The sequence below is a fragment of the Prionailurus bengalensis genome, chromosome X (genome assembly GCF_016509475.1).
Source record: "Prionailurus bengalensis isolate Pbe53 chromosome X, Fcat_Pben_1.1_paternal_pri, whole genome shotgun sequence".
NCBI lineage: Eukaryota > Metazoa > Chordata > Mammalia > Carnivora > Felidae > Prionailurus > Prionailurus bengalensis.
The window spans coordinates 90,367,986-90,512,164 of NC_057361.1; the positions used below are offsets into that span (position 1 = coordinate 90,367,986).

Genomic DNA, 144,179 nt, shown 5'->3' on the forward strand with positions numbered 1-144,179 from the left:
GGCGCTCCTCTAGTACTTTCTTCTTAAATGAACAGGCAAGAATTGTCAAACCTTTAAAGAACAGAGAAAAAATCAAGCATCAAGCAGGAAAAAGCAAGTAGTTGTAAACTGGCTCTGCAGAATACAGAAAGCTTAAAAACTTAAAAAAAAAAAAACCCTACCACTCACTAACAGAAAGCTTCAAAAAAGGAACGTATAAAAAACAAACAAAAAACTCCAGCTCTTAGAAATTAACATGCTATTTTTTATTCCCTTCCTCTATGTTCATCTGTTTTGTTTCTTAAATTCCATATATGAGTGAGATCATATATTTGTCTTTCTCTGACTGACTTATTTCACTTAGCATAATACACTCTAGTTCCATCCATGTTGTTGCAAACAGCAAGATTTCATTCTTTTTTTCCACTGAGTAGGATAAAAAATGACAGGGAGGCAAACCAAAAGAGACTCTTTCTAAAAAAATGTTTTGATGTTTCTTTATTTTTGAAGAAGAGAGAGATAGCACAAGTGGTGAAGGTGCAGAGAGAGAGGGAGACACAGAATCTGAAGCAGGCTCCCGGCTCTGGGCTGTCAGCACAGGGCCTGACACGGGGCTCAAACTCACAGTCTGTGAGATCATGACCTGAGTGAAGTCAGATGCCCAACCAACTGAGCCACAAGAGACCCTTATATACAGAGAACAAACTGAGGGATGCTGGAGGGGAGGTGTGTGGGGAGATGGGCTAAATGGGTGATGGGCATTTAAGGAGGGCACTTGTGATGAACACTGGGTGTTGTATGTAAATGATGAATCACTAAATTCGACTCTTGAAACTGTTACTACACTATATGTTAACTAACTTGGATTTAAATAAAATAAAAAAAAACTAAAACCAAAACCAAAAGAATATCCATTTACTGATAGTGAACTGTGTTTATCATTAAATATGTCTTTGTTTGAAAAAAAAAAAGAAATCATAAACACAATAGCAGAAATAAAAAAAAAATCAGGAGTTTGAAAGAGCCAGGAGAAGAAATCTCCCAGACAGAATTTTTTAAAAGATGAAAAATAGGAACACAAAGAATATTAAAGGATCAGCCCAAGTGATTCACCATTTGAACAACAGACGTGAGAGAGAGAACAATGAAAATGGAAAGAAAGAAGTCAATGAAATAACTCGGGAAAATTTCCCAGAACAGATGTACATGAGTTTCTGGGTTGAAATGGCCCTAGCACAATGGATGAAAACATACAGCAAAGCTCAGTCATGAGATTACAGAGAACATGGAGATTTTATGAGCTTCTGGGGGGAAAAAAATCAAGTTCTAGGGAAGGGGTGGGAGAAATCAGAATGCCCTTGAACTGCCACAGTAATATTGGAAGCTTAATGTCAGTGGAATAATGTTTTCAACAGGGAGGGGACATGTTCTATCTAGAATTCTACACCCAAGCAAATGATCAATTGAAGGTCTCAAATGTACCTCCCATATATCCCTTCTCAGTAAGCTACTGTGGGATGTGTTCCATCAAAAAGAGGAAATAATCCAAAGAAAAAGACATGGGATACAGGAAACAGGAGGTGCAACCTGTGATTAAAGGTGATGGGAACTCTCAGGATGATAGTGAAGTTAGATTCTAAGTTAATGGAGGGATAGTCTTAAGGTAAAGAAAGGTGAACGATCTAGCTTGAAATTGGTCAGAAGGTTCTAGGAGATACTTCTTCCAGGGATGAAGAATTGTTCGAATTCTTATTATCTGCAAACATTGAAAGGAGATATATGGACACTTGGTGGAGAGACTGGGGTTAAATCCTTAGAAAACCAAGCAAACGCATGAGAGACTTCTTATGAGCACTATGGGGTTCAAAGTGCAGGAAAGGAGAATTCATCATAGCTCTCCTCCACACGTTTCAGCCTTGACTAGCATAGTTATTCTAACTGAAACTTACTGATTTGATTACACTTCTATACTGACAGGATGGGAAGTGTGCCCCTGTATCGCGAGAGGTCAATGGATAAGGACAAAGCAGAGAGGTAGCAACACACTCACGTTATTTAGTTACAAGTCAGTAAATACCAAAACAATCCACTAAGAGTCAAAAGTGGATGGGCCGCCTGGTGCCTCGGTTGATTGAGCTTCCGACTCTTGATTTCGGCTCAGGTCATAATTCCAGAGTCGTGGGATCAAGTCCCAAGTTGGGCTCCATGCTGAGTGTGAAGTCTGCTTAAGATTCTGTCTCCCTCCCTCCCTCTTTCCCTAAAATGACATCATTTTTTAAAAAGTGGTTGCCTCTGAGGTAGAGGAAGCAGGAGGAATGAGGGCAGGGGATGGCTTTCTTTCACAAACTTGGTAGGGTAGTGAGCTTTAAACCTATGCTTTCCAAAAGTGGCTTGCAAATTCCCTAGAGGTGTGCTAACAGGAGAATGAAATTAGAGATTCAGTTCCTCAGTCACACTAACCCCTGTCAAATGCTCAGCAGCCACACGTGGCTAGTGGCTACTCTAAGGGATAGGAGAGATCCAGGACATTGCCAACTTCACAGAAAGTGCTGTTGGACCGCAGTATTTTACAGGGTTGTGAAATCAATAGGGGGGATCACAACCAGAATTTAAATAAATGAAATAGAATAGAAAGTTGGTGAGCAAGTCATTAATACTGTTTTTTCACCTAAACAAACAGTTTCACAGAATATCGCTTTACGTACATGTCAGTGGGTGTGCACAGCTTTGTGAATCACGGTAAAAAAAAAAGTTTGAAAACCCTTCTTTAAATTATGTGTACAGAATGCGGATTTTTTTTTTTTTAAACAAGAGAGTGGCAGACTCCTTGTACCTAGCAGAATCCTCACTTCTTGTGATGGCATCATCCACAGCCTCATTTCCTTGAAGGAAACTTTGGGACCTAGGGCATCATTAAAAAAAAAAAAAAAAAACAAAAACCGGGGCATCTGGGTGGCTCAGCCGGTCAAGCATCTGACTCTTGATTTCAGCTGGTCATGATCCCAGGGTCGTGGGATCAAGCCCTGTGTCCGGCTCCATGCTGAGCAGGAAGGCTGCTTCAGGTCCTTTCTCTCTCTCTTTCTCTCTCCCCTTCTACCCCTCCCTATGCTCACACTAAAATAAAATAAAAAAACAAAGGGTATCTTTTTTGAAGTTTGGCCTTTGTATTTATTTTTTTAATATAGAAAGAAGAAAGTAAGGCTAAGAGGGTATTTTGGGATTTGCCCATAGTTACAAAACCAGTGATAGAATGAGCCAGGTCTCCCTCACCTCTATATCCAGAACTCTCCACAGTCTTCAGGGACTGGCGATCCTTTTGGGCCGGAGTATGTTGATATGTTAAATAACCTGACTGACAAAGATTGGCTATAATGATGATGATGATGATGATGATGATGATAGCTAACAAAAGCTTACTATGTTTCAAACATTTTACCTGGACTAACACGTTTTAACCCTCACAACCCCCCTGTGAGGTAGATCCTATTATCAACCAACCCCATTTGTTCAGATGGAAGAATGCAGGGGACGGGTGTAGATTAACCTGCTCACAGTCACCCAGCTAGTGACCAGACTGAGGCAGCCTGGTTCCAGGGCGCTAACACTATATGACAGACACCCTCATAGAGGTGCCTGGTTGGTTCAGTCCATGGAGTATGTGGCTCTTGACCTCGGGGTTGTGAGTTCGAGCCCCCATTGGGTGTGGAGATTACTTAAAAATAAAATCTTGTGGTGCCTGGGTAGTTCAGTCAGTTAAGCGTCTGACTCTTGATTATGGCTCAAATCATGATCTTAGGGTTGTGAGATCGAGCCCCGTGTCGGGCTCTGTGTTGACAGTGGAGCCTGGTTGGGATTCTCTCTCTCCCTTTCTCTCTGCCCTTCCCATTGCTCACGCTTGTGCTCTCTAAATAAACATTTAAAAAATAATAGTAATGACATACACCCTCATATAACTCAGATAAACTGACTTCCTAAATTTTAAGTAGCCTAAAGATAACAGTTATCATTTATTAGCACCTACTAAGAATCCACACTGACAGGACTGTGTTTTGTTCCACAATTAGCAGTGTTACAAAGGAGGTCTACTCTATGAACTGTATCAATGTAACAGCTTTGGGTTCCAGCCGTCCAAACTAATGGATGGGATTTACACAGGCCAGGTTAGCTGCTTAATGCAATTCCATAAACCTACATTTGAGTAATTTTTATTTTTTTTAATGTTTATTTGTGTGTGAGAGAGAGAGACAGGGCGTGAGCGGGGTAGGGGCAGAGAGAGAGGGAGACACAGAATCCAAAGCAGGCTCCAGGCTCTGAGCTGGCAGCACAGGGCCGGATGAGGGGCTCGAACCCACGAACCGCAAGATCATGACCTGAGCTGAAGTCAGTTGCTCAACGGACTGAGCCATCCAGGCGCTCCTACATTTGAGTACTTCTTAAATATGCGTTTAAAAGTCTGGCTAACAGGGGTGCCTGCCTGGCTCAGTTAGAGGTGCCTGTGACTCTTGATCTTGGGGTTGTGAGTTTGAGCCCCATGTTGGGTGTAGAGATTACATAAATAAATAAATAAATAAATAAATAAATAAATAAACAAACAAACAAACTTTAAAGAAGAAAGGAAGGAAGAATGGGAGGAAGGGAGGGGGAAGCAAGAGAGAGAAGGGAGGGGAGGGAAGGAGGGAGGAAGGAAGGAAGAAAGTCTGGCTAATATTCTGGATTTTTATCTGCAGATTTTTATCTTGGCACTTCATTAGGCACAAACTGGCTTGATATGGATGGTTTTATTTCTTAAGATTCGAGTGCAAACTTAAAAACAAGAACAAAGCAAGTTTTTCATTAGGAATAAACACAAAAATCAAAGTAACAATCCTGCGATCGTGCATTTTTAACAGAAAGTACAAAATATGAATACATTATCATTTGTAACTACATTTGAAAATTAAAATATTTCTCTCCAAGTTCCAAATACCACACAATCATTAACCTGTCTTCTTCTTGTCACCTCAGAGACATTTGTCATGTGCTATCAGGAAAACATAGGCAAGGATTATTATGAATCAGTCTTTATGCCCCAAAGAAACATTATTCTCCTTAACTTCTGACTCTTTGAATCATTCACCTGTATCTAGGTTTTGAAAAGCCATACAATTATATCCTTCCACTCTAGGAAGAAAAACAAGAAGCAATACAAGTATCAAGGAGGCAAGATATTTTCATGTAATTAAAGCAAAAGTCACAAGTGTTCGATTTAGAAATATACAGAACTGTAGTAAAATCTTTAAGTACAACTTCATTTGATGGCTGACATGTCAGAATAACAGTGAACAATTTAAATAGGTATAAAAATGTAGGATTAAAATCTTTAGCCTAAAATACTCGAAAAGTCACTATGAACATGGAAAGACCGGTTTACATAAACATGTATATATATATATATATATATTTTTGGGGGGGGGGATGAAAAATCAGGGGGTAGTGGCATCTCCCTGGTCCCTTAACAATATTTGGATTTTCCCAAAGAATTAGCAGCACCCAACTTGAAGTGTTAATTCCATGTTTCTAAAGGACCTATACAACAGATTAGTTGGCAGTGTTCTAGCTTTCTGGAGATGAGAATGGGTCGGGGTGAAGACACTGGGGTATGCATGCATTCACATATTTAAAATCACCATTCCAAATGGGGGGGGGGTGGAATTCACATATTGAATAAAAGATCTAAGGAAATCATCCTTAAAGGATCAGTGGGCCAGAACAGCAGAAGCTGACCAGTAGTCTACTTGATGATGATGGTTATTCACTCTTCAAAGGCAAGTCGGGAAGAATGACAATACTCACATACACATAACTTCAGAGAGTGCTTGCCTTGAATTTGACATTGCAGAACACTGAACAGAAATCTCAACAAAAGCCTTCATTCTTGCTTATAACAACACCAGACTATTTTTTCCTTTTCACCACCATATACAGAACATTTAAATATTTTCATTATAAATATCTTAGAGCAAAAAGAATGTATTTTGTTGCAGTGGTGGCCCATGTCTGTACAAAGCAATGTCAGCAACATATATGTGTGTGTATGTATATATATATATATATATATATATATATATATATATATATAATGATTAAGAAAAAAGTGCAAAGAATAACAGTATTAAGGAGTTTTGCTTTTTACAGTAACTATGGTTCAAGTGTGAAAATCTGTCAGATGTAGAATCCCAGATCTTAATGAAAGATTCAAAAAGAAGCCCGCATTGCCAAGTTACTGCACAAGTTATCAGTCCCTTATTGAGTATCTTCCCTTTTCCCTGATCTAGCATTTCCAGTTTCTCAACTCTTCCCACAAACAGGAAAATAGGGGTAACAGTGTATCCTTCCCTTTAACTTCCCCAAACTCCTCCGAGCAAATCATTCAGAGATTCAAACAAAATACTGGGGAGGTCATTCATCATCACCCGCTTTGCTCAAATTAAAGCTAAATGAATCAAATCAGCAACAGCAAGCAGACCTTAAATTACAAGGCTAACTAAAATGAGTACACTTTCAAATCAATCCCTGTTATCAAAGATAAATCCAGAACTGAAATCCTTTCCCAGGTGGTAATTCTAATGGATTTCATCACCTTTTTGAACACAGAAAATAAAAATACTTCCTGTTAAAATGTGATTTCACTTTTTACCATTTTACCCATGGTCTCAGTCCTTTCTTTTGAACAAACCTAGAAAGACAGCTCTCGACATTCTTCAAAATGTACTTTACTCTTAAGTCGTTCCAATAATTACAGTTACTGATTTCAGACCTCTGAGTTTCCAAAAAAAGAAAAAAAAACAATTTCCCTTTAAATATATCACTAAGTAATTTTTGGTGCATTTAACGTTGTTGTATTCAGACTTCAGGCACTGTAATTATTCACAACATTACAATGATTCTGTGTCTAACCTACGCCAACAATTATGAATCCTAAAATGGTTTCCAAGGTACTGTTTGATTCTGTAGATTATGATTGAATTTTGCCTTCAAGATAAATTGTTGGAAGAGAATTTTAAAGCCCTGCAACACTTCTGCTTTGAAGTAGTGTTAGTACATATTTCTTTTGTCATACTTAATATTTAAGCTTCTTCTGAACTAGGAAGACAGTAGACATTGGAAGATGCAAATTACCTCAAACTACATTCTACACCAACTCCAGTTTATTTTGTTCAACATTCAATATTTTCCTTTAAGAGAGCAAGCAGATGGTAGGCTAATTTTTAAAAACAGAATTTTTGCTCTAAAATTAATGACACAGCTAACGGGAAACAACTTTTCAATTTCAGCTTCATGAGAACTAGGCAAAAACTAAGTAGACTCCATGACTATTTTAATCACTTTGGGTTTCTTTCTTTTTTTCTTTTCTTTTTTTTTTTTTACCATGTCTTTAGAATGATACGCCCCTTACATTCTAACAGACAGCTCAATAAGGCTTAAAACTCTAGAACTGAAAAACCACCAGACAACCTCCTGCACACCTGTAAATGACAGAGCAGCATTTTATTTGCCCCCATACATTCGCTCAATGTCTTTGAGGTAATGGTTCTTCAGTTCCTTTCTCTTCAGTTTGAAAGCATCAGTGACCAAACCAGTTTCAGGGGTCCATGGCTCTGGACTCAAGCGGACCTTGATAGGAATTTCAAATCGTTCCAGATTCACTGAAATGAGAAAGGTAGGGGGGAAGGTGGGAGAGAGGGAAAGAAAGGGGAGATGGGAGGGAATAGTTAATTAATGATTCCGGTGCCTTCCAATTTCATCGTAGAGTTCTCAAACTATACCTGAATTGTTTCAGTTGAATACAGTTTTAGCCTACAGAGATTTTATTCTACCATATTCCTACCATATGTAGGAAAAGCCTTCAGAGTTTTCCTATTCATTGTTTCTTCTGCCTGCCATGGTCTTCCCTTTTGGTAGCTGCCTGGCTCATTTCCTTACTTCATCCATGTGTCTACTCAAATGCTACTCCTCGGGAAGGCTTCCCTGACCCTTCAGAACAGATGTCCCCGTATCCTCTTTGTCCATCCCTTGGCACGAGATTTTGTTCAAAATACTTATCGCCACCCCACACATCATGTATATTTGTCTCACCTGCTGGAACATAAGCTCCATGAAAGCAGAGTTTTTGTTTCGTTCACTGCCATCCACGGGGCCACATTAAGAGCCCTCAGGAAATACATACGTATGTACTTATTCATTCTGCAGGGACCTAAACCGCTAGCCAGCCGTTCTTCTTGAGCTTTACTATGCATTCAAATTAGAATCAAAAGGGGGATTGTGAATTTCACACTTAAATGGTCTCAAGAATTGAGGTGGCACATACTGCACCTGAGTTAAACAACTCAGCACATGTTGAGATGTCAGAGCACAGAAGAAAATAAGGACACAGAATCAATCAATAGAGCACTCGGTAATTTTAAATTCAATTACACTCCATCAAGTTATTATTAGTACAAGCTCATTCCTAAAATCCTGAAGGCCCATTAACAGCAATGTTAATCTACAGATGAGCTTTATTTTTTTATTTAGAGAGACAGAACACGTGTAGGAGGTGCAGAGAGAGGGAGAGACAGAATCCCAAGCAGGGTCGTTGTTAACAGCGAGGGAGCTCCCAGATGAGGTTTATTTTATATGCAATTATTTAAAACAGCAATTTTGGGGCACCTGGGTGGCTTAACTGGTTAGGCCTCCAACTCCTGGCTTGGGCTCAGGTCATGATCTAAGGGTTTTGAGACTGAGCCCCGTCAGGCTCCATGCTGGGTGTGGAGCCTGCTTAAGATTCTCTCTCTCCCCCTCTCTCTGCCCCTCTACCCCTTGCTCATGCTCTCTCTCAAAAAAAAAAAATTAAAACAGCAATTCTGAAGGAGCACACATCTGCATGTTTAAAAACTACTGCTAAACAGCCTAGGTGACTTTAGAAACAACTTGGTTTCAGTGACAAGCACAAAAAGAAATCAAACTCAGGGATGTTTTTGACCTACTACCAGTCCTGAGTTTTTCAAAAGCTGGATTAAATTACTGAATTTCTCATTAAAATCAGAGAAAAATATAAACTGGAGTGTGGAAAAATAATCTTTCCCATTACACAGAACCAAATCCTTAAAAGTAATACCTGAACAGGAACATGAAACTTGCCCAAATTAACCAGGTCTGCTCTGTTGATACATTACAGCTCAGATATGGGGGAGGTGCCAGAAATAAGCCCATCTGTTCCCAAGGTCACATCTGGATGTTAAGGATACAGTTACATCCTCAGCTATAGATTTGGCTCCCAAACCTTTTATTTCATAATACAGTAAAACCTTGGTTTGCAAGCATAATTTGTTCCGGAAACATGTTTGTAATCCAAAGCACTTGTATATCAAAGCAAACTTCAAGATCCATTGGCCCAGTTGTGATCATGTGACGTTCAGCATCACGGACTATTTGCATTGCAAGACATCACTTGTTTATCAGGTTAAAACTTATTGGAAATGTTTGCTCATCTTGTGGAATGGTCACAGAACAAATTACTGGCAATCCAAAGTTTTACTGTACTTCCCTTATTTACATAAGTCCTATTCCGGAAACACTGATAAAATCAGGACAAGGTAGGCATATTGTTTCAGTTGCACACAAGCAAATTTAGGTATATTTATAAAAGTGACTCTATTTAATCTTCATGAACTAAATTCCTGTTCAAAGGGGGAAAAGGCTACATTCTGGGAAATGTACATTTTGGGAAATTTCATTTTGGGAACTCCTAAATATTATCTAGTAACACAAGCTTCAGAGAACAATGGGTAATACCCCAGTTTCTTATAAACAGGATACACTGCCAACAAGTGAGAAAGAGCAGGGGGAAGAAAAAACAAACAGGATTTTTACACGTGGCATTTTATATGAATTACCTGCAACATTATGAAATACAGCCTGCAGGTGGCAGCAAATATTGTTGCGTTTTTTGTTTGTTTCCCTAGCCATTGGTAGTTGTCAAATCACTACAAAACTTTTCAGTTTGTATTCTTATGATAGGTAACCTGAAAGCAAGCCCCACTGGGGTTAATGAGGTTGAAACTAACAATTAATTTAAAGCTTGTTCTTCAGAGACGTGTTTCTCCCTAATCAGCTATGGTTTCTTGCCAGACCCCACTAGCAAACCTGCTAGATGTCTCTGCAGAGGCATAAACTGAAGGTCATGGATATGGCTCCAGCCTGTGAACAAGCATTCCTTCCCCGAGATAATGAGCTTGACACCGATCCAGTTTATACTGACTCACAGAGCATGCACCTAGCCCCTCACCTTGTCCTAAGAGGACCTCCTAAAGGCTGGGGCCAAATTTTGTCTCCTTCTAATGGTAAGTCTGCACCGCAAAGTGAACATGGGATGTATGTTACTTATATGTGCAAGCTCCATCTTTCTTCATTCAGTTAAAAGTTTCCCAGCCCTTTTCATCAAGGTGCGTGTAATCCCAACCCGTATGATTATTTTTTAATAATTTTGTTTGAGAGAGCGAGTGAGCACAAATGGGGGAGCGGCAGAGAGGGAGACACAGAATCTGAAGCAGGCTCCATGCTCTGAGCTGTCAGCACAGAGCCCGACATGAGGACTGAACTCGTGAACTGTGATATTATGACCTGGGCTGAAGCTGGACGCTCACCTGAGCCACCCAAGGTGCCCCCCAACCTCTATGATTATTAATAAAGAAAAGAAAAGAAGAGAAAAGAAAAGAAAAGAAAAGAGAAAAGAAAAGAAAAAACCTTGTCCTGTCCCCCTTCAGGAAGGCAGATTTGAGGCTTGCCCTTCTGTCTCTTTGTTTGGCTGCCTCTTAAACCCTTTCCTTGCTGCACAATGTCTCAGTGATTGGCTCTGCTGAATGTCAGGCACGTGAACTCAAGTTTGGTTACAAATGTGGTGAGCCAGCCAGGAGCTCATTGCACATGGTTTGTCGGCTCCCAGCCGGGAACAGGAGTCTGATGATGAGTCCAAGCAGCTGCCTAGCCTCCTTGTCGCAGGGACAGTTCCTGGGGCCCCAGCTGGACTGGGCACTGGACCTTTGCTGCTTAACTTTTGCAGCAATAGTTTTGGGGTTTGGTTTGGACAGACCTCTCTTGATGAGTACTTCACGTGGGATGGCACGTGAGCTTATTTCTTCCTCCTGTTCAGTTGCCTTCAAATAGGGGGTTTTGGTTTGGCTCTCTTAGCTTGAGTAGGAAGCCATGTGGTTGAGTCAGTAAACCTCTGACTTTTAAGAAGAACTAGCAAGTAGGAAGCTGTTTCGTTCAGTTGGCGAAGTCCCGACTTTTGATGAGGAACCAACACTCTTCTGGGCTTTATTTATTGTGTTTCTTGCTGCAGTGTTTGGTATCTTTCAATCAAATGGGCCACATGCTAGTTGGAAAATTGGAAATGCCTATTCAATTCCCAAATGCAACCCTATGAGCTGTATTTCCCCAAACTTGACAATGTTTCATTATGAACCCATGAAAAGGGGGAAAAAATGGAGGCACGTGGGTGGTTCAGTCGGTTGAGCATCCAACTTCGGCTCAGGTCATAATCTCACAGTTCCTGAGTTGGGAGCCCGGTGTTGGGCTCTGTGCTAACAGCTCAGAGCCTGAAGCCTGCTTCAGACTGTGTCTCTTGCTCTGTCTTGGCCTCTCCTCTGCTGGCGTGCTCTCTCTCAAAGATAAATAAACATTTTTTTTAATTAAAAAAATGATCTTCTTTTTGCAACATGCAACACTGCTTGGCCACAATGTTCATTAGACTCTGGAGAAAAATAATGAACTAACAGACCCAGAAATTATAATGTTATCTTGCAATTAGCTTTGTTCTTTAAAAGGGAAGAAATGGGATGAAATACCCTATGTTCAGTTTTTTAGGATGCTGTATTAGAATAAGCCCATGCAGAAGAAATGTAATATTTTATTTCAACACACAAAGACAGACTTGGAAATTGGGCTTTTAATGTCCTCTCCACAAATATTAGTAAAACAAAGGCTGTAAGACTTTGTTTGTATCTTGTGTATTTGTAGGTGTGTCCATAGATGTTGTAAATATATATTCTCTACCTCTGGGTGGTACTGTTAAGATTAATTTATAAAAGAGCTCTATTTAGTTGGTTTATAGGCAAGAGCTTGTTAAGAATTGGGCATTCTTGGGGCTCCTGGGTGGCTCAGTCGGTTGAGCTTCCGACCTTGGCTCAGGTCATGATCTCACAGTCCATAGGTTGGAGCCCCATGACAGGCTCTGTGCTGACAGCTCAGCCTGGAACCTGGAGCCTGCTTTGGATTCTGTGTCTCCTCTCTCTCTGCACCTCCCCCACTCACACTCTCTCTCAAAAAATAATTGTTAAATTTTTTTTTTTTAAAAGAACTGGGCAGGGGCACCTGGGTGGCACAGTCGGTTAAGCGTCCGACTTCAGCCAGGTCACGATCTCGCGGTCTGTGAGTTCAAGCCCCGCGTCGGGCTCTGGGCTGATGGCTCAGAGCCTGGAGCCTGTTTCTGATTCTGTGTATCCCTCTCTCTCTGCCCCTCCCCCGTTCATGCTCTGTCTCTCTCTGTCCCAAAAATAAATAAACGTTGAAAAAAAAATTAAAAAAAAAAAAAAGAACTGGGCATTCTTAAAACTCAGAAAGATAGAAACCAACCCAAATGGTTTTCAAGTTCACATGATCTGCAAAAACAGTCAGTATTAAAGCTAACTTAAGGTTGTTTGTTTAATTAAAATGGACATGTCTTTCAAGTTGCCAGCATTAGATGTAAAACTTTTATTCTGCCTGCATTTACTTAAGTCAAATAAGTTGATAGGATCTGTTACAATTTTTTTAAAATATGCCTTGGGAGAATGACTGTGATATCTTATAAAGTTTTTATGGGTGATCAAAATATAATTGTTGAGAGCAAGTAAATTAAGATAAAAAGGTTTCTAGGTAAACTTTTAAATAGCTTCCAAAATCTTTGGTAACCTGAAACCTTAAAGTTAAATTCATTAAATATCCAGATCATTTCCAAATAAGAGAAAATAATAAAACATTCCTTACCGACCATAGGTTTATGCACTTTTGGTTTCTTTATTACAGAGAATCTAAAGATCAAGTGGGGTCTCGGGGCACCTGCGGGGCTCAGTTGGTTAAGCATCTGACTCTTGACTTCAGCTCAGGTCATGATCTCATAGTTTGTGAGACTGAGCCCCGCATCAGGCTCTGCGTTGACTGTGCAGAGCCTGCTTGGGATTCTCTCTCTCTCTCTCTCTCTCTCTCTCTGCCCCTCCCCCAGTCATATGTGCTCTCTCTCTCTCAAAAATAAATAAACTTAAAATAAAATAAGACAAAACTAACAAGATAAATTGGGGTCTCTTAGTAAACATGTTTTGTGCTTTATTAAGAGATTATACTATGAAAAGTCACAGGTTTCTAAAAATTATTAAATAAACTCATAAATGTGCCGAGCTAAAAAATTCTGGTGTAAGAGTCAGTTCACAATTGGTTACTATTAGTTTTCACTAGAAATTGAAGTTTATAATAGTTAATAATTCTAATAAATGTAATTAAGACTACTGGAAAAGGGGAACAAGTCTGTATGCAAAGAAAATGGTGTACAAAAGTGTTGAATCACTGTATCGTACCCCTGAAACTAATATTAACAGTGTATGTTTACTATACTGGGATTAAAATAAAAGTAAAAGAATAAAAATAAACCAAAAAAAAAAAAAAACAAAGGAAATGGGATATGTAATTTTGGTTAAAAAAAAAAGGTATGAATAACGTGAATACATTTTTGTTGAGGGAAAAGGATTTTGTCCTAAAATAATGAGACTAGTTATTTAAGAAAAAACTGAGGAAAAAAATCTTTTTCTTTTTTTTTTTTTTTTTTAAGAGAGAGGGGGTTGTGGACAGAGAGAGAAAGAGAATCTCAAGCAGGCTCCATACTCAGCATGGAGCCTGATGCAGGGCTTGATCCCACGACCCTGGGACCCTGACCTGAGCTGAAATCAAAGGTTGGATGCTCATTGAGTGTTGTATGTAAGCCAATTTGACAATAAATTATATTAAAAAAAAGAGTGGGACACTCAACGGACTGAGCCACCTAGGCGCCCTGGAAAAAATCTTAATGTAAAAAAAAAATTATGGAGGGTTTACAAAGGGAAATTTTTGAAACAGAATTTTATGTGTGGTCAGGACTAAACTTGTAATAAATGAGTTTTAATATTAATAGTACACTAGTATAAGACTGGAATTTGTTTTTTCTCTGTGTTAAGATAACAAAGTTTTCTTAGATTGTTGGTATGCTCTTGATAGAAAATTACAAACAAAGGTTTTCTTCATCTGCCTGGGAAAACAATTTCTATGTTTTGTCTTTATCAGGCCATCGAAAATACTTAAGAAAGCTGAATCTTCTCCATATTGAAAAAGCTAAGTTTTGCTAATGCCTATGCAACCTTCTGTGTTTACCTTTAAAATCTCGTATTGTCATCTTGGTTAAACAGATAATTATTAAGTTTTGTAACGATCTGTAATCGTATTTTGGTATGTATTTTAAAACGTTCTGATATTTTTGACAAACTTCTCCAAATTCAAAATGAAATCTTTTCAACCAATTAGGCTTATTTATTTGGTTTGTCAAATTACACAAGAAGCATTGCCAAATAAGTGCTGATAAACTTTCTTTTTAAAAAAAATTTTTTTAACATTTATTTATTTTTGAGAGAGAGAGAGAGAGAGAGAGAGAGAGAGAGAGAGAGAGAGAGAGAGAGAATGAACAGGGGAGGGTCAGAGAAAGAGGGAGACACAGAATCTGAAACAGGCTCCAGGCTCTGAGCTGTCAGCACAGAGCCCGACGTGGGGCTCGAACCCACAGACCGCGGGATCATGACCTGAGCCGAAGTCGGATGCTTAACCGACTGAGCCACCCAGGTACCCCAGTGCTGATAAACTTTCTTAGGCTATACCGTGTAGATAAATGTTATGACTGTTCCAGAAATTACATAAAATTCCTAAGGTCTTGATATGTCCTGGTATAATGTCATCACTTGTAATTCTGATTACTGAAATGTTATGTGTTACAGAAGTAACCAAATTTGCCTGTCAATTGCATTATAATAAACTCGTATCAGATTTTTAACCATGGCCAATTTTTACGTCTTTTATCATTTACAGACAGTTATACTTTTGCTCAGATGCTTTTACAAAAGCATCCTGCAAATGTGTTTCATCATGAGAGAGATTCATAAAAAAGACTTTCAACAATTACAGGTTTCTGATAACCTTAAGATCATAAAACTAACACTGGTTAAGAATCCAGAAAAACTGGATTCAAACAGAACAAAAACAACATGGGCCTGAAAGAACTGACAAAGAGGATTATATTTTTTATGACTCTTGTTTGAAACATACTGGCTCTCTAATGTTGGCTCTTCCAAATTAAAAAAAAAAAAGCTTTTTTTTTTCTCTTAAGCTAACTGGTCTATAGCAATTTGATGAATTATACCTTTGTAAGCATAATCGAAACATTTATCTTTTCCTCCCCACTTGGTCCCCCCAAAATTCAAAACTCCCAGTGATTATTCTTATTTTCATGGCAGTTACAATTGTTTGCTGAAGTTCAATAAGAATCTGTTCTCCTTGTAATAAGACACTACTGGAAACACTGGTTATATTACCAAGGCTTTGACTGGAAAGTCATATTTGAGGGCAACATGCACGGACCCGAACAGGACCAGACAGCTTAAAGAACTAAGGTTCAGGGGCACCTGAGTGGCTCAGTCAGTTAAGCATCTGACTTCAGCTCAGGTCATGATCTCCTGGTTTGTGAGTTCAAGCCCCACGTTGGGCTCTGTGGTGACAGCTCAGAGCCTGGAGCCTCTTTCCAATTTGGTGTCTCCCTTTCTCTCTGCCCCTCCTGCACTTACTTTCTCTCTCTTTCTCTTTCTTTCTCAAAAATAAATAAACATAAAAAATAAAACAATTAAAGAGCTAAGGTTTAATTTATGGATCCAATAGCACCCCTGGGAAATATCACCCTGATACCTTGCTCACAGAGTTCCCTGCAGCCATTCCAGGTGAGTAAAGAAGTCACTTCCTGGCAGGTGCAGGAACCTCAGGATATCTTGGTGGGGCCAGGGGGAAACCTCAAGAAGGGAGGAATTCACCCAAATCTATAGGTGTTGCAGGCAAGTCTGAGGGCAATTATTTGGCTTGGCTTCTTAGCTTCAAGAGGCTCTTCAAAGTTCAACTCTGGGGCACCTAGGTGGCCCAGTCAGTTGAGCATCCCTTGATTTCAGCTCAGATCATGACCTTGATCGTGGGATCAAGCCCCTCATTGGGATCCTCGCTGAACCTGCTTGGGATTCCTTTTCTCTCTCCTTCTGCCCCTCCCCCACTTGAATGTGGGTACATGTGCTCTCTCTCTAAAATAAAAATAAAATTAACAGTTCAATTTGAAACTTCCTTATGAAAAGTTCCAGCAAAACAGATTCAAAAAGAACATATATGGCCAATCACTATTCTTGCTGCACTTATGTAAATAATTAGGCCAAGTTAAAACTGGATTTATTTTACAAATAAATTTGTCTAAATGTGGCAGATCTTTGATGGAAATGAGGGTGATTTAGACAGAAAAATTATGTTTCAGTAATACAGCTTTGTGGATGTTACATGCTAGTTCTACTTACCTGTTTTTTTGAGTGTTTGTTGTTTCCCCATAAAACTGGGCTGGATAGTCAATTCTTCTGGTTTCCTCGGATATCTAGCCATGACTGTTCAAACTAAGGTTTCCAATTTTCTCCCACTCCCTTGACTTGAAATCATTTAAAACTAAAACTGGGGGCACCTGGGTGACTCAGTGGAGCATCCAACTCTTGATTTCTGCTCAGGTCATGATCCCAGGGTCGTGGGATTGAGCCCTGTGTCAGGCTCTGCACAGAGCATGGAGTGTGCTTGAGGTTCTCTTTCTCTCTCTCTCTCTCTCTCTCTCTCTCTCTCTCTCTCTCTGCCCCTCGCCCAAGTTTTCGCTCTCTCGCTCTCTCTCTCTTAAAAAAAAAAAAAACCAAATAACTAAAACTGCCCTTTTCCTCAAGCGCTCTGAACTGAAGCTAGACTGCCCAAAGTAAACTTCAGAGAAATTGCCACAATAGCTCATGTTTGGAAAGTCTTCTTGCCTATTGCTGTATCAAGGCCACCCAAAAAGGTCGCCAAAGACATCTGAACTACAAACCAGGAAAATCTGTCAGACTGCCACTGCCTGCCCTCACTCCATCTAAAGATGCTTCAAGCCTGGGGATGCCTGGGTGGCTCAGTTGTTAAGCATCCAACTCTTGATTTTTGCTCAGGCCATGATCTCACGTTTCATGAGTTCGAACCCTACATAGGGCCCTGTGGTGACAGCGTGGAGCCTCCTTGGGATTCTCTTTCCCTCTCCCTCTCCCTCTCTCTATCTTTCTGCTCCTCACCACCACCACCCACATACACACACTCTCTCTCTCGAAATAAATAAAAACTTAAAAAAAATGATGCTTCAAGACTGACATCTAGAAACCTTCTCATTGGCAGCACTGGGTTTGTAATTTGCTACAACCACCAACAAGGGGTTTTCTTTTGTTTCCATAGAAATTCCACTTAAAATTAATTACTTGCTTGCTTGCACAATATAGCCCTAAGTTTGAGATCCTGCTGGCATGACTGCCTCCTGAAATGGGACAAGTGTTCTAACTGAGCTGACCTTTTCTCAAGAAAGACTGGTTCATGCGATATGGAGCAAACTTCTTACCTAAGGTCCAGAACAAAACAGTTGAACCCCGGCTACTAGTGAACCATGTTGATCTGTGTGATGTTTTTCTAAGAAAAATCTTGGTCAAAGAGGGTATCTTCCCATTACTTCTAAGCAGCCCTGGGTTAGCCATGCCTTGGCAGTTGGAAAATAAGAGAAATCTACTTATTTAAAAATTAGGTTTCGCTTTCTCTATTCGCAATCTCAATGAAACCAGTTATTGTACCAACCCTCTTAAACCTTTTTATCAAACAAAAAGGGAATGAACACCAGATGGGAGTTACCTGCCTGGTTACCAAGAGGACAGATTTTGACATCTGTCTGGGAAAACATTTTTACCCTGGAGGGGAATCAGAGCTCATGATCAAGAATCTTTTCTATCACCTTAGGCATGCTCACCAACAAAACTGCTGTTGTTGTTGTTGTTGCCCAACAAAAAAGAAAATAAACGTGTTAGCCAAGGTAGTGTTTGATAAGCACGCTGCTTTGGACTATGCTTGCAAAACAGGGTAGGATATGTGCCAGTGCTAACACAACTTGCAGTGTTTATATAATGCTTCAGATTAAGAACAAACTCATTCAGATAAAAGCAGAGAGTAAGCCACTTGGCTACAGTACATTTCCCCAGAGGGGTCTAGAGAAATTGATTTGGTTAGTGGACTCTTTTCCCAGATTTCTCAAAGGATTAGGTCAGTGTCACAGGGAATACTACGATTTGGGTTATCTATACTTTACATTAATTAGATAATGTAATAATCAAATATGCTTTCCAATGTTGTTTCAAAACAATCAAAAAAGGAACTGATATTTTGGTCATGCCAAATGTACATGTTAAGTCAAGTACCAGGGAATATTTCCAAAGGGGTACAAAGTTGCTTCATTCCTCAAATCCAGAAGCTGTGCCCTTTTGCTGCAGGAAGCAGCCAGAGTGGCCACTGTCCCAACTCCTTCAAGACACAAGAGAAAGCGAAACCATGCCCATAAGGTTAATGAGGTTGAAACTAAAAGGAAATTTGAAGCTTGTTTTTCAGAGATGTGTTTCTCCCTAATCAGCTATGGTTTCTTTCCAGACCCCACTAGCAAACCCGCTAGATGTCTCTGCAGAGGCATAAGCTGAAGGTCACAGATATGGCTCCAGCCTGTGAACAAGCATTCCTTCCCCAAGATAATGAGCTCGACACCCAATCCAGTTTATACTGGCTCACAGAACATGCACCTAGCCCCTCACCTTGTCTTAAGAGGACCTCCCGAAGACAGGGGCCAAATTTTGTCTTTTAATGGTAAGTCTATACCCCAAAGTGAACATGGGATGTATATTACATGTATGTTTGCCAAATGTGCAAGCTCCATCTTTCCTCCTTAAAAGTCATAAGTTTCCCCACCCTTTTGATCAACATGTATGTATTCCCTGGCACTATGATAATTTAAACAAAAACGAAAGCAGCAACAACAACAACAACAACAACAACAACAAAACAACAACCACCAAAAAACCTTGTCCTGTCCCCCTTCAGGAAGGTGGATTTGAGGCTTGCCCTTCTGTCTCCCATTTTGGCTGCCTCTTGAACAAACCCTTTCCTTGCTGCATACTCGATGTCTCAGTGATTGGTTTGGCTGCGTGACAAGGCACACAAACTTGGGTTTGGTTGCAGACCTCACACTTCTATTTAAAACATGAAGAGGCCTGCTATAAAAGTTGTGTGCTTTCAGGAAGTTTTAGCTGAACACAGTCAAGACTATTTTATACTTTTTTGCCTTAAGTCTCTGAAATTATAACTGGAAGCAAAAGGTTGGCAAGATAAATATTTCGTGGCACAGAAAAACTAGGACTTATACATTTAAGCTCATGATTACTGTATATTTTCCAAATCACTGATTGTTCAATTTCATGCCTCAATCTAGGAAAGTTATGGGGGTCCTGCAGATCCTAGAACCTTATTCCATTTGTCACCTGATTGTGATCCAGGTTGACTTTCCCCATTATTGCTTTTACACAGTGAAATACACAATGACAAATTATTCAAGTCGCATTTTACCCATTAGTACATTCAGCGGGTGACTAAGAATAACAGCCTATTTGCTGAAATACTTTTTGAAATACTACATGAAAAAAAATTCTGGTAGCCTGGTGATAACAACATAAAAAGTGTGATATGTCAATAATACTATAACTGACAAAGCCATCTTTGAGAAAAAAAAAACAAAACATTAAGCCCCTGTCTTTATGGTCATAAAGCAACTTACCTTTCAATCTGATTATGTTAACTGGCATCTGTTATGTAAAACTGTATAGTGTCCACAGTTAACTACAAGCATGTTCTTCTTGGGGAAAAATAGTTTTTCAACTTCCACCCAGTAGCTACTATTACAAACCATATTTTTAAGCCAAAATGGAACCTAAGTAGTTAATTAAAAAAAATAAATTATATGTAGCCTAGTTAGGGAAATAGGAGTGCTTGTGTACCTCTGATAAAGGTATAAACTAGTCTACAGTTTTTCTGGGAGAAGAGGGAGTTATGTGACAATGGAGAGGAAAAAGCCTTTTAAAAATAGACATTTTCTTTGACTCTGAAATTCCATTTCTAGGGATTCATAGTAAAAAAATAATTAAAAAAATAATTTGAGTATGTAAGATATGTGTTATATTTGTTTACAGTGCAGGACAGAGGAACTCACTTAAAAAGTCCAACAAAGACTTAAGTGGATACCCTGATACTGGAATACTATTTAGCTGTTAAAAATGAAATGCAATTCTGTATCTACTGACTTAGAAACAGGTCAATGATGCTGATGGGTTGGGTATGTTTACCAGAATGTAAGGTCACCACCCAAAATAACTACTATAATCACGTGATTTTTACTTCCTCTTTTATAATTTTCTGTACTGTCCAGCATTTTACAATGAATATACATAACCTAATCAGAAAATGATATTTTCACTTTTTAGGAGGGGAAGCAATAAGGTTAAAAACTGGGTTAATTTAAAAAAAAAGAAAATTTATTGGGGCACCTGGGTGGCTCGGTCAGTTAAGCATCTGACTCTTGGTTTCAGCTCAGGTTATGATCTCACGGTTCGTGAGTTTGAGCCCCGCTTTGGGTGACCTCGAACCCTGCTTCGGGTGAGTCCCAATTCTCTCTCTCTCTCTCTCTGCCCCTTGCTCACTTGGGTCCTCTCTCTCTCTCTCTCTCAAAAAAAATTAGGTTAACAGCCTCCAACTAAGCATGAGGAGTTCACAGTTTCTCTACATTCCCCTTGGAAAATCATGTAAACAGTTTAAAATAATTTTTAAAGTGAAAAAGTTATTAACCACAAGGAAACACCTGAAAGGAGAGAAAGAGGACACTGGATGAGAGTTCAACAAAATTTTGGAAGACTTAAAGCAAGCAAACTAGCAGTAACTGACGGGGAGCCGAGAGAACTAAAAGCTAATGGCCAACAGAGGACACTGACGAGAGGCAAATGGACCCCCTGAGCCCATGCCTCTGAAGACAGAGATGAGGGATACGCTGAAGAAAGAGGGTTGGCCCTCAGCTTGCACAGAGGACAGTTCTTCTCCCTGATCCTGCTCTTCCCCAGCTGGGCTGGAGACAGGTTTTCTTTTCGGAAAAGCGAACGAGAGAAACTCTGGACTCCAGGACACTAGGTACAACAGAAGGAGGGAGTAAAGCTGAGATGAAAAGGATGCTGTGGGGGTAAGAACCACCCACCCTTCCCCCAGCCCCATTCCAATTTCCTCTTTTTGGCTACCAGAATAGGCAGTGAGGCTAATATCCTCCAGGCAAGGGACTGAAGAAGTCTGCTTTGTAGAAATGGAATGACTCAAGACACCAACATCTGAATAGCCTGTTGGTAAAGCCCAGTGAGCTTTCCAAACAGTATTTTAGTGCCTCGTTCTCAAATATGAATGGACAGACAAGGATCTGCAGATATAGGAGAGGCTGTGACCAAAACAAGCAGGAATTGGAACTTGGAGGAGATAGGCAATAACAGGAGAAGAATCCTTCATAAAAGGAGTCCCTTGAACATCCTCGAAGGAATAAGAGACAAACACACTGACTGCATTCATGAAAGAGCAACAGGGTGCTACGAAAAGAACATGGAGGAAATGGGAACGAGCTCTTGAACATTAAAATTCTGATACTGGAAATGGAAACTCCAATAGCTAGAAGAAGTGATAAAGTAGAGAGGCTCTGGGGGCGCCTGGGTGGCTCAGTCATTTAAGCATCTGACTTCAGCTCAGTACAACAGAAGGAGGGAGTAAAGCCGAGTAAAGGAGGGAATAAAATTCATGGTTCGTGAGTTCAAGCCCCACATCAGGCTCTGTGCTGACAATTCAGAGCCTGGAGCCGGCTTTAGATTCTGTGTCTCCCTCTCTCTCTGCCCCTCCCCTACTTATACTCTGGCTCTCAAAAATAAACAAACATTAAAAATGTTTTTTTAAAAAAGTAGAGGGACTACGCCAGAATGTAAAACAAAAAGGATGAGATGGAAAACAAAAGATAATAAAACCAGAGGAAGAAAGCAGGTGGTCCAACAGTCACAGAAACGTAGTCCCAGATAAAGACACAAAGAATCTGGATGGGGAAAAACTATAAAAATAAGAAGGAGCAAACAGACAAAAAAGATAAATGGGTATTTCCCAGAACTGAAGGGCAGAGATCTCTAGATTAAAGGGGCCCACACCAAGTTAGCATCCACAACAATAAATGGTAAGAGATCCACACCAGGGCACCTCATCATGAACTATCAGAACAAAGATGGACCATTCTGAGCACAGGCTGGGTGACCAGTCAGCACGGATGGTTGTAACATGCGATAAGGAACTAGATAGGTTATTCTACTCTACGACATTTAAGGATCTTTCCAACATACAAATACATTTATATATGTTTCTATATATTTATTATAGTATAATACATAATGTATATATAATGTATGTGTATATATAATTTTTTTTCAAGAGGCAGGTTTTTAAAGCCCTGTTTTTAATCATTAAAACAAAGAAATAGACGTCTCAAGAAGACTAATGCACAAGACATCATTAAATGACATCCAGGGACTTCAACAGACAAGTGATTTCTTACTTACTGGCATTGGCAGCTTCTCTAATTTCTTTCAGTATTTCAGCTTCCATGGCAGGGTTATTGCAGATATCGACCCAAGTTCCTTCCACTCCTTTCTGTTGTGCCAAAAGTGTCAACCTTTTCTGATTAGGAACCACAAAACTAATCACATACGACTGATCACTAAAAAATTAGAAAATAACACAAAATAGAAATTAAAACATTGAGAAAAATTGTAAGTTATTGAATGGAACAGTATACATAATTCCAAATACATATTTCTCTTATGTGTTACAGCTTCATTAAGAAGTAATAAAACCCATAGTCCTGGCATAAAGACAGACATTTACCCAATGGAACAGAACAGAGAGCCCAGGAATAAATCCTTGCATATATGTTAAATGATCTTCAAGAAGGGTGCCATCACCACTCAGTGGGGAAATGACAGTCTCTTCAACAAACGATGTTGAGAGAATTGGATATCTATATGCAAAGGAATAAAGTTGGGCCCTTAGCCCATACCACACACGAAAATAAACTCAAAATGGATCAAGGACCTAAACACATAAGAGCTAAAATTATAAAACATCTAGAAGAAAGCACAGGGAAGAAGATTCATAACACTGGATTTGACAATGCTTTTTTAGATATGACACCAAATGCATAGGCAAAAAAAATTGATAAATGGGACTACAACAAAAATTTAAAATTTCTATGTTACCAAAGGACACAGTCAACAGTGTGAAAAGTCAATTTATGGAATTGGAGAAGATACTGGTGAGTCATATATCTGAGAAGAGGTTAATATCTAGAATATAGAAAGAACTCCTATAACTCAATAACAACAACAAACCCCCCAAAATAACCCAATTAAAAAGTGGGCAAAGACTTGAAACTATAAAACTCCTAAAGGAACACACAGGGGGTAAGCTCCCTTGACATCAGTCTCAACAATGTGTATTGTTGGTTTTGACACCAAAAACAAAGGCAACAAAAGCAAACATGAACAAGCGGGACTATATCAAACTAAAAAGCTCTGCACAGCAAAGGAAACCATCAACAAAATGAAAAGGCAACCTACATAATGGGAGAAAATATTTGAAAACATATATCTGATAAAGGGTTAATATCCAAAATATGTGAAGAAGTCCTACAACTCACGAGCAAAAAAAAAAAAATCAAAAAATGGTCAGAGAAACCAAATAGACATTTTTCCAAAGACATAAAAATGGCCAACAGGCATACAAAAAGACACTCAACATCACTCATCATCAGGGAAATAAACGCAAATCAAAACCACAATGAGTTATCACCTCACAACCGTGAGGTTGGCTATCATCAAAAAGACAAGAGATGACAGGTGTCGGTGAAGATGTGGAGAATAGGGACCCCGTGTGCACTGCTGGTGGGAAGGTAAATTGGTGCAGCCACTGTGGAAAACAGTATGGACATTCCTCAGAAAATTAAAAATAGAATTACTATATGATCCAGCAATCTAATTGCCTGGACAAAGAAATAAAAATCCAAAGGAAATGAAAACAAGATATTGAAGAGAGATGTGCATTCCCATGTTCACTGCAGCATTAGTCACAATAGGCAAGGTATGGAAACAACCTGTGCTCATCAGATGTGGGATATATATACGAGGAAATATCATTCAGTCATGGGAAAGAAGAAACTTCTGCCATTTGTGACGACATGGATGAACTCAGAGGGCATTATACTAAGCGAGATAAACCAGAAAGAGAAAGACGAATACTGCATGGTATCACTTATATGTGGAATCTTAAAAACAGGAAAAGAAGTCAAACTCCTGAAAACCAAGTAGAAAAGTGGTTTCCAGGGGTTAGGGGAAAGAGGGACAGGTTGATAAAAGGGTACGAACTCTCAGCTATAAGGTAAACAGGGCCTGAGGATCTAACGTAAAAACATGGTGACTACAGTGGAGAACACTGTATTGTATAACTGAAAGTGAGAGAAAAAATGTTTAATGAGCAAAGGACTTGACATTTCTCCAGAGGTGACATACAAATAAATGGCCATCAAGCGTATGAAAAGATGCTCCATGTCACTAATCAATAGCAGGGAGAGATCCCCTCGCACCTGTTATGATGACTGTCAAAAAACTAGAAACAAGTGTTGGTGAGGAGGCGGGGAAATCAGAACACTTGTGCATTGCTGGTGAGAAGGTAAAGATGGTGCTGCTGCTCTGGAAGACAGTACGGCGGGACCTCAAAACATAAAAATAGAGCTACCCCATGATCCAGCGATCCCACATCTGGGTAGATACCCAAAAGAATGGGAAGTAGGATCTTGAAGAGATATTTGTGCACCATGTTCATAGCAATATTATTCACAATAGTCAAGGGGTGGAAGCAACTGAAGTTGTCCATCAGTGGATGAATGGATACACAAAATATGGTCTATCTGCATAATGGAACATTATTCAGCCTTAAAAAGGAAGGAGATTCTGACACATGCTACAATATACAACCCTGAGGACATTATGCTAAGTGAAATAAGCCAGTCACAAAAAGACAAATACTGTACAATTCTATTTATATGAGGTATCCAGAGTAGTCAAATTCACAGAAACAGAAAGGAGAATGGTGGGGAGCCAGGGACCACAGCCAGGAAAAATGGGGAGTTGTTTAATGGACAGAGAGTTTCAGTTCTGCAAGATAGAAAGCTCTAGAGATTGGCTGCACAACAATGTGAATATACTTAACACTAGTCACCTATACACTTAGAAATGGTTAAGATGATAACCATTATATTTTGTGTTTTTTACAGTTACGTTTCTTAAAGGGTGTAATAAAGCCCATAAAAATAAACCATATTAACGTATAAAGAAAAGGATCTAACCTCTTAGGTTTTTGATTTAGAAAACTTTGACTAGGGGTGTTAACTTCTTAGGAAATTTACTTATGCTATGTCTCAGCTGTTAAGGATGTTGAATGAAGTAAGTGCTGTGGCATAGCTAAGTACTTAGCAAGACACAGAAGGTGTCCAATAATTAGTTAAAACGTCTCAATCATCTCAAACGATCTTCAAGCTGTTGAACTTTCAGAAATGCGTAACATTCCCCATTGCTGATGAAAATTTGATGTTTCCCTTATGATTATACGTAATCACAATTTTTTTTACCAATCATCCTTTTTCTGGAAGTATAGGAGACACAAATGCAGCCTTTAAAATTACCTTTTGGCAAAAGCACAGATGTTGTCTATTAGTGGACAGTTCTTCAATGCAGCTTCAACTTTCCCAAGGGATACATATTCTCCTGCTTGTAACTTCACCAGATCTTTCTTCCGATCTAGAAGTCATGAAGAACGAATGGTAAGTTATCCGGTCCATTTTATTAAGATCTGCACAATTCTGATTTTCCCTCAATCTCATTGCCTTAATCTTTATTTACACAGATACTTCTTCTAAAATTCTGTTATAGAATAATGCTTGTTCATGCACATCCATTACAAGGAAAACACCTAGCTGAAGAAGTACTAGCTACAATGCTCAGTATTTTATTATAATCTTAAATACTATGATAAAGTTAATGGAAGGGACAGGGTCTTACAGCATTAGATTTGAATGACAGCTCTGCCCATTACAAGCTACATGATCCTGGGCAGGTCAATTGACCCCACCAACCCTCAATTTTATCAGAGATACTGACACCTACCTCATATAAGCATATAGGACAATGTCTGGCATACAGAACATGTTTAATAAATGTTAATTCCCCATTTTCCTTATTTGACATTACCTTATTAAAATGACAGTGCTCTAAGAAAGAATGTGCTGGCACAGGATGGCACAGCTTGAATAATCATCAGTGGCCTTACAACTCCATATGAATTCTGACTTGCCTACCCATAGCCTGGGAACCCACTCTACATGCTGACAGAAACCCACCTTTGATTCCAGTGCAATTAAGGATCAAGAAAAAAAAAAAGTAGAGGGGATTGGTTCTAGATTAAATCATGTTTACCAGGGATTTCCCCAGTAGATCAAACTTCAGGATGAAGAACCAATTTTCCCAAGAAATCTTTAACTACATTCAGGTCAGGTACAGGTCCAGAGAGATTTAAATGGACCGCTAGAGATATGACTGAGGAAATTTTATGGCTTAAAAAGGACCTGAATGGGACTCTACAGAGTGGTCCTTCCCAGCTGGCTAGTCAAATTTTTATTTTAGCTTTTGCCTGATTAAAGGGAATAACAGAAGGGCTATTTTGGAGCTAAAAGTCTATTTCACTAGGCTTAGTGAGGGCAGTGCCAAACCAACTGACATTCTCAAGAATAGATCACTGTTGAGGATTTATGATTTTCTAAGGTTCCAGGATAGCTGGAGCCATATGTATAGATAGCCACTAGGGAAAATAATGTGTCCACACTGCCTCTTGGATAGGAAGGAAAATGGTGAGAATATACTGACCTATAATCTGTAAACATCCATCAGGGTGAAATTCTCCAATATCTCCAGTGCAAAACCACCTTTGGCCATTTTCATCCACAGAGTAATCCTCTGCTGTTTTCTCTTCATTTTTAAAATACCCCATGGAGATATTCTGTCCACCAATTACAATTTCCCCTCTGGGGTTTGGCTTGTCATGAATTGTGTAGCCGCCTGGAAGCCATTAAATTAGTTATTGTTCTAAAACAAAATGTACTTGCATTCATTCTTAACACTCCTGTGTTAATATTTTTCTGCAGATCAAATTTTGTCACTCCTTGGGAGAACATTAGTTTCCATGTATTCACATTGACCTGAGGATAATGGGTAACTGTAATTTGGGGGGTACTGAGGAAGGCGCAATGATAATAACCAACCACCACCCATCCCAAACCTTCCCAATGACAAAATTTCACACTTAGAACGCCACTGAAGCTTGGGGTTCATAGAGCTTTGTTAAGAAAAAATTACCCCCAAGAAGGGTAACGATTGAAGCTGTTTTAAGTAAATTAGTAATATGCTGGTATCAATGCATTTCAGATTTTTTTCTAAGGAGGTTTTAATACAGGGGCGCCTGGGTGGCTCAGTTGGTTAAGCATCTGATTTTGGCTTAGGTCATGATCTCACAGTTTGTGAGTTTGAGCCCTGCATTGGGATCTCTGCTGTCAGCACTGAATCCGTTTTGGATCCCGTCTCCCTCTCTGCCCTTCCCTCTCTTGTGTTCTCTTTCTCTGAAAAATAAAAAAAAATAATAAAACATTAAGGAGGTTTTAATACAAGAGAGCAGGTAGGGAGTGTCTACCAAAGGCAACACCATGAAGTGAGAGGGAAAGAGAAGCTATGGGAAACAGGCAGGAAACTATATTTTCTTAACTTTGGCCTATGGCCAGTCACGACTTTAGACTTTTTAAAAAATTTTTTAATTTATTTTTGAGTGAGAGACCGAGCATGAGCAGGGGAGGGGCACAGAGAGAGGGAGTCACAGAATCTGAAGCAGGCCCCAGGCTCCAAGCTGTCAGCAGAGAGCCCAGTGCAGGGCTTGAACCCACGAACTGCAAGATCATGACCTGAGCCAAAGTCAGATGCTTAACTGACTGAGCTACCCAGGCACCCCACCCAGTCACAACTTTAAAACACTGAAATGACTGACAAGAGCTCTAAAATATTTTACCACTACTCATTACCTATTTATTATTGAATAAAGCTTAATTTAAGGGAAAAATACAAAAATCTGAATTCATAAACTGAGATGTTGATTAGGTTTTATGTTTAATTTTGTAATGTTTATTTATTTTTGAGAGAGAGTGCTAGAGGAGGAGAGGCAGAGAGAGAGGGAGACACAGAATCTGAAGCAGGCTCCAGGCTCTGAGCTGTCAGCACAGCACCCAACGCAGGGCTCGAACTCACGAACTGCAAGATCATGACCTGAGCAGAAGTCGGACGCTTAACTGGCTGAGCCACCCAGGCGCCCCTAGGTTTTAAGTTTTACAAAGATTCAAGCAGAGTCCTTTCAGCTGTTAGCTGCTCTTAAAAATTTTAAACTATTCAATATTTAAATATGAAATCCATTGCATATAAAATATTAAGATCATTCCTATTATATAAAACAAAGTTTCCCTCATGGCAAGGAAAACTCCAGAGACATATGCAAAAATGGCCCCACTCCCCAAAACTGATGGATGCTGAAGTACAATAACAGAAACTCAGAAAATAAAAATTAGGGGCAAAATTTGCCTTACCAAGTTGTACGATATACCTGCTTTCTCTAATTTCACTGCCTAATAAATAACCCATATAATGAAACAGTTGTGCTGCTGAAGCTCAACACACCCAGACACATATTGTCTATGATGTCTTCAGATTTTCATCCTAAAATCGGAACAGCATTGCCATGGGAGACAGAAGGAGGACTTAGTCCCAGGATGTAAAGATCTTGGGAATGCAACTAGATTTTAAATGTGGTTTTTAAAAAGAAGTAGTTGTAGGGCACCTGGGTGGCTAGTCAGTTAAGTGTCTGACTTCAGCTCAGGTTATGATCTCATAGTTTGTGGGTTCTAGCCCCACATCAGGCTGTCTGCTCTCAGCACAGAGCTCACTTTGGATCCTGTCCCCCACTCTCTGCCTCTCCCACGCTCACATTCTCTCTCTCTCTCAAAAGTAAAATAAACATTTAAAAATAAAATAAAATAAAGGGGCGCCCGGGTAGCTCAGTCGGTTAAGCGTCCGACTTCGGCTCAGGTCATGATCTCACGGTCCATGAGTTTGAGCCCCGCGTCAGGCTCTGTGCTGACCGCTCAGAGCCTGGAGCCTGTTTCAGATTCTGTGTCTCCCTCTCTCTTTGCCCCTCCCCTGTTCATGCTCTGTCTCTCTCTGTCTCAAAAATAAATAAATGTTAAAAAAAAATTAAAAAAAAAGAAAAATAAAATAAAATAAAATAAAATAAAATAAAAAGAAATAGTCATTTTCTCTTTGAGCACTGACAATAATGCACATAGGCAGAAAGTCATAGGAGGAGAAACACTTAGGAACTCCAAGTTTATGTCAGATACAGCCGATTCATGGTCTTGGGTTTGAACAACCTAAGAGAATTGTCCTAGAAGGTAACTAACTGGTCCTTTAAATTTTCAGCCTATGGCTCCATTCAACAATGAATATTCCCTTTTAAGATCTTAAGTTTTTAAAAAAAATTTTTTTTAAGTTTATTTATTTATTTTGAGAGACAGAGAGAGAAAGAGCACAAGTGGGGGAGGGGCAGAGACAGAGGGAGAGAGAATTCCAAGCAGGCTCCACACTGTCAGCACAGAGCCCCACGTGGGGCTCAAACTCGTGAACCGTGAGATCATGACCTGACCTGAGATCAAGAGTTGGACACTTAACCAACTGAGCCACCCAGGCACCCCTAAATTCTTAAGCTTTTTAATTACTTTTCCTTTATCTGACAAGGCCAGGCTGTTCATTATTTTGCAGTTAATGCAACACATTTAGTAGTTTTCAGTTTTACCAGGAAGACTGGTTTACTTCTGCCTCCAGCTGCTTTATAGAAAGGATTATCACCAATGTCTATAAAGTGCAGCCCTCCCTTTACAATTAAATATAAAGATAAAATCATACAAATGGCCTGAGAACTGAGTCTCATCTGTGAAAATGTTTGCGGGGGTCAAGAGCTAAGAGGTTGGAGCATGCATGTGTCATCAGTCAGTCCCTCAATCCCCTAAAAATCTGGGGTTTCATTTCCTGGCCCAAATGTCCTCACTAGCAAAGTCAAGCTTCCAAAGATCGGATATACATCCTTCTCCAGACCTAGGGAATGCCCCACTAAGAATGTTCTTCCTCTTTACCATCAAGTATTCTCAAGTTCAGAATCATCATGCCTAAATTCCAGAGGTTTTTCTTTTCCTCTTGGGACCCTCTTTACTGAGGAAAAGAAAGCACCGGGAACCAGCAACAGCAAAGAGTCCCTTGCTATCACAGACGACCTAACACTTTAAAGACTGGGTGTCTTGGGGCTCATGGTGGTTTTCAGCGTATCTAGAACCAGTAGAGCTGGTCATAAAACTCTTACCTTCCTGCCAGTCTTTTAGCTTAATTTCACAGCAAATAAGAGGGGCTCCAACTCTGCCCGTAGTATAGTCTGTAACTAGGAGGAAAATGCAACAAATATATTAGCATACCACATTTCAGACTTGTGCCCATGGGAGACCAGGGATACTGGAGTTAGAACCAGAGTCTCACAGATGATAAAAGAGAGACCACTGTGAGTGCAGCGCAACGTGTGACCATGCTTCAGTATTTCAACTCTATTTCAACAGTGCAATCAGTACCAATGTTGTTACATCACTTTCGCTTCTCACGGGCTCTATTTCAGATAATAAGTACAAAAATCTCTGTGAAAGGAGGAGAGCTGCCCCTACCATTATCTACCTAGGATTCCAGGAGGACAGATTTGGATTGGAATTCCTTTTCTGCCACTCACTGATTGACTGTGTAACTTGGACAAATTACTTAACCCCACTGGGCCTCCATCTCCCCATCTATTAAAGGGGGAGAGTAAGAAAACCTACTTCTTATAGAGATATGCTGTAGGGATTCAATGAGATGATGCGTGGATGGTGCTTAACACTTCTTGGCACAAACTCAGTTTTCAATAAATGTTAACTGCTATTACCAAACAGGATGATGACGATATTCTCCTTTTGTAATTTGTAAGTACTGCTATCAATAATCAAGTATTTATAGATACCCTATAATGTACCTAGCATTATATTAAACACTGAAAGGAGGAAACACGTAAAAGATAAGGAGACTATGCCCTCAATGAGCTTACAAACAAACTACCTGGGACAAAATGCGCATGAAGCAACTCAGAGCACATTTAAATACTCAATTTCATGGTACTGGAAGTGCACACAACGGTACCTCAGGGACTTGAAAGATCAATGTGAAATGAAATCACTGGCAAAGACTTAATTGAAGAGTTGGGCATTAAAAGGTGGCTGTGTCCAGTTAGCAAAAAGGGCATTCCAAGACAAGGGAACAGAAAATACAGAGAGGTGAGAGCATGAATGCCCGTAAGAGAAAGAGAGGAGAGCAGAGCCAGGGTGTGTGTGTGTGTGTGTGTGTGTGTGTGTGTGTGTGTAAAATAATGGAAAATAATGATGGATGGGGACAACGGCAACAGATTAAAGATGTCTGGAAGCTAGGTCCACCAGGGCTGAAGCAGTGTTTGAGGTGGAGATGCCCAACAGAAATATACAGGATCAATCACAAGTGATACAATAGAGGCAGGAATGGCCGCTAAAAGGCTGTTACCTCAGAGGAGTGTGAGGCAATAAGAGGCCAGGTACGAAAGGTGGCATGCAGGGGAGGGAGCAGTCCAATGAACAAATGGGAAGATCCAATTGAAGTTAAAGTTTTAAAAAATAAACAATTAGAAGACTTCAAAGCTAATGCTGTGAATGGTTTTAAGGATGGTAATACCACAGTCACCAACCATCTGCCAGGTGGACAGAGGTCTGGGATGATGGCGTTGATTTTGGGCACATGAATATAAAGTGAAAGTGGGATGATCCAAAAAGTATTACCTACCCCAGTGTTTCCCAACCCAAGATGATTTCACCCCTCAGGGGGTATTTGGTAATGTTTTGATTTATGTTCCATTGCCACAGCTGGGAGGAGTGAGTTACTCCTGATACCTACCTGGCTGATAAACATCCTATAATGCACAAGAGAGCCCCACCAATAAAGAATTATCTGGTTTGAAATTTCCATAGTGCCAAAGTTGACACGGCTATCGGGTTTTGAAAAGAACAGAAAACAAACAAGAAGTCAGGGCAGGAATATACATTCAAGAGGGAGCATAAAAATGATACTTTTTTCCAAGAGTGCAGTTCTCCGAGGAAACAAGCATTTAGACAGAAGAGACTAAAGGACCAGGGTGACAGAATTTTGAGGACTGACAAGATGGCATAAATACAGACAAGGCTTAAACATAAAGGGCACACGTGATAGTTCAACTGGAAGTTTCTAGAACTAAACCTGTTCAGGATTACACTGAATCTGTTATTACTTAAGGGGTATAAACATTAGTGACAACAAACAGAATTATTTGCCATGTTACCAGTACTTACCTTCAGTAACTGTGCCGGCACCACATGATTCTGTCAGTCCGTAACCCTGACCCACAGGGCAGCAGAAGCAGACATTCATGAATCGGTGTGTCTGAGGAGACAGCGGGGCTCCACCAGACAGCATCATGCGGACATTCCCTCCCAGCAAAGCCTTCACCTTTTTAAACAGTAACCTTGAGAAAAGCACAAGGGGCAATAATTTGAATACATGCATACATTATGCTTGGTCACATCCTAATGTATAAGCTCTGGGAACTATTTCTTGACTTTGGTTGGACACCTACATTTCAGAACCATGGTGGTAATTAATGAGAGGTTCACAAAGCAACGATTAATAACACCTTGAAAAAAAAATGCCAGAAAATGACAGATGGTAGCTATACTTGTGGCGAGCACAGTATAATGTACAGAGTGGTCAGACCACTATGTTGTCCACCTGAAACTAAGGGAACACTGTACATCAGCTATACTTCCATTTTTAAAATTCCAGAAAGACTCTTAAAAATTAAAAAAAAAAAGAGGCAGTGTTGGGAAACTGCTCTCACATACAGCAAATGAAAGAAAATGATGATGTCAAAGGAAACAAAAATTACAATTGTCTTTAGAACATTTAGTTATTGACCTTATCTCCCTTTTAATGAAAAATGTTTCCCTATCTCCACCCTCCAGCATAACATTTAAAATAGCTGTTATGCTCAGGGTGCCTGGATGGCTCGGTTGGTTGAGTGTCCAAGTTCTGCTCAGGTCATGATCTCATGGTTTGTGGGTTCGAGCCCCGCATTGGGCTCTGTGCTGACAGCTCGGAGCTTAGAGCCTGCTTTGGATTCTGTGTCTCTCTCGCTCTCTGACCCTCCCCCACTCGTGCTATGTCTCTCTCTCTCTCTCTCAAAAATAAAATAAACATTTAAAAAAATTAAAAATAAGGGGCACCTGGGTGGCTCAGTCAGTTAAGTGTCGGACTCTCAATTTTGGCTCAGGTCATGATCTTACAGTGTGTGTGGGTTCAAGCCTCTCACTGGGCTGTGTGCTGAGAGCTCAGAGCCTGAAGCCTGCTGCGGATCCTGTCTCCCTCTCTATGCCCCTCCCCTGCTCTCTCTCTTTCTCTCTCTCTCTCTCAAAAACAAACACTAACCAAAATAGCTGTTATGTTCATATATTTATTACACTGTTTTATGAATACAATAAATCAGAAACCTTCCTGCAGATTAAAATCTTGAGTATCACCTTTTGTCAGAACTGACCCTTTGTAAACTCACACATTTTGATTCCAAAGTCTAATCTAGTTTTTCTTCATAAGACCAAATTCTGCAATAAAGTCTTAAACATTTACTCAATTATTAAAATCTGTTCAACTGCCAAGATCAGAGCTCAGAGTCCTCTGTCTATGTTTGCTATGGAAGCAATGAGGGTTAGAAGTGAATAAAAGGGAAATGCAACCTTATGATGATGGTGGTGATGCCCAAAGTAAATTAGCTTGCCATTTACTTCTTCATCTTCCAGATGTAAACACACGATATCTCCAGGCTCACACTACAGAGTCTATGAAATGTACTTACATATTGCAAAGTGGTGCATCATATCCCTTTTTGATCTGTTCCAACTTGTAATCATACCCTATCTTGAACAGTGTTTTCTGAATATAATTCATCTCTTGGACTTTGCTCATAACATTCTTATAAATTCTGTCCATGATTTCCTAAAAGGCAAGCAAAATATTCAACAATCTGAAAAGAATTACACCAACACGGAGATGGTCTTTAGTTGAAGATACCTTGTTTCTGACCTCTTAGGTCAAAGTTTTTAGTATAATGGATATATTTACTTTATTATATAATTAATTTCACTGACTTTACTTGTTCACGATTTCAAAAAGACTAGGGACACGTATAGGGATTTTCTGGTTCTATACACTAAGTTTATCTAAAAATTTTAAAAAATGTCTACTAGAGTGTAAATAATTCATTCACCTCCCACATAAGTATCATTTTTAATTCTTTTTTTCAAATATATTCACTTATTTTCCAATAGCACCAAAAAACACCCAACTATGTTGAATCTAATTCTGATGTTTTTCTCACTACTACCTTGTGACTCTTATAGCATGGCAGAGAGATTTACAGAGTTTCTTAAGAGTTGTCTTACAGAATTTTCTAGAGTTCCTTAAAATTCTTATGTCCCTGTAATTTAGGCATTTCTACTCCCTTTCAGTAGAAGCTAAGATTACAAAAACGAACAGGATTCTTGCTCATGGCTCCTTGGAAAATTCAAGGAGGACTAGGTTCGAGATACAGTGACTCCCAAGGTAATACACAAAACAACAACAAAGAACCCCGAAACAAACCAGCAAAAAAGCCCAGACTATCACTAAATGATGTTTTCTTGAAACGAGTAAGCACAAATTAATAAGAATTATTGCATAAAGCACATCTATTTATAAACACCTAATTTTAAATAGTTAAAGTGGCAATTAGTGGAAATTCAGTTGTGCTACCATGAATAGTTTTATGAATGGCTCTTTCGATATCATAACAGAGCCATTCACAAATAAGGACAGCAAAAACATCTCTTGCCTTATGCTATGGGAAAGTAGTCAGAAAGAAAAAGACAAATACTATATGGTCTCACTTCTATGTGGACTCTAAACCGGCCAACCTCAGCAACCGAGAGTAGACTGGTGGCTGCCAGAAGCTAGCGGGTGGGGCAAATAGGGAGATGTTGGTCCAAGGATACAAACTTACAGGCAGAAGATGAGCAAGTCCTGGGGATGTAATGTACAGCACAGCACAGGGAGTAGAGTTAACAAGACTGTATTATATACTCGAAAGTTGCTAAAAGAGTAGATCTTAAATGTTCTCATCATATACATACACATGGTAACTTTGTGAGACGATGGGTGCGTTAACATTATTATAGTAATCTTTTCACAATACATACATATGTCAAATCACTGTACACTGTATACCTTAATTGACACGATGGTATGTGTCAATTATATCCCAATAAAGCTCATGGGGGTGGAGGGAGGCTGCAACAGCATTCAAGGATGGCACAATGTTGTCCTGTCCATTTCCACAGATGGAATCATTGTGTTAACTGACATATTTGTCTAGATCTGTGATTGAGAAATTCCAAAAGTTCCCTACAGGACTTTAATATCCTGTAACTATCCCACTTAAGAAAGTGAATAGGATGTCAGGTGGAGGAAAAAAGCCTACAGGAGTGAGACAGATGTGACAGAACTACCTCCACTGCTCTTTCCAGTAGATAAGAGTCATGGGCACTGGAAGGCCTCTATGAGTAAGGAACACAAATGATAGTTGTAACAAATTGGCAGGATTTATTATTAGCACAATAAGTCACCCTTCACTTCAACCTAATGTTACATGATGTTCAACTGAGTCAGTGCTTACAAGAAGCAGTGATGTATTCTAAATTCTCAGCCTGTGAATACGTGACTGTACAATACTAAATGGATCTTTCATTCTGATCCAGGAAAGAAACAAACTCAGATAATAGAATCTATCGATTTTCAGTAAAAAAGATTTTTTTAAGGCCTATTTATACAGGAGGGGGAGGAGTTAAGGGAACCAACAAAGTTCAGTGAAACACCCATGGACCAGCAACATGAGAGTCTGTTTACTATCCTCAGGCCTAAAGAACCAAGAGGAGAGATGTATTATTGGAACCCGGTGAAGACTATAGCCACGGGCAAGACCTGGTTACAGCCAATGGGAAAGAGATTGTTCCATGGACGCTTGACAACTGCCCCAAATCGCAGCCCAACAGGGAAGGAGCAAAGGCAGTAAATATGCAGAACCCCTCCTCTCTCCCTGCCCTGTGATCTCTCCTGAGTGCCAGTAATTGGCTGAACCCAACAAAAGACAAGCAAGCCCTGGTGATTCATCCACAGAAGTTAGCCTTCCAAGGCACAAAGTAAAGAAGAATGGACCATGGGCAATTAGAAGATACACAGCATATCCACAAACTCCTGCTTATCCTTCAGGCCTAAATTCAGACATTGCTTCCTACAGTCCTTGGTCTTTTTCCTTCCCTATGTTCTCTGATAGGGTTTACTAGGGACTCCTGTACTTTGAGTAATAAACCCAAAATATTTCCCAAAACACCAAACACAATCACAATCCTAAACAGACAGGCATAGTAGTTAAGAAAAGTCTGGTATCAGACTGGTAGAGTTCGGGCTCTGTGACTTCGGGAAAACTTTTTTTTTTTTTTCTTTATAAAACCAGAAAAATAGGATCCACCTAGGAGAGTCTTAGGGAGGATTAAGTGAGATAATCCATCTAAAGCCCTTAGGGACAGGTCCTGAAAACAGCAAGTACTGTAGTACCTATCATTAGCATCACTTTATTATGTTTTAATCAGAAGCTTCTTTCAGTTTCCAAACTTGCCGAATTCTTCAGCACCTCTAAATAAAAAGGCAAAGGCTACTCTGCCCTCTTTTAATTCTTTTGTTATTTAATAATTTTGTAATAAGAAGCTTAAAAAACAAAGTGGCTGAACACTTCATTATCTCGTCTCCAATTTTCCATGTACAAAAATAATTCTGAGAGAGATACTGGGATGAGACTTAAAATCTGATCACAATACAAGCAGTCACGGTATACAGTCCCGCTGGAGTTTCCAAGCCTAAAAGTGCTAGAACATATCTGATTATGCACATTTGAAACACTGTGTGAAATGTTTATCATTACAAGGCCAAAAACGCTGTAACATCTTATTTTGATGAAAGGCAGTATTTCACATAAGGATTTTAAACGTCTGGACCTAAGCTTTTTTCTTTGGAAAATCTCTCAAGTGCCAGTTTTCCTAGTCACGATTAGGGTCAGGAGGCTTGGATTTGAGACTCAGTTCCATAACTTTGGATATGCTGCTTCAGTTCTCTGGGATGACCTACGCTTCCTCATTTGTTTGAAATTTGTGATTAGGGGCGCCTACATGGCTCAGTCAGTTAAGCATCCAACTTAGGCCCAGATCATGATCTCGCAGTCCAAGAGTTCAAGCCCTGCATCAGGGTCCACGCTGTCAGTGTGGAGCCTGCTTGTGATTCTCTCTCCCCCCTCTGCCCTTCCTCCGCTCATGTGCGCATCGCGTGTGCACACTCTGTCTGTCTCAAAATAAACTTTTAAAAAGTCCAAAATAAAAATAAAATACAATTTGTGATTAAACAAAAATGAGATCTAGAATATCTTCTACCCTTGAAATATTATGGCCACTTCTCACGCTAGGTAATCTGAACTAGGTCATGTTCATCACTAATTTTCCAGGATCAGCAACACTAACAGGCATACATGTCAGAAGTTTGCCAATGCTGATCTCAGATTTAAATGAACACACTTGCCACGATCTCAATTGAGTGAAGTTGTTTAAAACTGTATGCAAAACCCTGAGAGCATCACCTTTTAAAAAGTCCAAGTGCAAGCAATAAAGGACATTTATATTCTGTACTCACCGGAACGGCCGCCATGAGTGTCGGCTTCAGCACAGTACAGTCTCCTTTGCTTCCCTTTTTAATTTTGCTGGACTACATGAAAGAAAAAGCAAATAGGATCAGGAGAGCCAGCCTCAGCAAAAAAGTGTGATAATTCAAGTACTGACAGTGACAGAAATTTACACAATGGAATCTGATCTTCTATGGCCCCGTTGAGTTATTGGTTACAACTCTCATAACTTGCAAACGTCTAAAGTGGAAGTGGCTTTGGTGCTTTAGCCTGGAGATGATTTCTTCTAGTACATTTCGGCTTTCCTTAGAGGAGAAGCTCTGACTCATAATAAAGGAGAGTGGGATATTTGGGTAAAGTGCGCATTCTTGTCTCTCACGTATCAAGCACAGCACAGATCATCCATTAAAAAAAGAGAGAGAATAGAAAACCTCAGCTAAGGTACAGTGAACACTAAAAGAAAATGGAAAATATTTTAACTTTCTTTGATTAGCCAAATGGCAAAGCCACCTCTTGAAGTCACTGCCGTTGATGAACATGATGGAAAAACACTAATTTGGTAACATTGTGGTTGACAGAATACTGAAGACCCTGCCAGTGACCATGTGGGGATATGCACATATATATCTAAGTATGTATATATTTCTCCTTTCTTTTGTTTTCTTTCATTGCTTACACACATAAATACTATTTGGGATTTCAAATATCAGAGCAACAGGTAGAAAAACTGATAAAGCAGCCCACTGAAAAAGGGAGATGAAAGGAAGAACCAGCTATAATGCAGTTCATTAGTCTGTAAGTTTAGATGTATGATGTGTCTATTAGTCACGCTGACACAGGCGGGAAGTAAACCAGCTCTTAAGGGACAGTGTGATATGCCAGGACCACCAGCTTCGTCATAGAGAACTTTCTGCCAATAGAACCAAATTGCTTTTATCCTGCTTTTCTTTAAGATGGATAAAGGAAATAAAATAACTGCTTGTTGTTTCATGTATGTGCGAGTGTGTGCACATTTGCAAGTGGAAACTGACGCCCGCACGTGCATATGACACATGGGAGGGCAGCTCTGTAGAGAGAAAGATGGGTTCTCATGTCCTGCAAGTCCAAGCTGCCCTCCATGTAGTGCTGACCAGCTGTCGCTTTAAAGAGCTGTTCCAGGGTAGCACTAGCCACAAGGAGCCCTTCTTCACTTTCTTTATGACTCTATGTAATGGTATCAGTTCTCTTCTTATGATCGCAATAATCTCAGGACAGCATCACGCTTATCTGTTGGCTTCAAATGTGGCACCTCTAATGTCCCACCTGTTTCTGATTTCCTATCTGAGGGAGATTCCTGGGTTTTTGATTCCTAGAAATATTGAGACTTTTTATTAGGAAGTTCGTGAAAAAGATAGGTGGGGCATTCACTCCAACTGCCCCCCCCCTTCCCTACACTGAGGCTATTATTTCCAGAAAGGCAGTGAAAGCTAGAGTTGCTAGTCCCTCACTTCTGAACTTCCCTAAGGTGGGGGGGGGATCAAACTCAAAGTTTACTGAAAGGTGTTTCACATTTTGAAACATTTCTAAATACAAGAAAAGCCCACTACAGTGCATCAAAAACATAATCGTTGTGGATTTTTTTTTCTTTTAACATTACAGAGTTTTCTAAAAATTTTTTTTTACAGTTCAAGCCCCAGTCTTATTCATAGATCAATTTTAACTTGACTACATCAAGTCTCGTTTATTACTTTACTTGATCACTTCTTTTCTCCATTACTGTTCTAGCAGATTTTAAATGTGAACTTTCAGCTGAGTAGTTCATACGGCAGCTCTCCATCTTACAAAGAGGTTGTGTTCCCTAAAGTACCAAGTAGGTAGTTGTCTAGAACACAGAACATTTTTCTTATGATAAAGCCGCTTCAAGAGGTGGTTGGATTATCCTGGGAAGTTGCAGGGAGGTGGTCATCATTCAGAAAGGACACAAGGACATTATGGAGTTCCAGGAATGTTCTTTTTTATCTTGATCTAGATATGGATGATTACAGGGGTCTATGTGTGTACATTAAATGCAATCAAGCAGTGTACTTAAGATTCATGTCCTTTAAGTTATACATCCAAAAACAATTTTTTTTTAAAAAGATGGCTGGAATCTCAAATCCGAAGACATCCATTTAACTTTTCTGCCTTAATATCACACAACCTACCTAACCTCTCCCTAAAACCAAGTCATTCCTATCTATACTCAGAAACTCTTTTTTGCCTCAACCTCTGGTTGACATTTTTCTATAGCAACAGGTCCAAAGAAGAAATTAAACAACTGTGGACAGTAGGTATTAGCTGTGTAATTTCAAATGCAGGTAAAATACGTGAGTTAGCTCTAGACATTGTTGGGCTTCCTACTGTGAACAAAGGAGAAGGGAGAACCCAGTTGGACTCCAGGCGCAAAGCTGAGGGCTGCCTTTGGATACGCAATAGAACTTTCCATGATGATGGAAAGGTCTGGTACCTGTGCTGTCCAAAGTGGTACCCACTAGTGACACTTAGCTGCTGAGAACTTGAAATGTGGCTGGAGGGGAGGGGGACAAAACATAAGAGACTCTTAAATACAGAGAACAAACTGAGGGTTGCTGGAGGGGTTGTGGGTGGGGAGATGGGCTAAATGGGTAAGGGACATTAAGGACGATACTCATTGGGATGAGCCTTGGTTGTTATACATAGGGGATGAATCACTGGAATCTACTCCTGAAATCATTATTGCACTATATGCTAACTAACTTGGATGTAAATTTAAAAATTTAAAAAAAAATTAGAAAACAAAAAGAAATGTGGCTGGAGCAACTGAGAAATGAGATTTTTCTTATATCATTGGAATTATCTCTACTTCAGCGTGCTGTTGTGGACAGCACAGTGTTAGAGAAAACTGAGAGCAAAACTGGGCCACGATCCTACCACCACATCTCCTCCCAGAAAACCTATCCCTGTTTATGGGTAATGTATCCAAAAGACTCGGTGCATTTATCTTCTCTACCCAAGCTATCCAGAGTCAAAATCTCATAAAACAAAATGAAAGTAACTGTAAGCTTCAAAATCATGTAAGAAGATGTAGATGAAGCAACACTAACAAATCCATAACTCTTTTTTACAGCTACATATTTGCCCACAGGGGCTATTTTTGAAGTCGAGGAGAAAGTGCCAGTGAACTGAAGTGTCTCACATTCGCAGTAATACGTTCTCAGCCAAACAGCGCAACTTAATAGGATGGCGCGGAAAGAGCAAAAGGCTTGTCACCTGGTCAGAGAGTGTAAGTGGAGAAGAATAGCCAATCCTACAGCCGTAGGTAAAGCAGGATATCTCTGCTGTCAGTTCTAGCACATGAGCCAAAGGCAAGTAGCCAATGTAAGTGTCCTTTGGTCTAAAATGAAATAAGAGAAACATGTCAGCCGTCAGGAATAAGGCATGGTTAAGTAGAAACATCAATAGCCTTCTCGTTTCTACACAGATGGAGTTTAGACGATGTCAAACAGGAGCTCTCATCGCAAAGAAGAACATGGAATGAGTCTCTCTTACCCCAGCCCAGGAATCCTCTCACACTGGCCTGTCATCCCAGCTATCAAATTGCTATGGTGCATCATCACTCCCTTGGGCCGGCCGGTAGAACCACTGGTATACATGACAATAGCCATGTCCGAAGGAGTTGGTCTGTTCGGAGGAACGCTCGCTAAAAGAATGAAAAAACACTGCGTTTTCTTCAGTTTAGAAGTTCAATTGCTTACACAAAGATTAAGAGTTTTTAGGTATTTTTTGCATAATGATGAACCATGTAAAACAAATGCTCTCTACTGACAACCGACACAAAAAAAATGGTGATTGAATTTCTGGTTACCTGCAGTGAGAGTCTTGAACGCCACTGTGGCCCTTTTTCTGGGTGTTGAGCCCAATCCCGGTCTACCCCTGCCTGGCCGAGGTGCTGCATACACAGCAGTGCTGTGGAAAGCTAGCCAGGACTTTGGAGAATCAGGGAGATAGACTATCGTGTGCAAGCCCTTCAGGCCTCAGTTTGCTCACCTTTAAAATGAGATGGCTGGGCCTGATTATGGTTCTCAACCACTGGGGGGCATGAGAATTACCTGCAGAACTTAAACAAAATACAGTCTCTGTCTCTGGCCCCCACCTCTGAGCATTCCGGGTCTGGGATGGATCAAAGGCTCCACAGGTGACACTCATACACACCCCTGATTGAAAGCCACTGGACTTGGTATTTTTCTCACTTTTTATAAAAATAATTTCATTTAATAATAACTGAACCATGGACACTGAATTAGATAACCATTATACATTTAACAGATTATTTTAAGATTACGTTCCAAGCAGCACATATAATCCAAAGAACACCAAACCAAAATGATATTTTCTACTGTTTTTAGTGTTGCTTCTTGAAATCTGTATAGGAAATCAGTTTTTCAAAGTACTGAAAGTGTGCCTAGATAAAAATAACACCAAGAGGTCCTTTCTCTCTTCTCTCTCTCTGTGACTCACTCGCTCACTCACTCCTGTAGTTACAACCCATGTTATGTGTCTGGCTTCGGGACTCTTTTGGGTCTTCCAGATTTAGTGCTTATTGCCCTATCTGGATTGGACCATACTTTGATTCTGTCTAATCAAAATGAGACAGGAATTTTATGATACTGAGAGAGACTGTGTGGAGAGGTTTATAAACACTTCATTCCCTATCAATGGTAATATCTAAATAGTATCTAAATTTCACTCCTCCTAGCCCTCTGTCTGAACTTAGGAATATTATTGTTGTTGTTATCGTAATTTATTGTATTTTCGAAAGAGAGAGAGTGTGTTTGCATGAGTTGGGGTGAGGGGAAGAGGGAGAGAGAGAGAACCTTAAGCAGGCTCCATGCTCAGCATGGAGCCTGACACAGGTTTCGATCCCACGACCATGGGATCATGACCTGAGCCAAAATCAAGAGTCGATGTTCAAGTGACTGAGCCACCCAGGTGTCCCTGAAGGTACAAATGTTGCATCATCTTAAAGGTCCTGAGCTCCAGTGCTATCTTTGCTTTTCCTGAATGACTGGGGGAGGAAAATAGAGAGGTCTTCCTAACAGATTATATTCAGCCATCTTGAGCAGGGGTCGGCAGACTCCTTTTCAGAAAGGACCAGACGGTATTTTAGGCTCTGAGGGCCATACAGCCTCTGCCAAAGGTACCCAGCCATAGACACTTGTTAAATAGTTGTCATGGTATTCTAGTCCAACTTTATTTACAGAAACAGACAGCAGGCTGTAATTTGCCAACCAATGCACTAGAGTCGTGTTTCTCAAACTATGTGTTGTGAGGACCTTTTCCCCTCTAATGATTTATGGATGGATGCTTTTGTAAAATACAATAAAAAGGGATTATTGGAAAAATGAAATGAACATAACACACAAACTTAAAATTTTTGCATTAGGGGTGCCTAGGGGGCTCAGTCCGTTGAGTGTCTGACTCTTTATTTCAGCTCAGGTCATGATCTAGCGTTTCGTTGAGTTCAAGGCCCACGTCGGGCTCTGCGCTGAGGGTGGAGCCTACTTGGATTCTCGCTCTCTCCCATCCTCTCTGCCCCTGACCCACATGCACACACTCTCTCTCACACACAAAGTAAATAAACATTCAATCATATATGGTCTTGATAAAAATTTTAAAACTTTTTTTTTTAAATCCAAGAAGTGTACAGTTTCCACTTGCATTACTTCCTTTCCTGACCTACTGACAACAAACCTTAAACAGATGAATAAATTTGTTTTACCGGCTTTACTTACCGTTTTCTGGCTTGGATCCCAACTCTTCTACTGATTGCATGCTGTGAATCTCAAATCCTTCAGGGTATTCTGCTTTATTGATAGTCTTATTGTCCACATAAATTATATGTTTGACACAGCTGATATCTAACAGTGCAGTCTGTTGAACAGAAACAAGATCCAGCTATTAAATACGGGCCCACGGTAAACTCAGTTATTGGACATTTTCATGACCTGTCAGATAACACCATATTAATTAAGAGAAATGTTTTTATTTACCTTAAGTTTACTTTCCAGAAGTTCAACGCTAGTGATCAGGTAGGTGGCCTCGGATTCATTTAAGCCATGAACTACAGCTTCTTTGCCAAGCGTGGCATATAAAGTCACAACTACATAATAAAAAAAAATACAAATGTGAACTAATTAAACAGTTAGGAGCTACATTATTTAAGTCAGCCTTTTGTGATAGGAACATTCATGGATGCACACGTCTTATAATGTAATTTCATTTCACAGTCTCTGCCAATATCTTTCAACACTGCCTCAAACTTCGAGGTAGCCCCAACTTTTCCTTATAAATTCACAGGATTCTAACATCCTAAACCTGAAGAAACCCAGAAATACTGGAAGTGCCACAACTGTTCAAAAATTAGGCAATCGTGATTCTCGAGGTGAGTAAGTTTCTGGCTGAACTGCTAATTCCGGTCAGAGCTAGCCTACCTAGGACTACCCTGTGACATGCAGGTTCACTGGCCATGGCACCAAACAGTGGGTAAGTCCTTGAGAATCTTCAGACTGAGGATCTCAAGTCTGAATCATGTTCTCACTCCTCCTAGGGAGTTTTTTAAGTGAGCCCAACGTCCACGCTGATTAGTGACCTCTAAGCCTTAACTGGGTGGCCAAGGAGATCTAGTCTTTAGGAGCTACCAGAGAAAGGAAACATGGACTGAAACCAGGACCAGTTAGTATCAAAGGACATCTGCTAAACCTAGATCGGATTGGAAATTCAGCTCTAGGCTCGTAACCAAAACAGCAACGTGGGTAAGAAGAGCCACTTTTCACAAGGTATTATTTATTGAAGTTGGGTGATGGGTACATAGGGGATCATTTCATATTCATTTTTGTTTGCCTGAAATTCAAACTCCTGATTCCTACACTACACCTGTAGTGTTCTACCTCATTCAGTAAATAACTTAGTGCCTAGCACACGACAGGCACTATTCTGGACTTAGAATTTTTTTAAACCATTTCATGCACCATTGCAAAAACAAATGTTTGTGAAGCAGGAAGACACCCAACTTTACTTTCTGGCCAACATATCTAATGTGCTCATTTCACACGTAAAACAGAATGAGTCAAATGAGATGCCCTGGACATGAAGCAACAAATTAGAATTATCCTAAGCAATGGTATTTTTGTTTTTAATCATTATTTTGTGTGTCACTTCCTAAAAAACACCCCCAGGTCCCAAATATTTCAGGTACAATTCACTTCCAGTTGAAAAGCAAAATCCTAAATTCTATCCATTCAGCTGCCAACTAATTCCCACGCTAGCTCTTAGAAATTAATAGGCATTATCAGATATCTTTTAACTACATTACGTACTGCTTTATGGATACAGTGGATGCAGAAAAATTGCTAAAGAACACCTACCTTGAAAACAATAAGGTTGCAGGACAATTTCACATGTTACTAAAACCCTTTCTGTCCCCCTTCAAAAACACAAGGCACTTACGAGGGAAGTTGTACTTAAAGCAGGTCTGTGCCGCAATCATCCATTCGGCCCTGGTCTCACAGAAAATGGCAATAGTGTTCTTTGGTTTTAGTCCCAATGCAGTGAGTCCACTACCAAAATTATTCACTCTGCGGTTCACTTCGAGATAGCTCATCCACTTATAAGTCCCAAGAATTAACTGTTAAGGAGAGACATTCTCTGAATATTAGTACATTCAAGCAAGCAATTAAAATACCATTCAAAGTATAGCGCTCTAAAATTGCCTTTAAGTGAATATACAGAAGCCATGAGCACCTTCTGAGAATTTGTTATGCAGCATATTTAAATGGAATGGCAGCATATTTAACATGCATTTGATTTATGATAAAGTAAAAACATACCTTCCCCTTAAAACAAATTAAAAAGCACAGAAATGCTATACCTTCTTAAAAACCTTTCCATTTGGCTGCATTTCATTTTCTTCACTTAGGATCTCTCTGGTCCCAAGGCTGTCCTTCTTCCCAAACTTGGACACAGCATGATCAAATAACTTATCCAGAGTGTCTGCTCCAGGGATGTCTATGACAGCTAGCGAGTCGAAGTGCGTGACAGAGCGATATGGACTTCCAGGTGTGTCTGAAGTGGGCTTAGCTTTTATTCTCTTTGCCATAGCGTTTTTCTTCTTCGCATTGGTAAGAAAATACCATGGAATAAATATAAGGGCACTGTATATTGTTATTAACAAGTGGACAGGCAGCAAAATAATGGTGAGCACGTTTAGCCTAAGTTTCATAGTGGCAAGCTTCTACAATGGTGTTTATTTCTTGTTATTCTTTGGCTGCAGAAAGCCTTATTTTGCTGAAGAAGGCAATAATGGAAGCAGCAGTAAGAGGAGTATAGCCAAGGCAGTTCAATTTTAATGATACAGATAAAAGTTAGTAATCTTTGGAAGCCGACAATAAAGTACACCTGTAGGTGAAGACAATGAACCAGGCAGAGAGCAGGAAAAAAAAAAAACAAAAACAAAACAAAAGAGTATTAACAAGTTGATAGCAACATTGATTTAAATACTCAGGTCTTCAGTAGTTTATATAATTGATTTGATACAGCAAGTTGAAATAACTGGTCTGAAAGACTGGCATTTTCCATTTTAATCATTATTACCATAAACTTCTCAATTTATTTATTTTTTTGGTTTTTAGGTATATATTTTTTTAATTTTTTTTTTCAACGTTTATTTATTTTTTGGGGGACAGAGAGAGACAGAGCATGAACGGGGGAGGGGCAGAGAGAGAGGGAGACACAGAATCGGAAGCAGACTCCAGGCTCCGAGCCATCAGCCCAGAGCCTGACCCCGCGGGGCTCGAACTCACGGACCGCGAGATCGTGACCTGGCTGAAGTCAGACGCTTAACCGACTGCGCCACCCAGGCGCCCCTTTTAGGTATATTCTGCCCATCACTCTGCAAGTCACTTGAGTGACACTACTTTAATGCGTACATGAATGCACGGATGTGATATTTCAGCTTGGCTAAACTTCGGGAATGCCAATGATGAGGTTTCTCTTAAGTATGCCCATGTGAACCAGGTAGTTTTAAACAGGAATGGGTTTTGTAGCCCAAAGGGGAGAAATCCACCAGTTTAAGGCTTACTTCTCAATGCTCAACCCAGAGATACTATTCTGAGTTCCTCATCAAGGTAAATTTCTGCGGTAATGCTATGCATTATCTCCAGTCCCCCAAAGTGGAACAATACAATCATATAATCATTTCCTAAGTGTCCATTTTGTGCTCAAAATTGCACCCATGGCCTTGGAGGAGGAGGAGTCAGAAAGAGGTCCGAAGTAGTGTAAGTCCCGGCCTTCGCTCATTACCAATTACCACTAATGAGGCCATCTGCACACAAGACAGAGCCAGTGTTTTTCAAACGTTTTGGAGGGAGAGGGGTGGCGAAACAAACCACTCCTTTGAATAAAAACTCCTGCCAACGTCCCACACATGCAAGCAAAGTGGAACTGCTCTGGCTGAACCCAGGGGTGAAGTGTGCCGAGTCCCACCCCGGACTTCCTGGAAGCGTGCTCCCAAAGTGCCCACCGAAGCATTTCCAGTGAAAAGCCTGCTGGAAACACCTAAGTGCTGTGGCATGCGGTACAAACAATGTGACAGACATCGTGAGGAAGTGCAAAACGGCCAGCAGTAACTAAGGGGAGCTCTGTGAAGAGTAGACTTTTAAAGTGGACCTGATGTTGGGGATCTGGAAAATTAAGGAGAAAGAATGGAGAGCATTCCGGGCAGGGAAACCACATGGCAAGATGCAGAGGTAGGAGTGAAAGAGCTTTGGGAGAGTGGGAGTGCCCATAAGGACACTAGACTGACTGGGGCATAGAGCGAGTACATGTTGGCTAAATAGGCTATGGGTAGTGCAGGATCTGACAAATCAGACCAAGTAATTTTGATCTGATTGAATCAGACAGAAAACTGGGGGCCTCTGCAGGTCAGAAACAGAGTGCCAATTGGAAAGGAATGGCAGAACCGGCCTCAGGGATGATTATAACTCACAGGGAGCTTGCCTTCAGCTGAGAAAGCTATTTTGGTGAGTGGAAGAGTATTTCAGCGATAAAAATTAAAATAATAGTTCGCTTTGGGACACCTGGGTGGCTCAGTCGGTTAAGCATCTGGCTTTGGCTCAGGTCACGTTCTCACAGCTTGTGGGTTTGAGCCCGTGTCGGGCTCTGTGCTGATAGCTCAGAGCCTGGAGCCTGATTCGGATTCTGTGTCTACGTCTCTCTCTGCCCCTCCCTCGCTCATGCTCTTTCTATCTCTGTCAAAAATAAATAAACATTAAAAAAGTTTTAAGTAATAGTTCACTTTGAGGAGACAAATTGAATGAAGCCCATCCTTCTGCAACTCTGGTGGAAACTATTGCACCCACGACAGTGTTTGTTTTAACACCAATTACCATGAAGTGGTTACCTAAATCCTGCCTCCACTTTGGTTCATGCCCTGCAACCTAGTGGGGCAAGATGAGCAAGAAACTACAGGAACAAAGACCTGGGTTTCAGTCTCTATCTCTGTCACTAAGTGGCTGTGGAAGCTTGAGCCAAACAAGCTATCTGAGCTTAAAATCAAACTAGATCGGTAGCCCTTAACTTCTTAGAGGTGATGGACCCTTTTGAGAATCCAACTGCGACCTATAAACCCAAGATATGCAAAAGGGTCTATGTGATTTTAGGGGGTTTGTGAGTTCCCTAAAATCCATCCATAAACCCCAAAGGGTGACACCAACTCTGAACTAAGAACTGCTGGCTTATATGATTTCCTGGGGTCCTTCCGACTTTAAATTTTGGGATTTACCCTACCTAGAAATTGCTGCCTTGGTCTGACAAGTCGGGTCATTCATCTCTTCAAAACTAGGTATGTCAAGTGTCCATCATGGTGTCTGGTCCTCAATATGCAAGATCCCCTCTAACAATCCTCCATCATTCATTTCACAATGACTCAAATCCACAATAATCTTTCCTTTTTCTAACTTCCTACATCACTTGAAATGTCTCCCACTCATTTCAATCCTTGATTATAGTACGGATATTCTAAACATCTAAGCCCCTAAGTCCACAGCAAGGACCAGTAGTTCTCAACCTGATCAAACCTAACACCTTTTTCTTAGAACAAATATTCTGTAATACTCTCTTATCAATCTTGAAAGGTAGTCATATATGATAACCCACTTACATACATAATTTTAAAAAATAATTCCTTACTGGTAATAGAAAGGAGTACCAAAAGGAAATTAATTTAAGACACAACAATACTTACTTCGATACATAAATTGTCAGAGACAGTACCAGAAGTCCCCCCAAAAAAGTCTCTGAATTGATATTATGCCCTAATGAGTACCACCTGACCTTCAATTGAGACATTGTCAGACTTGGGGCTGAAGATATATGGACAGCTTTTGAAGGGTTTATAATCTAATTGTATTAGTTGCATTATACATTTTTATTAATCTTTTACACATATTTGCCTTAAGGCTCAGAAGTAGGGCAATGTCTTTTGCTTAATCCTCGTAATACAGAGACACATTGGTGTAAACACACACACACAACACAACACATACACAGCAGACAAGCCTCAAAGAACATTCAGGTGAGGAGAGCTCTGAGACATCAGTTAGTTCAGGTGTTTTCAAATTCTTTCTGGTGGTGATGAGGGGGGCCTGGGTCATCCACTGGAATAAAATCTTATATGAACATGAAAATACAAAGGTAGATAGATAGATAGATAGATAGATAGATAGATAGATAGATAGATAGATAGATAGATGATAGATAGATAGATAGATAGATAGATAGATAGATAGATAGATAGATAGATAAAAGGAAAACGCAGAGCTGCTTTGGGAGGGGAGGACTGACAGCCCCTGACAGGACTCCTTGGAACCCCCGGTTCAGCTGAATGTTTGAACCACTGGCGTTTTCAGTGAATGAGTGACAGCTGAGGCCCGTCCCCCGGTCAGTTGCTCATTCAAGCCAGCCTCTGCCCAGCGTCGCCTGTCATCTGAAAATCTTTCCTTGCCAAAGGTTTTCCAGGGTTACATTCAGGTCTATTGATAAATTGATTTCAAGAAAAGAAGAAAACACCTACTCTGTGTAAGTTTTGAGCCCTTAGTACAAAGATGAGTAAAGCACACATACCTCATTTACATGCATTACATATGTGTTCATATGTATGGTAGGGGGCAGGGAGATCAGTTCACAAATACATAGAAAATGTAGAATGTAATATATCCCATAAGAGGGGTTCCTGGCTGGCTCAGTTGGAAGAGCATACAACTCTTGGTCTTGGGGTCATGAATTCAAGCCCTACGTTGGGTGTAGAGATTACTAAAAAAAAACAAATACTAATAAACTTTTTAAAATGTGTGTGTGTGTGTGTGTGTGTGTACATACACCTCCAGTAAGAACAAAAGGCTAAACATATTCAAGGGGGGGAACTGCATCAGTTTTGGGGGAAAAAGAGATGAAGGAGGAAGTAGAACCAGCTGGAAAGATTTCACAAAAACCATAGTAGTTGAGATAGGTAGGTTTTCAAAAGGAAAAGAAAAAGAGTGGAGAATGAGGACAGTCCTATCAGAGAGAACAAATGGATGAGCAAATGGATGGAAGCAGAACAGCGCAGGAGGGAGGTAAGAACGGGCCAGTAGGGTAGCAGGTGCCTGATGCTCTCCATGTAAGATCCTGCTCCACTTTGGGGATCTAAGTCAATGAGAAAACTGCATTTTTTCAGAGCCAACTTCACTAGCATGTAGCTCTACTGTAAGAGTCACATGTGTATGATGATTTAGCAACTCAAGATTCACCCCCTGGCTATCGCATTACGGGGATATGCCCTCTGCAGAAGAGAAAGGCTGAGTTCCTGGGTGGTAAATGGGTTAAACCGAGGTGGGAGATCTGGGTCTGACCTCGTATGTGCTATGAAGTGTGACTCTGAACAGGTAATATGAACTCTCACAAGCTCTGCATCTCTGTCTCAGCTCATGTATAAAACAGGAATACTGCTTGTGCTATTTGGTGGCATTGTTGGAAGAATCCTTCCTCATGGCCAGCTTACATTCCATGGGCAATAATAATCAGTCTCTGGAATACCCTCTCAAGTTTCTGGCCCCTCTTCCATTTTGTTGTACTTCTTCAGCTAAACTACACCCGGGCTGAATCCAATCCTCCACTGAAGTGTGCACCTGCACCCATGCAGCTGAATTTGGCTAGAAAAAAAACAGACGTGCTGAGCGTCCCCCCTTCACCCCTATTTGAGAAGGACCTGGTGGTGCTGCTCCACTGACTCTTCCCTCACCCACCCCGTTAATTTTCCCTGCTTGACTGAATCGTTCCCATAAGCATCGTAACAGGCTATTACCTCTGTCACTTTAAAAACCATTCCCTCTGGGGCGCCTGGGTGGCGCAGTCGGTTAAGCGTCCGATTTCAGCCAGGTCACGATCTCCCGGTCCGGGAGTTCGAGCCCCGTGTCAGGCTCTGGGCTGATGGCTCAGAGCCTGGAGCCTGTTTCCGATTCTGTGTCTCCCTCTCTCTCTGCCCCTCCCCCGTTCATGCTCTGTCTCTCTCTGTCCCAAAAATAAATAAACGTTGAAAAAAAAAAAAAACAAAAAACATTCCCTCTCTCGGAAGCTCTTCTCTGGCCCCAGCCCCCTTTCTTCTCTTCGGGACTCCTTGAGAGTTGCCTACACTCTTCATCTCCCAGTCCTTTCCCCCTATTTCCTCCGGAACCTACTACTCAGGCTTTTACACACTACCACTCCACAAAAGTGCTCTGATTGAGGGCCCCAATGACTTCCATGCCATCACATCCCAAGGTCAGTTAAGGCTCCCACTTCTCCCTTGATTCATCAGCAGACTTTGACACAGCTGCCCCCTCTGTTCCTCACTGAAACAACTTCACTTGGCTTCCAGGAGACCACAGTTCTTCCAGTTTTCTCCTGACTTCTCTCGCTGTTCCTTCTCAGTCTTCTTTGCTGCTTCTTCCTCATCTCCCTGACCTCTAAATGCAACAGTCCTCAGTCCCTGCCCCTCCTCTTGTCTTTCTCTCCACCCATGCCATGGGGATCCCATTTAGTCCCATAGCTTCAGATAGCATATATATACAGTGATGACTTCCAATTTTTTTTTTAATTTTTTTTTCAACGTGTATTTATTTTTGGGACAGAGAGAGACAGAGCATGAACGGGGGAGGGGCAGAGAGAGAGGGAGACACAGAATCGGAAACAGGCTCCAGGCTCTGAGCCATCAGCCCAGAGCCTGATGCGGGGCTCGAACTCCCGGACCGGGAGATCGTGACCTGGCTGAAGTCGGACGCTTAACCGACTGCGCCACCCAGGCACCCCGATGACTTCCAATTTTTTCCCCTAGCCTGGAGGTCTTCCTTAAACACCATATTTGTCAATCCAACTTCTTCCTCAACAGATCCCTATCAGTTAAATACCTCAGACTTAATATGGTCCAAGTGGAGCTGCTGATCATCTGGCCTCACACCTGCTCCGCCCAGTCTTGCCCATCTCTGTAATTCCAGTCACTCTGACCAAAAAAAAAAAAACCCTTAGAGATTCACTTCCACTCTTCTTTCTCACACATTCCACACCGATCAGCAGCAAATCCTACCAGCTCTGACAAGACACATACCCAGTTGAACTGCTTCCCACCACTTCCACTGCTACTGTACTGGTTTCAGCCACTATCATCGCACCTGAATAAATGCATTTGCCCATCTGATCTCCCTGCCTCCACTTTTATAACACATTCTAAACTCAGCAGCCAGAGTGCTCTGCTGCAAATGTAAGGTTGATTATGTCATTGCTCTGCTCAAAACCTTTCAAAGGATCCCCATAGGACCCCCTCAGTCCTCACTCTACCCAATGAGACTATGTGATCTTTCCTCTATCTCTGAAATTTCTGACTTCCTCTCCTACGCTTTCCCCTGGCTCATTCTGTTATAGTTCTACCTGTTACTTGCTGTTTCTGAAACACATCAGGCATGACCCTGCTTCAGGGCCTTTGTACACACTATTCTCTCTGCCTGGAATGTTCTTCCAAGATACCTGCATAGCTTATTCTCTCATCACCTTTTTGTCTTTACTGAGATACCACCTTCTCCAGCCATCCGAAAATTGCACCCCAACAACCTGCAGTCCCTTTCTCACTCTGTTCTTCTCCTTAGTACTTATCACCAATATGACATATGCTTTCTTCTTCATATTTATTATTGACATCCCCATTAGAACATAAGCTCCATGAGACAGGGTTTACAGTTTGCTGCTGAACCCACAGTGATTACTGTGGTCTTTCCAAGCATTAGCAGTTCAATAAATTCGTTGACTGAAAATAAGAATATACATGGAACTACTCTAAAATAATAAAGTAAAAATGTATGCAAGGACCACAGCCTGAAGACAACCAACCTTAGTCATCTTTAAAAAAGAAAATCACTCTCTATGTCAAGAATAAATAAAACATTTAAAAAAAGAAGAAAAAGAAAATCAGGGGGGTGCCTGGATAGCTCAGATAATTAAGCTTCCAACTTCGTCTCAGGTCATGATCTCACAGTTTGTTGAGTCAAGCCCTGCATCAGGCTCTGTGCTGACACTTGGTAGCCTGGAGCCTGCTTCAGATTCTGTGTCTCCCTCTCTCTCTGCCCCTTCCCCCCTCACATTCTCTCTCTCTCTCTCTCTCTCTCTCTCTCTCTCTCTCTCTCTCTCATAAACATTTAAAAAAATTTTAAATCACTTGTCCATGCCAACATTCTATGAGAGGGTATCCTGTTAAAATCTGTGCTAATTATAATAAATTTGAACATGTTCTTAGTCACTTAATAGAAAATATGGGGACGCTTGGGTGGCTCAGTTAAGCATCCAACTCTTTATTTCAGCTCAGGTCATGATCTGACTGTCATGAAATCAAGCCCTGCATCAGGCTCCATGCTAGGTGTTGAGCCTACTTAAGATTCTCTCTCCCTCTCAAAAAAAAAAAAAGTGTAAATCTGCCTGTTGCACAGAAGTGAAAGATTACTGTTACAAAAGCCTGAAGTCTTGGGGCAGCTGGGTGGCTCAGTCAGGTAAGACTCTAGATTTTGGCTCAGATCATGATCTCACAGTTCTTGTGTTCGAGCTAGGCATGGGGCTCCACGCTGGCAGTGTGGAGCCTGCTTGGGATATTCTCTCTCTGTCTCTCTCTCTCTCTCTCTCTCTCTCTCAGCCCCTCCCCAGCTCACTCACTCTAAGGAAATAAACTTAAAAAAAAATAAAGAAAAGCATGAAGGCTACACAATTGGTACTATGTGCTTTTTCACCAATGCCTTTCACAAAGGTATGCTGTGCTTACATGTATGAAGAGTGATACTGCTGCCCTACCAGAGGACATGAACTCTCAGCTGTGCTTCCTTGAAATCAAGTAATTCACTTCTATGGCAACCAGGAAAGGGAAGGCCATCCTTTTCAGTCACAAAATAATTCACTGTCCCTGCTGATGTTTACCGTTCCACATGGAAATCAGATTAATAACTACATACTGAGCATTTACTATGGGCTAGGCACCACGCTTGATCCTTTAGATGCATTATCTCATTTAATCCTTCAGGAAACCCCTTTGAGGTAGCCCCCTCATTTTACTGATGAGGCAACTGTCTCAGAGAGATAATATGCCCAAGGTGACACAGCAAAGCAGGGATTTTGACCCAGGTCTAATAGATTTTAAAGTCTATGCTTTCAGCTATACTGTCTGTGACCCTGATCATACTGGTATAATCCAAATAGGTGAGAGTGACAAACCTTGTGTATGAAGAAATCCTGGCAGCAATTTTGAGCACTGATCTGTCCTAAATCCTAAGGCATTTTTATGGGTGGGGAAAAAAAAGCCCTTTAGGCATCTAGTAAGTCCTAGAAGTCTTAGTGGAAAATCAGATAAAATTTTCTTTTACTTTTTGTCCTGAGGTCAAGTTTAATGTTAAGTATTTCATTCCAGTTACTTCAAACGCTCTCAGATAGTTAGGTTAAAACACAAAAGCATTAGTGATACATTTAAGCTTTAGCATATGCAAAGTAAACACATACTACATATTGATTAAAATCTGAATTTAAAAGAAGAAATCATCTCCCCCAGAAGCATGTGACACAACATCAATTTAAGAATGAAAGAGAAAAACTCATAAACTGAAGTCGATTAATGCCAAGACATTTTTTTTTCAGAAGTTTGAGAAAATGGAGTAAACCAAGCAAGGACCCATGCATTTGCCAACCTGAAATACGCAATAAGGACAAATTAACTTCACCTGTCCTTGCACAGGACTTTATCAAAATGTAAAAGGCATCAATTTGAAAACCAACAATGAACTGTGTGAGTGCTACTTGAAGAAATCACATTTTCAAGTCACATGTTATTTAAGGATAATTTAAATACCAAATAAAGAAACAAGTTGCCTTCTGAAAAGGAGTAGCCATATGCACTAAACATTAAATCAGGAAACAATTATAAAATTTCAAAGAGATTAAACAGATAAAGCGTACCTGTGGCTCTTTAAAAGATCATATTTCTACACAGATGTTGCATCACCAAGACTTTTGTAAAGGGGTGGAGTGCTTTTTTTAAAATCCTAGTTTCTTTCACACATTCTTTAAAAAGTTCCAAACGATATTAACATACAGGAGAAAGCTCAAATACAATGTTAAAAGAATAGCTGCATTTGGTTAATGAAATCAAACTTTACAGGAGCTATATTACAATAGAATTCACTTAATATTTTAATAGTGAAACTTTAAAAATATTACTGTTTTAAGAAAATAAAAGGCATTAAAAGAGTAGCTAGTAGGATCTTTTGCTGTTAGTCTGCAAGACTGAATCATCTTGTGAAAGATATATTCATCAGCCCCTTGTAAGTCTCACCTGATTCAAATTGACAGACCAATCTAATCAATATGGCATAATCTGTACAATCAAGCTTTAAATCCGATACATAGCAATTAGAAGAATACATTTGAAAACTGAAAAAGCAAAACAGAAACAAAGACCTAGGGTGAACATATACATGCCCTATCCCAACTCACTGCACCTGTGCCTAGCAAGCTATTTTTTTTTTTTTTTTTTTTTGATCAGCAGCGTCTCACAACTATGACTGATCTTTGGGTGCGTCTCTAACAAGATTAACCAAGCCTGTCTACTTCATCACCTGGAGAGTTATTAACTCCTGAAGTCGCCATCCTGCCAGTCTCTTCCCAGCTTTTCCCAGCAAAGAAAGCACCTCAGCTGCCATGTTGAAGATGCTCTTTCACACTGCAGCAAAAGTTCCCTCCCATAATGCCTTAAAAACATCCCCAGCATGCATCAGATTATGTTTTTTCTAGGTCATAGGATCTTGTAATTGGGATCCTATCTATATGTGTTGAAATAAGGTGATCTAATGTGTTGAAATGAGGAGATCTGGGAGCCAATGTTGCTGCCTACACATTTCACATACATTGTGTAATTATATATCTATTCCCCATTTTAAATGATCATCACACACTTGATTTTTAAATATTATGAAGCTTTCAAAAGTCAGGAGTTGGTTGTATGGATTTTACCCAAAGCTTGCATTTAAGGAATTGTGAGGATAAACCATGTTAGTAATGGCCACATACTGACGAAGCATGATGTTACCATCCAACTTTATCAGACACCTGGAAAAGGGAAGAAAAACTAAGTTCCGAGAGGTACATGTTTGGAGAAACATAAAAAAGGGTTCAGTGCCATAAAGGGTGAGTAGATAGCACAGTGCCCATTTCAATGTTCTGCAGCTACTGCTGAAAATTAACTGCTACAGATCCCTGTAAACAAAACCTTGCTGCTGAATTAGGGGGCGCATCGCACCGTGGCGTAGCCTTTAATTTTGTCTGTAAAGTCTTCTATTGCCTAGGTAATTTTTCTCCAAAGGAACACAGTTATGGTTTTAACAGATGCTAATAAAAATAATTGGGTTACAGAACTTCACTTTAAATTAGGGGAGCCTGGGTGGCTCAGTCGGTTGAGCATCCAACTGCAGCTCAGGTCATGATCTCACAGTTCATGAGTTTGAGCCCCACATTGGACTCTGTGCTGACAGCTCAGAGCCTGGAGCCTGCTTCGGATTCTGTGTCTCCCTCTCTCTGCTTCTCTCTCTCTCTCAAAAATAAATAAACATTAAAAAAATTTTAAAAATCAAATTAACTTAGTTATAATAAATGTATTTTGTCCAAGTGAAAGTTACACAGACTGTATCTCCTGTCATGTTACCTACTTGTCAACAATAAAGTAATACAAACCACAAGTATAGATTACAAAAAAAAATCTGTGACCAGCAGTAATACTCCCATAGTAATAACTTTGTGTAGCAGGGAGAATTTTGCAACTATACCTTTTTTGCCACATGACTTACCCTCCACATTTGCTAGAGGAGCCAGTCTAACAGGTTAGTTCTTTGTTAATGTAGTTACCCAGTACTTTATACTGTTAAAAATTATGCAACAATGTAATCTTTATTTCTTACAAAATGGCCAAATAAGTCACTAAAATTCAACCCCATGGCCACCATGTGAAACTGGATGACCCTGTTTTGTTTTTTTTAAAGCTCACTCTGCTCTTCAGTATTAAATACATCTTTATAAGTGAGACTAATAAAAGAACTCAAAGACTGATCAATCTGTTGAAGACTGAAATCCTGTAACCATTCAGTCAACTCTCAAATATTAGCACTGGTAAAGAGAAGGGCACAGATATTCCAAAGACAGATCATTCAAAATGTATATTATGGGGGGTGGGGTGCCTCACATTTTAGAAATTAAAAAAAATTATTAACTAAAGCATGTATTTATGAAGCTAAATACAAGAAGCCATGGAAAAGTACTCATAGAGTCAATGTCTCCATACTAGGGATGAGGAATACTTTCCATTCTGCTCTCTTCACGTTCATTTGTTTACCTGGCCCATGCATGTTTCACTAAGGTGAGGGAGGGAGGGAAATGGAATTCGGTATTTCTGTTTTGAAGTGTATTTTGGGATAAGCAAGGCCAAGCTCCAACTGAAGAGGAGTCTCTAAAGTGTCAAAGACACTCCCAAGAACCCGTACACACTCCTGAACACAATTGGCCTTATGTTTCTGCTAATGCTTTTTGGCAACTCCCACTCTTTGCCTTGGTAGTTTTTTCTCTTACCTATCTAGATGGGCTGTAGGCCGATTGCTATAAATGTTTATCTATGTTTGCAGTGTGTGTGTGTGTGTGTGTGTGTGTGAGAGAGAGAGAGAGAGAGAGAGAGAGGGAGAGAGAGAGAGAGAGAGAGAGAGAGAGAGAGAAGTAGGGAGGGAGAGAGAAAGGAAACAAACTCTCTGTGGATAAATAAACTATACAAGTCTGAATACTACTGCCCTCACAATGGAATCACAGTCTATTTCCCAAAGGAAACACTAACCTCACTGGTATCTTACTTCTTTGATCAATCCCGGCATAGTGTGCTAAGTAGCTGAATTCAGAGACAGTGAATTCAGGTCTGCTTATGAAAATTTCTGGCCGCTTAAGGTTTTTCTAATGCAAACTAATAATCGGTGGACTTTAGCACTGAGCTGTACCAGAACATCAAGTCTTGAATTTCTTTACACTTGCAATTCAAAAATAGTGATTAGCACATGAAAACTACCAGTTCGTCTGTTTCAAGTTTATAACCTATTATAATTAAAGCGATTCGTAGAAAGACCAGAAATACAAGAGAGGCAGCATCGTATACAGGGTTTTGGTCCTGGTTCAGCAGCTTGCTGAACTGTAAGACCTGGAACAAATTAAATAACTTCTTGTCTGTTTCCTCATCTGTAAAATGAGAAAGCTGGGTTCTTATTTTAAGATATCACAGACCAGTAAGTTTTTGAAACAAAAAAAGGATGGTGAGAGAAATAACACAGCTGCCTTTTTTTTTTTTTTTTGGCCAGGTATGGACATTTAAAAAAACAAAACAAAACAAAACAAAACCCTACCATTTGCTATCACCATCATTTCATAGAAGATAGAATGTATTTAATCCCCCAAATTAGATGGACAGATCTTATAATAACAAGTAATCGTGTAAATGGGAAGAGTTTAGCTTTAAGAAACAAATGGCCCATTGTCCTTACTCTCCTCACTTCACCGTGGACCAATAAAAACTCTTCACTGACCAGCATTTGTCTGAAAATCAATGTTTGGGAAATACTAGACTAGATAATTTTCAACGTCCAAGACTCAAACACTGTGATTCTAATTTAAGTGCTCTGTTGTATTTCTTTGATTCCATGCTATGGTCTAGAGTAGACGCTTCAGCGAAGGAAGGACTAATACTTACAACTCTGAAAATCAGGAATATATTTAAGTCAGTTTTGAGAAACAGTAACTGGAATAAGGTTTAATTTATTAGGGAGGATATATGCTACTACAGATCTATCTTCATCAGTAATAATGAACCTCATTACAGATGAGGAAATTGATGCAAAGGGAAGCAAGATACCTTGTCAAAGACACTCAACAGCCTGTAAGCCTCAAGAGTCAGAACTGGAACTCCAATCTGTGAGTCCATGTTTTGGTATCACTCAAGGAAAAAGATTTTACTTAGATTTCAATTATCACCTCCCCTTTTATAAATGAGTGATGATGGTCTAAATTTTACAAGGTGTACAGGGTGAAAAGTTTTCCCACTTTACTTTTCCAAATCCTGCCTTTTTAAGACAAACATTGGCAGGGTTTTTCCACTACAAAATGAGTCAAGACACCTGTTAGTATGGTTAAAACTTAATTTTCTCCAAAAGCTGATAAAATTACAAAGTTAGAATTTTTTTTTTTATTTTTTTTTTCAACGTTTATTTATTTTTGGGACAGAGAGAGACAGAGCATGAACGGGGGAGGGGCAGAGAGAGAGGGAGACACAGAATCGGAAACAGGCTCCAGGCTCTGAGCCATCAGCCCAGAGCCTGACGCGGGGCTCGAACTCCCGGACCGCGAGATCGTGACCTGGCTGAAGTCGGGCGCTTAACCGACTGCGCCACCCAGGCGCCCCATAAAGTTAGAATTTTTAAAGAACAAATACTTACAGATTTCCTTTTTCTCTCAAGAAGAACACGTCTATCTTCTTTGATTTCAATCTGCAATAAAAGACAACGCTTATGGCTACAATGACATGAGAAAAGAACTCCTTTAAAAAAAAACAAAACTCAAGTGCTGTTTTGCATTACCTGTGCACCTTAGCTCATGATGAGCCAGGTATCAAAGGAAAACCAAGAAATGACTAGAGATGATCTGGCTAGAAGTAATGCTATTAGAATCTCAGAAAAGTAATTGAGCCTGATTAAGAAACCGTAGTCAAAACTCTGTGGGGAAAAAATGGCAAGATTAAAAAATGAGTGGAGGGGGTATCTGGGTGGCTCACTCAGTGAAGCATCCAGCTCTTGATTTCAGATCAGATCATGATCTCGTGGTTCATGAGTTTGAGTCTGGGTGTCGAGCTCTGTGCTGACAGTGTGGAGCCTGCTTGGAATTCTCTCCCTCCCTCTCTCTCTCTCTCTCTCTGCCCCTCTCCCACTCTCTCTCTCTCTCTCTCACACACACATACACACACTCTCTCTCTCTCTTTCTCCTCTCTCAAAATAAATTTTAAAAACTTTACAAAAATGGGCAGAGGAACTGAATAGACATTTTTCCGAAGACATACACATGGCCAACAAGCACATGAAAAGGTGCTCAACATCATTCATCATCAGGGAAATGCAAATCAAAACCACAAAGAGCTATCACATCACACCTGTCAGAATGGCTATCATCAAAAAGACAAGAGATAACAAGCGTTAGATGTGGAGACAAGAGGATGTGGAGAAAAGGGAAGCTTTGTGCACTGTTAGTGGGAATGTAAATTTGCACAGCCACTATGGAAAACAGTATGGATGTTGCATAAAAAGTTAAAAACACAACTATCCTATGATTCAGCAGTCCCACTTCTGGGTATATGTCCCAAGGAAATGAAAACAGGATAGCAAAAAGATATCTGCACTCCCATGTTTACCGCAGCATTATTCACAATGGCCGAGATATGGAAATAACCCAGGTGTCCGGCCAGTGGATGAATGGATAAAGATGTGGTGTGTGCATACATACAATGGAATATATTCAGCCATGATAAAGAAGGAAAGCCTGCCATTTGCAATGACCTGGATGGACCTTGAGGACATTATGCTTAGTGAGATAAGCCAGGCAGAGAAAGACACATGTTGCATGATGTCACTCATATGTGGAATCTAAAAATTCCACGCCTAGGAACAGCATATAATGGTGGTTATCAGGAGTTGGTAGGGGGGTAGGGGAGACTGGCGAGGTGTTGTTAAAGGGTAAAAATTTGCAAACAGAAAATGAGTAAGTTCTGGAGATCTAATACACAACATAGTGATCATAGCCAACAAGACTGTGTCATACACTTCCAAACTTCAAAGAAACTAGATCTTAAATGTTCTCACCACCAAAAAGAAATGATAATTATGTGATGCAATAGAGGTGTCAGCTATAACTACAGTGGTAATCATAACAATATATAAATGTATCAAATCAACACGTACGCCCCGCACAATGTTATATGTCAATTGTATCTCAATAAAAAATTTTAAAGTAAAATAAAAAGAAAATGGCAAGAAGCAGGATTCATGCTCTTAACAGTTTTATTTGTACTTCTTATTCCCCCCCATCTCCCAAACAGGACAGGAGCCAAGTTCAGAGACAGAGACAAAGTGTGACCACAGAAAACTAGTCAATCTACCTAGATATCCCCACCCCCAAGTGCCTGCAGGCACCTAGCGATTTCCCCATAAAAACCCACAATGAATAATTTCCTTTAAACAGCAAAAGGTTCTTTCCAAATTAAAATACAGCCCTGGTCTAGGTAAAACCTACAGATATTTTCATCTTTCCTCAGTGAATATACAGATCAGTTTCATGATGTTCTTTCTTCAAGATGGATATGCCATGAAGATTTAAGGTCAGTTTGCAGCTGAAGATTAACATATTTTGTACAACACAGGAGACAATGACTTACCATCTGAATACTCAGAATGGTAAAATAAGGTCCTTCAGTAATTTGACATTGCTTACTTATTGCACATTTCAACACTACTGGGGTATCCTAGGCACGATTATAATTTTGAAGAAGAAATGAGCTCTTATTTCCATGCAGTAGTACTTAAGCAGGACTTACTTAAGCAGGACTAAGAGAAGAACCCTTCAAAAAAATTTTGGCGGGGGGACCTGGCTGGCTCAGTCAGTTAAGCATCTAACTTCAGCTCAGATCATGTTGTTGTGGTTCATGGGTTCAAGCTGTGCTGACAAGTCAGAGCCTGGAGCCTGCTTCAGATTCTGGGTTTGCCTCTCTCTCTGCCCCTCCCCCACTCATGCTCTGACTCTTCCTGTCTCTCACAAAATGAATAAACATTAAAAAAATTTTTTTTAAATCTAGATGCCCCAATGGAAGTCACAAACACCCTTGGGCCTAATCACCACACTAACAAGCTGGTATTAACTCAGTTCACTTTCTCCTTTGCTACCATCAGAGAACAATGAAGGGAAGGATGATATATATATACCAGGACCTATCAGTAACAGAGCATGCCTTTTGTTTGATAGAACTACTTTTCCAATGCAAGTGAATATCCACAATCTACTTTTGGGGAGAGGGTGCTGGGGACAGTGTTCAGTACATGTGTGAACACAGATGGTTAAGACTACTTACAAACAGAAGGCATGCTACTTAACATTTTCTTATTTTTCTCCCACAGGGCTAACGTTTGATATCAACACAAGTAAAGTAAATCTCCGCATATACATATTAAAGTCCAAAAAGCTCAGAAAGAGAATTATGGGGAGGGAAAACTTCCTATTTCTATATACAAATGGAGAGATTTCCCCCACAGATTAATTCAGGTAACTGATAAATGACAAAGACTAACCTTGCATAAAATCACTGAAAGACCTATGGGTGGCAGGGGGAGATACATTTCCAGTCTCATAGCCCTCCATCAATCGGGCAAGACAAAGCAACTCTAAGAGGTTCTTGAATATAAAAGATAGACTTTACTGCCTATAACTTTAATGGACATTTCTTTCATCACACAAAAAAAGCAACAGCTGCCCAGCAGATAAAAGGGAACTAAATCACATTTCCTAACATAGCCTAATTTTTTCTGTACAACAGAAAACCTGACCCTGAACTTAACCTCTCTCCTAGCCTCCCCCCTACAAAAATAGCATCCCATTATTAAAATAAATTGAAGAGATAATTTCATATAAAAGGACTAAGCAGATTGTCACCATGCAGGCTCTATTTACAAAGGACTCTGACTAGGAATGATCTAGCAGAAATTAGAATGCAAAGTTTGAACATACTTTTCAGTTCACATGTACACTCAAGTTTTTGTAACACAAGGAAGTTGGAAATCCTTCACAAGGCAAACTTTTAACAGAATACAGCATATAATATAGTTTATTTCCACTTAATGATCACCTGGTGAATGGAAAAAGAGAGAATACAGCTTCTAGAGTTTATCATCTTTCAATTAGGCAATGAGGCAGCCCTGAGAAAACCTTACTCACCGAATACCATGCAGCAAAACTGTGTCCATGCGGCTAATAGGACAGTGATTAAGGAAAAAGCAATACAAATACAAGGCAGTGTTGTTCAACTTCAGACAACCCTCATCTTTTGAGACAGGCTTAAAAATAAACCATTAATGTGTTTAGTTTTTGCCCTCTTGCAAATAAGTTAGTCTGTTAGCCAGCATTTTGAGAACATTCTTCTAGAAGTAAAGTCAATACTGAACTTGTGATAACATCTGCTGTAAATGTTTAAACCATAAGGAATCTTCCTCCTATAATTGATATCTCAAGGACCCATCTTAGTAAGTTTAAAAGAGAATGTTTCAGAAAACAGTGGAAAATATTAACAAAGTTCTGAGCACTTGGTGTTCAAATCTAAAAGTAAATTCTGGTGAGTCCCTTATAAAACAATGTTCTAAGCAATGGTCTTGCTTCAGATAAATACATGTAAGCCACATATTAACAAGTGCTAGTGAATGAAAACTGCCATAGTAGAATACAGTTCAAAGGTTAGAAATGTTGAAATCAAGAAACAACACAGATACAAAACAGTACATATAACTCCATTATATACACATATTTGAGTGGGTAGATATTCATAGAAAAATTAGTAAGATATGTACCAAATATTAATGCTAGCTAGCTATTGCTGTGTGGTGGGATTACAGGTGAGTTCTATGTTTTAATATTTTCATATATATTCTTTGTGCTGATTTAATAGCTTCCAAAATTCCCATAAATGTTGTTTATTTCAAAAATGATTTCTAAAGAGTCATAAAGGAAAAAGAAAATGATATTTTTTTAAACGTTTATTTATTTTTGAGACAGAGAGAGACAGAGCATGAACGGGGGAGGGTCAGAGAGAGAGGCAGACACAGAATCTGAAACAGGCTCCAGGCTCTGAGCTGTCAGCACAGAGTCCGACGCGGGGCTCGAACTCACGGACCTCGAGATTATGACCTGAGCCGAAGTCGGACGCCCAACCGACTGAGCCACCCAGGCGCCCCGAAAATGACATTTAAAACAGGCCTACATGACTGTCATAAGTCAATCAAACTACTAGAGAGCACTGCTCAAAATCTAAGCTACAGTACAATCTTTTCTTTTCCCTTTAAGAATATATTTGAGTATGAGTGGTCCAAGAATCTAAAATGTTTCATAGGATCATAGGTCACTTGATTCACAAACAACTAAAACGTATTAAACAAATGTTATAACCTAAATAAAACGACCCAAAATTTATCATGTAATAGTGTAAAGAGTATGGAGATAATTCCAGACTGTCACATGGAAAAGTTATGTAACCTAAAACAAAATGTGTTTTAAAAATATTCATGATATCTCAATAAAGAGGTTTAAAAAACCTCAAACATTACAAAATATAAAATACAAAGTGAAAGCATATTTTTTATTCAATCTTGTAGAAGTAAGAGCTTTTAATAGTATGGTGGGTACCCTTGGAGACATTTTTGTAAGCATATTCTAATACACTCACACATGCACAGCTTTTCAGCAAAAACTGAATCATACTATCTATACAGTGTGCAACTTTGTGAGTTCGAGCCCCACATCTGGCTCTGTGCTGACAGCACAGAGCCTCCTTGGGATTTTCTCTCTCTCCCTCTCTCTCTGCCCCTCCTCTGCTCTCTTACCCTATCTCTCTCAAAATAAATAAACTTTTTAAAAAAAGATGGAGACATACCAAAGGAACACAGGGGCCAACCCAAAAGAGCTCCCAATGGTCAAATCTGGGACAATTTGAACAAATAATGATAGTGTTAGCCTAAATCCCAAAGAATAAAATAAATATCCATGAGGGCATACTAATAAAAATAAATGATTGAATAAATAAGTACACAAGGGAGAAGGAACAAATATTCCTTATACAAAAATTCTAATTAACAAATGTGGAAGAAATAAAGGAAATAGAAAACCTGGTGAGTGAAAGTTTTAAAGTTAAAACTGGTCTCAAAGTATTATCCCCAAATATGTATTAATACAATATAATAAATTTGAAGCATTTATAACATTTATTAACTACAAAGAGAAAAACTATAACTTTACTGTAGAGAAACAAAATTGACATCACCTTAACTAGGTGATCAAGGTTACCATCACTGATAATAGGGCACATCGACATCACATACCCCTGACAGGACGCACTTAGAAGGAGACAACATTGCTTCTGTGGTATTCTTGCCCAAATTACATCATCTCAATCTAACCAAGAAAAAAAATTAGGTAAACCCAAATTAGGGACATTTTACAAAGTAACCAGTATTCCTCAAAGCTGTCAAGGTTGTAAAAGACAAAGACTGAGGAACTGTCATGGATTGGAACAAACTAAGGAGAGCTAGAGTCTTATGCTAAATGAAATAAGTCAGAGAATGACAAATACCATGTGATTTCACTCATATGTGGAACTTAACAAACAAGCAAAGAGGAAAAAATGAGAGAGAGAGAGAGAGAGAGAGAGAGAGAGAGAGAGAGAGGAACCAAGAAACAGATTCTTAGCTATAGAGAACCATCTGATGGTTACCAGAGGGGAGGTGGGTGGGGGGCTGAGTAAAATAGACAATGGGGATTGAGGTGGGCACTTGTGATGAGCACAGGGTGATGAATAGAAGTGTTAAATTACTATATTATATATATGAAACTAATATAACACTGTAATCCTACTGGAATTGAAATTAAAAACTTAAAGTTAAAAAAAAATGGAAGAGACTAAAGAGATACGGCAACTATATGAGAACCTAGATTGGATCCAGGAACAGAAAAAAGATGTTACCGGAAACACCGATGAAATTTAAACAAAGTCTGTAGTTTAGTTAATAGTATTATACCAATATTAATTTCTTAGTTTTAATTAATTACATAAAATGTTACCACTAGGGGGAGCTAGGTGAAGGATCCACGGAAATGATGTACTAGGTTTTGCAACTCTTTTGTAAAAGTTTAAAATTTATTCCCCTCAAAAAATTTTAATGCTCTATAAAATAGAATACATCATTTCACATTCCCACCAGGAATCTGTTAATATGCCCATTTCTCCACATCCCCTCTAACACTGCATTGAATTCTGTTCAACAGGCACCAAAAACACTTTTTTGATATTTTTCAATGGATGTATTAAATTATTTACAGTAGTCACTATATCTGAATTTCTTATATGAATGAATATGAATCAAATCCTTTGTCCATTTTTTCCACTTGATTATTCATTTTTTCTTAGTGATTCATAAGAAACCTTCATATATTAAGGAAATAAAGCCTTTGTCTGCAGTATTCTTCCCAATATAGTTTTTCTGTTGTTTTGGGTGCTTAGGGCCAAATATTGGTTCTCAAGTTTTAATAACACATATTGGTAGTCTCATTTGTGGCTTCTGGGTTGTTTTTCCACTTCAAGATTATAAAAATTATTTCCTCATAGTTCCTAAAAGTGTGATTGCCAAGTCAAAGGCAGATTGAGGGGGTAGGAAGGGTGGGAAAGGAAACTATTAATATATAATAAAAAATTATTTTCCAGAAAGGCTGTACCTATTTATATTTCCATCAGCAGCATTAAATATTTTACTATGAAATAATTTTTAATAGGAAAAATATCTGCCTTACTATTCCACCCAAAAGAAACCATTTATCACCTTGAAAAAATATATATCATATTCATATTCTCTGGAATTCTCCTGTGTCATAGACTTCATTCATGTCCTTCTTTATACCCAGAATTCTGCTCAAAAGCCACCTTTTCTGGGATATCTTCACTGATACCTTGAGCTAACATTTCTTGCCTTCTTTTGAACTTCTACAGCTTTTCTCCAACAGCTTGAAACTTCTAACGTTTTTTTTAAATGTTTATTTATTTTTGAGAGAGAGAAAGAGAGACAGAGACAGAGCTCGAACAGAGGAGGCGGAGAGAGAGAGGGAGACACAGAATCCGCAGCAGGCTCCAGGCTCTGAGCTGTCAGCACACAGCCTGACGCAGGGCTTGAACCCATGAACTGTGAGATCATGACCTGAGCCGAAGCCAGACGCTTAACCTACTGAGCCACCCAGGCGCCCCAACAGCTTGAAACTTCTATTACATTACCTTGTATTATTTATGAATTTGCCTTAATCACTTATCTAAACAGTAAGCTCATTCAGGGCAAGGACTGCGTCTTACTACCTCTGTATCCCACCTTGGCTTGAAAATAGCATCAAATACTTGTTGGAATGGACAAAATAAATAATCTAACACTTGTCAGAGAATACAGCTGGTTTAAGTCATTATTTTTTTTCCCTTCACAATTCATATCAGCCTTCACTTTATTTGTAACTATTTTTTTTATCATGAAGTATGGTTGACAAAATGTTCTATTGGTTTCAGGTGTGCAACATAGTGGTTTGACATTTCTATACTATACTTAAGCTAGAATTTCTGTTTACATTATCATCTTCGGCAGATATTTGGTAACAAAAAACTACCATTATATTTTAGAATGATTATAATCACTTTTAGCCAAACAGAAAGTCCTTTGTTCTACTCCTAACTCAAAAATTATTCTTGTCAGTACCGGGAAGAACATATCACCCGTATATCCATGACAACAACGGATATCTCTTCACATAGTTAAATCTGCAGTATTCTGGGGTAGTTTCTTTGTTGTACTTTCTCGGTTTTGAAGCAATGCTTATTTATGCTACACCCATTGCCTTTACCCAAGCTCAAAGACAGAGTCTAGTTTCAATGCCAAGAGAAATACTCCAACTCTAGAATTATGTTACCACCCATTTTGGTATACAAATTCTCCCCCTATAATTAGTATCTTTACACACACACATACATTTAGTCTTACCATTAGTATGATAAACTTTATACACATGCGCATGCACACACACACATCTATGTAAACTCTGTGTGTGTGTGTGTGTGTGTGTGTGTGTGTGTGTGTATAAAAATAACAAGTACCTGAACTACAATATAGGTACTAGACTTCATCTGGAACAGAAAAATAAACTAGGTGTATATAAATTCCACTCCTTACTTATAAAGTTACAGATTTTTCAGAGCCAAAATAGGCATTAAAATGAGAGTAGTGAACTAGTCTCTAAAATGATTCTCTTCTCGGGGCACCTGGGTGGCTCAGTCAGCTAACCGTGCGACTTTGGCTCAGGTCATGATCTCGAGGTCTGTGGGTTTGAGCCCCATGTCAGGATTGCTGCTGTCAGTGCAGAGCCTGCTTCATATCCCCTGTCTTCCTCTCTTTCTCTGCCCCTCCCCTGCTTATGCTATCAAAAACAAAAACAAATAAACATTAAAAATATGTACATTAATGGGGCGCCTGGGTGGCGCAGTCGGTTAAGCGGCCGACTTCAGCCAGGTCACGATCTCGCGGTCTGCGAGTTCGAGCCCCGCGTCGGGCTCTGGGCTGATGGCTCAGAGCCTGGAGCCTGTTTCCGATTCTGTGTCTCCCTCTCTCTCTGCCCCTCCCCCGTTCATGCTCTATCTCTCTCTGTCCCAAAAATAAATAAACGTTGAAAAATAAAAAAAAATATGTACATTAAAAAAATTCTCTTCTCTCTCTTCTCCAAATGACCATAGGAGCTAAAATAAAGTCTACTTTCTAGAACATTAGGAAAGCATCTTATGTGCTTCCCTATGCAGGAGAATTAAGAATTTCTTTCTCATCAGTATTGATTATTCTTTACTCTTAAGATGAATGTAAGAATATTAGAACACAGGGGCGCCTGGCTCAATCAGAAGGGCATGTAACGATCTCAGGATCATGAGTTCAAGCCCCACATTGGGTGTAGAGATTACAAAAATAAATAAACTTTAAAAAAAGAATATTAGAGAACAAAAAAGTTCCAATCCTTTCTGCTACCTAGGATTAAATTAACAACAGCATCAAGAGGGAAAAACACATCTTACTTAAAAGTTCTCAATACTCAATTGCATTTAAATAAGAATTTCTTTAAGTAACAAACACCAATAAATCCTTGTAAGGTCTGCCTAAACATATAGCTTCGCTATTATGAAACACCAATAGGGGAAAAAAATGTTTTAACACATGAACATTGCTGTCGCACTGGTAATTCTTGACTTGGGACCAACAATGTCATAACACTGATTTTTTAAACATTTTGGCCAAATAGATTGCATCATATCAAAAATTGGACATACCAAATCCCTTCCTTCCAAGTTTATTTAAGAAATGTTTTGATACACAGATGGTTCTGGATTTATAAGGCTTTCATTAAAATACTAAAGACCCAGGGGCGCCTGGGTGGCGCAGTCGGTTAAGAGTCTGACTCTTGATCTCAGCTCGGGTTATGATCTCACAGTTCGTGGGTGCAGGCCCCCCATCGGGTTCTGTGCTGATGATGTGGACCCTGTTTGGGATTCTCTCTCTCTCCCCGTCTCTCTTTGCCCCTCCCCTGCTCTCTCTCTCAAAATAAATAAACTTAAAAAATTTTATAAAAAAAAAATACTACAGACCTGAACAATACTTGAATGCAGTACTTGTTACTCTAAGTGATTCTCACCAGAAAGTACTCCAGTATAACAATTCAAACTTTCCAAAAATTCATGTAATTTTTTCCAGAAGTTACATTTTGTTTTTAAAGACAACAAAAGCATGAGTCTTAATAAACAGTATGTACACAAAGGGTAAGTCATAAACGATAAGCACTCATGGAGCAATAATTTTAGGAGGAAAAAACCTAGCACTTTCCCCTAAAGTTGAGATTGATAAACTACTTGAGGAAGGAAAAAATATATATTTTCAGAAACATAGACTCTTGGAGCTAAAATACAGTCTGTTTTGATGGTTCTCAAAGTATCCAGGGCCACCAACTCCTTGCACTACTAACTGTTGATATTATATACCCACTTTCATTTCACCAGGAATAATTTTTATTTACTAGAACAGCAATGTGTGGAAGTTCCATCAGAAGGAGTGCCAATTAAGAATAAAGAAAGTACTCAGTGCCGCCAAATATATACAAAAAGGCACTTTATATACTGTTGACAGAAGCATAAATTGGTACAAGCTTTACGGAAAGCAATTTGGAAATATGCCTCTTATATCATACTCCCAACCTAGTTATTTCACTTTCTACTTCTAGGAATATCCTAAGGAATTAATCAGAGGTGCACACACACAAAAACGTAGACAACACTCATCACTGTTATAAAAAGAACTGAAAAACAAAGAACTAATTGCAAATGCCCAAATGGATGGATATTGGTAAAATAACGATGCATCAATATAATTAAATACTACACACTCATCAAATACAGCACTGCCAAAGCGTATTTAAGGATATATTCAAGATATATACAGTTTCATTGGCTTAAGAGGAAACTTGAACAATAAATATCAACCTCTTCAAACGGTATGCAGACTACAAGCTGAAATGTTAACCCCACCCCCCCCACCCGAGGTTGTAGAATTATCAGTGATTTTTAGTTTTATCCTTATATTTTTCCTATCCTTTCTAAAACTTCTGCAGTGAACATATTAGTGTCATCATTTAATAAATAAGGAGAGAATAGAGCACTAGTCTTTCAATTAATTCTAGTGTGCATCTGTGTTTGTGTGTGTTGGGAAGTGACAATGAATAGGGCCCCTAAGGCATTTGGTGCTACTCAAGTGGGGAAGTGACACTGTAAAAGGATCCAAAAGTTGACTTCAACTGTGCTACCGAAAGATTAGACACTTGTTTCTAAACTACCTAGACTCAAAATAAAAGAAACTTCTTTTGCTCATGCAACATAATCAACAAAGCAGAATAAAGCTCCTTTTTTCTTGCTATAACTACAATGTTAAATGTTCCCTAAAGCTAACTGTCCTCGTGGTCCCCTATGCCAAAATGTGACTAACAACCATTGAAGACTACTGGCAAGTGAATGCACGCTATCAAAAAAGCAGACAATCCTAAGAGGTTCCACACAGAATGAAATACAAGTAACTTCTCAAAAGCCCAGGGTTCCACTCGCTTATCCTATTAAAATAAGCAGGAACTCAAATGCCAGAGGATATCTGCTTAAGATTTAATAGACACCCCGTCATACTTGCCAACTCTTCTGCTCTCATAAAGGAAAAGGGTTTTTGTCTGACCAGCATCAGCCCTCTAGGGGAAATCAAGGCCTTCTCTCCGAAAAGGTATCACAAGCAAAAGGCACCAAGTGGGGATCACCTCGTTGCCTTCCACTCAGGGGCTAAGAAGGATTTTGAAGCAAGGGCACTTCAGAACTGAAGTCTCCATCAGTATCCAGTTGTTTACAGCCTCAACTCTGGGACCAACTTCTCTGAACTTCAGAGTGTATCATCTTACCTAAGACTGACTTGCTTTAGACATTCCAATCAACTGTGATATCACATTACAAACGCGTACTCGCTTCAAAAAGAAGCAGGCAGAAAAGGCTGAATCATCTCTTTCCCTCAAAGTTTTCATTTCAAAATGTTTCAGGTAACAGTAAAGTATCATTAAGTAATCTCACTTCCTGTAAGGCCCAGACGGCTAGGAATGTGTCCTGCAATAATCTCAAAAGGGCCTAGCAGCAGAGTCCACAATACTAAATACTATCATAAGAGTACAGCTGATACACATACGATTGCACCGCAACATATAATAATGTATCTACTTGAAAATTAATGTTTTTACTGTAAAGTCAAGGGAAAACGATCTGTGGCTGCTGGTTAACTCAACTGGGTTGACCCAGTGCTCCTGAAGCTAAGCCCACAAATTTGATGCTTATGTGAACAGGTTCAAATGATGGTGGTCACACTTGCCAGTCTGCCAGAGTCTGTCCCCTGGTTTACCTGTTGGCCCAGTGTAATTATTGTCAGAATCCTCACCCGTTTTTTGGCAAAAACATTCCTAGTGGTGACTCTAGTGATAACTCTAACTCTGGCCCCACAAAAGAACAAGGCAAGAATATATGCTACATCTGCAAAAGCCAACCTTCACTAGTGGAGAGAAATACAGACTCCTGATTAAATCCACTGTCATATACAAAAGGGCAGGTAAATGAAAGTACCAGCTTTGTGCCATTATGCATACATATGCGTACACACATGCACAATTCTTTATCCCCAGTGTTTCAACAATGTAAAATTATGACAATCTCAGTTTACATACAATGCAATATTTATAATCCAACTTCTGAAATCTAGATTAAAACCTTAATTGATAGGGGCGCCTAGGTGGCTCAGTCAGTTGGTTTAGCATCCAACTTGGACTCAGGTCATGATCTCATGGTTCGTGAGTTCGAGCCCCACGTTGGGCTCTGTGCTGACAGCTCGAAGCCTGGAGCCTGCTTCAGATTCTGTGTCTCCCTCTCTCTGCCCCTTCCCCGCTCAGTCTCTCTCTCTCTCAAAATAGACAACATTAAAAAAAAAATTCTAAACCTTAATTGATAAATTCAAACTGAAGTATTCAATTCCTCATCTTACAAAACACATGCTTATATTTTAAGTACATAAAAGGATAAATCACAACCACTATAAGATCTCTCCATTTATAGGTTCTTAATTTATGACTTTTAAAGACTATAGTCCTATTTAAAAAGTTGTGTTTACCCTTTAACTAACTTTAAAAGTCAGAGGAAAGGATATTGCCAAATTAACTGTAGCAATCAAGCAAAAATTCCAGCCTTGCAGGGATACATATTTTATTACTCATTCTTTTTTACAAAAAAAAAAAAAAAAAACAAGTAATTATAACTTCCCATCAATGATTCTCTGGAAAATACAGGGTAGCAACCTTAGAGCTGCATATCAAATGAAGTACTTGGTTCCCAATCAATGGTAAAAGACCAAAGCAAGCCGGAGAGTTTCTGGGCTAACCCAGATGCTGTAAGCTTAAAGAATTTTTCACATGTTTATAAGTTCTGGCTCTTGGAATAGTCTGTGCCTAGTATAACCTCATATTCAGCTTAGTAAGAAAAATTGTATTTCACCTGGCCAATCTGAGAAAAAAGACCACAGATTAACAGGATAAGGTCCTATGCTTCATTGAAGGCTAAAGAAATAGCCCATGAAGCTCCAATGTAACACAATGCCCTGCTGAGAGGCAGTCTACCATGGTAGTTAGGAGCCAAAATGCTGGAGCCAGATGGCCTGGGTCCAGCTCCTGGCTGTGCCCCTTTCTAGCACTGGGTGACCTGGGGCAAGTTGTTTAACCTCTTTACCCCATTTGCCACAATTCTAAAATGGAGGAAGTACTATTACTACCTGTTGTGAGGACTTGTGTGAGGCTCAAATCAAGCTGATCTCACAAGCTCTGGCCATTATAAACTTTAGTTTTTCAGAAGAACCAAGCTTAATCTCTCACCTTGGAGTCTAACACATGCTTTTCCTTCTGCCAAGGACATTCTTTTCTCCCTTTTCCTGGCTTCCTTTAGGTCTTAGTTTAAATAGCACTTTTAAAAAGCCTTCCTTACCTCCCCACGTTACGTCAGGTGTCTCTGCTATTTGCTCTGCGGGCACCCATACAGCACAGTACTTAAACTTGTTCAAGTTTCTGTTCCCTTGCTGGGCTGTAAGCTCCTTAAAGGCAGAGGTCATGCCTGTCTTGATCCCCACTATAATCCACAGGACCTAGCACAGTACAGGTACACTGTAAATGCTTACCAAATAGTTTCTGGATGAACACAGGATGAATTAACAAGTCCTGCTACACAGAAGGGAAACTAAAGAATGACTTCCAAGTTAAATCTTTCACTCTTAGGTAGATGTGTATGCCTCTTCAAACCTGACCTATATAAAAGCGCTTCCCCCCATACAACTGAGAAGCTTGAAATTAAACACAAGAAGTGCCATATTCTGACAGAATACACACTTAATACCCATTTTGGGTAGGAATCAGGACTTCATAAGCAGACCAAATAACAGTCTATTCGGTGTGTTTATTTATTACTTCTTGACTAGTGTTCCAAAGCCTTTATTTAAATAGGGATTATCACTGCAAAGTTATATAGCTAGTATATGAAACCCAGCTAGTATAATGAAACCCAGAAGTGCCATTGGCATAGGTTGGGAGAAGAAAAGGAAGGGGAGACCATGAACATGGAAATGCATAAAAGAAAGGGGAAAGAATGAAAGTATTTGATATGTTGGAGGGTGGTAGAGAAACATGAGCCGTTCCTCTAAAAGGCACCACTGGGTGGCACCTGTGTCCCTGGCCATCCAATACAGATCTGCAATTAGAAGACCAAGCTGTCGGGCTATCTTGCAGAGAGCTTAGGTTGAATGTTCAGCAATTTTGAAGGGGGAGTGTGTGAACACTCTTGCCTGACAAAATGTGTCTGCTCACCATTCTAAATGCAGGCATACTCAGTAGAGTTAGAGGACAGGGATTCTCAGATGAATGAGAATGGAGGAGAAGAGCGGGAAGGGATCAGAATAACCTAGAAAGCTTTTTCTTTTCTTTTTTTTTTTTTATTTTGGAGAGAGACAGCATGCACGAGCAGGGGAGAGGGGCAGAGGGGAGAGAATCTTAAACAGGCTTCATGCTCAGCACAGAGCCCAATGCAGGGCTTGATCCCATGAGCCTGGGATCATGACCTGAGCTGAAATCAAGAGTCGGATGCTCAACCAACTGAGCCACCCAGGTGCCACCTGCCCACCCATTTCTTTTTTTTTTTTTTTTAGAAAGCTTTTCCAACTATTAGGCTGACCCATATAAAACTTCCAATAGTCAAAACCTGTTACGTTAAAAAAAACAGCAGTTTCAAATGATTCAACCTAATACACAGATATTTAGAATCACTCGCTTAATGAGCCATTGTTACTGAGACTAGTGTCCTATTTCTCAGGTTTATGGGCAGGGCATTAAGAACACATGCATAGTTTGGCCTTAAGGCATGAAGAATTAAGCTCAGAAATGGAAACAACAAAATGTCTTAAGGGTAGGGAATAAATTAAACTATGTTAAAAGCATTAGATGAGGAAAAATGTAAACACAAAAAATGCTATATTAAGTGTAAAAAAGCAAATTACAACACAGTTTGTAACTTGTCTCTTAAGGAAATATGAATAGTTTTTTTTTTGTAGGGGGGGAATGTTCTATAGGGAATATATTCTCTATAGAAAAAAATATGGAAGGATGTGTATTAAAAATATCAGTAGTTGTCTCCTTGTAGGGGGATTACCCATATTTTGTCTTTTTATCTAAACAGGTTTTTTACAATATGGGGCGCCTGGGTGGCGCAGTCGGTTAAGCATCCGACTTCAGCCAGGTCACGATCTCGCGGTCCGTGAGTTCGAGCCCCGCGTCAGGCTCTGGGCTGATGGCTCAGAGCCTGGAGCCTGTTTCCGATTCTGTGTCTCCCTCTCTCTCTGCCCCTCCCCTGTTCATACTCTGTCTCTCTCTGTCCCAAAAATAAATAAACGTTGAAAAAAAATTTTTTTTAAATAAAATAAAATAAAATAAAATAAAATAAAATAAAATAAAATAAAATAAAATAAAATAAAATAAAATAAAATAAAATAAAAACATGTGTAACAATTTCAGATCCTGGTACAGAAAAAAAAAAAAAGACTGGTAGAAAAACTAGAGAAATCCAAACAAATTGCACAGTTTAGTTATGAGTACTATACCAATGTTACATTAAATGTTAACATTAAGGGGGAGCCAGGTAAAGATATACAGAACCAGTGAACTATGTTTACAAATCTGCTGTAAATCTAAAATTGTTCCAAAATGAAGCACTGTTATTTTTTAAAAATAAGCCATCTAGTAAGATCACATTTGAAAAATCTAGAAGAAAAAATGCATTTGCTTAAGAGATCCTGACATATAAACAAGAATATGTTGTAATAAAATTTCTTTGACAGTACGTCCCTATGCCCTCTATCATGACAACAGAAAGGTGTGAAGATTATTACACCACATGGCCTCTCCTGAATATGATAGTGATGTCACCCTATTGTGCACAGACTCACTGATGCAGGAAACAAATGGTTCAGTCTCTCTTTTCTTTGATTTTATAATCATCATTGCTGAAAACTAACCACCATAATAACATTTCTATTTGAGGAAAGTAATCAAAAATACATATAGCCGGTAACAACGAATTTCCTTTGTAATATTTTAATTTTTTTAACGTTTATTTATTTTTGAGACAGAGAGAGACAGAGCATGAATGGGGGAGGGTCAGAGAGAGAGGGAGACACAGAATCTGAAACAGGCTCCAGGCTCTGAGCTGTCAGCACAGAGCCCGACGCGGGGCTCGAACTCACAGACCGTGAGATCATGACCTGAGCCGAAGTCGACCGCTTAACCGACTGAGCCACCCAGGCGCCCCTGTAATATTTTTCAAAACCTAGTTTCTTAAAACCTGGGTCACAGGTGCATGCACATTCATCTGTTCAAAAACAGATCTGTTCAAACATCTGTTCAAAACGTATTCCGTGAGCATATACTCATCGAGCTCACTATTCAATAGATAATATTGTAAGTGGACATTAGACTAACACTGAGAGCAGACATATAGGTAGAATCGGAAAGGAGGTCGCCTATGAGGCAACCCTTGACCCTATAATAATGGCCCAACCAGACAATTACATACTTTTTTAAAAGCTAATAATAATAGCTACCCTCTGTCCAGTTATGTACCTATTACTGCTTAGGTATTCATTGGCTTGCCTAAAATGTACTTTTTAAAAACTTCTTTCAAATACTGGGGCAAGGAAAAGTCTGCAAAGCCAAAACATGAAAGCAAGGTTCTGAAAAACAATCAAGGAAAATGCAGAGCTGGAAAACACAAACCAGAAACTGAAACTCCAGATCGATTTCACCTCTAGACGACTTGCCAGCTTTTACAAATGACACTGCCTTTTGGCTACACCACTACTCTGGCAAACATAAAATTTGGAATAGGCTAGTTCCACTGTGGAACATATCTAACAGAGGTTTTATTACTTGGGAGGTTTCATTACTTAAGAATTTAAAACGCCTCAAAGTAAGGAAATTATGCACAGGATGAGATCTGCAAAAAGCATCTCAAAAACAGATTTAAAGGGGCACCTGGGTGGCTCAGGTGGTGAAGCATCTGACTTCAGGTCATGATCTCACAGTGTGTAAGTTTGAGCCCCGCGTCAGGCTCAGTGCCTCGACAGCTCAGAGCCTGGAGCCTGCTTGGGACTCTGTGTCTCTCTCACTCTCTCCCCCTCCCCCACTCGTGCTCTGTCTCTCTGTGTCTCTCAAAAATAAACATTTTTTAAAAAATTAAATAAAACAGATTTAAAGAGAAGCAGCAGAGCACTAAAAACTCCCAAGGAGAGCAGAGTCTTTCTCCTATCTCCGTGAAACACTACTGCTTAAGGAGGGGTACTATGTGTCATATAAAGGTCAGCTAAGAAACTTGCTATAAGGTTAACAGCGCTGATATTTCCTACTAACAGGTACTGCCATTTATCCCTGAAGCATTTAACTTGTGCTGCATCTGCAATGTAATGTGCCTATAAGACACCCTGTTGCAATTACTTCTGAAACATTTAATCCAAAATATGTCATCATTTTTTAATGTTTATTTTTGAGAGAGACAGAGAGAGACTGAGCCTGAGTGGGGGAGGGGCAGAGAGAGGGGGAGACAGAATCTGAAGCAGGCGCCAGGCTCTGAACTGTCAGCCCAGAGTCCAATGCGGGGCTTGAGCTTACAAACCACGAGATCGTGACCTGAGCTGAAGTTGGACGCTTAACCGACTGAGTCACCCAGGTGCCCTGCTTTTTTGTTTTGTTTTGATGTTTAAAATATATCAGCTTTAAACTAGGTTATAATTCAATCCTCCTTTAAGCATCTGTAACCAATCTGAGCAGCAGTAAACCATAAGAAGGCAGTTTGCTTTTGTATGTACATGGGCCAATCTGCTGCTTACTCTTCCTCAAAAGCAAAACCAAGGTCAACCCAGAGGAAGGTCTGAAAGCAATAGCTCTCTGTTACTATACATCTTCGGGTCTGATACTTATGTGACAGTGGCTTACAGGCCAGATTTTTAAAGAATAAGAAAAGGGATTATCCAAGCACTTCCAACACCTCTATCTTAGGGTTTCCAGGGTTGCCGTGCCTGTAAGTAGAAGAGGAAGGCAATGAGGTTCAGTGCCTGGTGCCAAGCCCAGGCAACATCCTGCTCTTTCAACAGCGATGAGGCAGTGCCAGTAAAAGCAGGAAAAAAAAAATTTTTTTAAGGTCTAGCAATAGCAGAACATGGCTCCAGACCTGGCCAAGTACCAAATTCAACACAAATTCTAAAAGTTCAGAATATCATTCCACAGAACAATTTTATGCAACCCAAATATGTAACTATGCCACTCTGAAATGTCACTGATTTTCTTTCACACAGGAGGGAGAGGTCAGCAGCAGAGGCAGCAACAAATCTTAAGAATTGATTTTGCATCCTAAACAAAGTCTGAATCACTCTCCCCAAAGCAGAAGAAACTTTTTCTCATGATTTCATCACAAAATGTTGTAACATCTAGAGGAGAATGGACACAGAAAATTACCTTAGTGGTACATTAGAAAAGAAGAAATCAAGTCCAGGTTGAGAAACAGTTCTTTCAGCCAAAATTAGCTGCTTCAAAAGGAATCGCTTGCGTATGGCTGACAGATGGTAACTAGACATTGTGGTGATCATTTTGCAGTGTATACAAATGTCAAATCACTATGTTGTACACCTGAAACTAACACAATATTGTGTGCAACTCTAAAAATAACAAAATAAAGGATACATCTTTGATTACCTACTCAATGAAACAATAATCACACCTTTGAAAAAAGACAAGACTTTTGTCTCAATTGTGCAGATTTCCACTGGAGACTGTGGTATCACCAAAATAAACACAGCAGGGCTTCTCAATATACTCCTAGCTTAAAGAACCCTATAGGCTACAACTTGTTTTTAAAATATGTCTTTAGAGGGAGCGCCTGGGTGATTCAGTCGGTTAAGCATCCAACTTCGGCTCAGGTCATGATCTCACAGTTCGTGGGTTCAAGCCCCACATCCAGCTCTGTGCTGACAGCTCAGAGCCTGGAGCTTGCTTCAGATTCTGTGTCTCCCCCTCTCTTTGCCCCTGCCCTGCTCACACTGTCTCTCAAAAAATGAATAAACGTTAAAATATATATATTAAAATATGTCTTTAGGGGCGTCTGGGTGGCTCAGTTGGTTAAGCATCTGACTTTGGCTCAGATCATGACCTCACAGTTCATGGGTTCGAGCCCCAGGTTAGGCTCTCTGCTGACAGCTCAGAGCCTGGAGCCTGCTTCGGATTGCATGTCTCCCTCTCTCTCTGCCCCTCCCCTGGTTGCTCGCTCTCTGTCTCCCAACAATAAATGTTCATTTAAAAAATTTTAAAAATAAAATAAAATAAAATATGTCTTTGCAGCACCAACTGAAGTTTGAGATCCCTGGTTTTCAAACCTTAAGGTACACTCTGGGTATAGATCATATATTCACTGCCTCCTCCCACTCCTTTGGCAATGTCCGAGTATAGCATCCACCTCCTCTTTCCTGCCTGCAGTGCCCTAAGTGACAGGTCCCTTCACTCAAAGGCGGGGAGGCAGATGGCCAATCTTCCCCAGTTGAGGACAACTAGAAACAAGATTGTACATAAGCACTTTCACCCTAAGAGGTTTAAAAAACTGCCATCTTCAGGGTTAGGGGCTTGTTGAGAAAAAGATCAGCTGTCTGAAAGTTGTGTTAGTGTTAGGACAGCTCTCCCATTTCACCAAATGTTATCATTTCAAGCATAGGCCAATCACTCTACACAAACATTTCATGTAACCAAAGAACAAGGACATAAATGCAGGCTACCATAGAGATGAGAAAGGGAGTGGGTGACTATCTGGGCACTGGTCTGTCTTCTTCCAAGGGCCAGGGTGCCATGGTTATGGCAGTCTCCAGGGTGAGCCCAACGCTTATGGTTATGGCAGTCTCTAGGGTGAGCTCACAGAGCTAGGATTCGAGACAGCCAGCAGGGCTGTGCCATTTTAAGCCCACTGAATAATCTGTATTCCTGGGGTCAAGAATCATCCCTCATTCACTTCTACCCACCCAGTCCCCAAAGAAATGCTGTGAAAGTGAGGTGGGGGAATTCTATTTCAAAACAGAAATTAAAAAAACGAGGCAGAGGTTTCATGAAGATTTCCATTTTGCAGCTGTCTCTTCTAAAACTACCTTAAAGGAAGGCGCCTGGGTGGCTCAGTTGGTTAAGTGTCTGACTCCTGATTTCAGCTCAAGTCATGATCTCACGGTTCTGGAGTTCGAGCCCCGCATTGTCAGGCTCCACGCTGTTAGTCTTGGGTGTGTGTATGTCTCTCTCTCTCTCTCCCTCCCTCCCTCTCTCAAAACAAACAAAGTTAAAAATAAAACTCCTTTAAGGGATACCACTTGTAAAGAATAAATTATTTGGGGGATATTTCCTAAAGAAAGCTACTGCCCTGCAAACATTTTAATACTCAACAATCTCTTGGTGGTCAAGAGAATATTAAAATTAATTAATTTATATACATATATAAATACGTATATAAATTAAAAATCTGCTTCCACATAAAAATCCCGGGCTCTATACTTGGCACTAAAAACAAACTCTAGGAATACAAAAATTTCTGGGGGAAAATTTAGAGTTGTACAACATCCTTATGAGTTCAATCATTTTTCTTAAAAATGTGTAACGTAACTGTATTTGAATGGATATGCCAATGCTTACACTTCTATTTGGGGAAATAAACACCACATAGCTTCCCATCTGCGGCTTGCTATAATTCACCAACAGTGAGCCTGAACCCTGCACCTTTTCTAATTTCCATAAAACTACTTGCTTCACAGAAATTCTAATGGACTCCTGGTAAGGAACTGCCTGGGCACCAAGGGAATCCCAAATATTTTCCCAAAGACTTTAAAACATCTTAGACCAACCCTGCAATTGACCAAATGCTGAAGGTTTCTGTGGCTCCAGGTATGAGAATACTGATTTCCCTGGTCTGCTTTTCTCTTTTCTGCTCTACTTGTCTGAAACACATTCAGCTAGTTCTGCCCAGTTTGACCCCTTGGTCCAGTTGTGATTTTTCAACTCTTCTTTTAAGCTACTTCTCAACTTAGTTATCTTCAGTGGTCATGTGGAACATAGAATCTTTTACTTGGATTCACCCCATGAGATATTGGTGAGGGTCCTGTCTTCTCTTCTGTGTTCAAAGCCACAACTGAATTTTAAGCCCGTTGACCAAGTTGCTATTTCCTGTGTGAGGGAAGTTTGCAGTTTTCAGTTCATTTGAGAAGCAGAAACAACTAACATATTCCGGGCATAGTGATGATCACCATCTCAACAGTAAGAGCTCTGCTCGTTTCTCCAGATTTTCTTTTATGACTCATCACTCAGGTACCCCAAGGGGAGTGGTCCTTCAAAACCCTGTCATTACTTTTTTATAGCATTAAAATACGTTAACCACATATTAAAGGTAATAAACAGAATACCTAAGAGAAAACAGTAATGTTTCCAACACCCTCTGTAATAGCCGAATCTTGCAAGCTCCCCTCTCATTAATCAAGTAATACAGAATGTCTATCCTGACTCCTGTGTAAAATCTGCTACCCTGACAACCCCGATGACAGAAAAAATCCTGGTAATGCAAACTCAGTTTCCAAAAAGCCAAGATGCGCAGCTTTCAAGAACAGTGACGCTGTTCCGATCGCCATAACAAAAACACGAGCAGGAACGCCGTTGGTCTTGACATTCATGCTATTGTCTATGGAGTAGACTCTTCTTCTGGTACTCTACTGCATTCATTAAAAATGGCTAAAGTTATCAAAAAGTATTCAGTGTAATGTAAACTAAGGTATTTCCACCTCTAAATCCACAGCACAAACCCGGAAGAGGTTATAAAGGAACCTTCGATGGATGTGCTTAATAAGTGCTTCAGGAGGACATGAGAGAGAATACATGACATACTTGCCCAAATCAAACTTGATCCTCCAACACGGTTCTCGTAATATTCAATTTTATATACCACAGACTGAGATGCCACAGAGATTCATGCTGCTACAGATAACCTAGGCTTTCTTCACTTTTATAGGTTGTAAAAGAATACAAGTATGCCCACACCTTTGCCAAAAATTAGAGCAGCTGGGTGTTCTATGAGTCAAAGCAACTGTTCAAGCTCAATTTTAAAATCCTTATTAAAACCAAACTCCACCGAAGACAGATTGCTAATGACATTTTGATATATCACACAATTACACATCATTACTAGTAACTACAATTTAAAGAACGTGTTCATGGTTAAATTCAAAACAGAACTGAACTGGTTCAACATCGAGAATTTAAGTGTTTTTTAATGTTTATTTATTTTTGAGAGAGAGAGAGAGAAAGACAGAGCATGAGTGGGAGAGGGGCAGAGGGAGGGAGACACAGAATCCGAGGCAGGCTCCAGGCTCCAAGCTGTCAGCACAGAGCCTGATGCAGGGCTCGAACTCATGAACAGTGAGATCATGACCTGAGCCAAAGTTAGACACTTAACTGATTGAGCCACCCAGGTGCCCCAACATTGAGAATTTTAAAATTCCTTGGTTATTTGTGCTTTTTTTAAAAATTTTTTTAATGTTTATTTTTAAGAGAGAGAGAGAGAGAGAGAGAGAGAGCAGGGGAGGGGCATAGAGAGAGGGAGACACAGAATCTGATGCAGGCTCCAGACTCTGACCTGTCAGCACAGAGCCTGACACCGGGCTCAAACCCATGAACTGTGAGATCATGACCTGAGCCAAAGTTAGACGCTTAACTGATTGAGCCACCCAGGTGCCCCAACATTGAGAATTTTAAAATTCCTTGGTTATTTGTTTTTTTAAAAAATTTTTAATGTTTATTTTTAAGAGAGACAGAGTGTGAACAGGGGAGAGGCATAGAGGGAGACACTGAATCCAAAGTAGTCTCCAGATTCTGAGCTATCAGCACAGAGCCTGACGCAGGGCTCAAACTCAAAAACTGAGATCATGACCTGAGCTGAAGTCGGACACTTAACTGACTGAGCCACCCAGGTGCCCCTTGGTTATTTGTTTTTAATTTTTTTAATGTTTATTTATTTTTGAGAGAGAAAGAGAGAGGGAGACAGAGAGTGAGCGGGGGAGGGGCAGAGAGAGGGAGACACAGAATCTGAAGCAGGCTCCAGGCTCTGAGCTTCCAGCATAGAACCTGACGCGGGGCTCAAACCCACAAACCATGAGATCATGACCTAAGCCAAAGTTGAACGCTTAACCGATTGAGCCACCCAGGCGCTCTAAAATTCCTTGGTTATTTACTTTTGGTGACCACGGATTTTTTTTTTTTTTTGGTAAGATTATAGTTTGCCCTAGAAACCAGTTATTTTAACTGGAACACTATTTACATGGCAGTGTTTTTCTTTTCCCAACAAAATGTCTTTTTCACTTATTCATAACTACCAATCATGAAAGATGCTCACACAATAGTGCCAAGTTGAAGAAAGCAAATTACAAATTGGTATATACAGCAAGAACCCATTCTTGTATAAAGACATGGTTGCACATGACCATACACATGTGCATGTGTGTGTGCAAGTACCCATACATGTGTGTACACAGTTTTGTGTGCACAAGCATATATACCCAAAAGTTGATAATAGATCTCTCTCTGGGTATGGAATTACAGTGATTTTATTCTTTATACTTACACGTTCAGTGCAGAAAGTTAGAAAATACAAATAGTACTTTAACAAAGAAAGAAGTTACCCTAAAAAAAAAAAAAAAAAAAACAAACCTCTGTGCTCACTAAACACAGGGCACTACATTTCTAGTACAGTGTCATCGTATAATGCATAATAACGGGATCATAAGTATCCTCCAGTGTGTAAATGTTCCATACTATTATCTGTATAATTACTATCAAAATAGTAATCACAAAGTTAGAAATTCACTAGAGAATTGTACAGGGTGAAAAATAAACATATCCCTTATACTGCCTTTCGTTAGCAACACTGCCTTTTCCCCCAGAGGTAACTACTCATGGTATGTATCAATCAGACCTTTTTGTATTATCCATACACATAAGGAAGGTTCTGTTTGCTTTTAGAAAAATGGAATCACGGTATATGAAGGGTGCAGACTCCCTCCTTCCCCTCCCTCCTTTAACAACGTACTTTGGAATTCCTGTGTCAGTTTACATAGGTTTGAAGGGGTTTCTTTCCTTCAAACACCCTATGGTATTCCATAGAACAGCACATTATTTAAATCATTCCTCTATTGACGGATATTCAGGTTGCTGTTAAGTTTTCACTATTATGACCAGTTTCAGTGAAACCTTATACATATCTAGTTTCCTAACAGTATTGCTGCATCAAAATATACCGTACATTTTTAAAAAAATATATCTACATTTTAAAATAAGAGGATTTGGGTATTTTTTTTATCAAGAAGCCATACAATTTGTACTCTAAGTAACAGTGTATGACAGTGCCCATGTCTTTGCTAAAAGTGGATATTATATTTAGTTTTGCCAATGTATTTGGTGAAAAGTGGTTTTCATTTCCTTAATTACTAGAGGGAATTTGAGCATCCTTTTTTCTTATTCATCATTTTTATTTCTTTTTCTCAGAAATGCCAATTCATAACCCTCTGCTACTTTCTCTAATGTGTGCCTTTTTCTTATTGACTTGTAGGAGCTTTTTATATATAACGGATATTACATAGTAAAAGTCTTTTTCATAATAGGTGAAAGATTTATGTGATCTGAAGAGAAGAAAACAGAGTATATAGCAGAATCCTTTTAATCTAATGTTAGTTAATTAGTTAATCGAAACAGTTGATTAGTTAATCAAAAGTGTCAATTAAAATAAACAATCATAAAAATATGCACATGACAAACATTTCATCTTCATTAGTAGTAAATGTACACCCATCAAACTTTTTTAAAAATTTTTTCTATGTTTATTTATATTTTGAGAGAGAGAGAGCACAAGCTGGGGATGGCAGAGTGAGAGGGAGACACAAAATCTGAAGCAGGCTCTAGGCTCTGAGCTGTCAGCACAGAGCCCGATGCGGGGCTCAAACTCACGAGCTGTGAAATCATGACCTGAGCCGAAGTCAGACACTCAACCAACTGAGCCATCCAGGAGCCCCCAACTCATCAAACTTTTGATACAGGGCCAGGAGGCCAAGAGGCCAAGAGGTTTTTTTCTTTAACTCCAGGCCCACTGATTGTAAACATTTTTAAACTGAATTCTTAGAAAATGTAGAACTTCAAAGAATTTAAAAGACACTTACAAAGCACAATGAGAGAAGAAACACTTAGATTTTATAATTTTTTTATATAAATCTTTAATCTTACCCACACTTAACTGAATGGTAGTAACTTGCTTTCATCAAGTCTCCAAAACACTGGATTTGTTTTGTTATAATGACTTGAATGTAACTATCACCCAACTTCAACAATTATCCACATGTGCTGACTTTTCTTTCCTTTACCACTGGATGCACTCCATACTTCCACCCCATCCCCCCAGACATCATATCATTTCATCTGTGAATTTTCACAGGTTAAGTATCAATAGCATTTGTTCTAATGGTAGGTCCTCAAGCATACTGGCACACTAGAGACCAACCTACTAAATCCCAAGTGTTCAGTGCAGTGTATTTTACAAAGGAAATGAAGAGCATCATGTAATGTGGTAGGTCAGTTAAGAAGTCAATTAAAGCTTCTATCACATATGTAAATGGTATTTTCCCCTAGTCTGTCTCTTACATTTTAACTTTGTTACAGTTGTCTTATGCTTTCCAGAAAAGCATTAAATATACAGTTAAAATTTTAAACTACACCCTTAATTTCTTTCTGTATATGATGTGAGGTAGGGATCCATTTCTTTCCAAATATACGGCCAACTGTCCTAACTCAATTTCCATTTTCAACATCACCCACAGGGTGTTTAAAAAAAAACAAAACTAAAGTGTCAATTTCTAACGGACAAAAGAAAGCTATGCAAACAAAACAGTAAACCAACAGTCTAAGTCGAGCTTGATAAGATCAAACTCCTATGTATTTAAAGGTTTAGGAGCCAGAGCAACAGCACTGCTGTACCAGGCTCTGTCATTACCACTCTGGCTTACAGTTAGGATCGCCAAAGGACATCACAAAAGGGATGGACATCTCTCTGAATCTCACGGGTTGCCCTACCTGAAAATTTACATCACAACGAAATAGCGCACTTAACAAGAACAACAAAATCAACTTTCCCAACCCTCTGTCCATTCCTTAATGCTGCTCCTGGACCCAAAAGCCTTGTAGACATAGGAAAGAAAATGAATACACTCTTCTGAACCACAATTTCCCATAGAAGTGTAACTAAAAAGTGCTAAAAGACAAGGTGAAGTTTGTTAAATTTCCTTTATAACTCAGAGATGTGATAATTTAGAAGGCTGTTTTATCTCTGGGCAAACTTTTTCTGGAAAGGACCAGAGAGTAAATAGGCTTTCAGAGCCATACATTCTCTGTTTTGACTCTGATGTTGCATTTTGAATGCAGCCAGACAATACATAAATGAGTGGATGTGAATGTGTTCCAACAGAAGTTCATTTATAAAAATAGGGTAGGATTTGGACACCAGCACTGTTTTGCCAGCCTTTGCCTTATACCAATGATTGACCTTTATCAAGTAGGAATCCACTACCCTAGCTGTCTACTCTTCTGAGCAAATATGGTGACACTGAAGAGACAAGTAATAATTTCAGTACCACCTTACAGAAATAAATACTCTCAAAATTAATCACTACCCTTTTCCTGTAACTTCTTCTCATAATTTGAGCACATCCATTTTTCAAAGTATCAAATTGTAAGTCACCTTAAAGCTAATGCTTATTTTTAAACAAAACGAACACTAAGTGGCTACTATACAAGGAAAGCAACAGTCTAGACATACACATTCAAAAGTCTGGTATTCATTATTCTGAGAATAGTGAGTATAAAAAGCCTCTTAAGTATATGGTCATGATTTGTGACCTCACTACTGAGAACATAGAAGTGAACTTTTAAAGTATGTTTAAATGAGAGCCCAAATTTGTTCTTTGGATCACTTAACAGAAACCTTGATTTAAAAACCATACATACTCTTTTACCCAGTTTTAATTTAGAAAGTGAAACCAAAAATCGCCTTGGCACATCTGCATCTCTTTAATTTTAAAATATTAATTTTAACACTTCACAGCCTGGTTGAGGCAGAAATTATATTTTCAAGGCACAAAAGATGGCAGCCATTTTAATATGGCAAGAGCATGTGTGAGTATGTATTCACACTCGAAGCCATCAAGGCAACTTATTCACAGAATGCATTTGAGCTCCAGGATTGCTGAAAAGGAAAACTGTTTACACTGCTTACAGAAATACTGAGTGTTATGCAGACCAGCAAGGAATAAAATTAAGGGACAAAGGCACACCAGACCCCTGGACACCCAAGGCACCATCCACAAAAGGAAAAATTGATAAACTGGACCTCATCAAAATGAAAGGCTTTTGTTCTTTGAAACTCCCTGTGAAGCAGATGAAAGACAAGCTATATAGACTGGGAGAACATATTTGCAAGCCACGTACCTAACAAAGGACTAGTATTTAGAATATATAAAGAACTTTCAGAACTCAACAGTAAAACCAAAAACAAAACAAAAAAATAAATAAATAAATCCAACTAGAAAATGGACAAAATATGTGAACATACATTTCACCAAAGAGGATACAGAGATGGCAACTCAGCACATGAAAAGATGTCTAACGTCATTAGCTATTTGGGAAATGCAAATTAAAACTATGACAAGATATCACTAGACAGCAATCACAATGGCTAAAATATAAACTAGTAACCACAGCAGCTGGCAAGGATGAAAAGCATTCATTCATACGTTGCTGGTGGTAATGTAAAGTGCCACTCTGGAAAACAATTTGGTAGTTGCTTTTAAAATGAAACATACAGGTGCCCGGGTGGCTCAGTTGGTTAAGTGTCCAACTCTTGATTGGCTCAATTCATGATCTCATGGTAGTGGGATCGAACCCTGTGTCAGGTTCTGTGCTTGGCATGGAGCCTGCTTGGGATTCTCTCTCTCCCTCTCCCTCTCCTCCTCTCCTGCTCATGCTTGTGCGTGCTCTCTCTCTCTCTCTCTCTAAGTATAAATAAAAATAAATAAATAAATAAAATGAAACATGCAACGACCTTACAACCAGCAAATGCACTCTTGGGCATGTATCCCAAAGAAATGAAAACTTATGTTCACACAAAAAGCAGGACACAATTGTTCACAGAAGCTTTATTTATGATAGGTTAAAAAGGAAAAAATAAAAATAAAAAACCATGAACCAACCAGATGTCCTTCAACTGGTGAATGGTGAAACTGGGGCACATCTACACCATGGAATAGGACTCAGCAATGAAAAGGAACTGGATACTAGAGTCCCTACGTGAATCTCCAGGGAATTACTCTGAGTGGAAAAAAAGCCCATCTCAGAAAGTTACATACTGTCTGATTCCATTTATATACCATTCTTGAAATGACAAAATTATAGGCATGGAAAACAGATTTGTGGCTGCTTGGGGCCAGCGAGGGAGGGGGACTGCTGTGGCTATAAAAGGGCAACACCAGGCATCCTTGTGGTGATGGAACTGTTCTGTATCTTTACTGTGGAGGTGGTTACATGAATTTACCCATGCGATAACACTGCACAAAACTAAATACACACACCCAAATGACTGCATGTAAAACCAGTGATCTCTGATTCAGGTGGATGAATTGTATCTATTTCTTTTTTTTTTTTTTTTGTAATTTTTTAATGTTTATTTATTTTGAGAGAGAGAGAGTGAGCAGGGGAGGGACAGAGAGAGAGGAAGACACAGAATCCGAAGTGGGCTCTAGGCTCCGAGCTATTAGCAGAGAGCCTGACGCGGGGCTTGAACCTACCAACGGTGAGACCATGACCTGAGCCGAAGTTGGACGCTTAACTGACTGAGCCACCCAGGCACCCAGAATTGTATCTATTTCAATTTCTTTGTCATGATATTATACTACAGTCCTGCAGATGTTACCACTGGGGAAAATTAGAAAAAGGGTATTATTTCTTACAACTGCATGGGAATCTACAGCTACCTCAAAATGACCAGTTAAAAGACAAAGAAAGAAAAAGAATATATAAGGCCAGCCAGTGATAGGAGCGGAAAAATAAAGCTTTTATTTTTGCTAACATCTCAGGAATTGAAAGTCAAGGAAGGGGGGAGGGAAGGAACGCCAAGAAGAGAATCTATAATACAATCATCTCCTCCTCCACTATGGGGGTTTAAGTTCCCCCAGGATTTTGTTTATGTCCCTGATTTGAATGTTCTTGTTGTTAATAAATATAAACTGTATATACATCTATCTCTTCACAGCCTCACCACAACCACCCCAGACTATAAACTCACGAAGAGGGTTTTCTTAACCATCATATCCTGGTGGCCTGGCACCAAAACCAGGGACAGCTGAAGGAATGAGATAAGTTCAATGAGTGATAAATGAATGAATGAGATGCCAGCATATTCTTTAAAGTTCCTAGTCAATTACAGTTACAAGGCAGTATGTATATATTCGCTTTCAAATTTCTAAAAGACATGAATGTTTTTTAAAAAGTGTTCTATGCACATGTTTCACTTGCAAGCAGAAGTTAACACCCAACTTTTGTAAAATGCCTCCCAATTTATAGACTTCCACATATACTCATTTGGTAAGATAGGTTATGAATTATGCACACATAAATTGGAGCAAGCATATGCAGATGTTTGAGAAAAACATTCTCAACAACTGTTATAACTAAGGACTTAGGCCTCAATGTTAGTGCTGCTTACATCATATAATCATATATCTATCAGTATAGGAACAAAGAATTCAAATTGGGAGACTTATGGCTCACTCTGCCAACCATCAAGAGGCTTTTACAGATGCAAAAACCAAGACAGGTTAGGTGACTTGTTCAAGGTTATACAATTGGCTAGGGCTGGATTCAGAGCCTCTCCAGAGTCCCAATTCATTTCTCCTCTTAAATTGAATTGGGCAAGACTCTCTTATCTCCACCCATCCCACACCTACCCAAAACACAAACAAAAATGTTAATCTGAATCATTAATTTTTTAATAGGGTTTTTAGGGGAAAAGCTTTTAATTGTTGCAGTGCACCTTCCCATGGATGTTTAAGTGTCAAATTCCTTCTAGTATCAGAACAATATGGTACTTTATTCTATGGTGCAAGTATACTAACGGTGTAATGTTTCATCCTCCACCCAAAGAAAGGGTGGAGAGGGTGTTAACTCCAACAGGAGTCTTACATGTCTCACACGTTAGTAGCTTCAATCGAAAAAGAGAGCTATTTTATAATTCAAGAGGCCTTATGCTATAAAAAGCTTGACTGATATCCTCATTGACAGTCCTGTAATTGAATCTTCCATTGCATGCTCCCTTAGGTATCAAGAACAGTTAAAAGTATTAGAGGCAGAATAAAAGAAAAACTAAAGAGACGAGCAACTATCAGGAAATGGGACTTTAATTAGGTTAAATCTCTGTTACGCAGCAACATGTAACTAAGCATGAATTTAGAGGTCCTAGAATCAAAACACTAGAGGAACCTTATTTGTGCTCTAGTTCAACATCCTCATTTTTGCAGATGTAGAAACTGAGGCATTGATTAAGGACTTAACCAGTAAAGCAGCCTACTTACTTATTCAGCAACTCACCGTCGTTTCTTGGAGCCATGGCTGATTTTTTTTTTTTTTAAGGTGAGAGACTATAGCAAAATTAATTTCAAGAGGGTGGGGAAATGCCTTTCAAGGAGGAGATGCTGGAGTGCGGAGAAAATATGACGTCCTTTTTAAAATATGTAACCCCTTGATGGGGGTTAGGCAATGAATCATATTCTCCTCGATTTTTCTATGTGCTATAGACATCAGCCGCAATTCTTTCTGTAGGGTCCTCAAATGAGAGGAAGAGGAAGTGAATGAAGCTGATGCTAAATATAAGGCATTCATGAGGACAGGGATGTAGACAGAACGGGGGGGGGGGCGGGGTGAAGAGCACGCTTCTGCTAGAATTCAGCCGTTTTCTAACGCACCTAAAGATACGGAAGCCAGGAAGAGCTGGGAAGGCAGGGCATCCCTCAAATCCGAAGGGCGGATGCTGCTAGGGCCAGAGGGACCACAGAGCACTCGGAGACAGAGCGACCCCGAAAGGACAAGATGGAGTGGAGGTCTAGGGGCGCCCTAAAGGTTGTCTGGAGGTCTGGCAAGCACTTGATGTGCTCCTTCGGAAAGGGTAAAGGCAACGCACAGTAAGCCCGGTCGGGAAGATGCTTCTGGCCCTCGGGGGATGGAGGACGGTGGGTGGTAGGAAGAGAAGGAGGCAGGGCTCTCGAGGACCCTGGACTTCGGAGGAGTAGACACAGAGACCCCCGGGAATCTTCCCAGCACCGGGAGGGAGGCGGGCGGGTAGATCGGCCGGGCTCCCAAAGAAAGAGAGCCCATTCCGGGAACTGGGACGTCCCCTCCACCTCCGCGGGGCTCAGGTGCGGGACGGCGGCGCCGCCGGAGCTGGGGCCCCTACCGCGACAAGGGTCAGCAGCCGGGGCTATACTTACCGGAGACGCGGTCCACACGGCGTCTTCGCAGCCGGCCGGCGCCTGGCACCCGGGAAGCCCGCGGAAAAACCGCGTGCCCGCTAGCGCTGGGGCGAGGAGGGGCGCGCCACGGAGGCCGGAGAAAAAGCCGCAGCGGCCCGCGCGCACCCGGACGGCCGGCGGAGGCGGGACGAGGCGCGGCGCGGCGCGGCGCGAGCCCGGAAAAGACGCGCCCGGAGGGGCGGGCGGAGCGGGGGCGCGCGGTGGTGTGGCTGAGCCGGCCGAATCGCGGGCGGCCGACGTCTCGGCCCACCCACGCGCCCGCCTCCGCTCGCCCCGGACGTCAGCCGAGGAGGCGGGGCCGAGAGGGCTTCCCGAGGCGAGGGAGGGCGTTGCGGGCGAGCCGAGTAGACTAACGGCTCCTCGCTGGCTCGCCGCAGCCTCTCGCTCTGGCTTCCGAGTCGCCGGGAGGGCGGGCCGGCTGGCCGCGTTATCAAGTGTGTTTTCGGAAGGGCCTGGAGCCTATCCGATTTCAGCGAGGTCTGGGACGCGCCCATCGCCCGCACCTGTGCTGGCTTCCTAGGACTCAGTCCCAGGATGAAAGTTCCCCTCGGGTCATCTTCCAGCTGCCCTTTACAGATACTCATCTTTGGACCTAGCCTCTCTTTCTTCTGAGGGAGATCCTATTCTTTGATTAAAGGCATCCTGCTCCTCCAAGCCTGAGCCAATGCCCTTGTTCCTTTCACCTCGCCTCTCACTGCGTTAAGACCCCAGCTCCCTCTAGCTTATGAAATACCAAAAGAATGGGGAGGAGGGGGGGTTCACTTTATGTCTTTCCTTCCCACCGTGGTGTAATGGCAAAAGAGCCGACAGCTGATAAGGGTCACCGCGGCATTTTGACATTTTACTGGCCATGATGGTAGCTCATGAGCCAGTCCTACAAAGACCGTTCCCAAGAGATTCAAGAAATTGCTGTTAAAAATAGAATTCTGGTGAACTGCCTCAAGACTGCAAAAGGGACAGACCATAATTGTAAATGAGCCATGGCAAACTGCAAGAATATATCACCAGAAGAAGTAAAAAGCACCAATATTCTTCCAAGCTCCCTGATGCATAATGGAGGACTAACTTCCTCTTCCTGCTAGCAATGGACATTTCATTTCACTTGCTATTTCCCATCTTCCCATAGAATTATTTGTCACCCTACAGGCTAGAGTCATTGTTAACTTTACCATGCATCCAGATCATCTTGGGTGCTTGTTAAAGTATGGGTGCCTATAGCTACAACCTCCGGATACTCTGTTTAAGATCTGAGGGGGACTGAGAAATTTTATTTTTTAATAAGCATCCCAGGTCACACCATGGTGGTTGGAGGCCAACATACTTATTCTGAACTGGGATTACTCAGCCAATTTCCAACAGGCCCGCCCACTTACATTTAATATGCCTACAAGTATTACTACGGCAATCATGAACTTCCTTTTTCGAGATTGACCTAGAAAGTTCTGGACTTCAAACGAATTTCTCATGTTTGTTTTATGAGACCTTGTTGCAATAACAGAAATAAGTAATAATTTGCCAGCTATATAATTCACTGGGTGTCTGCAGTATACAGAGCCCTGTCATCCATAGCAGGGTTAACACAAATGAAATATAAGGAATGATCATCCCTGCCCTCAACAAATTTAGTGTCTAGTCATGAAATTAAAACACAGACACAGGACAGACCCAGTATAGCACGTAAGTCAATCTGTTGGACCAAGAAGAAAAAGAACTTATAATTAAAGAATACTTTGGTCCATTTCCTTCACTACCTATCATTTAGCTCAGACCTCTTCAACTAGGTAATCTCCTCTGAACACGGAGTCCTCAGTTCACTGAAGTTCCTCCAGCGTTACAAGGTAAAAAGGAAACCCTGAAGCTATCAGGTTTTGTTGGTATGTATGAATTTGTATACATACATACCTGTGCCTTTGCATGTGTGTATATATGGATATAGATATATTTATCAGACCAAGAAACTACTTGAATGTTTCAAGATCTTTATCACTTACGTTATTCATTAATACAGACAGTCCTGGCTACCTTTATCACATACCAGATCTCCCTTTCTACGGTTAACCACACCCAGGATGAAGCCAGAAGAAGAGCTACAACTCCAAAAAGGAAATCAAGTGTATCCATACTATTTCTAGCTTTCCTTTCTCAGTCCTTCAAGGTCCAGACAAAACCTTATTTAATTTCTTGTCATCGGAAACCCTCAAGCATTCCTACCCAGGAACAAAACATTCCTCCCCCCAACCCCCCCCCCCCCCCCCCCCCCCCCCCGCCACTGCCAGCTGCCTGACATTTTAGAGAGAACATTTGCACGATTGTTTACTAGCTAGGAAGACATGGGATTATTACCCCTATTTTACAGGTGGAGAAATAGATGCAGGTTAAATGACTTGTCCAGTCACATAAGTAACTAGTAACAGAGCCTGGATTTCCTAACCATGGTTCTCACATCTCCTACACTACTGCCTTTGTGACTACATGAGGTTTCCTGGGTAGTAAGTCCTCCCCAGAACTACCAATCAAATTAGAAACAGAAGAGATAAACATATGGAAATGGAAAACACAGTGCAACTGACAGATTCAAAACACAACATCAAAAGCACTTAAAAGCATGAGAATTAGACTGAAGCCAAATGGAATTTAACACGGCAGCTCTCTTAGCAGGTACCGATATTTAGGCCTTGCTCATTTTACTCTCCTGTAGCAAGAAGCTGAAAGAGATAGCCAAGCCGCTCCTGGCATTAGTTATTTATGGAAGGGCAGAAAACAACGTTCTTCATGGACTGTGTAACAAGCCTTTGCGTGTTAAACATACTTCACAGGTTTGTAAAATAATAACTTCCTCCTGTGGCCCAACTACACGCAGCAGGACTTTATCATAATATTTGCATAGACATGTTATGTTTTGTCATTAGCGAGGCCTTGTTTTTTTCAGGCCCCTAAGGAGGCCAAATACTGTCTTCAAAGGTATGTCTTTAACAACTGGTAAAATCAGAAACCTAGACAAGAGATGATCTTACTGTGAATATCCCAAGCTACTGCATTCAAAAATGGTCAGCAGTGTAGTAGCTAGATCTAAATGTTATCTTTCGAGAAAGGATTCTTTCATCTTTTTCAAATGATGATTTCTTTTCATCCTGGCATATTGTACAGGTTTTTATATGAACTGAAAAAATAAAAAAATAAACATTAAAAAAAATTTTAAGTGAATTCCTATCCCCTCTAAATAAAAGCCTCCACAGTGTCCTTGCAAATTGCTTTAGCAATTCCTTCCCAAAAGTGGGTGGAAAAAAAGAACAAAATATTCAGATTATCTGTAAGGCCAGAGGCAAATGAAATGGGCTGTGGTTGTCATCAGATCTGCATGGAAATTACCTTTAGTATATTTTTGCCCACTTTCTGTAGTGATTCTAGCCCGATAAGGTTAGGGGGAAAGATAGGTCATCAGTATCATAACTCACATTCAATCTGTCTTCATTTTCCTTTCCCTTTCACATACAAGATTAGATTTCATCTCCCATTCTTAAAAGACAAGTCAAATCACAACAGCATTTTTTAATGTCCCTTACTCAGAATCATTGACTACTAGAGCCAGGAGGCCACTAAGAGGCAGACTAACAGGACTGAAAACCATATGGGCTTTGGACATGGACCAAACTAGACCAAGTTACATAATCTCTTCAAAGCCTCCTCATCTGTAAATTGGGGATAATAATGGTCCCTCATTCATAGGACTCTTCTGAGGGAGGTTAAATGAAACCATGCCTGTAAAAAGCCTGGTTTATGGCAAGTGTGGAGAAAATGGTGGCTATTAATTACCAAGTTTGACCTCCTCATTTTACATGTGAGAAAAAAAGGAAGCTGGTACCAAAACTCACATCTCTCCATTAGACCACACCAGTCTTTCTCCAGATCCTCCTATTTACTGACTGACTTTCTTTAAAGCCAAGGGCAAAATTTCTTAAGTTTCTACAACCACCACCTTCACTTTCATTTACTAAATCACCCTCTGACCTCCAGGCTTCAATCCTCTAAATATACCCTTTGCTAGTGCCTTCTATGAAATGGACAAGCCCCTTCATTATACCTAGATATTCATTCTGCTTAAACCTTGAACACTTACTCAAAGCACTCCTTCTCCAAACTAAAATGCTATAATAAAACTGTCTCATTTGAGCGCCTGGGTGGCTCAGTCAATTAAGTGTGCCACTTCAGCTCAGGGCATGATCTCGAGTTTCGTGAGTTGGAGCCCTGTGTCAGGCTCTGTGCTGACAGCTCAGAGCCTGGGGCCTGCTTTGGATTCTGTTCCTCCCTCTCCCTCTCTGCCCCTCTCCCCCCCCCCCCAAATAAACAAACATTTAGAAAAAAATTAAAAAACAACAAAAACACTGTCTCCTTCACATGGAACCCAGTACAGGCCAAGTTATTGTTATTAAAATGAAACATCTTTAGCAACACTTTTAAATAACAATGGCCAGCAGGTATTAAATACTATGTGCCAGACACTGCCCCAAACACTTTGCACTTATTATTTCATTTTACCCTCACAATAACCTTATGAGGTAGATATATTACTATTTCAGGGGAACATGTGCATATCACTGAATATTTCACATACCCAGCTCATTATCACATAAACCCGTCTAAAAGAGAAGCAAGTTCTCAAGTGGGAGCATTCTACTTCTATATTAGGCACAGGGGGAACCCGTCCTATAAAAAGACACTTAAAGCGAATACCTTGAAGGTGAACTCATAGATTTTGAGAGTCACTTTTAGCTAGGTTATGTATCTAATCCAGAGTATCTATACAGACAGCTTTGAGAATCAGGGTCTAACCTCAACTTTCTGCAATCTCATCTCAATAGTATTTATAAAAGAATTCAACAAATCCGATTTTGTTGCCACCAGGGAAAATATTAGGTATGGCAATCTAGATCAGCATATGAATTAGTTCTCTCTTTGTTGAGCCATGAAGCAAATTAGGCCTTATGTAAAATTGTCTGAACTGTTTGTAGCGATAAATTGCTGTCCACAGACTAATACATTCCTGAAAGGCTATTTTTATTTTTTTAAGTTTATTTATTTGTTTTGAGAGACAGAGAGAGCATGTGCGCACCAGAGGGGGAAGGGCACAGAGAGAGGGAGAGAGAGAGAATCTTGAACAGGCTCTGCACTGTCAGGGAAGAGCCTGATATGGGGCTTGAACTCAGGAACCTTCAGATCATTACCTGAGCCAACATCAAGAGTCAAACACTTAACTGCCTAAGCCACCCAGGCACCCCTGAAAGACTCTTTTAAAGCAAATTTCGGGGCACCTGGGTGGCTCAGTCGATTAAGAGGCTGACTTCAGCTCAGGTCATGATCTCACAGGTGATGAGTTTGAGCCCTGCATCAGGCTCTGTGCTGACAGCTCAGAGCCTGGAGCCTGATTCAGAATCCGTGTCTCCCTCGCTCTCTGCCCCTCCCCCACTCATGCTCTATTTCACGCGCACGCGCGCACGCGCACTCAAAAATAAATAAAACACCAAAGCAAACTTTCACACAGTAAGCCCCAGTTATCCACTAATTGTCTCTTTATTATTATTTTGCTTATAAAAGAAGTACATGTTTGCTTCTTTTGTTCAAATAGAAGTTTACAAAGTAAAAGAATCTCTGATCGTGCTCTATGGAGATAATGACAGCTATGAGCAATCTGATACATATCTTCCCAAATGCACATATATGGTCACAAATACTTATTTTTTCAAAATGAGAATATATTATACACATTGTTCTACAAATTGCTTTCATCCACTTAGTATATATCACAAACATCATTCCATGTTATTATATTTGTATGTAGATATCTAAATAATTAGGCCCCCCCTTTTTTTTAATGCTACCCAGAATTCCATAGTTCAGGTGTACCATAATGTATTAGCCATATCCCTATTGATGAACATTCAGGATCTTTCCCTAATTCTTCACAATACTCCAATTAATATCCCCATGCATGTGTCTTTGTGTATTTGTTCAAGCATCTCTATATAGTTGAGCCCTGTAAGTGGTAATGATGCTGGGTCAAAGAGTATGTGTATTTTATTTTATTTTGTTTAAGTTTATTTATTTATTTTGAGAGACAGAGATAAAGCAGGGAAGAGGCAGAGAGAGAGGGAGACAGAGAATCCCAAGCAGGCTCAGCGCTGTCAGCTTGGAGTCCGCTTCAGGGCTTGAATTCAGGAACCTTGAGATCATGACCTAAGAGGAAATCTGGAGTAAGTCGCTTAACCGACTGAGCCACCCAAGCGGCCCAAGTATATGCATTTTAAATTTTAAAAGATACTGTCAAGTTGTCTTTTAAAAGGACCAAACCTGGGGCGCCTGGGGGCTCAGTCGATTAAGTGTCCAACTTCGGCTCAGGTCATGATCTCACTGTGGGTTCTAGCTCGGCATCTGGCTCTGTGCTGACAGCTCAGAGCCTGGCCCTGCTTTGGATTCTGTGTCTCCCCCTCTCTCTGTCCCTCCCCTGCTTTCGCTCCCTCTCTCTCAAAAATAAACATTACAAAAAAAATTTTTTTAATTTTTTTTTCAATGTTTATTTATTTTTGGGACAGAGAGAGACAGAGCATGAACGGGGGAGGGGCAGAGAGAGAGGGAGACACAGAATCGGAAACAGGCTCCAGGCTCTGAGCCATCAGCCCAGAGCCCGACGAGGGGCTCGAACTCACGGACCGCGAGATCGTGACCTGGCTGAAGTCAGATGCTTAACCGACTGCGCCACCCAGGCGCCCCTACAAAAAAATTTTTGAAGACCAAACCAACTTACATTCCTACTTAGAGTATATAAGAGTGCCATTTTCGTCATATCCTTGAAAGCTTTGAATAGTATCAATCTTTAAAAATCTTGCCAATCCAGGGGCACCTAAGTGGCTCAGTCAGTTAAATATCTGACTCTTGATTTCGGCTCAGGTCATGATCTCACGGTTCATGTGTTCGAGCTCTGCCTTGTGTCAGGCTCTGCACTGATAGCCCAGCATGGATAGTGAGGAGCCTGCTTGGGATTCTCTCTCCCTCTCTTTCGGCCCCTTCACCATTCATGTGTGTGTGCACGTGTGTGCACTCTCTCTCAAAATAAATAAACTTTAAAAAATAAATAAATTAAATAAATAAAAAATAAAAATCTTGCCAATCCCACAGGCAAACAATGCTATCTCATTATTGTTTAATTTCCATTCATTAAAATGTTTGAGGGCTGCTTGGGTGGCTCAGCCAGTTAAGCATCTGATTTTGGCTCAGGTCATGATTTCATGGTTCATGAGTTCGAGTCCTGAGTCTGGCTCTCTGCTGTCAGCCCACTGTGGATCTTCAGTCTCCCTCTCTCTCTGCCCCTCCCCCCATTTGCTCTCTCTCTCCTAAACTTTTAAAAAAGTTTGATAATCATATATATTTTTCTAAAAGTAGTAACTATTCATTACAGAAAATATAGAAAACACCAAAAATATATAAAGAATGCTCTTTACATCCACAATTCTGCTTCCCTGAGTGAGCCACTAGGAATATTTTGATGTATTTTTACCAGTTTCTTCTTATGCATATTTTTTTCCAAAACTGGAACCATTCTATACATTCAGTTGACCCTTGAACAGTGTGGTGGGAGGGTAGGGGTGCTGATACCCTGTGCAGTGGAAAATCCACATATAACTTTTGATTCCCCACAAACTTAACTGCTAATAGGCTATTGTTGACTGGAAGCCTTACAGATAACACAGCCGATGAGCACATATTTTGTATGTTACGTGTATTATACACTGTATTCTTACAAGAAAGTAAGCTATAAAAAAAGAAAGTGTTATTAAGAAAATCATAAGGAAAAAATCATAGGGAAGAGAAAATCCATTTATAGTACTATACTGCATCAAAAAAATTCCATATATATGTTGTTCAAGGATCAACTGTATAGTATCGTGTGCTTTTCTTCACTTGACCTTTAATGTGAGCCCTCTCCCATGTTATTAAAAATTATTTAAAAATCATGTTGAAGGCTGCATAATATTTTAGCATATGGATGTTACCTAATTTATTTAACCAGTCCCCTATTGTTTGTGGGGCATTTAGGTTGGTCTTTAAATTTTTCTAGTACTGTAACTGATCCTGTTCTGAACATCCTTGAATATAAATTTGCATGTCTCTGTAATTAGTTTTTTGAAATAATTCTTAGATGCAAACTTGCTGAATCAAATGATACATTTCAAGGTAATTGACTAGAATCCCTAAAACACTTTCCCTGTGATTTTCAAAAGCAATTGAAAACAATAATTTGTAGTAATAGTCCCATTGATAAATAGACCCCAATAAGAAAACAAACACATGCACTGATCTTCTGTAAAACCATAAAAGCAATTTTAAATTAATTAAATTAAATATAATGATCCTTGAAATGAGTCACCGGCACAAAATAGTGCCTGATTTGGGGTGGAGAGATTGTTTCTTTTGTTTAGGATTTGAGTTTGGGCAGTTTTTTTGGCAGGTGTACACTATTTTAACTTTCTACTGGAGAAAAAAGGTGGGGAGAAATAGTTTAATTGAACAGAACACATTCACCTTAAAAGCCTTTCAGCTTCATTTACACCTCCCTCTCCCCAGACCTCACACTCTATCCTGTTCCCAGCCTTTAACAGAAGTGACTGCTTTTTTGGAAATAAACAAGCTGACCTAGGGCTGAAAGACTAAATACAGAAAACCAAGGAAGGCACAAATGCAAAATAGGCTTGCAAATTAACAAAAAAAGAAATAGCCAAGGGGTAATCAAAACATCAAAAACAGGTCTTCAGAGAATGGAGATCTTATCAGTTCCCTGCTCAGGTTATGTGATTGTAAATTTTGATACAGCCTTTATCTAATCTACTACTGTTTTTAACTTGAGAAAACCTCCAAAATTGGAAATAAATACTAATGCAAAGACTAGAGCTTTACTGTTTTCATTGGCTCTGTATTTTATTTACTTTTTAAGCTTTTTTTAAAAATTTAAATTCCAGCTAACAGTGTAATATTAGCCTCTGGCATAAACGCCTGGTGCTCATCACAAGTGCACTCCCATTGGCTCTGTATTTTAATTCTAAGATTATGAACCAGCTTGTACTGTGTTGTAGCTGAAATGTAACATAACCCTTCCCAGATAGATCTTAAACTCTTGACTCCTCATCAAGGACTAAAGTTGTTAATTGTACTCCTGACAATGAGATGATCCAGAGCAGCCTAGAACCTGTGTTAGCCTGGCTGGAGGGACGGGTTGGGCATCCAACTTCAGCTCAGGTCATGATCTCACGGTTTGTGGGTTCTAGCCCCAAGTTGGGCTCTGTGCTGACAGCTCAGAGCCTGGAGCCTACTTTGGATTCTGTATCTCCCTCTCTCTGTCTCTCCCCTGCCCCTCTCAGAAATAAAAATTAAAAAAAAAAATTAAGAAAACAAAAAAACAAAAAAAGACCAGCTGGAGGAAGGCCCGTATGGTGGCAGGGCAGAATCCCCTTATCATTTATTGTAACTTCCCCTACAAGTGAAGGGGGTGAAATGTTTCAAAACCCAGTGTCTCCCCGTGGAAAATAATGCATCATCAGGTGAAGTGAAAGTCAAGGTACCTCGTTTGAGGTCACAAAAGTTCTAGAATGAAAGACTGGAAAAGTTCAGATGAGAAATGTTTTAGCCACTGACTAGGAAATAGTGCAATGTCCTGTCTGAGTCAGTTACACTGTTTGATAAACAAACATCTAGGACACACATTGCAAAATGAAGATTAAGAAACCTTAGGGCAGAGGGCAGATCATCACACATACAAGTGTACCGAGGCACTCAGCCAACACACACATAGGAGCCTGGCTTCAGAACTTGGAAGTCTATGACCCTGGGCCTTGTCTTTTCCTTTTTCAACTTACTCTGTTGATGCAGGTTTGAACTGAGGCGACAGTTTTAATTTCTATACATACAAAGAAAGAGTATGCATTTGCCTTTGAACTTTAAAGTCCATAACACATGAACTTCGCAAATAGAATTTCAGAGCTGCAAAGGACTTTTAAAGATAATCGAGAGTCCTATCGTTCATTTATTTACAAATGAGGAAACTGGGGCTCCTAGAGGTTAAGTCATTTATTCAAGGTTACAAAGCTAGTTATTTTAGAAATGAGGGCTGGAACACAGATCTCCTGACCATCAGCTCAGATCTCACCCTACTTTGCCACATTGCCTGCCCCACCTCCATTTTCCAGAGGTTTGATGACCTAACCATAAGCACGGTTACTATAATCGCACTTATTAAGGTGCTCTGGATTGAATTTGATTTTGATTTTGATTAAACAAAAAGAATCAAGAATATCTGAGGAAAACAGGAACATAGATAGGGTCTGTTCAATTTACGTAGACCGTGTCAGAGAAAGCAAGCACAAGTTTTAACAGGAAAGATTTTTTTTTCTCATTTTCCTATCTTGTTAGGGAAACAAGCCCACAGACATTTCCAATACACTTGTCAATTACTTGCGTGTGCCCAGTTGACTCTGCAAAAGACCCAATCCAGGGTGCAACCTCCTTCTTATCCAACAGGCATAGGAAGTCAGTTGTCAACTTGTCCTGTGTACCACTGCTTTCCTTATTCCCTGTTTGCCACTTTTATGACATTCCTCCTATTTCGTTTAACTGTGTCAGCAAATATTCACAGTCTCTACGACTTGATATCAGAAAGGAACTTTCCATTGTTGTGGAAAATGTGACAATCTCAGAGGTTGGGGCCAGGAAGACATTTGGGGCATCTGCCAAATATAATTCGGTAACACTAGCTGTCTCATTCCTGTTTGCCTCTGATCTTTCTATCTTCTATACCATATACATATGACAGAAACTATAAACATTCAGAGATATCCTAAAGTCACCAATAGTCTACATTGAAAATGACCAATAAATACAGGGAAAGATGCTCAGCATCATTAGTCTTTCGGGTAATATAAAATGTAAATCAAAGTCGCAATGAGGTAACACTTCCATCCACTAGAAGGGCTGTTTTACAAAAAAGGAAAGGGGCGCCTGGGTGGCTCAGTCGGTTTAGCGTCCGACTCTTGATTTCAGCTCAGGTCATGATCTTGTGGTTTATGGGATCGGGCCCCATGTCGGGCTGTATGGTGACAGCAAGGATTCTCTGCTTGGGATTCTCTCTCTCTCCCTCTCTCTCTGCCCCACACCCAGCTTGCTCTCTGTCTCTCTCAAAATAAATAAATAAAGTTTTTTTCAAACACTTTTTTGGGAAAATAACAAGTGTTGACAAGGATATGGAGAAAATGGAAACCGCCTATATTGCTAGCAGGGATGTAAAATGGTACAGGTGCTATGGAAACCCGTTCAGAAGTTCCTCAAAAAGTGAAACATGGAGTTATCATTTAATCCAACAATTCTCCTCCTAAGTATATGTCTAAAATAACTGAAGACAGGTACTGAAACAAACATATGCACACCCATGTTCATAGTAACACTATTTATAATTTCTAAAAGGTGGAAAAAACCCAAATGCCCATCAATTTATGAACAGATAAACAAAATGTGGTATATCCATACAATAGAACATTATCTGCCCATAAATATGAGTAGACACTGATACATGTTACAACATTGGTGAACCTTAAAAACAGCCCACCAGAGGCACCTGGGTGGCTCAGTCGGTTTAGCATCCGACTCTTTTTTTCAGCTCAGGTCATGATCTCATGGTTTGTGAGTTCGAGCCCCACATGGGGCTCCATGCTGACTGTGCAGGACCTGCTTGACACTCTCTCTCTCCCTCTCTCTCTCTCTCTACCCTTCCCCATCTCATTCTCTCTGCCTCTTTCTGTAAAATAAACTTAAAATTTTTTTGGAAAAAAAAAACTTGCCAAGTGAAAAGGGCAAGAACAAGAACAAAAGATCACATACTGTACGATTCCATTTATACAAAATATCCAGAATAGATAAACCCATAGGACAGGATACACAATACTGGATGCAAGAGCTGAGGGAGAGGACACAGCTTAACAGGTACAGGATTTTACTTTGAAGTCATGGAAATGTTTTGAAACTGGACAGGGGCAATGGTTGCACAATATTGTGAATGTACCAAATGGCCCGGGGTTGTATGCTTCAAAATGGTTATGTGAATAACAGGTATGTGAATTTCACCTCAAAAAATCATTAAAAATCTGCACTGAAAGAACAACGCTAAAGATTACAAACTTTCTGTTTTCAAGAGTTCATGGGGTGAAGCATCAGAGGAGATGCTGGGGGTAAAATTTATGTTCAGTGAGTCGTGGGGGTGTTTTTCTTGCTCACTTGTCTTGGCTCATTTTCTAAGACTTAATGTTTTCTATATCTGCGTGACACTTTAAGTCCTGAAAACTAACAGCTTCAGTACTGAGAGTTTAATCTGTTCTCATGGATTTTTTTTTTATTTCTCTTAAATGGGAAAAATATCTAGGGATAAAATATTAATTAAAAAAATTTTTAATGTTTATTTGTGAGAGAGAGAGATAGGGAGCATGAGTGGGGGAGGGGCAGAGAGAGAAGGGAACAGAGCATCTCATATGGGCTATGTGCTGACAACAGAGAGCCTGATGTGGGATTCAAACTCACAAACCTCAAGATCATGACCTGAGCAGAAGTCAGACACTCAACCAACTGAGACACCCAGATGCCCCTAATTACTTTTTAATTCAATACCATATCCAGAATTACCTGAATAAATTATTCACTGACATACAATATATGTTATAATGATTTTATGATTTAATAAAATTAACACACTGTGTAGTGTGTTCCTAAATGATGAGGCATTCAAACTACAAATGTTCTTTGAAAACATTCCACAGTTTGAAACTTAAGTCCCTAATTCCCATTTTTTCTTTCTTCTTTTTAATAATTGTTTTAATTATATTTATTTTGAGAGAGATAAAGCACAAGCTGGGGAGGGCCAGAGAGAGGAAGAGAGAGAGAGAGACAATCCAAACAGGCTCTGCAGAGTCAGCGCAGAGCCCAACATGGGGCTGGAACTCACAAAACCGTGAGATCATGACCTGAGCCGAAATCAAGAGTCAGATGCTTAACTGAGCGAGCCACCCAGATGCCCCTTGCCTTTTTTTCTTAAGAGATTAATGAAGTGAAACACATTCCCTATGAATTCAGAATTTCCAGAAATTTTAAATATTTATTCCAAAGTCCTTCATTCATCCATTCAGTCATTCAACAAGTATTTATTTAATTCGGACTCTGTGCCATACTGGGTGTAGGCACACAGATTCAAGCTGAAATAAAAAGACAAAGTCCCTGCCCCTAGGAAGGTTACATAATACGGGGCGCCTGGGTGGCGCAGTCGGTTAAGCGTCCGATTTCAGCCAGGTCACGATCTCGCGGTCCGTGAGTTCGAGCCCCGCATCGGGCTCTGGGCTGATGGCTCAGAGCCTGGAGCCTGTTTCCGATTCTGTGTCTCCCTCTCTCTCTGCCCCTCCCCCGTTCATGCTCTGTCTCTCTCTGTCCCAAAAATAAAATAAAAAAAAAAAAAAAGAAAAAGGAAGGTTACATAATAATGTAGAAGATGAACAAGGTAATTCCAGAAAGTGGTAACTTCTACGGGCAACATGAAACTATGAAATCAAGAGCATGTTTGTGTGTGCATGGAGGGTATACTTTAGACAGCGTGATTAGCTTTGCCGAGAAGGTGATGTCTGAGCTGAGATGAAAGTCATGAAAAGGAGCCAGCCATGGCGACCCAGGTCTGGAGGAAGAATATTCCAGATAGAGGGGATGGATCATCAAGTGCAAAGGTCATAAAGCCAGTCTGGCCTTGGGCCTTGTACTGCTTGGATGGGTCAAGGGAATCGAGGGCACAGGGTCATGGGAAGAAGACATAAATGTAGAGAAGGCCTGGTTTTTCAGAGTTGTATAGGCTAGGGTTAAAAGTTTGGTTTTACTAGGGTATATCTGTGCTCTGAAATGTCTTTCAATACCAGTGGTAACCTGGTTACAAACACAGTAGCTAGTGGTGAAACACACACACACATACACACACACACACACACACACACAGATGCACGCATAAAGGAGATATACCAAGACAACTACACCTCTCTGTGGTTGTGAGAAATTAATGTGATCAACCTGGAAGATTTCTTTCTTGCCCACTAGTCCAGGGTTTCTCAATCTTGACAATATTGGCATTTGGTGTAGATAATTTTTTCCTTAAAAATTTTTCAATGTTTATTTCTTTTTTGAGAGAGAGAGAGAAAGAGACAGAGCATGATCAGGGGAGGAGCAGAGAGAGAGGGAGACACAGAATCCAAAGCAGGCTCCAGGCTCTGAGCCGTCGGCACAGAGCCTGATGTGGGGCTCAAACCCACAAACCCTGAGATCATGACCTGAGCTGATGTTGGACGCTCAACTGACAGAGCCACCCAGGCGTCCCTGAGAATTCTTTATCTGGGGAGCTGTCCTATGTACGGTACCATGTTTAGCAGCATCCTTGGTCTTTATCCATTAGATGCCAGTATACCCGTCCCTCAAGGTTGTGACCCCTCTTAAACATCTTCAGATATCGACAAATGTCTTGGGGTGGGTGGTGCAATACTGACCTTGGTTGGGGCGCCTGGGTGGCTCAGTCGGCTAAGCATCTGACTTCGTCTCAGGTCATGCATGATCTCACGGTCTGTGAGTTTGAGCCCACGTCGGGCTCTGTGCTGACAGCTCGGAGCCTGGAGCCTGCTTCGGATTCTGTGTCTCCCTCTCTCTCTGCCTCTCCCCCACTTGTGCTCTGTCTCTCTCTCTCTCTCTCTCTCTCTCTCTCTCTCTCATAAATAAAACATATTTTTTTTTAAAATATTGACCTTGATTAGTACTATTGCTCTAGTGTGGACCAAGGGAGTGAAAAGGTGCCATGTACAGAAGGCAGACTTTGAAGAAAATGGCATTTTCTTTTTAATTTCACCTTTCCTACATCCAGACTCATTCCAAGGCCTCTCTTGATTCCCAGAACTCATGCAGTGGTGTTAAGTAAATATTCAGTAAATTCATTCAATGCAGACTACCAACCTGTACACATTGAGCCAAAATTTTTCTTTGACAGCAGGGTGGTGGGTGCAGGATACCACTGCATTTGAACAGTCTGGGCAGCCGCCTCAACTTTCCAGCTCATTCTGTTTATACAGAACCTTAGAGAGACTACATCTCTTACTTTGTGTTCATATGACACCAAAAGAATTACTCATTTTATGCATTGCAACAAAATTCTCTGAAAACACAACTTTTATTCACTGACTTCAGTGAGCCTGGTTGGCTCCGTCAGTGGAGCGTGCAAGTCTCAATCTCAGGGTTCTGAGTTTGAGCCCCACATCGGGTGTAGAACCCACTTAAAAAGTAAATCTTCAAACAGAATTAAAGTGTCTGAAATATGTATCCAGGCATCCATACTGGTGTGAATGAGTGATGAATAAAGCAATATGGGAGAAGAGACAAATCTCCCACGAGGAATTCCAAATAATTTATGTAGATATTCCCCCCTCAATGACATGGAGCATAACTACTCACATGGCAAGTCAAGGCTGCACATCCCATCAAAGGCAGTGGCAATAACATTAGAGCAGACAAACCTCATAAACACTATCTTGGACAGGTGGTCAACATTAACACCATCAATGATAAGTCATTCTGATAGCCCTAGATATGATGTGACGACACTTGCACCTGACCTCTATTGTCCTTCCCTTTAAAAAGCCATAACCAAGCATTGGGTGTTGTATGAAAACCCAATTTGTCAACAAATTACATTAAAAAATAAATAAATAAAAATAAAACCCCATAACCACAGTCTAATCATTAGAATAACATCAGAAAGATGGACATTCTACACAAGTTCTGACCTATATTCCTGCAAACTCTCAAGGTCATCAAAAGTGAGGAAAGTCTGAGAAACTGCATAGGCAAGAGGAGCCTAATGAGTCAGGGCAGCTAAATACAACGTGGTTTCTTTGACGGGCTCCTCAGACAGAAAAGAATATTAGGTAACAACTAGGGGAATTTGAAGAAAGTATAAAGTTCAGCTAGTAATAATGTGTCGATATTGTTTCTTTAGTTGTAACAATACACCCTTCTGACATGAGGTGTTAACAAGTGGGTTTGCAACGTTTTGCAGTTCTAAAACTGTACTCAAATAAGCAAGTTTATTTTTTAAAAATGCCTGCAGACATTGCCAAATGTCCCCTAGGAGGCAAAATCTCTCCCCGTTGAGAGTGACTGCTCTAGGTCCACGTAACCATTTGTTTTTAATTGTAACATTTTTCAGCCTTTATATTTTACCAACTTCCAAGTTTTTATCCATGCTGGCAGCAACCCTTGATGGGCAAGAATTTTTCTTATGACTTCAAGATCTCCTGAATCGTCACCCACAGCTGCCCCAAATTTCCTCCTCCCTAGTTTTGTCTGGCAATTCACAACGTGCCAATTGAAGTGGGGGTTCATTGTCATATCCCTCAAGGGTAACAATATATAATAAATCGGGTCTATACTTCTACTTCCATAGTTCGCTGATTTGTTTCTTTTGTGTGGTTTTCAGGGTTTGAAAACCTTCATGGTGAAATGACTAGCTAAAAAGGGCTACTGGAACTTCACTGCTGCAGTAACTGTACTTTGAAAGCAATACTGTGTTCATATTAAGGTCGCTTTGCCTGTAGAGATATTCCACTGATTTATGGAACAGAAGGCTTCAGCTTTGGACATGAAATAGAATTAATTTAAGGCAAAGGGGTCTGCCAAACTCAATGTCATCAATCACTTTCCATAACATTTCATGATGCAAGCCCATCTTAATTAGCGGTTGTTTCGGCTATGAGTGCTAATTAATGTCTGTACTCTTCTGGATCTAAAGATGAAGGAATAAAAGGCTTTGACTTAATATTGAAATTAAGCCTGAGAAAATGAAAAAAGATCAGTGAGAGAGACAAAGGGAGTCAGTGACTCTTTCAAGGTTTAATTCTCTTTCCGAGATGGTAGTTCCTTTCGTATCACTGTTTCCTTCCTCTGATACGCTCTTCCTCTTCCCACTCCGGCCCTGATAGAAACATAGCCTGTGTTTTTATCATACACATAACAGAGTGTCTTGGCTGGGCTCAAGCTAGTGCTAGAACTTCATCGGAAATAGGTCAGGTGATAGTTTCCCTTACTCCTTCCTTTACTTATTGGCATAAGTCTATAGGCATGGAGACTTTGGAATTGGGGCTGAAGGAAGAGTGATAAGTTGGTGCGGTTTTTCTGGGGCACACAGAAGAGAGAGAGATCTGGAAAGAATACAGGGCAAGTAGAGTGTTTGATGCTTTGGCTAGCCCTTTGGGTTCAAGGCCCAGTGGGGAAGATAGAGCCAAAAGCTGAAGGCACTGTTTTCCTGAAGTCCCTTCTATGATTCCGGGCTCAAATTATGCTATTTAGAGCCAAAGTGACAAAATCTATATGAGGTTGGGTGACAGGCCCAGTTCTTAATACCTCAAGGACTGGAAGTTCTGTGCTATTTGCACAAAGGGCATCAGCAATGGAGGCAGTGATGAGGTGCCTTAACCAGTAGTCCAGACTATAAGAATGTGAGTGAGATACTCACAGGCACATGTGGTAACAGTCCCCCCCCCCACCTCCCCACTGAGAGTCATCAGAAATAACTGGAGAGTCTTTGGAATGGGGTTAAATTCCTCTGTGAGCAGGTGGGGCCTTGCAGCTGATGAAATTTGGATAGTAGGGTTCATGTGATCTCATTTCACCAGCTGGAAAAGTCTGGGATAGTTGTGTTACATAATTCTTGTTTTCTAGGGCTTGCTGTTAATAGGAACTGGGAGTTCTTAAGCTTACCTCCATTATAGACTAATACTGCGCCAAGCCTAAGCCATCATTCCCCTCCTAGAACTAAGGGAATTCTACTGCAGTTTCCACTGAATCCTTTGAGCTGTCTTATCTAACATCATAGTCACTGGCTACTGCTCTCATCCTCTATGAATTCCCTAGAGTTAGTCTTCCTTAGATAGTCTCTTAAGTCAACAAGGACAATCCTCCTCCAGAAGAGTCATTTAACTTTATCCACCTTGGTAAGCTCGAAATATCCTTTTATAAACACTTCCCAGAGGGAACCACTTGCTTCTTTCAATGACCAATGATTTCTTCTTCTTCTTTTTTTTTTTTTAAGTAGGCTCAACACCCAGCATGGAGCCCAACATAGGGCTTGAACTCACAACCCTGAGATCAAGACCTGAGCTGAGATCGAGAGTCTGGCGCTTAACCGACTGAGCCACCCAGGCGCCCCTGACCAATGATTCTTGTTATGAAAGTGAGACTCTTCACATCATTACTTTATTGAAAATCTAGACTTCTGTAATGCTGGGGGGAATATAACATTATTTTGTTCTTTGTCTCATTTTTTTGGTACTGTTTATCAACATGGAAAGCAGGTACTCACACTCTGCATTGTGGCAGATACAGAAAACAATTAAGTGAACATCAAGATTTCTTGACTATATTATCAACTGACAAAAGATTTGTCACACATTTTCTGGACCCTAGCCACATGTCGTGTTGCTGATTCATATAAGATCCACTTAAGGTTTCAGAATAATATGGTTGGTTGTACTGTAGATATTGGTATCCTGACCACTCCCCTCTATCACTAAGGATATGAAAGAAGGTCATGCAATAGGTTCATTTTTATTTTTGACAAAGCCAATACTAACAACCCAACAAGGAATTTGGATACTAGTCTTTCCAGTAAGCTTCTAATCTGCTTCTCAAGTAACACATAATTCATCCAAGATCCAAGTGCTCCTGCAGTCTATGTATAAAATGGAAAATATTCACAAGATGACACGCAAAAGATCAAAAAAATAGGGGGCGCCTGGGTGGCTCAGTCAGTTAAGCGCCTGACTTCCGCTCAGGTCATGATATTGCTGGTTTTTGAGTTCGAGACTCGTGTTGGGCTCTGTGGTGACAGCTCAGAACCTGGAGCCTGCTTCAGATTCTGTGTCTCCCTCTCTCTCTCTGCGCCCCCCACCTTGCTCACGGTCTGTCTCTCCCTCAAAAAAATAAACATTTAAAAAATGTTTTAGGGCACCTGGGTGGCTCAGTCGGTTTAGGCATCTGACTTCAGCTCAGGTCATGATCTCACAGTTCATGAGTTCAAGCCCTGCATTGACCTCTGTGCTGACAGCTTGGATCCTGGAGCCTACTTCAGATTGTGTCTTCATCTCTCTCTGCCTCTTCCCGGCTCGTGCTCTCTCTCTCTCTCTCTCTCTCAAAAATAAATAAACATTAAAAAATTGTTTATAGATCAAGAAAATAAATATGAATACTACTGAGTTCATATACAAGACTTTATCATGGAAGTGTTACAAAACATTTTAAGATATTAGTGGAGATAGACAAGCAAAACCTAATGACAAATCTGCTATCTAGAGAAAGAAAACCAAAATTATAAGATAGATGTCTCAGCAGATTAAGCAAGAAGAAATAGTGGTAAAACAACAACATCAGTCTTTAGAGCAATCCAAAGATCTTCAGAGTTTGGTGTAGGGTTTCTTTAATAACTATAGCATCATTGTCTTTAAGTCAGATGAAAAACCAAGATGACCAAAAAAGAGGTCTTAAAATGAAGCTAAGTGAAATTATACTAGCCCTCATGTGATGCACATTCCAACAGTTTCCACATAGCAAGAGCAATTTCAGTAAGTATAAACAGGCAGCCCCTCTCCCAGAGAAAATGCCATAAAGTGGGGCACCTGGGTGGCTCAGTCGGTTGAGTGTCCGACTTCAGCTCAGGTCATGATCTCACGGTTTGTGAGTTCGAGTCCCGTGTCGGGCTCTGTGCTGACAGCTCAGAGCCTGGAGCTTCTTCGAATTCTGTGTCTCCCTCTGTCTCTGCCCCTTCCCCACTTGTGCTCTCTCTCAAACATAAATAATTATTAAAAAAATTTTAAAAACCACAAATCAGATTACCTTCATGTGTTTTTTGGTTTTTTTCTTCATTTGTTTTTTAAACATTTTTTAATGTTTATTTATTTTTGAGAGAGAAACAAGTGGGGGAGGGTCAGAGAGAGAGGGCGACACAGAATCTAAAGCAGGCTCCAAGCTGTCAGCACAGAGCCCGATGTGGGGCTCGAGCCCACAGACCATGGGATCATGACCTGAGCTGAGGTCCGAGGCCCAACCCACTGAACCACCCACGCACCCCTGTTTTTAAAATTTTTATCTAAACATCACTGAGATAACATCTACATTGAAAGATGGCATTGGAAACACAATAGGAACTTCTGGTTTCCTGTCCAGCATGCAAGGAGTTTGGAAGTCACCCCTCCATCCTAACAAAAAGTACAAAAGCTGAGCAAACTGAAAAACCCACAACTCTTCTTAGATCCACAAAAGAAGTGAGATCATAAGGCAAAATGTTGCCCTTGAAAGTGGAGAAACAAGCAGATACAGAGACTCACAACTTACCTAAGCAGAAATTCAGGGCAGAAATCTCCACAAGAACCAGTACTGGGGTAGAAAGTCCTGATTTATAATTAATGAATTATGGGAGGCTTAGCGGGGACAGGTCCAAGAGTTAAAAATTCCAGGGGCGGGGGTGGGGGGAGGGAACCTTACACTTTTGTCACTTTAACCTCCTGGAGCTCTACCAGGTTCTTAAAGTGAAGAAAAGAGGAAAATCCCCTTAAGCTTCTGGTAGAGGGAGGAGAAAAGGAACTATTTCTAAATAGACCAGGGCATTCTGTTCTTCTTAACAAGACCTGACCTCTAGAGAATTTCTTTTACCACGGCCTAACCTACTGGGGTTTTAGCAGAGCTTAAGTGACCTGGGGGAAAGGTAGTAACTCCATTTCAGTTTGCTCTAGCCTTCCATGAAAGGGAAGAGACATATCCAATTCCAGCCCCTTCCGGCCACCCTGTCATAGCTAAGATGAGGGAGGAGGACCGAGAAACACTGGTAAAGTTTATGGTCCACTGGCACAGGCTTATTAAAAGACTGAAACCTGATCATTGGACTATGAAACACTTCCTCTGCCCCCACACCTTATAAGCACATTCCTGAAGACTTATTTGCTGGAAATCTTTTCATTCAGTACATCATGTTTGGCTTTCAACAAAAAATTGAGACATACTAAATGGCAAAAATACAGTTTGAAGACACAAAGTAAGCATCAGAATCAGACTCAGATATGGCAGGGATGTTGGAATTATCAGAGTATTAATTAAAAACAACTGAGGGTGGCGTGCCTTGGGTGGCTCAGTCAGTTAAGCATCAAACTTCGGGGCAGGTTATGATCTCACAGTTCGTGAGTTTGAGCCACGCATCGGGCTCTGTGCTGACAGCTCAGAGCCTGGAGCCTGCTTAGGATTCTGTGTCTCCCTCTCTCTCTGTCCTTTCTCTGCTCACACTCTGTCTCTGTCTCTTTCTGTCAAAAATAAATAAACATTACATTAAAAAAAATAAAAACAACTGGGATTAATATGCTAAAGGCTCTAATGAAAAAGTGAACAACATGCTAGGACAGATAATGTTAAGCAGAAAGATGGAAATTTGAAAAAAGAATTAAAACGAAATACTAGACATCAAAAATACTGTAACAGAAATGAAGAATGCCATTGATGGGCTCATGAGTAGACTGGACATGGCTGAGGAAAGAATCTCTGAAATTGAGGACATTACAATAGAAACCTCCAAAACTGAAAAGCAAAATAATCTCAAAGCAAGCATAAGGAAGAAAACAATTAGTAATAGAGCAAAAATCAATGAATTTAAAAATGGGAAACCAATAAGGGAAGTCAATAAAATCATAAGTTAGTTCTTTATAAAGATCAATAAAATCAGTAAGCCTCTTGCTAAGCTAAGGAAAAAAGAGATATGACACAAATTACTAATACTAATGTTAAAAATGAAATAAAGGGTATCATTACAGATCTTATGAACATTAAAAGGATAATAAAGGAATAGTATGAACAATCCCATGCCCATAAATTTCATAAGCTAGATGAAATGGACCAATTCCTTGAAAGATACAATCTGCCAAAACTGACACAAGAAAAATTGACAATCTGAATAGGGCGATATCTATTTAAAACATTGAACCAATAATTAATAACCTTCTAAAACAGAAAGCATCAGGGTCAGATAGATTCACCGATGAATTCTACCAAGAATGTAAGGAAGAAATTATAGTAATTCTCTACAATCTCTTTTAGAAGATAGAAACAGAGAGAATTTTCCTAACTCATCCTATGAGGACAGCATTACTTTGATACTCCAAACCAGGCATATATATTATTAGAAAAGAAAAATATGGATCAATATCTCTCAGGAACATATAAGCAAAAATACTCAACAAAATATTGGCAAATTGAATCCAACAATATATAAAAAGAATTCTACAGCATGACCAAGTGATGTTCATCCCAGATATGGAAGGCTGGTTCAACATTTCACAATAAATTAATGGAATCTATCATATCGACAGACTAACAAAGAAAAATAACATGATCATATCAATAGATGCAAATAAAAGCGTATGACAAAATCCAATATCCATTCATGGCAAATACTCTCAGCAAATTACAATAGAGAGGAACTTCCTCAAGTTGATAAAGAACGTCTGCAAAAACACTACAACTAGCATCATCCTTAATGTTGAGAAACTAGAAAATTTCTCACTATAATCAGGGGCAAGGCAAGGATGTCCACTCTCACCACTCCTTTTTAACATCACATTGGAAATCCTAACTAATGCAATAAGATAAAAAAAACATAAATAAAATGTGTACAGATTGGGAAAAGAGGCATAAAACTGTCTTTGTTTAAAGATGACATGAGTGTCTATGTAGAAAATTCGAGTCAACAAGAAAACCTTCTGGAACTAATGAGCAATTATAAGCAATTATCCTGCATCCTTATTAGTTGCAGGATACTAGATTAATATAAAAAACTCAATCACTTTCTTATACACCAAAAATGAATAAGTGGAAATTGAAATTAAAAACATAACACCATGTACATTAGCACATACAAGATAATTAAGTTTAAATCTAATCAAATATGTACAAAGCCTCTTTGAGAAAAACTATAAAACTGATAAAGAAATCAAGGAACAACTAAATAAATGTAGTTATTCCATGCTCATGGATAGGAAGATTCAATATTGTCAAAATGTCAGTTATTCCCAATTTGATCTATAGATTCAACACAGAACCAATCAAAATCCCAGCAAGCTATTTTATGGCTATCAACAAACTGATTCTAAAGTTTATAAGGAAAGGCAGAAGACCCAGAATAGCTAACAGAATATTAAGGAAAAACAAAGCTGGAGAACTGACACTATCAAACTTCAAGACTTACTTTAAAACTACAAGCATTTTTATTTATTTTTTAAAGGTTTTTAAAAAATGTTTATTTTTGAGAGAGACAGAGACAGAACGTGAGTGGGAGAGGGGCAGAGAGAGAGGGAGACACAGAATTAGAAGCAGGTTCCAAGCTCTGAGCTGTCAGCACAGAGCCCAACAGGGGGCTTGAACTCCTGGACCATGAGATCATGACCTGAGCCGAAGTCAGACACCCAACAGACTGAGCCACCCAAGCACCCCAAGAATTTTTATTTTTTAATGTTTATTTATTTATGTTGAAACAGAGACAGAGAGAGAGAGAGAGAGAGAGAGAGAGAGAGAGAGGGAAGGAGGAGCACAGAGATAGAGAAAGAAAGAATCCCAAGCAGGCTCTGTGCTTTCAGAATTGTGAGATCATGACCTGAGCCGAGATGGAGTCAGACGCTTAACCAACTGAGCCACCCAGGTGCCCTGAGAATGCACCTCTTGATCTTGGGGTCATGAGTTCAAGCCTCACACTGGGTGTAGAGATTACTAAAAATAAATAAATAAATAAACAAACAAACAAACAAACATTTTTTAAAAATAGAAAAGATGCAGAGCGTCTGGGTGGCTTGGTCAGTTAAGCAGCCAACTCTTGGTTTCAGCTCAGGTCATGATCTCATGATTTTGTGACTTCAAGCCCCATGTTGGGCTCTGCACTGGTATTGTATGGAGCCTGTTTGAGATTCTTTCTCTCCCTCTGTCTCTGCCCATATCTTTATGGGCACTCACACTATCTTTATCTCTCAAAATAAATAAATAAACTTAATTTTTTTTTAATAAAAAAGAAAAGATGCTCCATATCATTAAGGAAATGAAAACAACAATGGGTTATCACACACACTTGTTAGAATGACTAAAATTCAGAACCTTGATAACACCAGATGCTGGTGAGCATGTGTAGCAATCGGAATTCTCATTTTTCCGAGTGGAAATGCAAAATGATGCAGCCACTTTGGAAGGCAGTTTGGTAGCTTCTTACAAAACCAAACTTATTCTTAACATACGATTGAGTGTTTGCACTCCTTGGTATATATCCGGATGAGTTGAAAACTTGCATCCACAGAAAAACTGCACATGAATGTTTGTAGCAGCTGTATTCATGATTGCCAAAACTTGAAAACAATCAAGATGTTCGGCAGGTGAATGGATAAATAAACTGTGGTACATCCAGATAATGCAACATTGTCCAAGGCTAAAAAGAAAAGAGCTATCAAGCCATGAGAACATATGGAGGAAATTTAAATGCATATTACAAAGTGCAAGAAGCCCATATGAAAAGACTACATAGTGTATGATTTCAAACTCTATCGTCTTCTGGAAAAGGCAGATCTGTAGACATAGTAAAATGCCAGTCATTTCCAGGAGTAGCAGAGGGTGGAGGGATGTATAGACAGAACACAGAGGCTTTTTAGGACAGTGAAAATGATGATCATAGTGTGACAGTGTAAGTTCATCAGTTCTAACAAATGTCCCACTCTGGCTAATTGTGGAGGAGGGGAGGTGGAGGCAGTGCATGCATGGGGGTAGGGAGTACATGGGAACTCAATTTGGCTATGAACCAAAAATTGCTCTAAAGAAATAGTCTATTTAAAAGGGGAGAAAATCACAATGGACCCAGTGTTAAAATTAAATTATTTAATAACACTAACAAGGTGGCATTCTTTCCAATAGTTTAACATCAGAAATTCCAGTTGCAAAATTCCCTCCCTTTCATTTCGCTGGCATTTATCTTTATGGGGACCATAACTCCGTCTATTTTTTGCCACCCTTGAATGTTAGGCTAACAAAACGTAAGTGACTATTTGCAACTGGGCATGGCTATGGAAACTAGTCAATAGCTTGAAGCATGGAAAAAAAACTGAAAAGGTCCAGTATGTTTTCTCCAGGGAAAAGAAGTACTGATCCAATGTACTTAAATCTACTTAGTTATTCATTCGACATGGATTTACTAAGCACTCACTTTGTGTCTTGCTCTCGGGAACTGACAACCTAGTGGTGAGACAGACGAGAATCAGGTAACCACACTACCAAACCTCAAAAGGAACTTTGAGAAGTACAATGAAGGCTAGTACACAGTGGTGTGACACCTTTTATTTATTCTTTTTAAGTTTATTTATTTATTTTGAGAGAGAGCTTTCACGCAAGTGGGGAAGGGGCAGAGAGAGAGAGAGAGAGAGAGAGAGAGAGAGGGAATCCCAAGGAGGCTCCACATCACCATTGCAGAGCCTGATGCAGGGCTTCATTCACCAACCTGAGAGATAAAGACCTGAGCTGAAGTCAGATGCTTAACCTACTGAGCCATCCAGGCGCACTGCTGTGACACCTTTTCACAGTTGGAGTTGACCTAGTCAGGGCAATCAGGGAAGGCTACCCCAAGGGACTTACTCAAAATGAAACTGAAGGATGAATAAGAGGTGAGAAAGGAAGGAACAACAAAGAAATCAAATAAATTAAAGTTTGCAAAGGCCCCACAGCAAGAAGGAGCAGGAAGGGTGACGGGGAGAATGTAAAGACAGATGTGGCTATAGTGCAGAGAGCGAGGGAGTTCCAGATGAGCCTGGAGAAATGAGTGTGTGCCCGGTCATACGGCCTTGCAGGCTACCTTGAGAAGTTTTGTGTTTATCATAAGAGTGATAGGAAGCCATAAAGCTATTAAGCATGAGGATGATATGGTATTCCTCATGCCAAGACCATTCTCTGAAACCAAAGAACAAATTAGAAGGGACCCAGAGTGGGGCACCTGGATGGCTCAGTTGGTTAAGTGTCTGACTTCAGCTCAGGTCATGATCTCACCATTCATGAGTTTGAGCCCTGGGTCAGGCTCTGTGCTGACAGCTCAGAGCCAGATTCTGTGTCTCCCTCTCTTTCTGCCCCTCCCCCACTCTCTCTCTCTCTCTCTCTCTCTCTCTCTCTCTCAAAAATAAATAAATGTTTTTAAAAAGAGAGAGAGAGCTACTATACTCTTCCAGACTGGTTTCTGTCCTGGTGGGGAAAGGTGGAAAAGGGAGAGCCACCGTACTATTGTGATCTTCAAGGTGGTGAGGTCCTACATGCCCAGCCATTTTCTGAGAGTGGAGCTACACCATCAAAGTTTACAGGCTTCTCAGGGGCACCTGCATGGCTTAGTCAGTTAAGCATCTGACTCTTGATTTCAGCTCAGGTCATGATCTCATGGTTCGTGAGCTCGAGCCCTGTGTCTGACTCTGGGCTGACAGCGTGGAGCCTACTTGGGATTCTCTCTCTCTCCCCTCTTTCTCTGCCCCTCCCCCCAACTCACACTCTCTAAATAAATAAACTGAAAAAAATTAAATTTTAGAGGTTTCTGGTCAAGGTCTCTGCTCTGAGAGAGAGATTGAAAGAGAGAGAAAATAAGGCCTACCCCCTCAAGACCTTACTGAATTCTGTAGTTCATATTTTTATGCCCTTGGGAACCAAACGGGAGGAACAAGTTAATAACTCGGTCGATTTAACATTCTGACCTCTGAGTCAAAAAAGTTACTCAATAATCCTTACAGTGGTGGATGAGGGGGTGGGGCCTTCAGAGTCAGGAGTCTGTGGCTGTGCTACTGACTCATACACTGGATGATCATGGGGTAAACCATATCAATTCCCTCAAGTTCCTTATCAGTTATACCGCCTGTTCTTCGTATCTCTAGGGGTGGTTATTAGAGTCTGATGAAATCACAGATGTGAAAGCATTTTGAAAATGTCAAACGTTATCACACCAAAAACTAAGCCATTAACCCCCAGACTAAGCCTTGAGTAAGATACAATTTTGTTACACCATGCATGTATCAATTCCTGTTCTAACTGTCTTATGTCCAAATCATGTTTCTTTTTGAAAACAGGACTTCTGAGCTATTGAGATATATGCTAGCTGCTTGTACCACTACGACTAAATACTAAAATATCTAAATAAGACATTGTTATGTTAATCGATATTCCAGGTTGCAAATGGAAACTCCTTTAAAAACAAAATGAAATGTAAAACCCAACGCTCATTTTGATCATAAGTTGAGTTCAAAGGCCTTGACTTAGCCCACTAGACCTTACATTATCTAGTTCCTATCTCTTTGACCTCCTCTTGTGCCACATCCCCCTTCCCTCACTCTGTTTTAGCCCTTTAGCGAAGACTTCTTTGCCATTCCTTGAGTAACCCAAGCACTGTCTTGCCCCAAGGCCTTTGCACTGCTCTTACTCAGAATGCAATTCCCTCTGACATCCCTCATCTTATTCAGATCGCAGAGGATATAGAGGCCTTCCCAGCCACTCTATATAAGTAGCCAGAGCACCCTACTTAAAGTTGCACCTACCCCTATCACTTATCACCTTTGTCTCTCTTTCTCCATCTTCTTAACTTGATTTCTTATTCTCCATAGCACTTACAACCAACTGACATCCTATATTTGTTTTACTGTTTTCCCTCCAACAAAAATGTAAGCTCAGTGTAGTAGGGGATTCTTGTCTGGTTCGTTCCACTGCTGTAGCCTTAGCACTTGGAATATAGCCCAGCACATAGTAAGCACACAATAAAAAGTTGTTGAATGAGAGAATGAAAAAAAACATGTTCTTACTGCTCCCTTGGCCGGCAAAATCCTTCGTAATGCAGCACCTCACGTTCATGCACTCAAGGAATTAGAATGCAGGAATTGAGGAGCAAGGTACTTCTGTGAGCATGATCGCTTGGCTGATTTTGCAAAAATATCACAGGTGTTATGTTATTTGGACCTAACAGAAGCCCTTAATGCCACCAACAGAACCAGGCTATGGCAACTTTTGAGTAAATCCGGTTACCTTGAAAATTCCTGTGGGTTCAGAAGTTCCCCATCGCTAGAGATGGACATCTCATCTAGATGTCCCTGAAATTCCTTACCTTACCGAATGAAGTGTGCTGGGATCAGCTACAAGCTATAATCAGCATTAATTGTCAGGATAGATTCACCAAAAACCAAGCCTTAGAATGCAATCAGACTACTGGCGTTGAACAACAGTCTTAGTTCATTATAACTCAAACCAGAGAAGAGAACACACAGAAATGTACAGCTGCCAATGCCAACCCCAAATGGTGGAGTCATCACAGAAGGCCGAAGCAAACTTTGTGCACGATATGGACTATCTGTTGGTGCGGTGAATCTCAATTTTGTTGGAACTTGGGCATCTGTTGTTTAAGTGATCCCATGTCTGGGATCATATGACCACTTTACAAGAGGAGGGGATGGTCTCTCAGAATATATCATGTAAATAACCAGCACTCATAAGAACAATGAACAAGATTTAAAAAGAAAAAAACAGAGTCATGCATTGTGGAGATAGCCACTGTTTTGAGGAAGTCTGTTAAATCACGTCAGAAAACTGAACGAAATACGTTAGAATTCACAGTCACATTTCATTTAGTCAAATATGTTCTGGGTTTTTAATTGAGTTGTAATTAACATATAACATTATATTAGTTTCAGGTATACAACAGAATGATTTGATGTGTGAATATACTGCAAAATGATCACTATAACAAGTCTAGTTAACATCCATTACCATATACAGCCGTAAAATTTTTTTCTTCTGATGAGAGCTTGTAAAGTTTACTCTCTCAGCAACTTTAAAATATGCAATGCAGTATTATCTACCAGAGTCATCATGCTGTATATTACATCCCCCTGACCTATTTATTTTTTAACTGAAAGTTTGTAACTTTGGACTCAATTCAGACATTTCTCCTGCCCTTCCAACCCCTCTGGAAGCCACCAATCTGTTCTCTGTACTTATGTTCCCTTTATTTTTAAACTTTGTACAGTATGACTTACTGATTCAGCACTGTAGTCACTGCTTGCTTCTATTTTCCATTTTGTTTACAATAAGGAGTTAACAAAGTATTGACATAGTTCTACTTCCTCTCACAGGCTCAAGGGGTAGCCAGATCCCTAAGCAGTGACTCTAATACTCATACATTGACAATGACCTAAGATGGAGTGAAACTCCTAGTAGAAAATTCTTTGTCTTCAAAATCATATGACTTCACTCATATGAGGACTTTAAGAGACAAAATAGATGAACACAAGGGAAGGGAAACAAAAATAATATAAAAACATGGAGGGGGACAAAAGAGAAGAGACTCATAAATATGGAGAACAAACTAAGGGATACTGGAGGGGTTGTGGGGGGGGTGGAGGGGGGGTGGACTAAATGGATAAGGGGCATTAAGAAATCTACTCCTGAAATCATTGTTGCACTATATGCTAACTAATTTGGATGTAAATTTTAAAAAATACAAAATAAAATTTAAAAAAAAGAAAAAGAAAAAAAAGAAAATTCTTTGTCTTCATCCTCTTCCTGTTCAATGTCATGTCATGCCCAGCAATAATACATTTATTGACTGAATTTTATGTGTCTGGTACTCTTATCAAGCACCAGGATTTTAAAAGCTTTATAAGGGCACCTGGGTGGCTCAAGTGGGTTAAGCGTCCAAATTCAGCTCAGGTCATGATCTCACAGTTCGTGGGCTCAAGCCCCACATCAGGCTCTGCCTTGACAGGTTAGAGCTGGAAGCCTGAATCAGGTTCTGTGTCTCCCTCCCTCTATCTCTGCCCCTCCCCCCTTGTGCGCGCACGCGCGCTCTCTCTCTCTCAAAAATAATAAACATTTTTTAGAAAGCTTTCTACATCTTGCCTTCAAACCTAAAAATTCTAAGTGGTACCACTTGAGAACAACAGCACAGAAACTGTTTTCATATTTAGAAATCAGAAACTGGGCAACTCTTTTGGAGTGAAGGATTCAGACAGGGAGGATGGCAGAGTATTTAAAAAAGCACAGGTCTTGTCTGGAGTCAGAGTCCTCCAGATCCAATTCTTGCTCAGGTACTCCCACAAGCTGTGTGACATAGACATGTTGTGTAACCTCCCTGGGCCTTACTGTCCTGAACTGTAAAGCAGGAATAATAATAATAACCTGTGCACCATTGAGTTGTTGAGAATAATATATGAAATAATCCCATGTAAGGTGCTTGGGACTAAGCCTGATTCATTGAAAGCACTCAATAAATGTGAGCTGTTATTATGCCAAAAACTCAAAACTGGCAAACTCTATAAAGAGCAACTCTGGCTACAAATCAAAGAAAATCTTTTGTGAAGATTGGTAAAACTATCAGTTGCCTGATATCCTTTTGTGTCAAGCCCTCATACACAGTGGTCATTATAAATGTGTAACTAGGAGGTCTAGCAATATATGAGAAGTTAAAGTCAGTTACAGGGCTTTTATTTTTTTTAATTTTTTAAAAATGTTTATTTATTTTTGAGACAATGTGAGAGACAGAGTGCAAGCAGCAGAGGGGCAGACAGAGGGAGACACAGAATCTGAAGCAGGCTCCAGGCTCCGAGCTGTCAGCCCAAAACCCAACGTGGGGCTGAACTCAGGAACCTGGAGATCATGACCCGAGCCCAAGTAGGATGCTTACCCGCCTGAGCCACTCAGGCACCCCAAGGACTTTAAAAAAAAAAACATACATTGCTATACAAAAGGGGTTGGCAAATTTTCTCTGTAAAGGGGTAGATAGGAGATATTTTAGACTTCACAGGACAGACAGTTTCTGTTGCCACTACTCAATTCTCCTGCAGTGAGACATTTACATATTTGCAATAATATGCAAATGAATGGGCATAGCTGTGTTCCAATAAACTTTATTTACAAATACAATCTTTGGGCCAGATTTGGCTCATGGGTCATAGATTGCCCACCCCCACTCTGAAGAATTATCCTGGCTTACCAGGGTTCTAATGGCCACTTCAGCTGCATGACCACAGAAATCAAATAAATATGGGAATAAAGGGAGAATAAAGGGAGTGAGAAGAATTGAAGAAATGAGAAGATAAACATTGGCTTCTCCAAAGTCCCTCCCTCATCCTAAATGGTCTTAGACACCTTACAGGACCAGGGAACAGCACGCTCCATTTATTGTCTCCTTCATTGAATACCTGAAGGTGAAGCATTTACCATGAGAAGTGTTGCTGTAGTTGTAGAGCTCAAGGTAGGCTTTCCTGAGGAACCTAAATCTGAAGCTCAGGCTGATATCTGACAAACAAGTAGTCATTTGGGAATAGGGCAGAAGACCTTTTCAAGCAAAGGGACCAACAGCATAGGCTCTGTGATGGTAGAAAGTCTGGTGCATCAGGGATGAGAATAAGGTCACCATGATTTGAGTCCAGAGAACCCAATGGAGCATGGTGGGACATGTGACTGCAAAGGCAAGTAGAGGTCAGCCTATGCAGGATCATGTGGTAGCAATCAGTTATTCATTTATTCAGTAAATATTTACTTAATATTACTCTATGTTGGACTCCATGGATACTGTGGTAAATGAGAAAGGCAGACATTAAACCAACATGCATATAAATCTATAATTAAAAAGTTCTGCCTCTGGAAGCTCTATGTGCTGAAACCCTGTTTAGTGGCCTGATATATTTTTAAAAATTACCTGGGCTGTTCCCAGGACGCAGTTCCAATTTAACCGAGAAGCCCTGTTTAGGGTTACATGCAAATGTATTACTCATTCTACCTTTCTCTTTTTTTTTTAATTTATTTTAATCTTTATTTTTGTGTGAGAGAGAGAGGGAGAGACAGAGTGTGAGCAGGGGAGGAACAGAGAGAGGAATACACAGAATCCGATGCAGGCTCCAGGCTCTGAGCTGTCAGCACACAGCCTGACGCAGGGCTTGAACCCATGAACTGTGAGATCATGACCTGAGCCGAAGTCGGACGTTTAACCGACTGAGCCACCCAGGCACCCCTCTACTTTTTTCTTTTAAGTCATAGGTGGATTTGATGTATCATCACCAAGGCTAGCCCCACGAAACACCATGCTTCACATGACTTGCAGGTTAACAAGGAAGGAGCCACTAATGACCACTTTTTTGGGGTGTAAGCTTCCAGAGAAATGTGGCCTGCTTGTGATGTTCACGTGGACAAGGCTTTACAACTTGCTATGGGCATGACTGTGACAATATAGTCTGAGTATTTGACCCATGAATTCAATTCTTTCAGTCTGAGCTGTTTTTCTGTTTTTTTCATTTTCTTTTCTTTTCTTTTTTTTTTTTCTGTCTCCTTCCCTTACATATTTATTCCTGAGATAAACCCTGTCAATGTATTCTAGCTTACATTTTAAACCCTTAGAAGGAACAGGGATCTGTTCTAAGGAATTGGGAGCTTACCAAGTGCTTTTTGATGTTGGTGGCTATGAAAACCTAAGGAGACTTTTGAACAGTTTCAAAGAGATTTCATGACAATGGTACTGTTTCTCTCTTAACCCCATGGCCTATTTTTCTATCAAAGAAGGAAATTAAAATGTCACAGAATGACTTGCTTTATATAAAGCTGGGCTGATTGCTATCCAGTACTTGATGCTAGACCAGATGGGTGAACGGATTATTTCATTATCTCCTCTACTGCAGCAGTTCTGGTTCTCAAAGTGTAGACCACAGATGCTTAGGGTTCCTATGACCCTTTGTGTGAGAGGTAAATATTAGTTTCATAATCATACTAAAATGTTATTCGCTTTTTGCAGAGTGCTGGTATTTGTGCTGATGGTCAATGACAGTGGTGGGTAAAAGTGCTGGTGCCTTAGCCTGGATCAAGGCAGAGGCATGAAACTATTCTACTTGTCATTGTATTCTTTACCACTGTTCACTTACAGATAAAGAAATGACATTTTCCATAAGAATGTCCCAGATAAAGTAGAAGTTAAAAAAATTATTTTTCTTTTTTTAGGTTTATTTATTTTGAGACAGAGAGAGAGAGAGAGCAGGGGAGGGGAAGAGAGTGGGAGAGAGAGAATCCCAAGCAGGCTCCGTGCTGTCAGCACAGAGCCTGATGCAGGGTCCGAGCTCACAAACTGTGAGATCATGACCTGGGCCCAAGTGAAGAATCGGGCACTAACCGACTGAGCCACCCATGGGACCCTAAAAATCATTTTTCATTAAAATGCCATTTTTGTTAACATGCATTCATCATTTTTTATTTTAAAATTAATAAAAACTAAAATAAACTAAGAAATTATTTTAAATTTCTTGGCTTTCATATCTAATTTGATAAAAATAGGTAGCTATACCTCACATAAACAAAAGATATTTGGGGCCTCAATGATTTTTAAGAGTATAAGGGGCTCTTTAGATGAAAATATTTGAGAACTGCTGCTCTCTTAACCTTCCAAACATCACTCTTATCAAGACAAGTTTCCTCTTTTTAATTATAGGTCGCACGCAGACTTTTCATATCTCCAGATCGATCTCTTCTTCATGACTTCTCAAGAATAGTGGCGAAGGGCTCTAAAATAACCTTCTAGAATTCCTTAATCACTCTCGTGCATGTTCAACCGATCTGTTTCCTCTCATTCTCTTCTAATGTGGTGTTTTTGAAGGACTGACCTGAATTTTCCAGAATTTTGGTGTACTAGGAAGCAGCAGCAGCAATTGTGGTTTCTGTTTACCCCACACAATTTCCTGTTCTTCTCTTTCTATTAACATCATCCCCTTCCCGTTAAAGAACTCCCTCCCCATTCCTTGTCTTCCTGATTAAGCTGTCAGTCACAGTGGTCCCGCCCTCACACCGACCCTGCAGACTACAAAAGTGGGCACATGATCCAGGCTTGGCCCCACCATAGCACTGCGTCTCCTGGGAAACAGTGACTGGTCTGAGGGAGAGGGCACATGACCTAAGCTAAGTGAATTGGAAGCCTTACCCAAAATTGTCTGAAGTAAAGGTAATTCTTACTTTGATCATGAGTTGTACGGGTGTATGATCTGGGCTACTACCGAGTATCATTCTCACCATACAAAAAGAGCCTGTCTACAGAGTAAATCCAAGCAGAGACAAGAAGAAATAAAGATGAGTTAGAGGGAAAATTCTGTCACTGTTGAATCCTTATTGAAATCTCTGAGGCCCTGGTTCCTGGCAGCTTTTTCTCCCTTTGTTTTCTAGGTTATGTGAACAAATAAATCCCTTTTTTTGTGCTAAAGAAACCATTCTAGTCAAAATAATTTGGAATCGTGCATTTGAGGAAGTTACCTAACCTTCTGACTTTAGTTTCCTTTTCGGAATATCTACTCCCTCATTCACAGATTGAAGGACTTTTTTTTAAAGTTTATTTATTTATTTTGAAAGAGAGAGAGTGTGTGTGTGTTTGCTGGGGAGGGGCAGAGAGGGAGAGAGAGAATCCCAAGCAGGCTTTGCCCGACCAGTGCCAACTCGGATGCAGGGCTTGATCCCACGAACTGTGAAATCATGACCTGAGCCAAAACCAAGATTCAGGCACTTAACCCACTGAGCCACCAGGCGCCCCCCCAGATTGAAGTATTTAATGAGACAGTTAAAACACATTGAAAACTATAAAGCATTATACAAGTGTTCAGTATAATATTTTCCCTCTGTACCCCAGTAGCAAGTGACTAGCCTTGCTGCCCCCAAACTATTTTTAGAACACTAAGTATGCTCATAGCAAATCCTTGGGTCTAAAAATGGCTTAAGGGGCCTTGAATTTCCTCTGGAAGTCAAATAAGGCCTACAAACCCTTTTTACTACAGTTCTATATCAAGAGGTTTTACCCCGCACTTAAGCTACTTCAAGAATCATGAGGACACCAGGAAAGAAGTGACTGTTCAAGAATCTGGCTGGAGGTGTAGGGGCCAAGGACAGCCCCAAGATGGGCTACTTTGGCGTGAACATTATTTTGAATTAAAAGCAATCAAAATAAGCTTCTGCACAGCAAAAGAAACAATACACAAAATTAAAAGGCAACCTACAGAATGGGAGAAGATACTTGCAAATGACATATCTGATAAAGAGTTATATCCAAAATCTATAAAGAACTTATCAAACTCAAACCCCCCAAAACACATAATCCAGTTAAAAAACGGGAAGAAGACATGAATAGACATTTTTTGCAAAGAAGACATGCAAATGGCCAACAGACACATGAAAAGATGTTCAACATCACTCATCATTAGGGAAATTCAAATCAAAACTACAATGAGATACCACCTCACACCTGTCAGAATGGCTAAAATAAACAACACAAGACACAACAGGTGTTGGTGAGGATTCAGAGAAAGGGGGACCCTCTTGCACTGTTGGTGGGAATGCAAACTAATATAGCCACTCGGGAGAACAGTGTGGAGGTTCCTCAAAAAGTTAAAAATAGAACTACCCTACAATCCAGCAATTGCACTATTGGTATTTACCCAAAGGATACAAAAATACTTATTCAAAGGGATGTATGCACTATCAACAATAGGCAAATTATGGAAACAGCCCAAATGTCCATTGACTGATGAATGGATAAAGAAGAAATGGTATATATACATATACATATACATATACACATATACATACACACACACACAATATGGAATATTACTCAGCCATAAAAAAGAATGAAATCTTGCTATTTGCAACGTCATAAAGGAAGCTAGAGAGTATAATGTGAAGTGAAATTAGTCCGAGGAAGACAAATATCACAAGCTTTCACTCATATGTGGAATTTAAGAAACAAAACAAATGAACATAGAGGGGGGAAAAAGAGAGGCAGACCAAGAAATAGACTCTGAACTATAGAAAACAAACTGATGGTTACTGGAGGGAAGGTGGGCAGGGAGGCAGGGGTGGGTGGAATGGGTGAAGTAGGTGATGGGTACTAAGGAGGGCACTTGTTGTGATGAGCACTGGATGTTGTATGGAAAAGATGAATCACTAAATTCTACACCTGAAACTAGTATTTCACTATATGTTAACTACCTGGAATTCAAATAAAAACTTGGAGAAAAAATATTAAATATTGGAGAAAAAATCAAGAAATAAAAATTGACAAAAATGAAAGCATTCAAAACCCAGCAAATTCAGGGAAAGCTCTTGACCCCCCCCAACCCCCTCAACTGCCTGCTTGTACCAGGAAGAAGGCTATTAACAGAGAATCCTCTTTACCTAAGAAATGTATCTACACAATAAGGCAACCTTAGTTTTCCACATATCTCCTTTCACGCTCCTGCTAATGGTCTCTCTCCCCTTTGTATCCTCAGACCCCTACCCCTCTCCTTAGCTCGTATATGCATCATGTTGCCTCACTGTCTTTGGAATCTCCATGTCTGTGTGGATTCCCCATATGTACATTATTAAATGTGATTTTCGGGGCACCTGGGTGGCTCAGTTCGTTGAGGGTCTGACTTTAGCTCGGGTCATGATCTCACAGTTCGTGGGTTCAAGTCCTGCGTCAGGATCTGTGCTGACAACCCAGAGTCTAGAGCCTGCTTCAGATTCTGTCTCCCACTCTCTCTGCCCTTCCCCCACTCGTTCTCTCTCTCTCTCTCTCTCTCTCTCTCTCTCTCTTTCTCTTTGTCTCAAAAATAAGTAAACATTTAAAATATTTTTAATTTGATTTTCTCCTGTAAGTCTGTCTCACATCAATTTGATTCATAGTCCAATTAGAAGGACCTTGAAGGGTGGAAGAAATTCTTCCTCCCTAACAGAGGTCCCAAGGATCAGCTCTCAGAGCACTTCAATAGGTCCAGACCAAAAAGGCAAGAGAGAAGGGTGCCTGGTGGCTCAGTGGGTTAGACGTCCGATTCTTGATTTTGGCTCAGGTCATGATCTAACGCTTTGTGAGTTCAAGCCCAGTGCAGAACCTGCTTGGGATTCTCTCTCTCTCTCTCTCTCTCTCTCTCTGTCTCTCTCTCTCTCTGCCCCTCCTCTGCTGGCACTTTATCTCTATCTCAAAATAAATAAATAAAAATTTTTTAAAAAGAGGTGTGGAAGTGTGAGAGGGGAATCTTAAAACTATTGACTCTTTTTTGCTGAAAAGGTTCACTCAGCCAAAACTAAATAAAGACTGGAAAGTCTTCAGAGGACCATCACATGTTAACCAAAGAGGACTCCCACACAACTAAATGCCACTTAATATGAAGCATAAATGAATGAATCAAAAAAAAAAACATAGCTCAAATGGTGGGAGGAATACAGTCAGGTGAATCATCTATAGCATATGGAATTTGGGGTGTAGGTGGGGGATAAATGCCATAGGAACATTTATGGTTCAACACTGTGCTTGGAATCTCTAGGTTAAGAAATTTTAGCCAAGGAGCACCTACGTGGCCCTGTCGGTTAAGCGTCCGACTTCAGCTCAGGTCATGATCTCATGGTTTGTGAGTTCGAGCCCCACGTCGGGCTCTGTGCTGACAGCTCAGAGCCCGGAGCCTGCCTCAGATCCTGTGTCTCTCTCCCTCTCTCTGCCCCTCCCCCACTCATGCTCTGTGTCTCTCTGTCTCTGAAAAACAAATAAACATTAAAAAAAAAAGAGTGTTCTCTCAATGTGGCCCAAGGAATCCAAGGACTCCACTGGATCTGAACCAAACTGTTCTCGTTCACCAGTGGCTGCTCTGTACTGTGCCTTTTTAGAAAAAGACAGAAGGGGGCATCTGGGTGGCTCAGTCGGATAAAAGTCTGACTCTTGTTTTCGGCTCAGGTCATGATCTCGTGGTTCATGAGTTCGAGCCCCCGTGTCGAGCTTGTGTTGACAGTGCGGAGCCTGCTTGGGACTGGCTCTGTCCCTCTCATTCTGTTCTTCTGTCACTTGTGATCAATAAATAAACTTAAAAAAATCTTAAAAAAAAAAAAAGAAAGAAAAAGACACAAGGATCCATGAGGCCTCCTCGGGGACACTCTTTGCTTGTATCAAAAGTCTGACTTCCCCTTAAACAACTCTTCTAATATTTCTCACTGTCTCTTTAACTGAATTTGACTATGTGGCTACAGAGGGCAAGATTTCCCAGGTGAGTCTGCCCACCAGGACAAGGATCATTTCAATGCCGGTGCCTGACACCCCACCCAGCAAGAGGGCAGCAGGAGAGTGATTTTATTTAAATTGTTCAAAGAGCAATCCTGTCCAATTGTCTTTTTAAAAATGCAAGGACGCTGACACAGGTGCTTGCAGTTTATATTCCAGGTAAATGTGCATCATTTTTATTCATTAGATGAGGAACAGGAATGACTTTTAATTTTGAACGAGGGCTTGATAATTAACATTCGTTTTTTCAGTTCTGCCAAGGACCTGCCAGATGGCCTTGTTCCTGAGCAGGGGGAGGGGGGGCGGGGAGGAATGTCTTACTCATCACTCAGCTTTTCTGTTTTTTATAACAATGTCACAAATCTCCTTCTGTTCTGATAGTGCTTAGCCCCTCTTCCCTGTTATCAGTGAGAAATCATGGGGCTTCCTAATTGTGAAATTTAAAGGAGAACGTAGCAACATACCAGCTGTTGAAGCCTGAACTGACGCTGCCACCACCACCGCCACCACCACCCGGCCCTCAAAGGCCACTGGCCTATTTCCTCCGTTAAAAAACAAATTTCACTGAGGCGCCTGGGTGGCTCAGTCGGTTAAGTGTCCCACTTCGGCTCGGGTCATGATCTGCAGTCTGTGAGTTCGAGCCCTGCATCGCGCTCTAGGCTGATAGCTCGGAGCCTGGAGCCTGCTTCCGATTCTGTGTGTGTGTGTCTCTCTCTCTCTCTGCCCCTCCCCCACTCACATTCTCCCACCCCCCTCTCACACACACAAGTAAACATTTAAAATTTTTTTTTTAAAACAAATTTCATCTTTGAAGATTTGGGTTCGCCTGCCTCAGTCAATAGGATTCCTCTGATAACCACAGGGAATCAACTTTGCAGTGCCTTGAAGTGAATTTGGAACACGAAACCTGTAGCTTTACGAGACCAACATGGGAAAAAACGAAATTGGTCCAGTTCACCACAGAACAGGGAAGTCAGCGGCCCAGAGAAGCCAGAGGCATGCTGTGAACGGTCCCTGGTGACCCAAAGCACCGCAGTTGGGGCCCTCCGGACCAAACAGATGGGCACAGTGAGAGCAAATCTGGCTCTTGTGAGCTCTGCCTTTTCTGAAAAGTCTGTTGGTTTCGTGGGGGTTAACAATCAGTTCGTGTTCAATGCCATTTCAGGTGCGGCTCTATCGTGACTTTTTCAGGATGAAGTGGCTTTAGCCGTCCTGCAAAACTGCCGGCAAGGAAGTGCTGAGGGGAAGGGGCAGTTGGAACCATCCGCCGCTTCTCTGACAAGTATAAATCTCCATGTGACCCCGTTACAAGGCCATTTGGCACGCTTTGCTTCCTGACCCAACTCAGTTAGGTACATTATAGGCTCCAGGGCAACTCAACTCACCCTTTAAAACTCCAAGTTTTTCTAGCTTCTTGAAAGCCTTCCAGGCCTGCTTCTCATATAGGAAATGAACCAAATCTTTTACGAGATGATATTTAGGCAACACTAGCAAACACTGCAAATATTCCCAGAGACATACACAGTGATCCGCTGAGGCTAGACCTTTGACTTTGACTCTTTATGACTATGATTTTGATTAGCCTGTTTATCTGGAACTGACCCAAGAGAGTCATGTTTATATCTGAAAGATGAACCAATGCAGCCTTGAGAGCCAGTCTTCGTACCCCCTGACTCACTCACACAGATTCTTTTCAGCCTCTGGGCAAAAGAAAGCATGAAGGGCCAACTACCCCGATTATTAGAAGGTAATAGAATCTGACTCATTCCTTCGAAGAATGAACTGTGGGGATATTTATTTATACCCATTTAGGCGTCTCCCAAAATATTAAGCAGAAGCCCACCACCCAACATGGGTCTTGGTCCAGAATAATAATAACACTGAATGAACACTTATAAGAGGCTTGATCCAGTCAAGTGCTTCATGCACATTCCTTTTTATTCCTCATAACAAGCGTAGGGAGGAAGTGTCGATACTGACTCCACCACTCATTCACTGGGAATTGGAATGCTGTTACCTGCACTCTTAACGACTTCACTATCTTATAGGAGGGTGATGAGGATTCTGCGAACCGAAGTAGACTGGATCAATACTACGAAAATGTGTGGGCTGCAGACCAGTGCTGGTCAGTGAACAGCTTGTCACTGATTTGCAATGAGATAAGCCAGAAATTGAGAGTCAGCTTTTACGAACATATATCACTCAATTATTAAAAAGTGGGGCTTCGTCTTTGGTTTTTACTAAATATCATGTGATAGTAATTCACTTCTATTATATTTTTTTTTTTCAAAGCATCAGCCCAAGACGGATTGGAATCTAAAGAACCGAAAGAAAGAAAAACTAGTCTTTTGCTGGACTAAATAGCATATGCTCATGATGACCTTTGTAGAGAGGAAAATGGGAGACACTGAAATTTGAGCTTCTTCATGAGGTTTGTGGGAGTGTTCGTTCTTATCAGCGCTCTACACTTCTCCCTGATACATCTACCCATTGCTGTGTCAGGTTTTAAGAGAACAATCTATAACACTACTTTTCCTCTTCCTAGTTTGAAAGCAACCGAGACCATGGACAACAGAGTCAGATAGGAGATCAAAGTACCAGTTACAAAACTAGACTGGAGGACATAGCCAAGATGTGGGATCTCAACTGTCTTTTGAATCTTTCTCCCACCCCTGAATTAGGGAACCTCACCCACCTAGCCCATGGCTCAGGGGGCAATCACAGAACTTCTCCCACAAGCTAAGAGCAGATCACAACAAAACCCTTAGACAGAAGACCTGGAAATGGCAGAACAGAGCATTCTCAATTTCTTCTCAAAAACTCAGTACTTGGGTAAGTTTTTCTTGGCTTGATTGGGCACAAGGGAGGGTCAAGGAGAGAGATCATGGGTGTCCCCATAGTGCATGTTCCCTCAAGGAAATGTGAGATGAAGGGAAGGGAGGCTTCTCTAATGTGTCATTTCTCCATTCATTTAATTTCTACCTCTGAACATTCTACTAAAATGCACCCGATCCCATTCTATGAGCTTTATTTTCCCCATGACCAGATCAGCTCCTGAGAGTCTATGTCCACCAGACAAGTCTGGAGAAAGTGGTAGTAATCCCTTATTCAAGCTCCTTTGCTCAGCTCTCTGGCAAATGCACTTCCCTTCTTTTTTGCACTCAATGAAAACACATGATTTATTAAATTATTGTAAGTTGTTCACCGTTCAAGCTCCAAATTTGTTGTCCCCACAGAATTGTCTACATGATTATAAATCCTATGAGGGCACGGGATCACACATGTGCTTACTCATTTCCTACAGCTCCGTGTAACAAATAGGCATTTAACGACTGCTTTGATCTCAAGGATGATGAGCATGTGGATGGGAGTAAAGATGTCTCTTGTGGCTATTTGCATTTAAGTCGTTAATCTTGGATGAGAAACCAGTTTTCCCACTTCAGCTCTCATTTTCCAGTCATACCTGATCTGCTGCTTTTCTCCCAGCATATCACTTCTCAGCCAAATGCTTGCAAAAACATACTCACATTAGGAAAATTAGATGCTTCTCCTACAACACGTTACTTGACCTTTTGAAATTACATTCTTCTATGGAGTAATTTTTTACAGAGTAATTCTTAATGCATTTGTTTCGTGGGATACTGTTATGTGGCCACCACGACTCCATAGTGTGGTCAGTCATGTCTCACTTCCAGTCTTCCTTTCCTGCCCTCCTTGTCACTGATCCTCCTTCTAGGTGCCTGAGCAACTCCTGGGGCACTTTCTAGAGCTGCCCTCATGACACCCTCTCTGCCAGCATCCTAGATCTTTCCATCCCACTTTTTTGTTAGTCCTCTTCACAAGATCCTGTTGCATTTGAACACGTGCTTTCTGGAGCTCTATCTCCAAAGAAATAACACTACTGGTGGGAGTGTCAGAAAAGAAGGCAGATCACTAGGAGAACATCTGGGAACAGGAAGGCTGTTAATTACCCTTCTGACCACACTGCGTAGATGGCTGCCCACATGTAAGGCAAGGTGTATCACCTTGCATAAGTACATAATTACATTTTAAGAGATGAGCTATATACTCACATACGTGAATATGAATGCAAGTTTCATAAGTGCATGTTTGTGTAAACCCCTCATTAGGACATCAGTAAACCACCTTCTTGCTCACCTGGTACCTCTAGTTTCTGACAGCAAGGAAAGTGTATCTATGTTGAACTCATAGAATTAATTACTACTTTTGTTAAAAAAAAAAACCATGCTAGATACAAACTTAATTAAATGATGATCTGAATCTCTGAATCCGGGTGCTATAAAATCGACCAGACTGGAACACATGCCTCACCATCTGCCACTTAGCAGCTTGGAAACTCCACCTTCAAGGCTCCCTTGAACTCAAAACCGGTTAGTTTTCGAGTGGACCTCTCTGAATGACTCCTCTTAACACAAAATATCTTCCCTCATCCGTGATTAGGTTCCTGGTCCTAAGACCAGCTTAGGAGTCCAAGCTATAGTGCCAGGTGTCCCCAACCCATATTTCCAATCCTGTAGCCTTGAAACATTTGCTATTACTTCCTTTGTAGTCTCATTATGTCTATATTCATAGGGAATAGGAAAACTGGTAAGAAGCAAAGGAGAGTACTAGGTATCTCCAATGGAGACTAAATATTGTTTAGAGTTCTCTTTGAGTTATCTGATTTTGGTCTTTCATTTTCTTCGAGCTATTTAAAACCTCTGCACGTTGTAGATAACTGGTACCCATGAAAAAAAACTCTTGTCTGTAGACATGAAAATAAATTTTGTCTGGCGGAAGTTCAATTTACTTCCCTTTTCCTGCTTCCATGGAAAAAGCCAGTTTCTCATCTTTTTTTTTTAACGTTTATGTATTTATTTTGAGATACAGAGTATGTGCAAGGGGGGAGCAGAGAGACAGGGAGAGACAGAATCCTAAGCAGGCTCCTCGCCATCAGCACAGAGCCCAATGAGGGGCTCAAACTCATGAACCACGAGATCATGACCTGAGCCGAAATCAAGAGTCAGATGCTTAACCGACTGAGCCACCCAGGTGCCCCTCCCATCTCTTTTTAAATTCAACGTTTCTTGAATCCATACAGATGCGTGCATGTTTGACTACTCCTTTGAACTAGTTGGAACATCTGACCAGTTTGTCTCATTCATTGATAATGAGTTAAATAAAATCTTTAACACGTGTTCATCTTATATCTATATGAGAGTCACGATTAACAGGTGTGAGCTCCCTGCACCAGAGGATCTGCTGGAAGTGGAGGAGTAAGTGGTAAGTTCATTCCACCTACTGGCTCTAGACCTTGGGCAACTTGTGTACCACTCTGTGCATTAGGTTATATGTATGTGCTGGAATAAGAATGTCTTCTCTGTCTCCCCTAAGGGCCTGTCACAAAGACAAAATGAGTCTACACATGGGAAAGAAGTAAAAAAATGAGATTGTTAAATATAGAGTCTTCACCTTTTCCCTTCTGTCAGAGTAAATGCTACCCACACTTTATGACTTAGCATGATTCTTTTTTTTAATGATTATTTATTTTTGAGAGAGGAGAGAGAGAGAGAGAGAGAGAGAGAGAGAGAAGAGAGACAGAGCATAAGCGGGGGAGGGCCAGAGAGAAAGGGAGACACAGAATCCAAAACAGGCTCCAGGCTCCGAGCTGTCAACAGAGAGCTCAACTCAGGGATGAATCTCACGAGCTGTGAGATCATGACCTGAGCCGAAGTCAGACTCAACCAACTGAGCCACCAAGAAGCCCCAAGAATAGTGAACTTTAGTTTAACTGCTACTATGTGCTGGGCACTTACTGCAAACCCTGTACATATATTGACCCACTTGAGACTCACAACAACCCTATTAGATAGGTACTGTTATTATCCTTCATTCTACAAATGAGGAAATGAAGACAAAGGGATTAAGGGGTGCCTGGGTGGCTCAGTTGGTTGGGCGTCCAACTTTGACTCAGGTCATGCTCTCACGTTTCATGGGTTTGAGCCCACGTCGGGCTCTGTGCTGACAGCTCAGAACCTGGAGCCTGCTTCAGATTCTGTCTCTCCTTCTCTCTCTGCCCCTCCCCCACTCGTGCTCTGTCTCTCTCAATAAATAAATAAATGTTGTTTTTTAATGTTTTTAAAGAGAGAGATTAATTAAATAACTTGCCCACCACATTCACCCAGCTAGTGAGTAAAGACTGGCTCCAGAGTCTAAGCTATTCACCACTATACCAAGAAGGAGAAAGGTGAAATACAAAAGAGCTTTCTCAGGCAGTGAGTTTTGCATTATTTTTATCTATTTATTATTTTTGCATTATTAGCCTTTTTGATTGTCAGAACAAGGACTTACAACAAGAAGGCAGAAATAAGGAGTAAAGGAGGATGTTAGCAAAGAAGAAAGGACAGTAGTGATCATTGTCAGAACAGCTTGAGAGTATGTGACCTTGGATGGGCAAGTCATTTGACTTCTTAGTAAGATTACTGTAGGTACAACGTGAGATAATTTATATCAAGTGCATAGAGCAGTGCCCAGCACATTGTAAACCCTCAATAAGCGGTATTGTTATTAGTTTCTAATTAATATTATCTATTACTATTAGTAACCACAGTAGATAGAGACAGCTTATCAGTGTCAGGTCTGGGATTTTCGGCTACTTGCAGGCTAACAAATCAGCTTTTGGATGCTGGCAGGCTCGTGCATGCTGGCAGAAAACATGAGACTATAGATTCGGGGATAAAGAGCTTTTACTCGCAGCACAGCTAGCGACATGAGCATCTGCATGTTTGCATTGGTCCCCTTTGCCTCATCTCTCAGGGTTGTGTGCTGAAAACACAACCCTGAGAAATGGCCCAGGTAGTGAGCCGTGAGGGCTGTGTGGTATTGGCCTATCCAGCGAGAGCATGCAGGAGCGCTCGGGGACTATGGCAGCTTGCTTCTTCTTCTTTTTTTTCTTTAATATAATTTATTGTCAAGTTGGCTCACATACAGTGTGTACAGTGTGCTCTTGGTTTCGGGGGTAGATTCCCATGACTCATCACTTCCATACAACACCCAGTGCGCATCCCAACAGGTGCCTCTTCAATGCCCATCACCCATTTCCCCTCTCCCCCACCCCCCACATCCACTCTCAGTTTGTTCTCTGTATTTAAGAGTCTCTTATGGTTTGCCTCCCTCCCTTTCTGTTTGTAACTATTTTTCCCCTTCCCCTCCCCCATGGTCTTCTGTTAAGTTTCTCAAGTTCCACCTATGAGTGAAAACATACAATAGTTGTCTTTGCCTGACTGACTTACTTCATTCAGCATAATACCCTCCAGTTCTATCCACATTGCTGCAAATGGCAGGATTTCCTTCTTTCTCATATGGCAGGTTGCTTCTCGCAATAATCATCAACATCATTTGCTTCCTTATCGTCATTTGTTGCCAAAAATGCTTTCTTAGTTTATAAAATAATTTCTCCAACAAGGCATTACTCTTAGTTTGGTAACACTTCTAACAATATCCTTTCATTTGTGAAGACTTTCACAAAGATTCTTGCCCACTGAGCTTTGTTGATGAATACATAATTAAATGCTGAAATACTTGGGGCTACTTTTTGTCAAGGTTAAAACACACATCGCCAACCAGCTATATAGTGCATCTTTTTGCTTCCTTATCGTCGTTAATTCCTATTATGAATCAGGGTGAAGGAAGATAACTCTTGTATTTATTCCCCTGTTTACATCTGCACGCATTCCATCTTATACCTTCTTATTCTGAACCCTGAATTGGGTCTTTTGACGGAATACACAATGACTCAAATAAAAAGGAGTCTGTTCTTCTCTTAGCACTTCCAATTTCCTTTCCCTGACTGCAGACTTAGGCTCTTACCACTCTTGCTTCCTAGTTTACTTCATGTGAGACATTTACTTTCCTTCCTTCCCCTGCATTAAGCCATTTCAGAAGGCAGCTATGCTCACCACTATATCACCAACACCCGCTTAAGGTATTCTGAAAAAGCACTGATTTTTGCCTCTGGAATCCGCATGTTATCTTCCAGCATATCATCTCAGTCTGGAAACACCGCTTTCTCCACATGGATATGAACAAAGTATCCCTTTATAGGCAAGATGTGGCTTTCTCCAAAATGAGCTTTGGAAAGTTTTGATCAATGTATTTCACTGAGCTACCTGGAACAGCCAATCTGCATTTCAGTAGATACTAAACATGCCTATAATATCCACGAGAAATGCTTTTCTAAATCAGAATTTAAGAAGTTCTAGTAGGGAAAGAGCACTCAGATGTTGTGCCGGAAAAGTAACATAAACTAGATGACTGAAAACAATGGAAAATTATTCTCTCATACTCCAAAGCCCGTAGGAGAGGATTCTTCTGGTCTTTTCCAGTTTTGGATAGCCTCAGGGATTCCTTGGCTTGCAGGTTCATAACTGTAATCTCTGCCTACACAGAGGAGTTCCCCCGGTGTTTCTTTCTTCTCTTTTTACAAAGACATCACTCATGTTGAATTAAAGGTCCACTCTATTTCAGTATGACCTCGGATTAACCAATTACATCTGCAATGATCTTATTTCTATATAAGTCCACATTCTCTGTTCCTGGTAGTTAGGATTTCAGCCTCAAAAAGTTGAGGCAAACAATACAAACCGTAACACTGACTAATCTAATTCCTTTATTTTATAGATAATAAAACTGAGGCATAAGAAAGCTGTGAGGTACCCATGGCCACTGCTCTTCAAATTCCATGTCTTTCTAGATTGGGGACCCTTCTTAAATCTTCTCCTTTAAGAACTGCAGGGTCACAGTGTACCTTGCTGGCTCACTCGTTAGAGCACTTGACTCTTGATCTTGGGGTTGTGAGTTCAAGCCCCACACTGGACATAGAGCTTACTTAAAAACAACAACAAAAACAACTGTGGGGTCCCTCACACTTTGCTTAACATCTTGGACTTCTAACCCATTCTCTGCATTGAACTTTAATATCTGATTCCTCACCTTCTGGAATCCCATTCTGTTGAATGACCCTTGCCCTGATGCCACCCATGTACCAAAGTGTAGGCCATGGGAAGCAGTCTTCATGTGTCTGAATACCCCAGGGTGAATCCACAATAAGCATTGGAGGGCATGTGTGATTTTTCTTTGGAAAAATGAGTCAAAATGAACCTCTTGGAGAACATGTAGGCCAGTAGAAAATGAACATAGGTGGTATTCATGTGTGAGAGAGTTTATTATTAGAAATCTTCTTGGAATGGTAGACAAATCATAACCATATAATTTAAGATAATACAAGACAAAACTAACGCATCTGACAAAGGTCTGTTTATGACCGAGTGAAACCTTTGTACCATTCTCATCTCAAAGCTTTTTCCTGGCTGTAGAGATTTGTTCATGTTCCTCTGGGACTGTAATATGCACAAGTGATTCAGAGCTTCTGTCACTGGATTAATGGCTCAGAAGTCAAACCCTACAGGGGTGCCTGGGTGGCTCAGTTGGTTAAGCATCTGACTTTGGCTCAGGTCGTGATCTCACAGCTCGTGGGTTTGAGCCCCACGTCAGGCTCTGTGCTGACAGCTCAGAGCCTGGAACCTGCTTTGGATTCTGTGTCTCCCTCTCTTTGCCCCTGCCTGCTTGCACTCTGTCTCGCTCTCAAAAATAAATAAATATTTTTTAAAAATAAATGAAAATAAATAAATGAAAAGAAGTCAAACCCTATAGACAGAAGTGCCTATAGACAGGCAAACTTTCCCTCAATTTGCTTGGGATTCTCTTCTTTCCTTAATATGAAAGGCATTTCTGTATTAATTCAGGGATATTTATCTTCTCATTTTATTTCAACAGTAAAATACCTATAAAAGGCTATCTTAGTTTATACCAATGCCTGAATGGAGTTAACGGTATCATTTTATATCATCGAAATGTATTTAACACCTTAAAACCTCTCTTGTTGCATTTATATTCTGAAAATATGAAGGACATAAAGAGAGGAGGAAAGACCTAGGGTTGATAACTAGCTGAGTTGTAACAATTTAGAGAAAAAAATCATAGCGCTTTCAAGATTCAAGGGAACATTTAAAAAAAGTGGACTTCCACATCATTTGTTTTTGCTTCTAAAGCTCATCAAATTTCAAAACCGGGCATTTTCAAATGGGGCAAATGGGAGGGTTACTTGGGTCATTCCTGCCTGTTGGAGTAGAATTGGTAGAGTTGATCCCCGGCTCTACCATAACTCTCATCTATCATTTTGGGTTAAAAAGAAAAACAGGGTGTAGCTTTCCTTTAATATCCAGATTTAGGTGTGCCTGGGTGGCTCAGTTGGTTATGCATCTGACTCTTGATTTCTGCTCAGATCATGATCTCAGGGTCGTGGGACTGAGAGCCCTGCATCAGGCTCCATGCTGTTGGCACTTGGGATTCTCTCTCTCTGCTCTTCCCCCACTGGTGCTCACTCACTCTCTCAAAATAAATCAATTAAAAAATAAAATAAATCCAGATTGAGCCTGTTATATAAGCAGAGGCCAACCCCATCCAAAAGTAGATACATTACTCAGGACGCTTCAGTGGTTCAGTCAGTTAAGCATCCAACTCTTGGTTTTGGCTCAGGTCATGATCCCACGATTTGTGGGTTTGAGCCCCGCATCAGGCTCAGCACTGACAGTGGGTAGCCCACCTGGGATTCTCTCTCTCTTCCTCTGTCTGAGCTTCCTCCCAAGCTCACTTTCTCTCAAAATAAATAAATAAACTTAAAAAAAATAAAAGGTTCTTTTAAAACAGTAGATACGTTACTAATGGTGGTTGCCAGGGGCTGGAGGGAGGCAGGAAAAAGGGAGTTGCTATTTAATGACTCTATAGTTGCAGTTTTGCAAGATGAAAAAGTTGTGGAGATCCATTGTATAATGATGTGAATATACTTACCACTATTTTTTAAAATTTTTTTAATGTTTATTTATTTTTGAGAGAGAGAGAGAGAGAGAGAGAGAGAGAGAGTGTGAGCAGGGGAGGAGAAGAGAGAGGGAGAGACAGGATCTGAAGCAGGCTCCAGGTTCTGAGCTGTCAGCACAGAGCCCAATGCGGGGCTTGAACTCACGGACAGCGAGATCATGACCTGAGCCAAAGTCAGATGCTCAACCAACTGAGCCACCCAGGCGCCCCATATACTTAGCACTATTAAACCATACATTTAAAAACAGTTAAGTCAGTAAATTTTGTCATGGGTTCTTTTACCACATTTAAAAATACAAATAATTAATTTAACACGTACATAGGCTAATGTGATTGAATGCGGAGCCCCAGGGTCTCAGACACCAGAAGCCCCTCCGTAATGGCCTATTTTCTTACTTCACAATCCCCCTACCCAACTAGAGTGCCTCTTTCAGGTAAAACTATTTTCTAGATAAGATCACCATGTAAAGTGCATACAGATTTTCAGGGGGGAAAGGGATGGTCAGATAACTATTAACATGAATTCGCTTATGAAAAATATATAAGTGAGAAATTAGGACAGAACACTAGACAATATTTGTGGGAGAGGAGGGATCTAGAAAAATTGGAAACATGAGATAACCAAAGAGTACAGACACAGGAAGGGTGAATGAAGTGGGAGTCCGTGAAATAGGAGGCAAGGTCATCAGTATGAATGCTGAAAGAACAGAGGAGCACGCTCACCATGCGATTTGCTTACTGTACAACCAAAGCCTGGTTGGTCCTGTACTGAGACTAAGAACATGGAAGCTGACAATATCAAAGACCAGGACAAATTTCTTGGACTGGAAAACATAAGCCAATTCTAGGTGTTCAAGAAAGCTAGACACACAAACAGGTCATATCTGGTGAAGATCCCAAGAGTAGATGGTTATGGCAAAATTGAATGTCTAAAGCCAGGTCAAGATACCATAGGTCTGCAGAGCCAGATGGTGGCCAAAATGAGATACTCAGAGAAGAGTGAAGGTTTAGGAAAGTATACAGTTAGAATAGAGAGAAGTTCTGGAACACCACTGGCCAGAATGGACTTGGAACTCAGGCAAAGGTATGCTACAAGTGATAGAAACCAAATTAAATGTTTGGGTGTCAAATACTAGAACCGAGGCAAGAAGTCTTGGAAACAGATACAAGGGATGAATGAGGGCCTGATGTGGATCAAGTTTGTCTGAGATGTGTAAATTAATACCATTCCTATTAAGGCAAGAACGATGCAACAAGGCCCTACAGGTGAGAGTTGCTGTTTGGGTCTCCATCGTTTTTGGCAGGAAGATTCTAGCCCTTTGGTGCAGAAAGAGCTTGGAAAGGAAGCTGATTCTGAAAGCATAGGCTTTTAATGATTTACCTTTCACCCATGCTTAGACCAAGATGCTGTTCACTTGGTGCTCTTTGTAAACAAGCAGCCCTCCGTTTTTGCTGTCCTTCCTCCATTCATTAAGCATTTCCCACCAGTGTCTGGATATTCCAAGACAAGAGCCTATACACAATCTTACGTCTATCTTGGGCCTTCCATGAGAAATGGTCTTTTTTTTTTTAATTTGAGAGAGAGAGAGAGTATGAGAAATGTTCTTACAACACTGCATTAATAACCTGATTATTGTTGTATACAGCTTTTCTATTCAGTGTAGAGTCCTGTCAAAAATGTGCAAGGGGAACCTGGGTGGCTCAGTCAGTTAAGTGTCCAGCTCTTGGTTTTGGTTCGAGTCATGATCTCATTCTGTGGGATCAAACCCTGCAGTAGGCTCTGCGCTGATGGTGCAGAGCCTGCTTGGGATTCTCACTCTCCCTCTTTCTCTGCCTCTCTACTGCTCAGCGCATGCGCTCTCTCTCTCTCTTTCTCAAAAATAAATAAATACACATTTTAAAAATGTGCAAGAGTGATTTAACAACAATTACTACTTCCAAGTAGTATTTATTTAAGTTTAAATTTTATTTATTTTTTTAATGTTAATTTATCTTTGAGAGAGAGAGAGTACGTGTAAGCATGGGAGGGGCAGGGAGAGAGGGAGACAGAGGATCCAAAGCAGGCTCTGTGCTGACAACAGAGAGCCTGACTTGGGGCTCGAACCCACAAACCGTGAGATCATGACCTGAGCTGAAGTCGGAGGTTTAACTGACTGAGCCACCCAGGTGCCCCTTCATTTTGTATTGAGCTTTAAAGATAGTAGGAGGCAGGGGGGCGCCTGGGTGGCTCAGTCAGTTAAGCGTCTGACTTCAGCTCAAGTCATAATCTCACAGTTCATGAGTTTGAGCTCCACGTTGGGCCCTGTGCTGAGAGCTCAGAGCCTGAAGCTGCTTCGGATTCTGTGTCTCCCTCTCCCTCTGCCCTT

At 40.3% G+C, this 144,179-nt stretch overlaps 1 protein-coding gene across 3 annotated transcripts; it reads right to left on the reverse strand.

Moving 5' to 3' along the window:
- Positions 1-4,738: 4,738 nt before the first annotated feature.
- ACSL4 (acyl-CoA synthetase long chain family member 4) lies at positions 4,739-64,090 on the reverse strand. 3 transcript variants are annotated; one of them, XM_043570606.1, is made up of 16 exons: positions 63,994-64,090; positions 60,459-60,509; positions 46,280-46,806; positions 45,859-46,036; positions 44,403-44,512; positions 44,145-44,283; positions 41,902-42,052; positions 41,623-41,746; positions 38,367-38,438; positions 34,453-34,592; positions 32,897-33,069; positions 30,832-30,906; positions 27,252-27,443; positions 26,015-26,129; positions 22,839-22,996; positions 4,739-7,664 (listed from the first exon to the last, which is right to left on the reverse strand). In XM_043570606.1, the coding sequence occupies exons 3-16, from the start codon at positions 46,628-46,630 to the stop codon at positions 7,507-7,509; spliced, it is 2,136 nt and encodes a 711-aa protein (XP_043426541.1). In that variant the 5' UTR covers positions 46,631-46,806; positions 60,459-60,509; positions 63,994-64,090; the 3' UTR covers positions 4,739-7,506. The 3 variants fall into 3 exon arrangements, with proteins under 3 accessions (XP_043426541.1, XP_043426543.1, XP_043426542.1); XM_043570608.1 differs by having other exon boundaries at positions 46,280-46,519; positions 63,994-64,088; XM_043570607.1 differs by lacking the exons at positions 60,459-60,509; positions 63,994-64,090 and adding an exon at positions 56,562-59,361 and having other exon boundaries at positions 46,280-46,519.
- Between the last annotated feature and the right edge of the window lie 80,089 nt (positions 64,091-144,179).

Excerpts from the sequence above, each read along its gene's own strand:
- ACSL4 (XM_043570606.1), bottom strand. The coding sequence starts at position 46,630 with ATGAAACTTAGGCTAAACGTGCTCACCATTATTTTGCTGCCTGTCCAC. Across the intron at positions 44,513-45,858 it reads CTTTAAGTACAACTTCCCTC|TTGTGACTTTATATGCCACG; the intron begins GTAAGTGCCTTG and ends TTTATTATGTAG. Across the intron at positions 38,439-41,622 it reads CACTTACACTCTCTGACCAG|TCCAGCAAAATTAAAAAGGG; the intron begins GTGACAAGCCTT and ends TCTTTCATGTAG.